The sequence below is a fragment of the Lycorma delicatula genome, chromosome 1 (genome assembly GCF_047948215.1).
Source record: "Lycorma delicatula isolate Av1 chromosome 1, ASM4794821v1, whole genome shotgun sequence".
NCBI classification, from domain to species: domain Eukaryota; kingdom Metazoa; phylum Arthropoda; class Insecta; order Hemiptera; family Fulgoridae; genus Lycorma; species Lycorma delicatula.
Genome location: NC_134455.1, coordinates 29,009,413 through 29,141,690, shown reverse-complemented (window position 1 = coordinate 29,141,690; position 132,278 = coordinate 29,009,413). Strand labels below are relative to the sequence as shown.

Below are 132,278 nucleotides of genomic sequence, written 5' to 3'. Positions count from 1 at the left end.
ACCTGGCAGCAGGCGGCACACTTCGGTGGCGACGATTTGGCAGGGCAGTTGGTTGCCCTGTGCCCCGGAGCGGCACAGTGGCCACACATCTCTTTCTGCGCTCGGCATCGGAGAGCGGTTTGCCCAAATCCCTGACATTTAAAACATCGGGCTACTTGAACATGGTCGACAACTCTACAGGCCGTCCACCCAAAGTACAATCTTCCACTGGCCACTAAGACCTGGGCGACCTTTGGCGAGGTCTCGAGTACCCAGTGACTCTTCAGGGACTCCTTTCTCCCCAGCTGTCGGATCACCTTAGTTTCCCTAAGGAAGTCCTTAACGGTCATATCCAACATAGGATTTTGACCGTGTATCGCCTTGAGGATTTCAGGCTCCTCCACCCGTGTTGCCTTTGGCATATCATACACCAATATCTGCGGCTTCGGCTCGGTCAACAGCTGAGCCTTCAGCCCGTTCTTAGCAAGAACTTCGGCCTACAGCATTTGCTTTGCCTGCTGCTCATTTATGACCTCCAGGACTACACCATGATCCCTGGTTTTCGTGACCCGGGAAACCTGGAACTTTTCTTTCCTCGGGTCCAGGATCTTTTTAAGGGTTAGCTCCGTCATAGCCGACGAAGCCCCCTGACCAGGCTTAATTGGGACCACCTTTACAGTGGCCCGCTTGATTTTGGCCGGCGCCTGTGCTGGCGGCGGCGGACCTACCCGCTCAGGCGCAGGCGCGGCAGTTATAGAGGCGAAGGAGATAGGCTTTTTCACCTTCTCCTCCACTCGCTTAATAGATTTGTGGAGCTCGCCCAAAGCTTCACCCGTTACAGGCTTGAAGCTTCGAACTCCCTCCACCACCTGGTCAACCTTGCCGGATAGTCGACTAACGACCGAATCCAAAGCAAGGTTTGCACCCTGGAGGCCTTCACACTTTAAAGCCAGCCCGGTAACCATCAAAGTGCATTCGCTCAAATAGGAGTCCACCAATTGGCGCAACTCCAGAGCCACTCTGGATTCCTTTTTTGAGGAATTTTGGCCTACTCGGCCCTCATCTCCTCAATCCGTCCTATACTTCCAGCTCTCGAGGCCTCCCGTCTTTCGACAGGCTTCACTTCCGGAGCCTTAGGCACAGGAAAAGATTTAGCGTCTCCGCTTTCCATCTTCCCTGACTTCGTAGGCCGCCGCACTTCTGACTTGGCGCCCCCTCATTGCCTGATCCTCGCTGCACGGGTCCGGCTTTCGCCTTCACCGGACAGCTCAAAACCTCGGTATCTGGCAGGATTTTGTGCAGTACCGCATCTCTCGGGCGCTCCGCTACCCGAGGGGCTTCCGTGACCTCCTCATCGGAGGACCGGGGCCGCGGCGGCGACCTGCCGAACATTCGTGTGGGGATACTCAAAGGAGCTCGTGTACGTCGAGAAACCCCGTACAGAACAGCAACTGAAGACAGGTATTCGTAGGGAGGTACAGCAGATCACGCAGGAGACACTGGAACGGGTGTAGGTCAGCTTCATTTCTCGACTTAAATCAAGGAAGATGGTCATCACCTTCGATATAATTTTTGCCACCTAACATAAATGTCATCTATTTTTCCGCATGTTCCAGCCAACAAAATAAAGTTTGGTGAAACCTTACCTGTGTCGTGTTCATTCCAAAACGGGTATACATCTCTGCATCACTATATTTTCCAACATTATCGGGAAAATGTTTTGACAAAGAATGAGATCCTAAAACTAAACTGTTGATTGTTTCTGGTAGCTCATTAAGTGTAGGAAGTGAAACTTCCCCACCAGAACAACACATGCCAGGTGCTTCATCTTTCTATTTTTTTTGCAAAATAATGATGCATATCTTAATCATTGCAACAATTTTGTAATTCTTTACTATTAATATAATCCAAATGAGGATCATATTCAAAAGCAGATCAGAAGCCGTGTGCAACGGCTCTCTCACGCTAAAAGCAGTCGGCTGTCAATTAATTTAGAGATCATTTAATAATTTATAAGCGTGCATTATTTTAATTTATATCTTATATTTGTATTTTTATTTAATTATTATTATTTATTCATTTTATTTTATAAATTTCAATAATCAAATATTTATCGCCTATCACAGAATCAATATATCATATTACCCGAGAAATCGAATACAACTGCATTAACCTAACTACTATACGTATATCAAAGAAACGAATTAAAATTGTTTGATATTCAGTAATTAGCAATTATCGGCAGCTTACGCTCTCTTGATTAAGTAGACTGAATTTAGCGCAACATGCCGCCACCTAGCGGCGAGCCAATATTCGATGTAAAATGTTGTTGCATGAGCGCAACATATCTATCGCCTATTGGAGAGTCAACATACTACGTTTGGAGGCAGTAAAACATTATATTTTTAACGAGTTTTTTATTGTTGTTTATAATGTTTTTTTCGAGATGAAATATATCTACAAACCATCTCAGTTATACCAAGAAACATGGGTAAACATTTGTTGCGATTGATCGGTAGTTTTTTGTTTATCCCGAACAAAACAAACCTTCCTCTTTATACAGTATATATATATTTTTTTTAACTTCTCTACTCCCCTGAGCCGGACCGAGTTGATGGTATTACGCCACCCAAGGGTGTGTCCGTTACTCTAATAGGCCCTCCCCACCTACAGGCTATATTCCGGCATGGTAGGTCAGGCCTACCGGTTGGCTCTTTTGAGATTTTTTCCCCTTTTTTAACTTAGTTAAGAAAACCTAACAGTCAACCCAAGGAGTCCTCAGCGGCTCATCGAAACCAGCACACCTCAGAATGCTGGCTCTCACCGCTGAGGGTGTCTACCCAAACTACAATCTAAAAACCCATATTCCTTTCATCTATAATTTTTTGTTTAAGGACTGACCTTATGAACTCTACAACCTTTCTCCAATTCTCTACCCTACTGAGCATATGATCTATTATCTCTCTCGGAGTCTTTCCGTCAATACCAGCATTGTATCTTAGCATTTGCCATTTTTGGCAATTCAGGAAAGTATGCTCTACATCGTCACGTTCGTTACAATACATGCACGTAGGTTGATCTCTTTTGCCAACTTTGTGGAGGTATTCATTAAAGCACCCATGGTCAGTTAAAAACTGTGTGACGTGGTAATCTGTTTCTCCGTGGCGTCTGCCTGTCCATCTAACTATATCAGGAATCAAGGATCTGGTCCATCTGGCTACCCTAGCCTGCAGCCATCTTTCCTGCCATATATTATTAATATATTGTCTGATTTCATTATCCACACGTCCTAAAAACCTCTCAACCCTGTGTCTAGCAATGAGATCAATAGGGGGCACACCAGAAAGCACACAGAGGGCCTCATACGAGACCGTTCTGTAAGCGGATGCTACTCCAAGCAATACCCTACTGTGTATCTTTTTTAATCTGTCCTTATTCCTGTTAATAGTCATAGCGGGCCACCATGCAGGAACCGCATACAAAATCGATGAGACTACTGTTGTCGCAAGTAGTCGACTTTTCGATACCCTAGGAGCTCTGTGCTTTGACATAATAACGTTCAAGCTTTTAATCGTTTTCTCTGCGCTATGACAGACGTTCAACACATGCTCAGTGAAACGACAATTTCTTTGCAGAGTAACTCCCAAGTATCTCAATACCTGAACTTCAGCAATGTTATTACCTTCTATATATATATCCACTGGTTCCAACACCCTTCTACCGGTAAATCTGATATATTTGCACTTATCCACCGAGAGCTGTAGTCCTCTTGAATGCAGCCATCTACCGACTATTTCGAGTGCTGAATTTACCTTATCCTTTACCTCATCAATTGTTTTGGCCTGAATGAGTACTGCCAAGTCGTCAGCGTAAGCTGAACCCCTTCAGGGTATGTCTGCTGGAGGACTCCATCAAAGGCCAGGACCCATAACAGTGGACCGAGCACTGAGCCTTGTGGCACATCACCGCACATGCTAAAAAGTACCTCTTCTTCTTGTGCACTGACTGCACACCTTCGATCTCTGAGATACTCCTCTACCTGTCTCCGCAAGTATGGACTAATTCCATACTTGCGGAATTAGTGCTGTATTTATATATTTCCATGCGATGGATCCAAACTCATTCTTCACATCGAGAGAAACAAGTAGAGGAATACTTCTCGTCCGCCTAGTGCCGCTTCTAGCTTCATCAGCCCAGTTCACTACTCTGTTGATAGCATGTACGGTGGATCTACCTCTCCAAAAACCATATTGATTTGCACTAATTCCAGCACCCTCCTCCACCTCCTGCACAATGCGGCCAGCCAGCATTTTTTTGACAACCTTCCCCATCGTGTTGAGAAGGCTCAAAGGTCTGAAGGTCGGTTGTCCCCCATTACCTGTGTTCTTGGGCAAGAAGACAACCCTAGCCTCCTTCCAACACTCCGGGAAAGATTTATTAATCAGCCCGTGGCTGGCCACATCAAGCATTTCCCATGGCGCTTTCTTAATAAGGCTCTTGATGATTGCCGCTGGAATCTTGTCCGGTCCTGGACTTTTCTTAACGGCCAACATGCCCCCAGCACATTGCAGCTCACTTAAGGCAAATCGTCTACTGTCACACTCAGTAGGGATACTCTCCTCAAACGTCATTCGAGGAAAAAGACTGGGTATTTGTGCTTCGGCACATTCTTTTGAAAGAACGGGGAGACATCTTCCAAATCTTTTAGTAATAATTTTGTAGGCCATCCCCCATGGATCGTTATCTAAATCAGTACATAACCTAGCCCAATGCTCTCTTTTTTCTCTCCTTATCGTTCTATTAAGGGCTCTTCTAGCATCAATGTATTTAATGGATGCTTCCTGATATCTCTGCCCGCCTACTAGTCTGAGTCTTTGTTTGATGCGTCTTTTAGCTTGTAACGTCTGCCTCAGGTACGCTATCTCTCTTGTCCACCAATAAACCATATGCTTTTTGACTCCATTACGTGACTCCCTATCCATTTCCTGCTTGATAATGTTAGACAATGCTTCTGGCACAAAGTTCTCCATCGTTGGCAGTCTGGCAGCCACTCTGTTGGTTATCACGTCTATTTGATCAACGGAAAATCTAAGTACAGGAGCTTGATCATTACTCTTGAAACTAATGTCCACTAGAATCAACATCGTACCATAATGGTCGCTTGCTATGTCCTGCTGGAGGATCTCTCAGTTCCACTGTTGGCTCCTCCATCTGTTATCCAAAATTGCTAGGTCAAGAATGGAGGTGTGACCCCTGGCCTCAAAGGTTGGTGTATCATCATTTATGCAATGGCAACCAACGGTCTCCATAAGTTCAGTTAACAATTCTCCTCTTTTATTCATGCGTCGACCGCCGGGTGCCACCAATCTGCTGTTGAAATCACCAAGCATAATAATCTTTTTATCTGTGTTGTTAACTACATTTTGCAGCACATCAAGTGAACTGTTAAATACTCTACAATCAATATTAGGTGATATATATATACGCCCACAATTAGCGCCATAGACATCTCTACCGCCACTATGCCCTTGCCTCTGTAACTTAGTCTCCATGCAATTCTGTGGCTGATATCCTTAAAAGCTACGTCTCCCTCCGTGTCTGTCTGCCATCCGGATTTTGCAGCCTCATAAACATTCGGCTCGGTGATAACCAAAAAGTCAGCATTCTTTTCCGCAACTATTCTGGAGACTAGATTGTGAGACAGCGTACTCCTGTTGACGTTAGCCTGCAGTATTCTAGTCATTCTGGTTTTTAATACACTGCCAAGCCCCTGTTCTGTGTTCTTGACTATTTCATGTAAGACATTTCTTAGGTTCCTGACAGTTAGCTATCAGGTGTCCTTTTCCACCACAATTAAAGCAGAGGTTAGTTCTATCCGGGCCTTTACAATCCTGACGTCGATGGCCAGTGCCCCAGCATCTAAAACATTTCTCCCCTTCTTCACATATAAAAGCTCTACAATTTACCCAGGCTATTCGTAACCGTTGTTCTACCATTTTACAGGCTGCCTTGTAAGATGTAATCACCGTCACATTTTTGGTTTCAGCAAAACCTGGTCTTATAGAAGAGATCTTAACCTCTTTAGTATCGCCAATCCTTGCCGTAATTGCGGCCAAAATCTCCTCCTCAGTGGTGTCGCTCTCGACATCCCTAATATGAACAGTCGTACGCCGACCAGCTGTAGTCTTCAGATCCACTTTTAGATCCGCCACCTTATCTTTCAGTGTACTCGAAAACTCTGCAGCACGTTTTGAGCCCTGTATTCTGACCAGAACCTCTTCGTTTTTTCCCTTTTTTAATGAGATTGCATCTTTAACGTCGTCTCTAGCTACAGCCGTCTTCATTGCTCCCAGGAGCTCTGCATATGTTTTGCCCTCAGACTTAACTACTATTGTCCTACTAACCTCCGCAGGTGGAGTAGCCTTCTTAATACGTATTTGTCCAGGCCTGACCTGCGTGGCAGTCCCATCAGTATGTAGGGTCAAAACTTTTATCGTGTCCTCTTTTTTCCTATTCAAGTACGATACAATCTTCTTCATATAATTGGCGATGTTATTGTTCGGCACTATATAGGACAAATTAGTAGTATTACTCGAGATTCTCCTCAGAGCTTTTACTTTTAATATAATATACATTGTATTTTTGTCATCCATATTAGAATCATAAAATTGTATACTTGCTTCGTCTCACCCCTGTTTGTTCACCCAATACAGATTGCTCGTCTTTTAAGATATCTCCAGCTTTGTATTTAGGTCTTCTGGACTCGTCGTCGTCAATCATATGGACTCTGCTGACATCGCTCAAACTGCAGGTGTCACCTACCTCCGAAGGCAATTCAGTGACCAGATTTAATTTAGTCCTCAGTGCGCTCGGCCATCTCTGTGGAAGTAGTTCTATGAGCTCTTCGTCTGTGAGTTCCTTAGAGAGCATTTGTTCCATGTCGTCTTCTCTATAGATAACATCCGTCTGCGTGGCCTGCGAGATTTGGATCAATGGTGCAGACAGTTCGGTCAATGCATTTAGTCCATCGTAAATTTTCTTCAACTCTATTTCATGCGTAACTATGTATCTGTTCAAGCCAGGACCCATATGTTGTTTCAAGGCCACCATTGTGAGGCCAAGTTGATATATAAGACTGCCCAATATTTTTGGCAGCACTTCTTCCTCCTCTGAGGACCCTTGACGGGCTCTCTTTTTGCCTTTGACGTCAGTTTTCTTCACATGTGGAACTTTCTGCGCACTAGTACTTTGCCCGGATGTCCCTTCCAATGGAAGCGATCCTCGACGTCTCATTGTGTGGCGTTTCCACTCAGGGGACAACCCCAAGTCCAACGAGTACCCACACGACCTTGTGACTCCCAAATTGTTTTTTTTTTTGGTTGGGGGAGGGTGTTAGGGGGAAGGAAAATGTATTAGTCTTAAAATGCGGTCAAAAAAATTTTTTGGGGAAGTCAGGAAAAAAAAATTGCGGGGGTCAAAGGGTCGGAAGGTTGTGAAACGAATTTATGTCCAGGAATAAATTAAATAGGATAAGTGGTTCAGGAGCTATTGTTGGTAAGGATTTCCCCCTATAAAAACTCTACCCATAGGACTTGGTAGTCCAAGTCCAGAAACAATCCCGAGGTGATAAGCGCGCGGTGGTTCATATCTAAGATATAGACGCTGATACTACGGAGGCAGAAGCACAGAAAGCCATTATCGATTTGATTGGCAAGAATGAGGAATATAGACTAACGTCCACGGGATCTGCTTTCAGAGAAACTAGAAACGCGACGGTGGTGACCTCGCATCGAGCTGCCCTCAAATTGATCGCATAGCGATACTATGGGTGTGTGCGTTTCACGGGGTATTACGGCTTGAGTTACCTGTGGGTTCCGAGACTATAACATATGCGGATGACCTCGCAGTACTTGTTAATGGCAAAACAGAAGAAGCGCTTGAAGAGAGAGGTAATGCCGCTTTAGATATGATAAATGATTGGATGATTAATCATTGTCTGCAGCTCGCGCCTGAGAAGTGTGAATACGTGGTTTTGGGAGGAAAACGGCTTATAAAACCTCTAAACTTTAGATTGAGCGGGCAGTTGCTAGAAGGCAAGAACACTATCAAGTATCTAGGTGTTAGAATAGATCGAGCCTGCCGCTTTAGAGACCATGTTATAGACTGTAGCGAAAAGGCTGAAAAGACGTACAAGGCTTTAAGTCTGTTAATGATGTCACAGACTGCTCCGAGGGTGGCTAAAAGAAAACTGATAATGTCGGCTGTTATTTCAACAATGTTGTATGCTACCCCTGATTAGGCCCCAGCAATCAACGTCCAGAGAAACCTCAGTAGGCTTAGACGGGTGCACCGAATGACGTTGCTAGGAGTTATATCTGCTTACAGAAGAGTATCCTATGTTTCTGCGTGTGTTATAGCAGCAGTGCCACCAGTGTATTTACTTGTTTATGAACGTAGACATGTGTATGAGGGAATAAGTAAATCTGAGGCTAAGCAGATAACCTTCGACAATAGAAATATGGCGGGCAGGGGTCAGCTCGGCCTGGACGAGAAGATTTATCTCAGACCTGGATGCGCGGTACAATAGAGAGCACGGGGAGGTTAATTATCAGTTAATACATGTTGACAGTGCATGGTAATTTTGAGGCGCATTTACACAGAATTGGACGACGTGGTTCTCCCCAGTGCATTTATTGCGAACTTGATGATACGGCAGGCATTGTATTGCCGGATGAGCTTGTGGAGTTCATGCTTTCCTCGATTGATAAATGGAGACATGTGGAAGTGTTCGCAGTTATTCTACGCAGTAAGGACTCAGAGGGGAGGTACAGGGGTTTTTAAATAGAGGGTCGTCAGCGAGGTTCTTAGTGATTAGGAAAGGGTGGATAGCCTCGGTCATGAGGGCCGGCACGCCTAGGTTTGTCGATTCCAATGAGCCGGGAACTCCATGGGTCCGATAAGAGATTGAGGCAGGTACTATCAAAGTCATAAACTGCCGTAACTAAAAGTCCTGAGAACATGTGAAGAGTTGACCGGAGAGCGAGGGGTTGATGGACAGTTCTCTGCAGAGCCACCGTTCATCAGCGCTCGTGTGGATGGGTGATGGTGGTGAGGCACGGGGACTCTTGACCCCCGAGCTCAAGGCATCCCCGAGTTTGAGCTATGCTTAATTGCTGATCCGACCTCGGGTGGGGAGGAATGGTGAATTAGCAGTTTTTGTCAGTAGGATGCGGGCACACATAGGATCTTTATTTTAACATCTAGCCAAACCCGTGTCAGTCCGATGCTCCCGCAATTGTGGGGTACCTAAATGGTATTTTTCCGCAACACCGGTAACAAAAAAAAAAGGAAACGGAAAAGACCCACTCGGCTGGAAATCTGTGGCGACCTTATTGAATACAAAAAGTCGGCGAAGTATCTGGAAGTGATTATCGATGACCGGCTGACCTTCCGGGAGCACATTCTTAGTGTAACCGAGAGGGCTAAGATGGCTCGAGGTGCGCTCCAACCGCTACTGAACCGATACAGCCCAACATCAAATCTAATAAAGATTCTTCTTTTTATGATATATGTACTACCGATCATGGTCTACGTCTTTCCGACCTGGGGAGGACTGGCGGGTTCAAACCTCCTGAAGAAGCTGGAAGTTGTTCAGAACGTTGCCCTGAGGACGGTATTTGGAGCCCCATGGTTTGTCAGGAACTCAGCTCTGCGCAGAGATGCCAGAATACAAACAATCTGCTTGGTGGGACTGGAGCAGGCGAGGCGGTTCTTCAATTCAACAGCTTTGTCTGTGTTCCAGAACATCTAAGACATATGCTGGGAGGACCCACAGCCACAAGAGATCAGGAAACGGACCAACACAGTCTTGGACGAGCCACCATGAGGCAACAGCCAACCAGATGAAATACAAAACTACAGGACAGCAACAAAATAGCGTGTTTGACCAAACCCCCTAAAACCCAACGTGGTTCATGTAATACATACCAATAACCAACAAATACCTCCAGAAAATCTCACTTAATAGGGGAAAACATCACACCAAATCCCTCACTTTACCTTCGACTACAACAAAAAGTCCAACAACTACTATAATAAATAAACCGAAACTATGGCAACAAAGAAACCAGTAACCACAACAAAAAAATCACTACCAACAACTACAACAAATAAGCCAACTACCACAACACAAAAAGCAACACCTATAAAAAAAAACCCAAAGCAAATAACAAGAAAAGTGAATGTAAGTATATCAAAACTAAAATCATATAAATCAACATCAGGTCTCCTTATTATCCTTGGTCTCCGGATAGAAATATCATAGTAGAATGTTTACAACTGTTCATTTGTCTTCTGTGGATCATCTGGATAATAATACTGCCATTTGGAAAGTGGCTGACTATTGTTCAATTAGGATGTAAGCCATAAATTACAAATGGTAATTCAGTGCGATTAGTTGGATTGGGTACATGCCACAGGGAAGTTTAGTAGTAGTAATTTTTGTAATAGTAGTAGTGACAATGGGATGGTGTAGTTGGTATAGAAGTACATTATGTAGACACATAAGTACATTAAGTAGATTGTTGGTGTAGAAGTACATTTTAATAGTAACATTGTGTAAAAATCTATTTTAAAAGAGGTTTATTTGTTGTTTATGCAACCATAAAGTCTTCTTGGATGTTATATCAATAACATTCATTGTTGTGCTTCTCTGTAATTAAGGTATTGTTGTCATTAACAAAGGTTTTATTGTACTACTTATAAAATCTTCACTTTCAAATAGTTTGGTTTCAGATGCTTTTATTATTTCTTTTACATGTATTGGCTTAGAGGTGGTTTTGTGTACTTTTATGTTGGTGATTTTGCTGATGTAATCTTATTTAAATTATTACTACTTTTTGATTCAGCGGTTGGCTTTTGAGTAGTTTTTGTCATAGGCCTTTTTGTAGTTGCTGAAACTTTTCTATTAAATTAATTTTTATCATTTACATTTTTATTCACAAGTGGATAGTTTACAGAAGATATTGTTAAGTTGGTTTCCTTCAATACCAATATAGAAGAAGAAACTATTAATGTTATTGAGGGAGTGATATAATTATTTCAGTTTTTCTATTCACATCAATGTATTTAAATTTTATCACACATAAAAACTATCTTCCCCACACATTGTACGTGATAATTCAACAGTATTTAGTATCAACAGTAAATAGTTCTCAGTTTAACAAATTCTCACCAATCACTTAAATGAAAAAAAAATGAATGTTTGGAGGGCTTAGAAATAAAAGACTATAATTTAAAATTTATATACAAAAATGTTTATTTACATGAATTATGCTAGAATAAATTCAAATACAGTATAAGTAGAAAGTTCTACAATTTTTATTGGTAGGGGATAAAATTAAAATGGGATCGTTATTTTTAAAAATCAGAGGTTCAGTACTTGTCTTAAATATAATGCTAATAAATGCATCATAATTAAACTGCATTCTGGTCTGCTGAACAATTTTTGAGTTTTCAAACTGAGAGAATCCCATTTCTTGACATAAATCATCTAGTACTGTCGGTGAAGGTACTGTGGCAAAACAAAGTGGCATCCATAATCCAAATTTTTGTTCTACAATTACTCCTTCTCTGTAAGAGAATTGATTTTAAAAAAATTATTATGTTTCAACAGGTTATTGATAAATACCAAAATAAATAAATATTTAAAAAAAACTTTTATGAGATAGTATTAAAAATATTATTTAAATATACATACATAAACACCATTTTGTGAATTGGTATCTAAAATGTACCACTATTGGACAGACTCCTGAACTTGTTGTAGTATAATTCCACTGTAATCTCAGTGAAGTAGTAGTACCTCAGCCTTTCATTTGAAGGTCTGCGTTCAAATCCCATTCAGGTACTTCATTATAGAGCAACCAAGATTCAGGGTACGTTCGAAGATGAACTATGTAAGGAAATGTAAGGAGTGGTTAAACTTCATGTGGATAGTGGACATGTATAAATTATTTAGTAACATTTTCAGAAGACAAAACAAAAACTAAATTAAAAAGTTTAAGGAATAGGTTTTCTTTTCAAATTGAAAAATATTCAGATGAAATAAAAGAATATACATTATGAATAGTTGATTAGATTTGTTCATACATAACATTATAAAAAGAGTGAAGAAGCAATAAAAAAAAATAAGTACTAGAAAACCTGAGGAACCACATAACAGATTAATAAGATTAATTCTTATACTCATTCAGTAACAAATAAGAATTGAATGAATGAAATGAAAAGAAAAGTAAGAAAGCAAAAGTGAACGAAGACAAAATGAAAACAAATGAACAAGACAGTGCTTGAGCTCCAAACACATTTGTTTAGGAAGATGCACTCTGGCAATAAAAATGGGTGATATTTAAGGTAGTATGAAGCAGAAAGAAGGGCCTGCTTTGTGAAAGTTTGCATAAAAGATTAAGTTAGTAAAGTGCTAATGTTGTATGTGAGACGACAAACAGCAAAACCTTGGACACTAGAAACATTGAAAGTCAGTTTGATGGAGAGTGGAAATGACCAGCTGAATGGAGTAACTGAGAAACAAGGAGGTAATGGACATATTCTGCAAACAAGCAGAATTTCAGAAAAAAAATTATTTAAAATAATAAACTTCTGAAAAAACTGAACCAACTTGTATAAATACATTTTTAATAACTTTTTAAAATATTTTTACTGATAAAAATAGGGGTGCATGACAGCAACAATCATACATAAATGAACAGACAAATTTAGGTCCAATTCACTTTTTGACAAGCAGTCCAAATAAATTTGCTAATTAAAAAAAAAAGAAAAAAAGAAAAAAGGAAAAAATAACAGCAGTAATTTCAGTTGATGTCAGATGTGTCATATGAAGAATATAATCTCTACGATATAATATAAATTTTCTTAGTGTGAACCTGTGCAATAAATTTTTGTATTAAAAAAGTCATGACTTTAAGTAAATTATCGTAAATAATCAGAAAAGAAGTTTGGGATAAGAAGGGTCTGGAATAATTTCATCATTAAAACTGATGCATCAATGAATGCCAAGTGAGGGGTTTTACAGGATCTCTAGGACTGATGTGATGTATCATGGATGAAAGAGTATGCTTGCTACGTTTGGAGTTATGATTATGTGGTTTCTTATAGAGTTTAGAAATTTTTTGTTAAAATATTATTTATATCACCAAAAACAAATCTAACCATGTCTTTCATTTAGAACTTAATACTAATCTGTTTTATGTATTTGTGTGTGAACTACACTTTGGTAATTAATTAAAGATTTTGAAATTACAATGAAACTGCTTAAAATGTACTTTTACTAATATTTTTTCCATTAATTACTACAATAACTGATGGATTATTTTTATTGTTGTTATTACAAAACACTGTAATGATATTAATATCATTATAATATTTCATTACTTCAAGTTTAATGAAACAGCAGGATTGTTTATTGTAACTTAAAAGTGAATAATAATTATAAATTATTGTATTATATATATATATATATATATATATATATATATATATATATATATATTGTAACATATTACCTAATTGTATAATTGATAAATACAAGTATACCAATTGACAGATGACTGTAAGATCATTAACACCTTAATGCTAAGCATTATATTTTGTTTTTGAAAAAAATATAACTTAATTATTTTTTTCAAATAGAAGGTATGTTTATTACAGGGTGTTTAACTTAAAAGGGACCTTATCACTTAGTAGTTTATACTAAACGCATATTTTTGTTAAAATATTTATATTGGTGTGAGGTGGGTAAAATAATGTGGAAGAAGTTGATAAGTCTGAAGCTTGAGTGGGAAGGGACAGTTTATTACCTTCTCACATTTAGTACTGCCAGTCTTGTCAAGCATTGGCTGTTGAACAAGTTTACATAATCATATTCTCTTTGTTAAAATGTAGTTAACTGTTGAAGAACATGCATTCATGATGGAAACTTATTTAGAGACAAAATCTCATATTGTGTGTTGCTGAAAGTTCTGGGAGAAATTTTAAAGGAAGCACTGGTGAAAAGTTTTAATCAGAAATTAGTTAAAAAGTTTTGTGAAGCAGGTTTGGTGATAGAATGGAAACGTGCCTGACACAGGTCAGTTTTAACAATGTAGGTCATAAGGTCGTACAGGACAATAAAGTGCCAGTTACAAGATCTGCTCATAAATGTTTGTGGAGACAAACCGGAAAAAGAATATCTCACTAGGTTCAGCCTACACTGCAGTGAGGAGAATGCTGAAATTTTATCCATATCAAATGTAAGTTTTCCATAAGCTAACTAATGCTGATTATGCTAAAAGGGTTCTCTACCGTCAATGGTTCATTCCTTAGAGGTAACATTGACATTTTAGATCAAGTGTCTTGTAGATGAAAAAAATCTAATGAAAAGACACACAGATGATAAACATAAAAATGAAAAACACATCATAGATGTGTGGTTTCACCACGTTGGGTAAGTTTATAGTCAGCACTATTGGACCTAGAAGTAATGAAAACCAGCACATTTTCATTGAATCTCTCTTACACCTACAAAAATAGATGTATGTCGTGCGGTTATATCCATCAGTACATAGACTTCTTTCATAACTGCATTCATAAACTTATTTCTGTAAGGTTACTCAAAATAAATTGTTTATAAGCCACACCCTGCAGGAATTGAAAACAAACATTACCAATGCCAACTGAGAAACAGACAGGGTCCAGCTAACAAGAGCACAAGGAATGTGGTCAAACATGTTGACAAATGCATAGAAGAGCAAACTATTATTTATAGACTTAACTAAGTGATGAGGCCTCTTTTAAGTTGAACACACTGATTTTATAATTAATCAGTAGAGAGAAAAAAGTCTAGATTTTACTCACAGTCTTTCATGATCTGATACCCTTACAGTTATGCAGTCCATTTCATCATCACCATCTGGACAATCTTTCTCACCATCGCATTTAAATTCATGAGGTATGCATTTATTTGAACTGAAATTAAAAATTCACATAACTAAATTTTATCATTTAAATTTATTAAAAGTTAAGTATTTCTATTATAATAGATGAAGAACTGATATATCATATATAAGAATGGTTATTTTGATCAACAAATACCCTCATATTTTCAATTGTTTTGATTAATTTTACAAGTAGATGATGTTTTAAGTAATTGTTATTCATAAAAAATTATATTGATTTTAACTCAAATAAACTTTCGTTAGTAATGTTAATGAAAGTTCAACGATAAAATAATGTAAAATTGATCTACTGTATAAATGATATGAATTGTGATAACACATTTCTAAATATTTTTGTAGATGTATGAGGTTTCCAGTCAACAAAACTCCCCAATCTAGGATGCATCACTGATAGTATAACAGATGGTTTTGTCTGATCTCAGGCTATTCACAGAATTATTATTTGAATCCTAGTGACCAATAATTCAGGTATTCTATTCCACCTATTAGAATTAGTAAATTAAGAATGAAATTTTTAATAAATAAAAATTTTTAATTTTAATAAAATTTGATTACGGGTTCTGTCACATCACTAGCAACTTGTCATGCCCATAGATTTCTGATTTAGAAGACTAGCAGTTATATCCAAATGTCACATGGGTATCAATATCAGTGTTTTGTGAACTATTCCCAGGAAATCAATTGTATAAGATCAAACCAATCCAGAATACAATAATTGGTTTGGTGTCAAAAATTATTTTTGAAGTTTTACTAGGGTCTCCAAAAGGAGAGGATGTGGATGTGTATTTGCTATATTTAGCTTAAGTAACACACATTATTAAATGATGTAACAAACAGTTGCAGGTTTGACATTAGTTACAAGTTCCTACTTTAATAGACATTAACATTCTCTGTTACACTCTATAAAATGCTGATGACATACATGTAGGGCTGCACCAGCCCTACATGTATGTCATTTGTAGGGCTGCACCAGCCCTACAAATGACAACTTCAGTTGTTCATCACATTATTTGGCTATATGGAGCATCATTAATTTCAGAGAAAATAAACCTGATTAGTTCCTCTTGTGTCAGGTGCTTGACATATATTTCACCCATAGAAAACAGAAAGAAATACATTTGTGTACTCCTTTCTGTTGAAAAACATTCTATGGGACACACATATATACAAAATAAATATTATGTGCACACACTAGATAAATTACATGTATGCATATTTCAGTTGTTATAAACTTACCATCTGCAGTAACATAATACCAGTAATGGAAGAATATTAAATGTATTTAAAAAATATTTTAAGCAAAAGTTTTTCAAAATTTTATGAAAATTAAATTATGTTCTAATAAATTTTTTCAAGCAGAAAATGTAAAAAAAAATTCTAAAAACATTTCTGAAATTCTGCATAGCTACTAAGTACAAATTAGGTTCCCTGACAAAATCAACCTGCAAGTTTCATTAAAAATGAATAAGCTATTTGCAAATGACGCTTTCATGAAAGACAAACTTATTTGTGTATAATTATTATAAATAACTTTTTTACATTACAGGATCATCAGATAAAGTTCTGAAAATTATTAATGATGAGAATTATTTCAAAATCATACAGCTTAATTCTTTTTCTTTAAAACTTTCTTTGCTAAAATGCATCATGAGCACGTGAAAAAATAACTTTTTCACAAAGGTGAGATTGAAATTTTAATAAGTGTTCCCATAAAAATTCTTGTAGATTTTATCTGTCTATTTTTTAAGGCATTATTTTTTGTCCACGTGAAGTGTTTTGCTAAAATGAATCCTGAGTAACAAATCAATGAAAAATATTTAATTAAACAAAATCTAATTGTCTTATTTCAAATTCTTAAAAAATGTTTTTTTTTATTAAGTTATCAAAAAATTTAGAGGCTTAATTTTTCCCCCTTTAAATTGTTTTAATAAAATGCATTCTGAACATTATGGTAAAAAGAAAATTTCATCACAAAGGAAGAGGCCTGCCTTGTTAGAAAGTAGACATCTCTACAGTTGGAAACAGACAGAAAGGCTATGTCTGAGTATGGATTTGAAGACCATAGTTAGTTATAAATTTTGACAGGAAAATAGATAAACTAGAGGAAAAAAGAGAAAGGAGGTAAAAAAAGGGGATAAAAGATGTTTTGGAAGAACGAGAAAGTTTCCTACAGCAAGTTAAATTCATACTCCTATGAGTGATGTAGCGGAAGTAGAAGAAAAATGGGATGAGTTTAAAAAACTGCTAAGTTCTGCAGTACTGGAAAAGTTGAAACTTGTGTGGAAGAGTAAAAAAAAGAAAGGTAAGGACACCATAGTGGAATTAGAGATTGGAAGGGGCATTGAAGGAGAAAAATAAAATATTTTATGATTACAGTCTTTAGCATTAATGCAAAGAAACAGACTTATAGAAATAAGGGAACACCAAAAAAGCAGCATGAACAAAGTAAATTCTTGAAAATTTTATCAGAGAAAAACTTATGAGAAGAAAAAGATAGATGGTGTGATAAGATTAATCATAAGTTAAGAATTCAACGATTAAGAGGAGAGGGAAGAGTTACTGGCTAAAAGGAAGAAAGAAGGACACAAAACAATAACAGAAAGAATATCTTAAGCACCAGATTGAGGATAAACAGATTGAGGAAGGTATTTGGATGATACAACTAAAAGAGGCAATAAGAGAATGAGGAAGGCAGTGTCTTAGGAAACTATGAATTAAGCACTGAGATAATAAAGGCATCTAGGCAAATATGATTGCATAGGTTAGTTGGATAGTAAAATTTATATGGAGAATGAAACTACTGCCAGAAGAATGATTAAAAAATCATTTTTTTTTCTTCAGTCATTTGACTGGTTTGATCCAGCTCTCCAAGATTCCCTATCTATTGCCAGTCGTTTCATTTTGGTAAACCCCCTGCATCCTACATCCCTAACAATTTGTTTTACATATTCCAAACGTTGCCTACCGGCACAATTTTTCCTTCTACCATTCCCTCCAATATTAAAGCAACTATTCCAGGATGCATTAATATGTGGCCTATATGTCTGTCTCTTCTTTTAACTATATTTTTCCAAATGCTTCTTTCTTCATCGACTCGTTGCAACACCTCTTCATTTGTCACTTTATCCTGATTTTTAACACTCTCCTGTAGCACCACATCTCAAACGCTTCTAAGCTTTTCTTCTCAGTTACTTCGATCGTCCAAGTTTCACTTCCATATAAAGCTATGCTCCAAACATATGCTTTCAAAAATCTTTTCCTGATGTTTAAATTCATTTTTGTTATAAACAAATTATATTTCTGACTGAAAGCTTGTTTTGCCTGTGCTATTGGGCATTTTATATTGCTCCTGCTTTGTCCATCTTTGGTAATTCTACTTCCCAAATACTCTCACAAATACTTTTTAAAATATTCTTCTACCTCCATAAACTCTTCTCTTCCTATTTTTACATTCAGTGGTCCATCTTCATTATTTGTACTACATTACATTACTTTCATTTTGTTGTTTATTTTCATGCGATAGTTTTTCCGTAGGACTTCACCCATGCCGTTCATTGTTCCTTCTAAATCTTTTTTACTCTCAGCTAGAATTACTATATCATCAGCAAATCGTAGCATCTTTGTCTTTTCACCCTGTCCGGTTACTCTGGATCTAAATTGTTCTTTAACCTCATTAACTGCTAGTTCTATGTAAAGATTAAAAAGTAACAGGGATAGGGAACATCCTTGTCGGACTCCTTTTCTTATTACGGCTTGTTTCTTATGTTCTTCAATTATTACTGTTGCCGTTTGATTCCTGTAAATGTTAACAATCATTCTTCTATCTCTGTATTTGAACCCTAATGTTTTTAAAATTCTGAACACTTTATTCCAGTCTACATTATTGAATGCCTTTTCTAGGTCTATAAATGTCAAGTATATTGGTTTGCTTTTCTTTAATCATCCTTCTACTATTAATCTGAGCACCAAAATTACTTCCTTTGTCCCTATACTTTTCCTGAAACCAAATTGGTCTTCTCCTAACACTTCTTCCACCCTCTTCTCAATTGTTCTGTACAGAAATCTAGTTAAGGTTTTTGATGCATGGCTAGTTAAGCTAATTGTTCTGATCCTTCACATTTACATCTGCTCCTGTTTTCTTTGGTATCATGACTATAACACTTTTTGAAGTCTGACAGAACTTCCCCTTTTTTGTAAATATTACACACCAGTTTGTATAATCTATCAATCACTTCTGCACCTGCACTACGCAGTAATTCTACAGGTATACCATCTATTGCAAGAGCCTTTCTGCCATTTAAATCTTTTAATGCTCTCTTAAATTCAGATCTCAGTTTTGTTTCTCCCCTTTCACCCTCTTCGACTTCCTTTTTCCTTTATAACACCATTTTCTAATTCATTCCTTCCGTATAACTCTTCAATATATTCCATCCACCTATCGACTTTGGCTTTCATATTATAAATCGGTGTACCATCTTTGTTTAACACATTATTAGATTTTAATTTATGTAACCCAAAATTTTCCTTAACTTTCGTGTATGCTCCGTCTATTTTACCAATTTTCATTTCTCTTTCCACTTCTGAACACTTTTCTTTAATCCACTCTTCTTTCCTGTTTATAGTATTTCTTAATTTTTGATAGATCCTTTTGCTTTCTTCATCACAAGCATTATTATATTTTCTACGTTCCTCCATCAGCTAAAATATACTGTCTGAAATCCAAGGTTTTCTATCACTTCTCTCTGTTCGGCCTATGTTTGCTTCTGCTGATTTAAGAATTTCCTTTTTAACATTCTTCCATTTTTCTTCTAAATTTTCTACCTTATCTTTTTTATTCAGACCTCTTGCGATGTCCTCCTCAAAAATCTTATTTTCCTCCTCTTCCTCAACCTTCTCTAAATTCCACCGATTCATCCGACACCTTTTCTTCAGGTTTTTAAACCCCATTCTACTTTTCATTATCACTAAATTATGATCATTATCAATGTCTGCTCCAGGGTAAGCTTTGCAGTTGACGAGTTGATTTCTAAATCTTTGCTTAACCATTATATAATCTATCTGATACCTTGCAGTATCGCCTGGCTTTTTCCACGTGTATATTCCTCTAATATGATTTTTAAACTGGGTGTTGGCAATTACTAAATTACGCTTCGTGCAAAACTCTATAAGTCGGTCCCCTCTTTCATTCCTATGCATTTTGAAATACGCTACTCTCTTCCCTAAATTCTTGTTCATTACAAAACCTACTTCTGCCTGCCCATTACTTAAAGCTGAGTTAATTATTCTAAAATCAGCTGGCCAAAAGTCATTTTCCTCTTCCCACCGAACCTCGCTAATTCCTACTACATCTACATTTATCCTATCCATTTCCCTCTTTAAATTTTCTAACCTACCAACCTTTTTTAGACTTCTAACATTCCACCCTCCGACTTGTAGAATGTAATTTTTTTAATTTTCTGGTGACCCCTTCCTTAGTAGTCCCTACCTGGAGGGGTAGGGACTACTAAGGAAGGGGTTCGGATAGGGTTCCTACCCTATCCGAACGGGGGACTAGTTTACCTCCGGAATATTTTACCATGGAAGGCGTCTCCGTCTTTATTGCTACAGAGAGTTACATTTTCTTGGAAAAAAGCAGCTGTAGTTTTCCATTGCTTTCAGCAGTGCAGTACTCAGAAGTCTGAGTGATGTTGGTATGGCAATTTAAGTTGTTCTGACCTAAGCCCTTAACAACTACTGAAAGAGCTACTGCCCTCTTTCAGGAATCATTTCTTAGTCTGGCTCTCGACAGAAATCTCTCTGATATGGTTGCACCTTTGGTCCAGCTATCCTGTATCACGGAGCCCTCAAGCTCCCTCACCATCGGTAAGGTCTCATGATTCATAGAAGGAGGATTAAAAGATAATATTATACAAATTATTCTCAAAAAAGTTGACAAGAAGATTGAAGTAATTGTAGAGGAATTACACTGATCTTTCATAACTACGTATATTTTAATGGTCTAGGATAAAGAATAACAGATAGTAGAATAACAGTGAGAGGAAAAAAGTATGGGTTCCATAAAGGAAACAGTGAATTTGATATCAATCAAATTCACTGTTAATTTATCAAATTCAAAGTTAATTTGATATTTGATAAATGACAACAAACGAGAATAAGGGAAAGATGAGATTATAATCTTCATAAATTAAAAGAAATTTTACAAAAACATTCTCAAGGTAAATATGGACAGCAATAAGAAGGAAAGGAATGTCCTCAGAACATATATAAATTATTAAAGATATTAACAAAAAATTTGTATTAATTAAAAAAAAACGTAAGACGAAATGTACAGCACAGTAAGGACCGCATAGCAGGAGATTGAAATTTTTGTGATAGGAACTGGACTAAAAGAAAGTAATGTACTTTCATCTTAGCTATATTTCATTGTTGTAGATCTGATACATAGCCGGCCTCCATGGCATGAGTGGTAGCGTCTCGGCCTTTCATCTGGAGGTTCAGAGTTCAAATCCCAGTCAGGGATGGCATTTTCACACACGCTACAAATCATTCATCTCATCCTCTGAAGAAATAGGGCCTGGAGGTTAAACAAAAAAAATCTGATACATAAGATGGTGATGAAAATAAAAAGCCAAGAAACAAATGCATAGCTATTAGCTGATTACATAACTATTTTATACATAACTATTTAACAGAAGCAGTGGTAAGGGGAGGCAGCCTATCCTAGAAAGGAAAGGTTGCTGATGATGAGAGATGTCTGCTTAATTATTTTAAGAAATAACCTAGATTCCAGTCAGAGTTGAGATTAATTATCTCACTAGTTCCATTAAAATTAATTTTGGTATTCTTAACTGTAAAGCTAATGTTTCTGTTCATCAATTAGAAAATGTAAGAACAAACCTGTTGCAACTAAATGAATTAATAGTTTCACACGAAGTGCTTCCACATAATTCCCAGTTTTCATCAGATTTATCAAGGCAGTTTTGATATCCATTACATAAAAGGTGCTTTGCAGAAAGTTCTAAATATAGAGTGCAATTAGTATTACATGATATCATTTCATCACTTCCATCGAGGCAGTCTTCAATGCCATTGCAATAATTTTCTTTAAAAATACATTCTCCACTGCGACATTGTATCATATCATGTGGGCAATCTTAAAATAAAAATAATCATGCATAAATCTGTTGATAATTTACAAATACAATTTAAAAAAAAATTTTTATATTAATGTTCTAATATATATATTACTGTTCAGAAATTAAAGTTCTTTAGTTAATTTCCTTTATAAAGTTTACTATAAAAAAAAAGTATTTACAACCAAATCTAACTGTTATTTTCACCATCTTTAGAAACTGATTTGTGAACTGACAGCAACACAAGACTACTTATGGACTGCAAGAACATAATAAGAACATTATAATTGAAATAAAATGAAAAAGGAAATAACTTTATAAAGTTCCAGTGTATCCACTTCATCAAAGGCATCACTTCAAATAAACATTAAAAATAAATTAGGTTATATTTAATTTATACATGATTAATTAATTATTATTGGTTTTAAAATTAATTTATTAATTTGTGATATTTTTATTTTAGTTTTTAATTAGCATAAATAAATAAATGTTAAAATAAATAGTATGGTAACAATAAGAAAATTAAAAATAAAGAAAAAAAATAGTTTAAATGTTTATTAAAACTGTTTAATGATTACAAATCAATAATATTAGCTTACAGAGGAATGTTATAAGTAAATTACCAATATAATAAATATTTTAGTAACCTATTTCAGCAGAAATATTGCCTAAATAAATTATTTACTGAAATGAATTCTTATTTAAATGATGCTTGTAAAATTTCAAACTATATACCTTGGTATGCCATAATCACCATCTTCAAAAAAATTCTCAAATCTCCATAATTTAATTTAAAACATAAAACAGTATTATTTAGTTGAATAAGTTTTTATGATTTTTCATAGATGACTGCTGCTATTAGAAGCTCCTAAATATGAAAACAGTTCAGTGAAATCTTTATAAATTTTTCCCCTAGTTTACAATTAGAAGAGGCTGAGTATTGAATAGGTTGTTCAATAACTAGTTACAGCCTTTGTACAGCTGCTGGGCAGGAATTAATTGGTAGAAAAAGTGAACAGACAACTTGTTGCTATCTTACTCAGCTCAATAAAAATAGTATCTATTTCATTGCATGTGTCTTTCCTGTTTGATGAACTAAGCCAATGTGATGGTCAAGCCATTTTCTGTGGCACCTAAATAAGAAAGAAAGTTTAATGATGATAATAATAAGAATGGAAGAATAGAGTAATGATTATATCAGATTGATTATTCTGATCCATTCAGAGTACCTTGGAAAATATATTTAATTTGCAAACCAAATTGTATAATAAAACATTTTAAAAAACTTACTTCAAAATGTTTTCAGTAACTTTGAGACCATCATCCTCTTTGACTAAGGTCACTGAGGTTTTGTTTCTTTGTTGTTTAAAAAAGTATAAATTTTAAATTAATATAATTGTCGTTTATCATGTCCAAGATAATAGCAAAAATAAAGTATATATCATCTAGCAGATTGGATAAAAGTGAAATGAGGTACCAGACTAACTATCTAAAAAAAATCACAATAACAGTGTGGTTTGGAAAGGTTTCGGCCTGACAGAAAGTTGGTGCACGTGATCAAATGAGTAGATATTTGTTAATTATGATCCATTAGTTGGCATGCTGTGAAGTTTCAGATGTGTGCATTTAGTTGCTCATTTATGGCAATCAAACATAGCAAAAAAATTGTGACATTTTCTGAAAAATGGATAAAAGTGAAATTCAAGCTGTTTTAAAAGCTTTAATGCAGTTTTTACTGTTTAACTCAGCTCTGGGATGCAAGAGCAATGATGATCTCTACCACCCACCTGCTGTTGTTAATGAAAATAATAGCAAATTTAACACCTTTTCCTTCCTACTTACCGCATAAGGATGAGTTTGACTTGCAAAAAGTTAACTTTCTTTCCTTTTGAATTTTATTTTCATCACTGCCATCTTCACAATCACTAATACCATTAGCAACTAATTTCCAATCCAAACATCGCCCACGGGGACAACGCCATGAGTCACATACTGGACCAGTAATTATGTCTGTTTCATCATCTAAAAAATATATAATTGACATTTTAGTCACAAGTTCAATAAAAATTAAACTATGCAAATAAAGTACTGCTACATAAAATTATAGATGTAAAACTTTTCATCACAATAATTTTATTTTTTTAAATCACATTTTAATAAAACAATTAAAACAGAATTTAAAACAAAACCAGCATATATAATTGACAAATTCAAATTGGTAACTCTTATTGAGAGAAAAATAAATAGATTAATTTAAGAACAGAATTTCATTACCAGTTATCTGCAATCAGTGTAAAAATTTTACAAATGATGCAAATGTTTTCCTGAAAGCTAACAAAAAAACTTTTATCTAAATATAATTTATATTTTGTTATCAGCAGGTATCCTATTATGCAACAAATTGTTTTCAACTCTTGTATCTGAAAAACTTAAGACATTTTTTCCATTTTAGATGCATTTTCAAATTATTCAGTTTTGCATACAGTATAACAATTTAATGTTTAATTAAATTAATTGTAAAAAATATATATTTATACAGATAAACATTTACCAAAAATATGGATATCTTATACTCTGATTAACATATACTCATATATTTGTTAGTTATACACAAGTATTCTAAGATATTAATTTTGCCTAATTTACAAAATATACCAAGGGTACAAAAAAAGGAAACATAATTTACAAATGTACAGTTGTTAATTTGCATTAAGTATGTAAATTTATTATATATATACACTTTTTTTTTTAAATTTAAATAATTCACTAACATATTGATTACTGTGTTAATAAAATTTAATATTTACCATTATATTAATTATTATCACCAAAACACAGTAATCAGGTAAGTTAAATTTACCAGATTCATTTTTAAAAATTGATTTTTGTGGCATCCTGCATCTTCAGTTGGTATTGAACTCCAAAAAATATACTGTAATTCTTTTAAAAAATTGTTACTTTAATTTTACTTGAGACTGAATGATGTAATCTTTAAAACAGGTTTTAAAGAATACATCATTCCAATACTGGGCAGCAAAACTTGCATATGCATTTATAATACGTACTTCAAAATTTCAAAACAAGAATCTAAAATAAGATCATAATTAAACTAATTACTGTGTTTTTGGTGGTTTATATTTCATATAATATTAAATTTTATTAACAAAGTGGTTGTTCTGTTAATGAATATGTTAATGAATTATTTGATTAAAAAAAAAATATATAAATATATAAAATAAATGACATAAAAAGCAAATATATTAGAAAAATATTACATATATAAACACAAACAAAATTTCAATTTCATAAACCATCAGGGTTTGAGGGAGATGGTCTTATAAAAACTTCTTTTGGGGCGGGGGGGCGAAAAACGCCTGTGCATTATCATCGCCCAGAATTTTTTTAATAAAAGGTAAAATAACACTAAAATAATAAAACTAAATAAGGCTAAAAACTAATACAAATTATATAATAAAAAATTATAAGTTATAATTAATAAAGTAATTATAATAAAACTAAGTTAAAAAAGTGAAATAACTCAAAACTAATATCACAGATGGTGTCTTTAAAATATAAAAGCTAAAATAATAGAAAAGGAAACTATATAAAATTTAACTAATTCCTATATGGAGTGCAAAAGACTCCATACACAGATAATAAAATTAAGGACATAGAACCAAAAAAATCAAAATTGAAAGCAAGGGAAAAAATTATCAAAAATTCTTTTAGTGTAAAAAATATATATGACATTATTAAATTTTTTGCAGTAACCTAGTACTACGCAAAAACAGAAACATCCGGTCCAAAATTTCATTATCATTGTACAAGACACCACGGATGTTTCAAGGTAGATTAAATTTACGATGCAACGCCGAATAACATATGCAGTCTATGAGTATGTGGTGCACAGTCATGCGGCAGTTGCATCATGTGCATAGGGGTGTATGTCCTCCTGACATTAGGTACTCGTGTGTGACCTTCGTATGTCCTATACACAATCGGCAGAGGAGTACTTCTTCACATCGAGTTTTTCTGCATGAGGAGTCCCATATCAACACAGAATCTTTAATCTGCTGGAGTTTATTATCGACGGTAGTCGTCCAGTCACCTTGCCACCTTGCTCTCAGTGTGATTGTTTTACACGATTAATAAAATCAGAGGTAGTAACTCGGGTGAAAGGAGGCTGAATACATGCTTCTTTGGCAGCATAATCTGCTTGTTTATAACCTGGAATCCCTACATGGCTAGGGATCCAGCAAAAATTTACTTCTGTGTTGCAATTATTCAACTCGGCGATTCGTTGTAAATTTCAATGACAATAGGATGTTTGGAATAAAAGTTTTCTAACGCCTGGAGAGCACTACACGAGTCACTGCAAATAAGAATGTTTCTATATTTAGAACCTTATTTATAGCGAGCAGTTCAGCGGTGAACATACTCGTAATCCCTGGAAGGTCAAACATATAAGTTCTTTCATCGACAACAAAAGCACAACCAACGGTATCGTTTTGTTGTCAATGAAAGAAGGGTTTCGTAGCCGAGAAAAGACTACAAAAACTGCAACAAAATTTTGCAAAACTTCAAAAACTCCATACTGTTGCAGTTTTTGTGGTTTCCGCACTCAAATTAATTAATACACGATTTTCATTGTTTTAGTATTTTTGTTTTTAAATTTTTATTATGCAATAAAGGAATTACTTCAGTCATGACTGGGGATGCAGTACCTGCAAAACTACTTTCATCCTAAAATTAAGATAAGATATGTCTTATCTCAATATTCTGTACTAGATGGTCTATTTTAATAGGATTTAAATTTATATATATATATATATATAGGTGATTCAAAAAGGACTTCACAACTTTAAATGCATATAAAAATTTATTTTGATAACTTACAGATTCGACTGAGCTTCATTCCATAGGAAAACATCAAGTTTTGACTCACGAAGTTCATTAGTACCAAATTCGGCCCCCAGTGCCATTAAAAAATGGATACATTTACAGGTGCGGAACATGCTTGCTGTGTGTTTTGGTTTCCGGATTTGCAGTCGGAAACTGCAGTTCATCGTAATTTTCATAGAGTACGGTAAAAAAAAATTAAGGTTGGATGAATGTCTTATTACAAATGGAAGCCATATTGAACCAAAGTGAGTGTTGGATGACAAATCTGTAGTTTTTCTATGAAATGAGACTTCAAAAAATCTTTAAGGTTTCTCAATGTATTTTTATATGCTTTTAAAGTTGTGAAGTCCTTTTTAAATCACCCGTTTTATATATATATATATATATATATATATATATATATATAGATGTTTTTATTAGTTAAATACAGATTTTTATTCATATTAAAAGAATAATTTTACAATATTGTAATTTCAAGCTATTATGTTACTTTTACTTCCTTCTACGAAATAAAGGAAGTATTGTGATAGCGAAAAAATTCAGTTTTCAGATTTCAACGGAAATATCCATTTTGGCCGCTCCTGAATCCATTTTGACTAGTTTTGGCAATGTTTGTACATGTGTATCTCGCATAACTAAAAAACAATTAGCCGTAGGATTTTCAACGATATATCATAAGTGGTACTTATTTTCACTGGTTCCAGAGTTATAGCCAAATAAAATTTTAATTAATGAAATATTTGGATCTTACAAGAGAAGGCACATCGGTTCAAATCCGAATTCATCTCCTTTTTTTTAATTTAATTTATTGTTTTATTAACAATTATTAACCTCCGATTGTAAAAAATATATTACAATAATAACAATAAAAAATAATATTTTATTTTTTAAAAATGTGTGTATGTAATTTAATTAGCGTACAAGGAAGTCATGTGGTGTCCACATCAGATTTTTTACATCTTCTGTATTGTAGAGTCTGCATTTTCAAAGGGTCAACACTGCAAAATTGCTTTATTAATAATACCATGCTAAAGATTGATGTTTTTTAAATATTAAAGAATTTCTTACTCTCATTTTTCACTTGCTTTGCTACATCCATAAGATTATCTCCAAATTCAGTAAGACTATTAAATGAATAAATACTTTGATTGTTGCTGCAAAATGGTTTATCTAAGTGATAAGTGGCTGCTGCGTACCAACCATTAAAGGAATTACACACAATAACACCTGCCCATGGATTCTCCTGGTTAAACTGCACAAAGCAATAAAATAAAAAATCACTGAAAAGTAATTGCATTATTACAAGTGGTAAAGTAGATAGTTAAGCAAAACGGATAGGCAAAATAGATTTAAAGTGATAGGCTAATTTAAGTGTTTAATAGTTTAAGTAGAATAATTTAAGTGTTTAATAGTTAATATGAATGCTTTTGTTCAGTCAGACATAAGTGATTGTAAAGTAAGGCAATAGTACAATTACAAAACAGAATAAAAAAAAAATATGAAGAGGACTTCAATAAATAGAGAAAAAAAGTGAAGATATTCAGAAAAAAGAAAGAAGAATATTTGACAGTTATTTTGAGTGCAAATATTAGTACTTAAATCTTGTTAATACTTTATTTGAAAACTTTCAAACAAGAGGAGCTGTTTTTGAAAGACAAGTATCACAGCTACCACTTCAATTTATCACCAAAATTAAAACAAAAAAGTAAAAGTGAGACAGAGGAAGCAGAATTCATTACGAATACATAAAAAGACAAAATTAAAAGGTACTGGATGGAGTTTAATAAGGAAAAAGCAAATAATAGTACGAGAGGTATAGGGAAACTTCATAGTGGTGTGAAATATGAATAATGATAACAGGAAACTGTTAGAAAGAGTAAAATAAGATGTGTAATTAGGATCTGACTTCTCAGAGGCTTTAGAAAAAGAAAAGAAAGTAAAAGAAAACACTGTAGTTGATTAATATGATAACTGAAGAAGTGGAAACCAGATGTTTACAATGAAAACATTACAGAAGAGGAGGTTCTTGGACCAAGAGATTGGTTCAACTATTATGTTGCTTGGACTGATAATCCATTGCGTTGGAATTAAGGTCCCAGTATAAAAAAGTGTTATTATTTCTTATAACATCACCATATAATATATGCTTACCGTGCATTCTTCTGGTGTTTTTGTAATTTTAAAGGAACTTTTTGTATTTAAATAATCCTGATTTCTGGAGTTTCTATCATTGTCATTATCATGATTACTATTTTCACTAATAAGAACATGTCTATCACTTCTAGCATCCAGCTGTGAATTAGACAGAAATTCCAATTCAGTTGGTGCAAAACCGCTGTTAGAAGTATAATCGATGGTAATACACTTTTTGCTATTACTGTTACTATCAAACCTGTTCAGAAAAATAAATTATAAATTAATTAAAAGCAGAAAAATTCTAAACAAAAATATCAAATAAAAATTAAGGAACAAATACAAGCTTTTTTTGGTTTTTTAAGAGATAAAAATTAGAGGTAAATAAATTAAAAATAAATAATCTAAAATGCTTTGAAATTATATTGCAATTAATGAAATTATTCTATATAAACAAAAATGTAAATGCTTGTTTGTTCAAAATCTTAAATCTTTGAAAGTTTTTCACCGATTGCTTTGAAATTTTGAAACAACACTGCATTTGAATACACATGTGTTTTTATATACCTACTATTATATAGATGCCACACCTGTGACTGGTAAAAGCTTGTTTTTTTTTTAAAAACAGCACTATCTGTTGGATGTAAAAGCAACACACACTATACTAAATATTTTATGGTTCCATTTCAGTGTTTCTGATATGTGTGTCTGCTATAGACTAAAAAACTACTGGACCGATTTACGCATGGGGAAAAAGGGAAAAATCAAAAAAGGGAAAACAGGGAAAAGGAAATGGAAAGGAGAAAGGGAAATAAGGGAAAGAGAAAATGTTAGAAGGAACAAGCAAGGAGAGTAAAGAAAGGGGGAAATGTGGGGGAAAAAGAAGGAGGACTGCGAATGGGAAATGAGGAAAAGGAAAAGGTTAAATTTTGTGGAATTCTGTAATGTTTATTTTGTTAATGTTTTATCAAACTTTCATTTGTGTTCATTTAATCTACATCTATACTCAAATCTAGCAAAAGCGAAGCATTACCTGGTCTGCTAGTAAAAATTAAAAGCATTAATAGACACCAAAAGATTTTAAGTCATTTGTTGAAAATACTTTTGTTCAGATATTAATTTTAAATATACTGAAGACACTATATACTATGAAAACACTTTGGCTAACCTAATATTTCATTTTCTTCAGTACTTAACATTGGTGTACAATTACAAACAAAGAAAATGAATAAATGATTTCTATCAAACTAATCAGCTGACAATCAAAAAGCATACACAAAAATATTCACCATAAGGTAAATAAATCTAGCATAAAACACACCCACATCCAGTTATTAGAAACCAATTAAAAGATTTCATTTGGTGGGCGGTAATAAAGTTCAAAGATGCCAAAAAATTATTTTAAAAAGATAAATTCCAAAAGTAGACAACTCTTCTTTGTTTAACTAGACAAACAGAAGATAGTGATTATTAAATTGAAAAAAATGTCCCAGAATTTGATTTACACTTTAGTAATAAAGCTCTAAAGCTTTTCTTTACTCTGAGTACGTTTGTTACATATTTTTATTAATTTAAATTTAGAATGACTTTACATTTGTTTAACTGAAACTTTTTTAGTTTTTATTGCTCTACATACTAGCAACTAACTCACATATATAAGCTTACAGTATAAGAAATGTATTAGTACAGAGTGATTCAAAGAAACGGGAAATTAAAAAAATTAAATAACGTTAATGAAAAATTTTTTTTAGAAAATGAATTTTATTTCATGTAATTGTACAAATGTTGCCATTTTAGGATACATACATTTTAGTTTATTTTTAAAGATGACATCTTGCAGGTGACCTCCTCTTCTACATAAACACTCACGAAGTCTCTTCGTTAAATTGTTCATGGTTTGATGTAACATCTCCACTGGAATTTCCGCAATTGTTTCTCGGATCTTTGCCTTCAGTTCTTCCGTTGTAGCAGGTCTAATGTGGACACTTTGCTTTTAAGGTGACCCCACAAAAAGTAATCGCAAGCTGAGAGATCAGGCGATCTGGGAGACCATCTAATGTCACCATTTTGTGGAATTACATGTTGTCCAAACAATCGGCGTACAGCTGCTATCGATATTCATGCAGTATGTGACGTTGCTCCGTCTTGTTGAAACCAGGCTGTGTTAAGAATAGGTAGAAATCTCTTCTGTTGTTCCACAACAAAGGTTTCAAGCATGGCTACGTAACGAGCCGACGTCACTGTAATCGGAAGACCGTTGTCATCCTCAAGAAAATAAGGGCCTATAACACCGTAACATGGCATAGCACACTACACGGTCACTTTCTGGTTGTGCAACGGGCACTGATGTAGCTGCGTAGGATTTTCTTGTGCCCAGTATCTGAAATTTTGCTTGTTAACAAATCTACTGAGGTGGAAATGCGCTTCGTCTGACATCCACAGTTCGTGAACAAACTCTTCGTCATCATTTATCTTCTGAAGCATTACATTACAGAATTGTGCTCGCACAACTGCATCGTTCAGTTTCAGTTCCTGGATGAACTGCAACATGTATGGATGGAATGCAAGTCCTTCACTAACATTCTTCGAACACTTGAACTATGCAATTGTAAAGATGCTGAGAGACGACAGATTGACCGATGTGGACTTCGTGTGACAGCATCTTGTAAAGCTTGAACATTCTGTGGTGTACGGATGGTTCGCTCACGGCCTGGAGGTTTCTTTTTCATTGCCGAACCAGTTTCCTCAAAATTAGATATCCATGTTTTAATTGCATGTGCTGATGGAACACAGTCGTGCCGTCCCAGATTAAAATGACGGTGAAATTCTATACGCGCTCCCTCCACACTGTCATTATTTTTGTAAAATGCTTTGATAGCAAATGCACGTTGCACACCACTCCAAGGATCCATGACAACTAAATGGCAGGTTAGGTTAGAGAGGCTGGTGCCACTTATCAAGTGGTACCAATCCCCCACGGCTACCAACACAACTTTCAAAATTTCCCGTTTCTTTGAATCACCCTGTACATCTGCATATACAGAAGCAAAAATATGTAATTTTTTACTGTTTATGGATACTATGCAATGAAGAATTTAAGAAGTTACTTAAGTAAATATAGAATATATATAATAATTAGGTGTATGTTGATAAGAGGATATAGTCTTCCACATGTGAAGAAGGCTGGCTTTGAAAATAATGAGTAGAAGTGTGGGAATAGGTCAGGATAGATAGTTTTCAACAAAAAAGAAGTTAGAAGTGGATGTAATGAATATCTATAATAAAAATTAAATATGAATCTGAAAAAAGTTTCATTTGTTTTTCTGGGAGGATAGGTCAAGAACAATAACAAATTTCATTTAACGCATCTGGATCATTGATTCTCAAACCTTTTTGCCCGCTGCCCACATTGAGAATCAAAGATTTTCTAGTGTTTTCAAAATTTTTAAACTTATCATCTGTTAAAAACAATAATTGCATTGCTGTTTTAAGATGCACTCTTTAAACAGCATTTAAAAAACCCTTTAATTTTCATATTTATTTGTATCAATATGTTGCTTAGATCGGGAGATATGAAGGATTATTGACAAACGTGGGCTTTTCTCTTTAAAGTGGAATAATTCGGTTCAGAAAAATCATAGAGAGACATACAAAAAAAAAGAAATTAAAGCTAAGTCTTCAGCTTTTGAATGAATTTAATGCTGTCTACTGAAAAAAATGTTGTTTCCCCCACGCGCTCAATCAACACAAAGTAAAACTTTCAAATGTTTAAAATCTCACATTCAAATTCTTTCAAATGTTTTCTTCTCACCGATTTTTTTTTAATTTCATGATTTTTGAAATCTGAAGTATACTGTCAAAAAATAGAAAATTTAAGCTTTAACTTTTTCTTCATTTGTCTCTCTAAGCCTCTTGGTTCCAAAGTTAAGGTAGTTTGAATACAATCATTTTTTATCATAAAATATAGGTGTCTCATTATATTTTTGTACTAGTATAGAAGGTAATTTGAGTTTAAAATATCAGGAAAACATAATAAAAGTGGACAATATTATTAAACATAATAAATGTTTAAAAGTGGGCAAAATGTAAAGTAAATGTAAGTATCAACTCAGAAATAGGATTGGCCACGTTTAAAAACAATAATTTCAATTGTTGTTTTTAAGAGTGTATCTTAAAAAGAGCAATGCAATTATTTTAAATAGAGAATTAAGTTTAAAAATTTTGGCGGCACTAGAAAATTTTTGGTTCTCAATGTGGTGGGTAGGTGAAAAAAGTTTGAGAATCAGTGGTCTAGATGAACACTTCCTTTTGAAAGTGATGACAAAGTCATCATAACCAGTTGCTGAACCCTGTACCAACCATAAAGATTCTTGTTAACTAAAGAATTACAATTTAGTGCTTTGATCAAACTATGGATTCAGTTTCTGAAAATCCAGATTCCAATATTTTCATAAACATATGTAGTTTCACAATGAATATATATTTATCTTCACTTGTATTGCTATAAATTACTTAGACAAATCAAATATTATATTTCCATATTGCAACTCTACATTTCTAACCTGAGTGTAGCGAAGATAAAGGTAAATTTATCTTCAGAAAATGTTATTTCTGTTAATAAATAATTATTTATATTGAAATTCTTTACAATTTTTTAATACAAGCACCAATTTCATCAATTATGTTAAAAAGCAAAACAAATATTCGTAAATGAATAAAGGTAATAAATAGGTAAGTGAAGTATGTTTGAACGTAGTCTTACTTACTGTGGAAAAATTATTCCCAGAGGTTTAACACTATGACTGATTAAAGCTGGTTGTACCAGATGAAGTGCAGCTATTCCAGATGAAATTGGCTGAATGTAATTTACTCTGATATTTTGCTCATATATAGACAGTTGACTGATATTCAACATTTTTCCTATTCCTAAAGAGGCGCTAACATATTGGATTCTTGGGCTGAACACATGTAAAAAAAGAAGCATATGTAATAACATTATATAAACACATACAAATGAGATGTCATCAAAAGGCTCTTAGACTGCATCACTTATCAGTTAGCAACGTTGATAAGTCGGGCAGATACAATGTTAAATGTACAGAACCTGTGCTGCATATGTATCAAGGCTACAGTTTAGGGGAGTGGTATATTCCTATAGCAGATATAAAAAATTAGTAACTTCAGAACAGAGAAGTTCTGTGTGAGGTTAAACTGATCGGTAACCAAGATATTCAAAATTCTTTGTTGTGGCTTTGAAGATTAAGTGTTAGGGTTATAAATGTTTTCGGTGACACTAATGTTCCAGGTGTGGTCAAATATCAATAAAAGATGAAAAGCATTGAAATGACCATCTACTAGTGAAAAAACCAGAAAATCTGAAAACTGCTCATTAAGACAGTAATGCAGTTTATGCAGTAAAGTTGGGATTGATTATAGGTTTGTATATGATCCTCATGAATGGTTTGGATATTTATCATTACAAACTTTAACACAAGACTCATCCAAAAGATTTAGTAAGGCCTGAGTGAGTATTTTCCATGAACAAATATAAACTTTTGGTAACCACATCTGGACATATATCTTTATCTTTGTACAGAGTGGACGAAAGGCCTTTTATACTAGTTATGAAATTATTAGGATAGCTGCAGCTTACCTTCTATGGATCTAAAATGTCTGTGTGGGTTCCAACATGTTCAGAGCACAGCTTTATGTACCTCAATGTCTGGTTGTTCATCTGCAACAGCATATCTGATCATTTCAAATGCTGATCAAACAGCATCTTGGTTGGAGCTGCTCGATGACGTATCTGTTTTCAGATCTCTTCTTTTACAAAACCCCAGAGTGCATTGTCAGGTGTAGTGAGGTCAGGGCTTCTTGCTGGCCAAGGCAATGGAGCCAGTAATGCTTCTGATCCAGCAATTTGGAAAAAATTCAATGAGGCGTCTGCGGACATTTAAAGCAAAATGTGCTGGAGTAACGTCTTATTGAAACATAATGATGTCAGTGATCCCTTTTGCCACTAATTCTGGAAGTAGCCATTCATCGATCATTCTCAGATAATTGTGTTGATTATCGCTCTACTACCCGAATTATTTTAATTAAAATAAATAAATAAATTAGTTTTTTTAATTTTTTAGATATTTTTAAGAATAATATTTTCAAAATTTTTTTGGGTGGTTGGGGGGAGCTTTGTGTCTTTGCAGTCTCAATGAGCCATAAAATCTCTCAATCCGTGAGAGTATTTTTTAGAGTGGATTTTTAAATTAAACATAGACAATCAATGTACAAACTAAATTTTAATTATTATTAATACAGTAAAATATCTATTTATTGCAAATTATTAATATAAAATAAAAACTCCTAATTAAAAAGAAAAATAATTGAATATAAAAATAAAATTATCAAAAATTAATCTTTTTTTTAATTGTAATACAGAATACTAAATCTTGCTAATCAATTATGTTGTATGAAATAATGTGAAACAGTTTTTTATGGAGTAAAACATAAATGTACATTACTTTCAGCACATAACCTTCGGAGCAGCCGCACGTCATCTTGGAAATTTACACCTTGCTCTCTTAATTGCAAAAGTAGGTCAGTGACCAATCTCATCCCACCAAACCTCTTTTATCGGAAACTGGTGCAATTGGTCCTTGTTTTGCTTTTTGTTCCAACTCTACTTCAGTGTTTGCACTAGGTCTTCCGCTTTTTTTAGAAATGATTTTCCCTTGATTGCATTAAGCTTCTGCTACAAGAGTCTTGAATTGAAATAAGCTCAGATGTTTCTTACTTAGTAAATTCAATGCTAAGTAGTCTCATTTATATAATAAACAAGAATTAACAATTATTTGGTCCATTAACACGTTCTGTACAATTGTTTGATATTAACAGAATTAGTTTTAAATGGTTCTTATCCCCAGAGTAAAGAGGCAAGCAATTACAAAACAACGGCTCTTGTCCCCGTCGTCAAGAACGCACACTTTTACAGAGTGCTCTGTTTGCGTCTACATCAAAGTCAGGTTGCATCAAACCTAATGCAAGTAACTTCTTTCCTCGTGAAGACATAATCTTATTTTATCTAAAGAACAAAACAACACTAACTAGATCAATGGTTATACACAAATTGAGGAGCAGCGTTGTAACACCAAAATTATTGAGTGAACGATCTGACAAGAATCAGCATGTCTGTATTCAATGACCCTATTTGACGCAAGATGTAAGAGCCATGAAATATAGTCCTCTAACATGCATGAATATTCATGTCTGCGTGTTTTCGTTATTGGCTCTTGTGAGCAAGAGCCGCTATAAATATATAACTTCATAACATAAAATCGGGTCTTGTCGCTACAAACAAGAATATGTTATGCAAAGAAACGGCTGTTGACCCCAAGGTCAAGAATACAATAATCAATAAAATTAAGAAAAAATTAACACTATATGTCTATTATTCTTTTGGAATACATATAATGAGTAAGAAAAAATAAATAAAACAACCCCGCTTTTGATTGGGTTATACCAAGAATGTGTTAAATGAAAATAAATGCGTAGATACCATTTTTTAGATCGAATTTTGGTTTATACAAAGCAATTAGAGAGTCCAATATGTGAACACCACCCATACACTATGCTAACATAATGCTAGGGCAGTCAACTTCAATTTTCTTTTTTTCCTGTGAGTCATAACGTTTCACTTTACTTAGTGGATATGTTCTAACAAAAGAACTTAGTAAATGAACTGGTTTATTATCATACCATTTAACTGCACTAAGATAGTTGTTTTCATTGAATGACTGTTTTTTCTTCTACTGCACCAATCCTCTTTTTTTCATATCTTTGTTGCTTGTAAACTGACAACGGTGCAGTCTGTTTGATTGAACTATACCTAATGACTCTATCCCAATTTTCCACTATGTTATTTGTAGATTGGTGCCTATAAACCAGTTATCGAAGTAAAGTTTTGGTTTAAGTTTCATTTTAGACAACTGGAGAACTACATTTCCACAAACATCCAAGTCAGGTAAAGAAGGGTCATGCTGAGCTTTCCTAGTATAAAATTCAAAATTATAAAGAATTCCCTTCTCATCGCACATCATAAAACATTTATACCCCCACTTCTTGGGTTTTATTTTGCATGTAAACCTTCATTGGCTGTTTTCCTTTAAATGGAATTATTTGCTCAGTACAGAGGGTATTTCATCCATCTTTATATTACAAAACTTATCTAAAATATTATCACTAAATAGATGCAATTTATATAATTTATCATTTGATTTTGAAATACTGGTATTATCATTAAAATGGAGATTATTTTTAATACTTTCCCAGGAATTTTTAGACATTACATCAGCTATCTTGGAAATTCTGGATTCAGTTTGCCAGCACATTCTGGTTTGTGGCAATCCATAAATACTCTTGTAAAAGCATTTTCCAATAAATTGTTTATAAGGATTTTTATCGAGTTCTAAGGGTTTATTTATATTTTTTTAATGGTGTATAATTTTGATTCTTGGACAATATTTTCAAGAATGTCATGAGAAATAAAATGTCAAAAATAAGTGACAGGGTCTTGTATTTTGGTACAATCATTATCTAATTGGCCTTTCCAATGTGGAATAGTTCTATAAACTCTGGAACGAGGAGTTTTCCAATTAAGTTCTATATTATTTTCAGTAATAATGATAACATTATCTGCATTTTCAGTAAAGTTTTCATTCTTGTGGTTAGTATTTTCATTTACCTGTGTTGCTACCACATTATCTGCAAGATCATCTTCTGCTTCTGAGTATATACTTGTATTATTTATCACAACCACCTCTGTTTCACAATCACTTAAAAATTTATCATTCAATATGTAATAATCTAGTTCTCTAATAATAAAATCGTCATTTAATTTTACTCGTTCCGTAACTAAAAATTGACAATCCTTATCAAAAACATTTACAATGCAATTAATTATCACAACAAAAGCTATCTCAAAACTACCATTAACATACATAAACTTGTTGGGGCATTCACTCACTTGCCAGCTCAAGTACACAACCACAATATAACCAATTGTGACTGTCATTCCAGCTCATATCATAATATGAGGCAGATGGTGTTCAATTTCCTCAAAACGATGAAGATTGTCCTTCGCCCTGAAAAAAACATTTCAGTTAAGAGAACTTTGATAAAGCGCATGCTCCTCTGAGAACATGACTTTCTTTTTATAGTTTGCTCTCAGAAAGAGTTCAAGCAATACAGTTATTGCTTGCATGTCAGTACATGCATAAGCACATTGATCAAGGCCATTGTCACTCAATTAATTAACTGTGGCTGGACAAAAACATTTAACTTTCAAGTCCTTTTGCATGTGGTCTTGCATTGTTAATCTTAGAATGCCTAACTCTGCAGAACATTTGTGCATTGATTTCATTGGTGATCATTGAATTGATGCCTCTTCAGCCAGCAGACACATCTCAGCTAGAGTGCTCAGCCTCCCGCTATGTGGCACATCAAGAACACTTCTCGTTGCAAAAGCACCTTCTCCCTTGTCAATAATGTTTGCCATGATGATGACAATTTCCCAAAATGCAAGAAAAAGTCATTCATAATTTTCTCCAATGTTTTACCAATGTGTGGAATTTCATGGACCCAGACACAAGCTAACAGACGCTCTTTGACAGTGAATGCACTCGTATCTGCCATCGTTTCACATTCGACTACATCTAAGTTCATCCCACCATGAATGAACACACTGGATGATCCCCACCATCGCTTATCCTCCTCACCTTTTCCAGCAGCAGAGTAATATCAGTGGTGAGAATTGGCAGCTGTAGAGCTCAATTAAACTGGATTTATTACAGTGTAAAGGGACTTCCCACCCACTTCGTAGAGCTGAAAGTTATGCTTACAAGTACAAACCAAACAAAGCAGAAATTATCACTTAAGGCATGTAAACAAGAAATTGTCAAATTGCAAATTGACGGATTTTTTTTTTTTTAACTAAGTGGTTGTGCACTGAGAATTCATCCGTTTTTGTTGAACTACAAATTTTGAGTCATAGGCTAACAACCTAAGATCTACTAAAAGGGGATCATCAAAGGGACTAAAGACCAAATGTAAATAGGGAATGTTAAAAATATACAACACTGATTCTAAGAACCTTTTGGTAACATACTTTAATACACAAGTAATTCGTTTAATTTGTATGAGTAAAAATATCTCTTCACTAGGTATGTTTACTTAAATGTGTTTACGTAAAGCGTATAACAACTATAATACTGGTTAACATAACAGTGATAATTATTTTGCTCAATGGAAAATGGTTATTTATTAATCTTTAATTCTAATTATAATGTTGTGTGATGTTAAATGTAAAAAGATAAATAAATAAGCTTTGTATTTGACTGTTGACATGGTGTGTAAATTTAATTTTTTCAGATTTATTGTAAATAAATAAAATAAATTTAGTCAACATTCAAATTTTTCATCATATACAAACAAACAAATTGGCTTGATCTTTTCTTTTGATAGTTATCATTTGAATTTTAAAATTAAATTTGTAATTGATCATTAACAATGTCAGCTATTTCTGATTTATTTTCTGTATTTGTAATTTTGTGCTTGTTAATGTTCTGCCTAATAGATAATTCTGAATTTCCATTTTACAGGATAAAATGTGTTCATAGATTTGTTTTAACTAATTTATTTGCAACTGTAGTAATTACATTTTATTTGAATATAACATTTAAATTATATCTATTTGTATTTTCTTATCGTCAAAGTGTGTTATGCTTTTATGTGGTTTATATGCTATATTGTACTCTTTACTGTTATACGGAGTATATATATATATATATAAAGTAGCAAAATTATTTATAAAATTTTAAGTAAAACAATGTCTATTTTTTTAATGGTAAGTTTTTCTTGTTCATAATTTTTTGTGTTAATAATACTATTTTAATATATATATATATATATATATATATATATATATATATATATATACAATTAATAATATATTAATTATATTTATATTACTTTTTATTATTATTTGAATCAAGTCAAATTTTTTAGCTTACTAAAAGGGCTTTGTCAAATTCCTTATAAATAATATATACAAAATAATTAATTATCAAAATAACTTAATTAAGAATATTAGAGATAAATAAAATTTACAAATATAAAATATCAAAATAATGAAGTCAGTAAATATGTAAGTGTTAAAGAAAAGTAGAAAACAATTAAAAATACAAAATATTCTAATAATAAACAAATATAATCAAATGGAATACACAAAATAAAATAAGGTAAGTTTTTTTACCAAGCACAAGAAATTTAAGTTATTCTTGCGATTGTTAACAATATTAATAGTAATGGTCAATTAGACAGTTATTGAACAGATTATGAACACACATTCACATTAAAGTACATTTTATACTAAATTAAGAGTGCAATGATTAAAACTCAAAAAAGCAAAACTTCCTTCACGGTAGAACAACTAAACAACAAGAAAACAATTTTTAATTTAGTAAATACTCTTTGCGATCATCAACAATTAGGCAGGTATATAAATTTTTTAATTTTCAGTGATACATTCGCAATAATTATAATTAAATTGTGGAACCATAAAGAAGTAATGCAAAATTTCCAGGAATATTATTTCAGTTTTACAGAACTATATGAAACATAGTTAACACTAAATATGAAATTTTTAATTGATTAATCTGGTAACAATTTAGAATTACGATAGACTTATTTTCAAATTACATTGTAACTATTCTTCTAAAGGATGTTTTGCAGCTAATCAGCAGCACCTTCTTCAAAGGAGTTACCACTAGCATAAAAAAAATTATGTTATGAAATTATGATTATATTAAAAAGTTTAGAAACCTCTTTAAAACTGTATTTTTCAGAATTGAGTGAAGGGTGGAAGGAGGAGAAAGGGGCATAGTTTATGACTGAATCACTGAATCATAGTTTATAGACTGCAGAAACAGTTAAACTTTTAGTCACGTATTAGTTATTCACTCACTCTACCAACAGAGCAGCAAGCAGAGACTAGTTGTAAGTAACTGACTGTAGTAACTAGTAGCTGACTGTGGCAAGCAATTATTTCATACATGCTACAATGTGCAACAATTTGGGAATGTTAACCCTGTCAAGAGGGTTGGTGGCTTCTTGTTATTACAGACAGAATCTATTAAGAACCAAAAGAAAAATTTCTAGCCTTCACTCTGAACAATATAGGAGTATTATGCAATCAAACAATTTATAAATCTGTATTTGTTTTTTTTGTTTATCATGTTGATTTGAAAAACTGATTCTGCGTAACTAGTGGTTGTAAATGCTCCTTGTATCACACATTCACATGAAAATATATTTTATACTAAAATAAGGGTGTTATGAAATATTTAATTAGTAATGGAATCGTTTGATTGGTATGCCAATATGAAAAAAAAAGAAGAAATTATTGGAAGAAAATTGCTTTTGAATGTGTAGTGTTACAAAGCCTGAATTTGTAATATTGCATACTACTACTATCAACAGTATTGCATAATATACATATTTTATTGATAAATGTTTATCCACATATTAAGCAATACTGCAGAGTTTTTCTTTTATATGGCCCAGGTATCTATATTAAAATTTGTAAAAATTTGAAAATATTGTTTATTCTGTCAATACTCATCTTTTCCTTTTTTTTAAATTTGGTAAGCTTTGTATGTTTTAATAAGAAAGGGACTTTTAATCTGAAAAGGGGTTTTGAAGATTATCTAATCTAAGAGATACCATACACTCTGTACCTCGAGATCAAATTTAAAGGAAAAAAGTATAGCTGTAAATTGATAATTTTAAATAGATAATGTCTTTTTATAATTAAATGGTATGTTAGCAAGTTGATTATTTACTGTCTATAAAGGTCACCAAATGTGAAAAGTACAGCCAAATTTTTTTCTCATATTACAAGAATTTTTTTCAGAATGAATCCAGTTTTATTCTGCTGTAGTTTGTACCACAGGGATCCATCGGGAGTTAGGAGGCTGATTACCTCTCTGAAACTTCTATTAATTCAATACTTGATCATATACTTAGAAACTATGATTTATACTTGACTTACAAAAAAGTGGTTGTTTTTTTGCAAGTTCACCATCCGGATATATTATTGTAAAATAAGATACTGAAATCAGATGAATTTGTTTTCTTTGCTGATAATAGTTGGTAAGGGTAGTCGGATATGTAATTCAGACTTCTCCCTTACCCAACCACCATGGAATATAATGATATAGTTTGCCATTTTTGTTAATATATATCTTCAATTAGAAGAATCTACACTTCAGGAACTAAATAGCTTTATAAACTTTTAAAGCTCTTTAAGAAAAATATCAGAAGTATCAATAATTCTATTATTTTTTACCTTAGTAAATTTCGGATTAAAATGCATTGTTATAAATATCATACAAGAAAATCTAGATTAAAGGTGTTGAGATCCTATGGTGAACACGAATGATCTAATAAGTAGCATTTCATTTCATGTGTACCGATTCAACTAAGATAAATCTGGTTTGCTAATAGAGGACAGTTTTATCAAATTTGCAGACAGCGTAAGCAAATGCTTGCACGTACCTGATGATTGTTTCATGGTATATGATGTTAAATTAAGTAAATAAAGTAAAACAAAATTTAATATTTTAAAACTTCTCTTTTAAATTTAAACATTACAATACAAATAGACAGTATGAATGATATTACTTTAAATGGAAGAAGACCTTATAGAGAAGTAACATTTTTGGAGTTACAAATTGATATTCATTTTGGGTAAAGTTTGTTCGCTTAGTATTTTATAAATAAGGTAAATCAGCCTTCTTTCAAATGAAAGGAGTAATATTCCAGATATGAAAAGGAAAATAACTGTTTATTGGAGTTGTTTTTTTTTTCAAATATGTCATTATTGAGTGGGACAGTTCCCAGGACTCAGTTGGTATTTTAAAGTCTTAAAGAAAATTGTAAGAATAATCTCTAATAAAACTAAAAATGGTTCATATTAAAATGTCATTAAAAAAATATAAAATATTTATTGTTCCTCTAATACACTTTTTTTGTCTTCAGTCATTTGACTGGTTTGATGCAGCTCTCCAAGTCGTTCCATTTCGGTATACCCCCCACATCATCATCCCTAACAATTTGTTTTACACATTCCAAACGTTGCCTGCCTGCACGATTATTCCTTCTAACTGTCCCTTCCATATTAAAGCAACTATTCCAGCATTGCCTTAATATGTGGTCTGTAAGTCTGCCTCTTCTTTTAACTATATTTTTCCAAATGCTTCTTTCTTCATCTGCTTGCCGCAATACCTCTTCATTTGTCACTTTATCCACCCATCTGATTTTTAATATTTTCCTATAGCACCACATTTCAAAAGCTTCTAATATTTTCTTCTCAGGTACTCCGATCGTCCAAGTTTCACTTCCATATAAAGGTACGCTCCAAACATATTCTTTCAAAAATCTTTTCGTGACGTTTAAATTAATTTTTGATGTAAAAAAATTATATTTCTGACTGAAGGCTCATTTCACCTGTGCTATTTGGCATTTTATATTGCTCCTGCTTCGTCCATCTTTAGTAATTCTACTTCCCAAATAACAAAATTCTTCTACCTCCATAATCTTTTCGCTTCCTATTATTACATTCAGCGGTTCATCTTTGTTATTTCTACTACATTTCATTACTTTCATTTTGTTTTTGTTTATTTTCATGCGGTAGTTCTTGTGTAGGACTTCATCCATGTCGTTCATTGTTTCTTCTAAATCCTTTTTACTCTCAGCTAGAATTACTATATCATCAGCAAATTGTAACATCTTTATCTTTTCACCTTGTACTGTTACTCCGGATCTAAATTTTTCTTTAACATCATTAACTGCTACTTCTATGTAAAGATTAAAAAGTAACAGGGATAGGGAAAATCCTTGTCGGACTCCTTTTCTTATTACGGCTTCTTTCTTATGTTCTTCAATTATTACTGATGCTGTTTGGTTCCTGTAAATGTTAACAATCATTCTTCTATCTCTGTATTTAAACCCAAACTTTTTAAAATGTTGAAAATTTTATTCCAGTCTAATCGAATGCCTTTTCTAGGTCTATAAATGCCAAGTATGTTGGTTTATTTTTCTTTAATCATCCTTCTACTATTAATCTGAGCGCTAAAATTGCTTCCTTTGTCCCTATACTTTTCCTGAAACCAGATTGGTCTTCTCCTAACACTTCTTCCACTCTCTTCTCAATTCTTCTATACAGAATTCTAGTTAAGATTTTTGATGCATGGTTAGTTAAGCTAATTGTTCTGTATCCTTCACATTTACCTGCTCCTGCTTTCTTTGGTATCATGACTATAACACTTTTTGAAGTCTGACAGAACTTCCCCTTTTTTGTAAATATTACTTACCAGTTTGTATAATCTATCAATCGCTTCCTCACCTGCACTGTGCAGTAATTCTACAGGTATTCCGTCTATTCCAGGAGCCTTTCTGCCATTCAAATCTTTTAATGCTCTCCTAAATTCAGATCTAGTATTGTTTCTCCCCTTTCATCCTCTTCGACTTCCTCTTCTTCCTATGTCAATTTTACCAATGTTACTTTCTCTTTCCACTTCTGAACACTTTTCTTTAATCCACTCTTCTTTTGCTAGTTTGCATTTCCTGTTTATAGTATTTCTTAATTGTCGGTAGTTCCTTTTACTTTCTTCATTGCTAGGATTCTTATATTCTCTACATTCAGCCATCAACTGCAATATATCGTCTGAAATCCAAGGTTTTCTACCAGTTCTCTTTGTTCCACCTACGTTCGCTTCCCCTGATTTAAGAATTTCCTTTTTAACATTCTCCCATTCTTATTCTACATTTTCTACCTTATCTTTTTTACTCATACCTCTTGCGATGTCCTCCTCAAAAATCTTCTTTACCTTCTCTTCCTCAAGCTTCTCTAAATTTCACCGATTCATCCGCCACCTTTTCTTCAGGTTTTTAAACTCCAATCTACTTTTCATTATCACTAAATTATAGTCACTATCAATGTCTGCTCAAGGGTAAGCTTTGCAGTTGACGAGTTGATTTCTAAATCTTTGCTTAACCATGATATAATCTATCTGATACCTTGCAGTATCATCTGGCTTTTTCCACGTGTATATTCTTCTAATATGATTTTTAAACTGGGTGTTGGCAATTACTAAATTATGCTTCGTGCAAAACTCTATAAGTCAGCCCCCTCTTTCACTCCTTTTGCCCAATCTGTATTTACCAACTATATTTCCTTCCTTGCCTTATCCAATGCTTCCATTCCAATCTCCAACTATTATTAAATTTTCATCCCCTTTCATGTATTTAATTGCTTTGTCAATTTCTTCGAACGAAGAAATTACACACTCTACCTCGTCATCATCATGGGTGCTTCTAGGCATATAGACGTTAACAATCACTGTCGGTTTAGGTTTTGATTTTATCATCATTACAATGATTCTATTGCTATGCATTTTGAAATACTCTACTCTCTTACCTATCTTCTTGTTCATTACAAAACCTACTTCTTGCCTGCCCATTATTTGAAGCTGAGTTAATTATTCAAAAATCACCTGGCCAAAAGTCATTTTCCTCTTCCCACTGAACCTCGCTAATTCCTACTACATCTACATTTATCCTATCCATTTCCCTCTTTAAATTTTCTAACCTACCAACCTTTTTTAGTCTTCTAACATTCCACCCTCCGACTTGTAGAATGTAATTTTTTAATTTTCTGGTGACCCCTTCCTTAGTAGTCCCTACCCGCAGATCCAAACAGGAGACTAGTTTACCTCCGGAATATTTTACCAAGGATGGCGCCTCCATCTTTGTTGCTACAGAGAGTTATATTTTCTTGGAAAAAAAGCAGCTGTAGTTTTCCATTGCTTTCAGCAGTGCAGTACTCAGAAGGTTGAGTGATGTTGGTATGGCAATTTAAGTCGTTCTGACCTACACCTGTAACAACTTCTGAAGGAGCTGCTCTTCTCTTTCAGGAATCATTCATTAGTCTGGCTCTCAACAGATCCCTCTTCGATATGGTTACACCTTCGGTCCAGCTATTCTCTAACACTGCACACTCAGTCCCTCACCAATGGCAAGGTCTCATGATTCATAGAAGGAGTCTAATATACAAGTATATTAAATTTAGAAAAATTAGAAAATTTATTAGAAATAAAAAAAAAAAACTTTTAATAATTTTAACATTTTTATACTTCCTTTAATAAATTAAAAAAATTTATATTTAATTTATTATACTTTAATTTTTAATTTTGGGTTTAATATGTGTAATTTAACACTAAATATTTTTAAAAAAAGAAAAAAATCTACAACTGATATTGGAGGTTGCCCTATTGTAGAGATTGTATGAAAAAGTAAGGTGATGTCATTTTATTTCATTCAATTCTGTACATGGGTGAATCAGGTTGAATCTATTTTATATATACAATATATATATATATATATTTTATTTTACTGAAATGAATCTTTTTAAGATTGTTATTATTCAGTATTATTTACTGAATAAAAGTAATATATATATATATACATGAGATCTTATGTTTTTTGTATTAATACACACAACACAGTTATAATACACAAGGAATAAAGGTTTACTAACCTTACCATTTCACAGACTAATTCTTCTAGAAAAGGGTTCTTTTATAAAGAGAGTAAATGTTACAATAAACTGGGAAGAGATGTAAAAAAAAACTGATAAATAATGATTTTAAAAATGTGTTGAGACAACGCTACTGAAAAAGGCTTACAGGTTCTGACGTCAACCTGAATAATACTGGTTCTTGGTCAATGATGAATGTATAATAGAGAGTTATTGTTTGGATTGTTGGACTTTTTAAAAGGATTTATGTTTAGTATAATGTTTTTTTTATTATTTTAACTTATATATTGAAATTTGGAAACCTGCCAGTTTAGTAGGTTATAACTTCATAAAAAACTTTCATCACTGAAAATCATTACAGGTTATGATTAAAAATGATATCCAACACATGTAATGTGCTTATTAACTTTTTTTAAATATTATATAAGATAATAAACAAAAAATGTTTACAATATGATAAAAACAATGCATAACTTGTAATATTACTCAAATAAATCATGGTGGCAGCAGTGACACCATTGTTATAAAGTATAAACAAAATATTAAACAATGAAAATGCACTAAATGACAATGAATTAGCACTAAAATATTACAAAAATATTGATATTTTAAATAAACTTACTCAATATTTTTAACAGCTTTTAGATCAGTGATAAGCAAGCTGAGAGTAATAAGACCAGCAGAAGCAAACATTTTTCCTTCAACAAATAAAACTGCATGCCAAGGAAGTCCTGTAATTTCTTTTAACCCTGAACATTTAACTTCCAAACTCATACACTTGTCATCTGTCTCATTTGTTGATGTTATATTGAACTGTCTTTGCTCATCCATTCCGATCAAAGGTAAACTACTATTATTAACCATTACGAAATTAAATGTTTCATAATTCCTAGAAATAAGTTTAAGGCAAAATATTATCACAATATATCAAGACTAGATTTAAATTATAAAACATTACTCAGGATTTTTAATTACTTTTCTAATTATTTGATACAATATTATAACAGATGATTTTTATCACAATTATGATAAAAAAATTACTATTTTTTTTTCTTATGAAATACCAAAAACAACTGGAAACTAGTTAGCTGATCTCATGGCATTACAATTCAGTTAAACGCATGCATAAATAAAGTTGTAAAATTAAAAATAATTTAAAATAATCTGAATAATATATGATTATATTTGAAAATTTTGACTGCTAATTCTCTACAAGGTAAAGAAATTCTGTACATAAGCTGTGGCTGACATGCATTTGAAGTACAGAAAAGCAAATGACTTTCCTGCAGATGTATCTACTGTCTTTACCACAAAGTTTATCAAAATTATAGGCAGTCTTCTGGTAAAATGTTCATCAAAGTTACTAGAGAGACTGGTTTGACATTTGAAAAGTTGACAAATAATTTCAGTAACAGCAAACTGAGATCTGTCTCTACATCTGAATTATACAAAGGAGTTTTGTACAAAACTGAGAAGGATCCAGCATTGTCATGCAGAATAATTGCTTTTAAGAAAGTATTTATGATTACTGCAATACATACAACAGTCTCCTTAATTAGTTGGTGCATTCATACCATCTTCAAATTATTCAACTCTGTAACAGCTGATTTCCAATGTATTACTGACTTCTGACATTTATTCAGTGTGCAATAAAGAATTTCCAGAATAACCATTTGTGAGCAAGAGGAAATCTACATTCTACTTATGATTAACAAAAGTTGATCAGTTTTGTGTCAATATATAAGCTGATATCTTTGGAGACACTTACTTACAAATACAAGTATTTATAAATAACTAGTATTCATGATAATATAGAGATAGATACAGATAGGAACTTACTTTTTGCCTAACAAATTCACTGGAAAAGCATATAAAGAATTTTTTATTAATACTTATCACAATATATGGAAAATATTTCTGTAGCACACATATAACTAAACATGTGATTCATGCACAATTGTGCTTCCACATATTTTTCTATTAATCAGGCAGTTCCTGAATAGTTGTTAATCATTTATATAGTTCTGTTCTACATTGTCCAATCGATTGTGTGCACATTGTCCAATTTGTCAAACAATGGATTGGTCCAGTCATCTGAGACACCAATAAAAATAAATATTTTTCAATAATTAAATTTAAATTGTACTTTTTTTGTGAAAAATATAATATTTAAAATTCTATTTTTAACGTTTTTATATTGTCGGTAACTAGTAAATTTTGTGTTTCATTAATAACAATACAATTTATGCTGTTATCAAATCACTGGCATGTGGTATTTGAGAAATCCACTGCTACTTGTACTTGTATTTATAAAGTATGACTGACATAATCACGTACGATTAGTAGAAGAGATAAAACTTCCATGAAATTTGTTTTTACACTAACATGTTCTGCTATAACTCCGCTGTTTGATGTCCGATTTGAAAAAAAAAACAAAACAATTGTCATTTTATTCAAAATATGCTCAAAATTTTACGTAAAGAACAATTACTTCCTTCCCACTAGTACTCGTAGTTAGAGATCTTGGAAGATAACCTATGTTCTGAAATGTATGATAATACGAGGAAGGTTCGGAAACTAACCTCCGTTGTAGCATAGAACAAGCAGTAGTTTTTTTTTCCGGGACCACCATTAGGTATAACTTCAGAGGATGAGATGAATGAAAATTTTTTTAGCGTGTGAAAATGCCATGCATGACTGGGACTTCCGGATGAAAGGCCGAGACGCTACCACTCGCGCCACGGAGTAGTAGTGTTAGTGGCACCGCAATTGACACATTGGCTACTCTCTGAATCAGTATGCTTGTCAGTGCAGTTGTGTGAGTATGAGCCGTGTACGTTGGCTCATTTGCTTGTGATAACGTAAAAATGTAAGCGCTCTAATAGAAAATCTCGCAAAATGTGAGGAGCAAGCTATCATAAGATTTCTTTGGACAAAAAATTTTTCGGCAGCAGACATCCATCGTCAGTTGTGTACTGTGTATGGCCCAAAGATTATGAGTGGTAGTGCGGCAATGGTTCCGAATTTTTAAAACTGGAAGGACAAACATCCATTATGAAGAGAAGGGTGGTAGGTAGGCCTTCTGTTGTGAGTGATGATCTTGTCTGTGAAACTGACAAAAAAGTGTGTGAAAATTCACCATTTCTGAACAGTTCCCATCAATTTCTCGTTTGGTTTTATACGAGGTTGTCATCGATAAATTAGGCTGCTGGAAGTTCTGTGCTCCATGGGTTTCTAAAGTGCTCACAGAGATCCATCAAACCAGACGAATGAGCTCTGCCTTAGACTTCCTTTCACACCACGACGCAGAAGGAGAACGTTTTTCAAAGAGAATTGTGATTGGAGATGAAACTTGGATGGCCTATGTGAACATCGAAACGTAACAACAGATGATGGCCTGGGCCCATACCAGTTCTCCATACAAGCCAAAGAAAGCTCGCCAAATCTTGTCAGTGAGGAAGGTTATGGCTACGGTTTTTTGGGATGGCAAGGAAGTTTCTAGTATTTTATGGAATGTGGTACGACGATTACTTCAGCAATCTATTGTGAAACTTTGAAGAAACTTAGGTGAGCCATTCAGAACAAATGTTCCGGTATGCTGTCATCCGGTGTTGTTTTTTTGAGTGACAACGCTCATCCTCACAGTGCTCGAAGAACTCAAGAACTTCTGAATCAATTCCGACGAAACATTTTTGTTCATGCCCCTTACAGTCCGGACTTGGCGCAGAGGGACTTCAAAATGCGGTAAAGGTTGGCTGTATACCCAGGCGGCTGAATTTTATGAAGAAGTTATTTGTAAATTAGTGAAACGCCATGAAAAATGCTTGAATTTAAATGGCGACTATGTTGAAAAATAGTTAAAAGCTGTTGTCTTAAGTTGTACATTATAAAATATTTTTATCTATGCAGGTTTTTTATTTATAGCCAAACAGAGGTTACTTTCCAAACCGCCCTCATAAAATCTCCATATTTATTTATTTCATAGACAATCCAAGAGACATATCTTGCTGTTTTGATAATCTCTCTTTGAACACAAACTACCTTTATTTCCTTTGTTCGTTTATCTGACCTACATCAATAATATAACTGTTATGTTAATCAACACTAGTTTTAATTTCTTTCTTTCTTTTTCTTCTCTATGTAGGTAATTTGTGTATACTTTTAAGAAAAAGTAAAAATTATATACAGAATTGATTTGTGTAATTTTTCATTGTAGTTATGCTTCTTTCTGGCTTCTACCTTTTAATTGTATTCATTTTCTAATTTGCTTCCAGTGCACAATCTTGTTCTGCCATGTTTATTTGCAATAATAAATGCTACAGGAGCTGTCGATAAACAAGGAGCCACTGTATGTAGACTTTCTACATGAATGCAATGTATTATTAGTCGATATTAAACATCATAATCAACATGTTGTTGAACTCTGATCGTCTTTTGTGACAATTGAACAGTTTTGAGATAATTAAACATAAGTAAAAGCAAAGTGGTTGACTAGAATATGTACATGCATGAAATATGTATTTTTGCTAGTCAAAATATGTTCATCTGAAAATTGGTGGTGATAATTATTGTTAAAATCGATGAAAGCTTATTTATAAAACGAGAAAATGTCGTCATAAGAACACTGGTGCAGCAGTGGGTTTTCAGTGGCTTCTGTAAATAGCTGAATCAGTTGTTCTCTACTGCTACCGTTCAGTAGATATTAAAGATAAAATACAATCGGATTCAATAATTATGCCAACTGTAGTAAGGAATATTGCATAGAAGACCTTGAAGCAGCCAGGTCCACCACATTTAACATTCAACCACTTGTTATAATTTTGTCCTGGCAACTGGGGTCAGGATGCAACTTACTGAATGAGTATGGAACTCATGAAATGGAATTCAGAAGCACCACAGGACCTGGTGCATCATTTAAGTGGTTCTGTTATATCTAAGTACTCTCTTATACTTAGAGGAGTTAATACTCCTACAGTATTGCGCGAAGGCTATAGCGTACATAATGCGATATGACTGCTTATAAAAGTTTTTTTTTTATTAGTAAAATAACTAGTTTAATGTTCATTTCTTTCTATTACTTAACAATCTTTTAATCTCAAAACATTTTTTACATCTTTCATTATAAAATTTTGATTTATGTTGATCTTTGTCCCTCCTTATAGCTTTCACCAACTACATTCCTACCATCCTACCATTATTAGATGAGCAACTCTAAGAACTTGGGTACTAGGGAAACTAGGGTAATGTCTTCCAATCTAGTTTTTCTTTTAATAAAAATTTTCCACTGACTTCTTTTTTCCACAATTCATCTTAAAACGTCTTTATTTTGAACTTTTTCAACAGACCTGTTTTTCAACATTCTTTTGCCATTTGATAAATTAGAATTTCAAAAGTCTATGAGAGTATTCAGTTATTTTATTTTTTCATTTTTCTACTTTTAGCATGTTTTTTTTCAGTTTAAAACTACACATTTCATTAATGTTGTAATATATTTACAATTCCTAAACTGACATTTAATACCAACAAATTTCTTTTATTGGAAGAAGGGTCTCTACTTTGTTGTGCTAATTTGCCTTTGATGACTTCCTTACATTGCCATCTTTTTGTAATTTTACAACCTGAAGAAGAAATTTCTATAACTTTTTATATTATATCCTTCAACATTATTATATAACTAAGACTTACAATTTGTTGAAAAAAAAAATATATATATATATATAGTTTTTTAGTTATATAACTAATGGAAATATAATGCACAAATCAACTTACATGTAACCAATTTCACGACAAATTTTAAAAGCATTTTTTACAGAAGAATCATTTGATACACAGAGAGGTCGCCAATTACCATGATAATATTCTGTAATGATACCTTCATTTTGAAATTGTATATTATGTCCTTGATCGTATTTCATAAATCTTCCATTAGAAAGAGTTTTAGTATAATTTTTCTCTTTAAGTTTTTTGCATTGTGAATTGTTAAAAAAAGAATGAAAGTGTTTTTCAGAGCAATCAGCTGAAAATAATAATAAAAATGTATTATTACAAATTTTAACAATTATAATAATTTATTTATTTTATCAACTACAGTAGCTGTCCAATTACAGTTGCTAATGTAAAATGAACGTTGTAGCAAATGAAAAATGCCAAACTGATATGATTGTGATTTGAACCCAGAATCTTTTGCATGAAAGGCAGAAATACTACAACTTCATCATGGAGGTTTGTTATTATAATTTATAAATAGCCACAGCAAACATATCTTCAGTCAATTTACACCATTAACTACACATAAATGAAAACTCCCTAATCTTTTAATTATGTAAAATTCTGACAATGCATAAATGAAAAAAAGATGTCCGCAATCTGGGATACTTTTTGCACACATAATTACAAGAGCAAGCTAAACTATTCCATTCCAACAAATAATAATAGAAATCTTTTCATAGTAAAATAGAAGGGGATTTTTCTATCAGAATCAATGTGTAAACTGGATTAAATAAATAAATATTTATTCTCATCACATTAATTAATTGTATACATTACTTCAGGAATGGGAAGGTGTCCACTTGATAACAAAAGGAATATCACAATCTTAACTTTATTAACTTTTAAGAAAAAGGTTGGTAGGTTAGAAAATTTAAAGAGAGAAATGGATAGGATAATTGTAGATGTAGTAGGAATTAGCGAGGTTCAGTGGGAAGAGGAAAATGACTTTTGGCCAGGTGATTTTAGAATAATTAACTCAGCTTCAAATAATGGGCAGGCAAGAAGTAGGTTTTGTAATGAACAAGAAGATAGGGAAGAGAGTAGAGTATTTCAAAATGCATAGCAATAGAATCATTGTAATGATGATAAAATCAAAACCTAAACCGACAGTGATTGTTAACGTCTATATGTCTAGAAGCACCCATGATGATGATGAGGTAGAGTGTGTAATTTCTTCGTTAGAAGAAATTGACGAAGCACTTAAATACATGAAAGGGAATGAAAATTTAATAATAGTTGGAGATTGGAATGGAAGCATTGGATAAGACAAGGAAGGAAATATAGTTGGTAAATACAGATTGAGTAAATACAGAGGCAAAAGGAATGAAAGAAGGGACCGACTTATAGAGTTTTGCACAAAGCATAATTTAGTAATTGCCAACACCCAGTTTAAAAACCATATTAGAAGAATATGCACATGGAAAAAGCCAGATGATACTGCAAGGTATCAGATAGATTATATCATGGTTAAGCAAAGATTTAGAAATCAACTCGTCAACTGCAAAGCTTACCCTTGAGCAGACATTGATAGTGACTATAATTTAGTGATAATGAAAAGTAGATTGGGGTTTAAATCTCTCTCTTCCTCAAGGAGGTAAAGAAGATTTTTTGGAGGACATCATAAGAGGTCTGAGTAAAAAAGATAAGGTAGAAAATGTAGAATAAGAATGGGAGAATGCTAAAAAGGAAATTTTTAAATCAGGGGAAGCGAACGTAGGTGGAACAAAGAGAACTGGTAGAAAACCTTGGATTTCAGACGATATATTGCAGTTGATGGCTGAACGTAGAGAATATAAGAATCCTAGCGATGAAGAAAGTAAAAGCAACTACCGACAATTAAGAAATACTATAAACAGGAAATGCAAACTAGCAAAAGAAGAGTGGATTAAAGAAAAGTGTTCAGAAGTGGAAAGAGAAAGATGGACGAAGCAGGAGCAATATAAAATGCCAAATAGCACAGGTGAAATGAGCCTTAAGTCAGAAATATAATTTTTTTTACATCAAAAATTAATTTAAACATCACAAAAAGATTTTTGAAAGTATATGTTTGGAGCGTAGCTTTATATGGAAGTGAAACTTGGACAATCGGAGTACCTGAGAAGAAAATATTAGAAGCTTTTGAAATGTGGTGCTATAGGAAAATATTAAAAATCAGATGGGTGGATAAAGTGACAAATGAAGAGGTATTGCGGCAAGCAGATGAAGAAAGAAGCATTTGGAAAAATATAGTTAAAAGAAGAGGCAGAATTACAGACCACATATTAAGGCAATCCTGGAATAGTTGCTTTAATATGGAAGGGACAGTTAGAAGTAATAATCGTGCAGGCAGGCAACGTTTGGAATGTGTAAAACAAATTGTTAGAGATGATGATGTGGGGGGGTATACCGAAATGAAATGACTAGCACTAGATGGGAAATCTTGGAAAGCTGCATCAAACCTGTCCCAGTTGAAGTAATTTAAACTTTTTGCAGATTTTGAAATTTGTGATTTGTGAAAAATCCTGAAGTGATGGTAAAAATGAAGATTATTTTCAGATTGAGCACTAAAAAATCAAAAACTAATTGAGAATCAATTATCAAAAACTTAAAAACACAATCATCATAGGCTTGTGTTATTTAATTTTTTTAATTATAGCTATTTTAATTAGAATAAACGAAATTATTCTTGATGACATAAAATACATCTTTCAACCAAAACATTAACATAATTTATGTATAAAATATTCATTGCATGCAATGTACAATAAAAGCTTACAATAATCATCATAAATTTTGATTATATTAACTTAAGATCTATTCTAATTATTATTATTCAGTGAAGGGATAAATCAAGTAATGTAATATTTATTTATTCTCCAACAACAGGTGAATATAAAATGGTAGTTGTAGGGTATTTTTAGAAACTCTCACTTTATGAATGTTTCACTAACCAAATTATCTATATAAATTTAAAATAATGTATAATATAAATATAAATTAATTGTAAATGTAAATATCAATGTAAGTTAATTTAGAATTATCTCACTGTTCAAACAGTTTTCTTCATCCATATGATCTGGGCAGTCAATAATACCATCACAAATAAAATTATCATGTCTAGCAAGTAGAGTATCCCAACAAGTGCAATTAATCTCATCTGAACTATCTTCGCAGTCAAATTTACCATCACATTTCATATAAAATGGAATATACTGTTGAAATCTATTAAAAAAAAAATGTTAGAATGAAATTATTAATATCAATTTAAAATGTGTTACTATTTAACAACCAAATACAACTAAAAGCAGCAGTGGGTTTATTAATGCACCATTGAATTACATTATATAATATATAATTTACATATAATAAATTTATATGTATGATAAGCCACCAAAAAATAATTCTGTAATTTTATGACTAAATAAAACATTTAATTAAAATTAACACATTTAGTTAGAAGTGAATGGAAAAACTAAAGGGCTAAGTTTATTGCATAACTTAGCAAATTTTATTGTTCACAACAAATCTGAATTACTCTGTATATCTATCCAAGTCCAATTGGTTACATTATGAATTATAATTGTAGTAGTAGCAATGATTACTTTTCCTGTGTTGAACATCATGAATTTTTTCTGCGTAGTCTGTGTTTTTAATTTATTTTTACAAAATTAAAAAAAAAATCTTTTTTGAATCAGTTGCGGCTTGTTGCTGGCCAGGAAGCAGGACCACCCCTTTCAATTCTACTATAGATGCATCAGTTAATAGAACCCCTTGATGGTGTAAATTCTGAAATATCCCCTGCAGTTTTCTATTATGCATTTTGATATATAATTAAATTTAATTGTCTTATTATTTGGTCATGAAATTATGGACAACTTTTTAGATGACCCTGTCTGTATATAAATAAAAAAATAAGAAAAAAGATGTCTTATAACATATTCATGACAACTTTCTGATTCATAGAAAATTTCTGTTTGGTGATAAGAAAAATGTTTGTTTTCATGTTTTGAAAAATGAGAGAATTAGTTTCAATGAAACTTTCATTTAATGAATCCCAATCCTAATCCAGGGTATTTAATATTTAAATTACAGGAAGCCTTACTGACTGACAAAAACATACTTTTTTTTATTTATAATATAACATACAAATTCACCTCATATCTTTGCCCAATTTTATCATTCATTATATTTTTTGTTTGGTCAAAATGGATCAACCCTCTACAATCCAGTTCTAGCACCAGGTAATTTTTATCTATAATAGTGTCTGAAAGTTTCTTTTTGGGTATTGTAATTTTTTTCATAATTTTTCTAATAACAAAAAAACAGTATATTAGTGACAGTCATACATGGCACTCCTACTGTACTGGTTGCACATTCCAGAATGTTGTGTGTAGTACTATATATATGCTGACTTTAAATTGTGCATTGTAGAACTGAGTTTCTGAATAACTATAACAAACATATAATGATTTTCATTTTTACAAAAATTCAAACTTTTTTGCATGGAGGTTGCATCACTATATGTGTGGTATAAAATTAGAAGTCCTTGTAAAAAGACATTTTCCCAAAACCAACTGACTATTTTAAATTCCTTTTACTTAAGTTATCAAAATCTTTTAAGTACAGCAATTCTTTTTGAAAATATTCTGATACAGAAATTGAAATGAAGTGATGAAACATGGATTTTTACTTTTCCAATGAATATAGCTAGAATGGTTATACTAAAGAGGGATCATGGGAAACATGGGGTATTGGTTTTTCACATCTTTACATTTTAGAGTCTAACTAATTCATCTAGACCAATAAAAACTTATGCATATGTGTGTTGCACTGGTTTGACCTTATATATTAGGATTGACTAAACCAATTTTCTTCAAATTTGGCTCAAATATTTCTATATATGGGGCATTGATCATATTCATTTTTTTTAAATCTGCTAAGAGGATGGAGATATCATAAAAGATTATTTTGATTTTCTTCAGAGGCATTTTACAGAAAACCTTTTAAAAGCAAATTTGTTACTGAAAATGCATTTATAAATAAAACAAAAAAAAAATTTTCCAAACAAGGTATTGTATGACTTGACTGGAACAGATAGGAAAGAAATCAATTCCAGTTATGTGGCAGCAAAAAATAACTAGGGTGGAGAAGAAAATCTGTCTAAACAAACAGTTAAAAAAGGGATAATGATAACTCAATATTTGTTGAAAGTAAGTAAAAGTACAAGTAATTAATTATTTCCTGACAACAAAAAAAATTATTTGAAGAAAAAGAAGGAGTAACTATTTATTTTTTGCTTAAGCATTATAAATATAATACTGATCTTAAAAGCTAATTATAAATTAATTTGAATTAATTCTATTATGTTACTTAATTATTATTTGTCAACCAAAAGTAAGTAACTTTGTTAAAAATAATATAAATTATTTAGTAATAACATTATTACTAAAATTAAAACATAATTTCACTATTTTCTTAACTATTTGCCTTTTTAGGCTGTTTTTGTATATGTAAAATACATATACTGATTCATGGGTAGGTTGTAGGTTTTTACTTTTAGCTATTTTAATGATGTTTAAAACAAATAAAAACAATGTACATTTAAACAAACTTATTACACCAGTTCATTGGTTTTCATCCCAAACTTCTCAATTACTTCTTTCTGGAACCTATTTTATTATTTTTCAGGTCAAAACCCATAAGAAATCACTAATTCTACTCTTTAATCCGTGTCCTAAAAATTTCAGTACGACCTCATTTAACCGGGGTTGCTGAAATCTGAGAAAAATCTTTCACTAGGCATAACTCAAATATGAAGAATTTCAGGACACATGTTTATATGAACTTTTTTCATTATTTTCACAAGTAGAATAGGTTATGAAAGTCCTGGGAGAACTTCATGGTACGGTCTGTCTGCATACATACTGAAAATAGCCAAATTGAAAAACAATCTCCTCCTATTCATGCAACCAGTGACATTTTACATGCGGTCTATAGTTAGTTACCAATAGTAAATAATTTGAAACTAAATCATCGATTGATGCTATAACAATTTATCATGGTGATTATAAAAAAAAATAAAAATATTTGTACAAAAATATTATAAAAATATTTGTAAAATTTTTGAACAATCAGTTATTTGCTTTTAACTATCCAAAAACAAAATCTACAAAGTTTTTATCTGTTTTGTATACATTACTCAACTCCTGTAGAAAAATGCATTAACTGTAATCTGGTATCAGAAATGTTATAACTAAAATATCAAGACATAAAATTATGTTTCTATTATTTTTCATCTTGGTGAGATTCAGTATTGATAAAAATTATAAAATTATCAGGATTTTGGACTCTATTGAAATGTTAAAAATGATAGGTGCACTCCCTAAAATCATGCAGTATCCATGTTGCCAGAAATCTAATCATTCGAGAATATATTGTAAACATCCTCTTATAGTCAAATATGCTGGAAATCATCTTCATAATAAATGAACAGAATCGAAAGAGTTATATAGATAACTCTTTTGATTTTGCTCATATCACTGTACATATATACTCCAAACTACTATTGTTGAAATATCAAATATCATTGTTGTCTATCAGGAACTACTGCATCAGCAGCTGCACATCAGGCAACATTTCATACAACATACTGAATTCAGTTCTTCAAAGTAATCTAGTGATAATTAATGATGTGAATTTTTTCTTCCTTTACCTGCTAACAGAATTCATCTTTTCTTATTCTTTTTCACTTCATATCAATCACAATGTTTGTTTTTTTAAATTATAACTAAGGGGCTGTGCCCTTAGACCACTTCATGGCCAATTCATGTTTTCAACATTTTTCTTATCTTGTAATATATATATATATATATATATATATATATATATATGATATATGGACAACCAATGTTCGCTCATATCTCAACTCAAAGTTGAGAAAAATTTTGGGTAAAGCCTCATTAGGTGTGATTTTATTCTTCGAGTATTTTAAAACATTGCCCATCCTAGTAGATCAATTAGGTCTTGAGTTATTGCAGTATTTATGTTTTCAGCATTTTTCTTATTATTTCATAATATAAGGAGGATAGTAGTATTAACAATAATAAATAATAATGCTATTAATTGTAATAAAAATTTTATATCCATTCATCTCTTGAAGAGATTAACACCCACCAATTTACACTTTTTTTATTTTGTTTGATATCACATTTTTTTAAATGATATAAAAAAATTTAATTGTCCCTCTGATAATTGATCAACACAAGCCCTTATGTCTGCAAATGGCACGCAATTAACCTACAACTCACTCCCTATTAATCATTCTTTAGAATATATATATATATGTGTGTGTGTGTGTGTGTGAGTGCGTGTGTGTGCACATGTGCATGTAAATGTATTGAAACATAGATAAACTTGAACTAATCTTAATTACTAATTGACATACCACCAAAACACACTTAAAAATTTTTAATACATTTGTATTTATACTAAAATATTATACTACAATAGTTGTGAAGGTACATACATATTTAATTTATACAATATGTACATTTTATTTTATAACATTTTCAATTATAACATTTTTTAATAGATAAAGTAAGGTCAAGGTATTTTTTTTCTGGTGTCCTTTCTACAATAGTAACTTTCAATTGTAACAAATAATTCTATGTGAAATTTTATTTTATTTTTCCAGTCCTCAATAGTTTTATTTGGAGGAGTTTTATGTCCTTTTTTATATGAAGCAGAGAAATTTTCACTCACTTCTGATCTACCAGTAAAAGTTGTTTGCAAAGGTCCATTGTTTATACAAAGTGTTTGTAAAAAAAACTCTTTACAAACACTTATATTGATACTTTCTTTTAAAAAGTAACTGCTACAACTTAACATCTTTTCAATTCCGTTTTCTTTTCCTTTCAATATTATTTTGTTTAGTCATGGACAACAAGAAATCTTACTGCCTTACGTAAGATTTAACTGTACATACTCTCAGAAAACTTTATTTTAAGTATCTTAGTCAAAATTTGCATTACATTTGTAAAAACAGTTTAAAAAATAAACAGGTTTTGGTTTTTAGCATCCATGCTCTTCCTCGTTTTTGATTTTTACAGAAGACCTGAGTTACATTAACCTTTATTATGATTAACAATCTGTTATTTAGGATGGGGTTTCAACCACCGATATGACTTTTTATTTCTTTTATTTTCATTGTTATTAGAAGTTGACCAATTTCAGCCTAAAATACAAACTGAATCTTTATTTACATCACTAATATTTTCACCATTACTACTAATATATTTTATATCACAGTTACCAGAGCTACCAAAATTATCAGATTTAGTCTGTTTATTTCCACAAAATAATTTATCTTCACTACTCTCTTCATCATCATTGTTAGGTAGGAACTTGGGATCTTTATCTACCTTCAACGAACAGAACTAGACCTAGAAACAGATCCTCTGTTTCTTCATCTGTATTAACAATTTAAAATTTTCACTGATAAAATTATTACTGTAATGAGAATAAGATCAAATTACAGTGCTAAGGGAGTTTTTATTACTTATTTCAACATTTGAAACATAATCTCTAAAATTGACAGGTTCTCTGATTATTACATAATTGGTATCAAGCAAATTACCTCAATTAACTTCTGATATTTCTCCATCCACAGTTCTTTCAGCTAAACTCATTATTTCTTCATTTCGATTCATTTTTAAGAGAAAAACCACAGCTAAAACTAATTAGTAACTGGCACAAAACCCGTAAATAAATCAATTTCACAAATCATACAAAGGTAAAATTACCCAATTGCTATATGGTTACTGATAAAACCAACTGAAGTTGCCAAATGCATCTTACTCAAGAGAGTTAAAACTACTCAAATACATTCGGTTTACTTAATGTATTTTCAACAGGTAAACTATCCAAATGTATTTGGTTAATTTTATTTCTACAGCCACGTGTCAGTATTCATTTAGGTATTTTGAAAATAAACTGATGCTCATAAAAAGTGTATTATTGAACTTAGATAGTATAACCTACAAAAAGGAGTAGTAGTTAACTTCATTTGGGTAAAATATCTCAATTATCAGTAAAATTGGACTTTGATTCTTTTACCTTCAAGCCCTCAATATTATATAATTTTCTTCAGTTTTGTTGTAATAATATTGCCTAGAGGTTAGTCCTTTGTCTTTCACATCATTTAAATAAATCAATATAAAACAGTTGAAAATAAAGGTTGTAAAATACAAAAATATACATTAATTTCTTATACTTACAAACTACATTTGAATAGCCAGAATGGAATCCCCTCTTTCAATATTCCACTTATAGAAGACTTAGTATAATTGAACTTATATGCCTGAGATGATGAAGGATCACTAGAAACATTTACAAAATTTTTCCAGCATCTTGATACTCCCAATTTCTTCAGATATGAAGGTTTCAGGTAAACAGAATTTGTTACTTTATCTATGTACTTATGACTGTCTTCTGCATTTTTTATCAACTCAAGAAGAAAGTTTACATCAAAATCTTCAGGAAAAAAATCATGAGATATGTATGAACTTAATTTTCTGTTTAATTCACATCTGTGGTCGTAATGATTATTAAAGTGATTTGATTCTTTAGAAAATTCATTTGTTTTATCAATAAAACTGTTTGAGTTGCTATTATTCGCTGAACTATTGTTGTTAGATTCTGTCTCATGAAAAGTTAGATAGAAATAATCATAATTGTTAAGACTGGATTTACTTTTTTGAAATCCTCCAGACATATGTGAATAATTATCATCTTTTTTTTCCCCATTCATATTAGGATAATGATACTCCTCATCATAATAAAACCTATCATTTTCATTATTACCATAATTTATTAAAGATGAATTTTGATTATACTTGTTTACTGAATCAGTATCTTCATAGATTTCATCCACATAAGCATTGTCTGAATAGACATTTGTCTGATTCTGGAAGTAGTTTTCATTATAGTAGTAATCAGAAATGTTATATTTGGTAAAATCCACTTTATTTTGTCCATCAATATTATAATCATAATTAAGTATATTATAATCAGCAAAATAATCTGTTTCTTTTGCCTCACTATTATTGCTATTTGGAACTCCTTGATAATATAAGACGGTTTCTTTGTTTTCTGGCTCAGAAGTATTGGATACCGCTAATTCTGTTTTGTTTTCATATAAACTGATTACACTTAATGCAACTCTTTCTTTTTTTTCATCTGATTCATTACTTTTATTATTTAATGCTTCTGAACTACAATGTTGAAGAGGTGTTAATTTTTTTTCAAAAAAGTCTTTAAAAAATGTTGCTGAATTATTAGAGGTTTCATTAACATTCCCAAGCAATTTAGATGTATTTGTTCCGTTACATATGTTATTGATTTCACCAGAATTAGTATTACTACTATTCAATGCTGAAACATTTCCATTAAAAAAGTCAATCTGATCTTCAGCAATATTAATTACTGAACAGGTTGATTGAATGTTTTCACTGAAATTATTCTGATCTACACTTTCTCTTCCTTTTTCACTCTTTTTCAGAAAATTATGATTATGATTATCATCCACTAAACTTAAACTCAGGAGGAAACCTTCTTCATAAAAACATCCTATTTCATCATCTGCAAGTAGACAGTCAACTTTACCATTGCACTTCATTTTTTCTGGAATACAACGAAAACCACCTCTGCATTTATGACCAGGACACTGTAATAAGGGATGATTACCATGGTACATCTTGGTCTCTGAAAAGACAAAATATACTTTGATATTAAGTAAACTGACAAATTTATTATAATATATATTTTATTTACGACTAGATATACTAGGACAGTCAAATATAAACTGGACTTCTGTGTTTATCATTTATTAGTGCAGAATAAAAATATAAAACATATTTATTGCTTTTATACATCATCTCTCTAAATGTGGTGGGGAGAGGAGTTTGTGGACATCTACTTCAAAAAAAGCTTGAGATGTGTCATGAGAAATTGCAGCCGAACTCATCTACTTTACTGTTGGACTGAAACACCTCCTCCCAATGCTTTCTTTAAAGACCTAACAAAAACAAATCAAAGGGGGCAACATGGAACATAAGGGGACTTTCTGAGGTTTTTCAGTAAATTTCATCCAGTTTATCCCAAATGCTAACAAATGCCATGTGAGGCCTGGAATTTTGGGAAGGAGACAGCACATCTCTGATTAGCTGTTAGGGCCTTTTGTTCTTGTAGATAGCTTCACTTTATCCAAGAGCTGCCAGTAGTATGCAGTATTCACAGTGTGATGTTCATGGCAAAAAATGAGTAATAAGCCTTTTCAATTCCAAACATGTAAGAACTTTTCTGGATGATGGATGGGTTTTCGCCTCTATAGGAGAAGGCTCTGCACTCCTACACTACTTCATACTTGCCAATTTTGATTCAGGTGTGTAGTGATAGACCCATGTCTCAACACATTTGACTGTTCAATGTATGAAAATTATTGCACAAACTTTGTGGAACCCGAGATGCTTTTGTACTAATGGAATGGCCATTTCCATTACTGATACCCAATTCCAAAGCAATTTCATCAACCTTAAGGGGCCTATTATCTTCAATGAGATCACATATCAATCAAATGTTGTCATCTGTCACGCTTGTTCTTGCTGCCATAATTGTTTAACTTGTTGGATACTAAGTGTAGCCAAAAAAATTCTGATGATTGTAACTCACAGACAATCACTAAGACACATAAAAGTAAGCCTATTTGGTTTTTCTTTTGTTTTTATTTCTATCAAAAGTATTTATTTTAGTTTTATTTTCTTGTTAACTATTTAAATCATCTTTGACCATGTTAATAGTCTACAATTAATATCTCAAATTAAAGATATATGCTTATTATTTTATATTTTAACAGTTAGTTAATATTAATAAAATATTTGGTCAAATCTATTGTCAGATTGTGGTTGTGGATGTAATGTTAATTCAACTGTTTATAAAAGTCGTTTTATTTGTTCTGGTACTAAGCTAAGGGGGATGGACACACACACATACAAATGCCCTTTAGTAGGATAGTATAATAAACAATCAGTGGTCTTTGATAAAATTTTTGCCATTATTTTAAAAGAAGTCATTTCTTCATCCAACCAAACAAAAACTAGAGTAGTTGCTTTTTTTAACAATGGAATAGTACAACCACCCATTTCTGACATGATCTGTGTAATGTATTATTATATAACAGTCAAATAAAATAATTATTTATTTATTGTTATAAAATATATAGCTGAACAACAATTAAGCATTAGTAGGTTTATAGTAAGATGCAATAGTAATATTATAAAATTGAATTACATACAATATCATTGTAAGCTTACAAGATGTTATTTAGCAAGATTAAACTAATGTGAGTAAAAGTGATTCTATTTTATTGCTGCTTTGTTGTGAGGACTGAGAAACTGAACAGATTGTTAAGTAATCTAACACATGAGTATAAATAAAATTATAGAATTCAAAACATTAAATTTTGATGATATGGAAATAAATCATAGTAAATTATTGAGATGATTATTATTTTTAAATAGAAATACCCAAACAACAGTTCTGAAGATTACTGTAGTTTATTACTTACAAAATTGGAAAATCAATTATCAAACAAAATTAATGATATTCACCTGTCTTTTCTCTTATCCAATCAAGAAACAGAGCAACTTTAGTATAAGCACCTGGTTCCAGTGGTCGTGCACAACCCTCTCCATGACTCACTATTCCAGCCACAAACCACTTATCTTCTTCTTCATTAAATCTATTAAAATTATTTTGAAAAATTAATTCAGAAAAAAATTTGTCACAAAAAGTATTTTTAACACATCATAAATATTTATAAAATATTGTCAAAAAAAAGAGAAATGTGCCATTTATGCCCAGATCCAGAATGCCTTCACAGAAAAATATGGTATGGAAGCATCAAACAAGTCGTCTATCAAGCGGCTGTACAAGTTCCAACAGACAGGGACTGTGGCAGATGCAGCCAAAAGTTGTTGACCGAAAGTGTTAACACCAGAAAAGTTAATTGACATGCAAGCTGCATATTCTTTTAGTCCCAAGAAGTCTGTGTGATGCCATCTAGCCGGTCTGATCTCTCCATTGGTAGTGCCCACACAGCATTATGCAAGTATTAAAGATGCATTTGTACAGTATTCATGTTGTTCACAGATTGTTACCTACAGACACTGGAAAATGTGTAGCTTTCTGTCAGTGGTTCATGTCATCTGTAACGTCAGATGGGAATGAATTCGCCGATTGGTTTTGGTCTGATGAAGTATGGTTCCTTCCACCTTGATAGATACATGAATGCATAGAATTGACACATTTGGTCTATGGAAAATTCACATCAGCTGTACAAGTCTCCTCTGCATGGACAAAAAGTGGATGGTTGGTGTGCAATATCACATAGGCGAATCTTCATGACATTCTTCCATGGCACAGTGAATAATGAGTGCAAGATACAGATGGTGCAACAATTTGTTAAAGCTATACCTGCAGACCAGCTAGAGTACATGTGGTCTCAACAGGTCAATGCTGCAGATCATACAGCCAACAACATTATGAATTTCTTGGATAAGTATTTTCATTAAAAAGTGATTTTGAAGGGGTTGTGGCCTTCTTGGTCTCCTGACTTATCCCCTTCTGACTTTTTCTTGTGGGGGATACTTTAAGGATGCTGTTTACAAAACTCATCCTCACACCATTCCAAAATTGAAGAGAGAAATTGAACGATGTGTCACTGCAATTCCTCAACAAATGTTACAACATGTGTTTAAGAGCAAGCAACATCATATTGAATTATGTAAATCACATAACGGAGGCTACTTTCAACTATTGTAAGATACTCATTTTCCCATAAGGTTGCATCACTTTTTGAACACTTGGTAGATGTCAGCAGCAGCTTGAAATGAGAAAACCTTTCAAGATTATTAATTGAAAAAAGAAAATTTGCTTGTAATAAAAAAAGACTACAGAATAATCAGATTCTGAATAAGATTTAATAAGAATTTATTGTGCTATTTATTTAATAATAATAAGTTTATTGTGTCATCAACCATAAAAATTTAGTAATACATATCCACATACTTTCTTTCTGGGTGAATACAGTAGAAATCGAATATGAAACAGATAAAGAAATACCTTTCTGAAGAAGTAATTTTGTCAGTATTTCCCATAAATAAGTAACTGAACCAATTACTTACCAATATCAAATACTCAATTTTATGAAGTTTATTCAGATCTTAATTATACACTTGGGTACAGAATTATGCAGTTAATATGCATATTAGTGTAGAAAGATAATATTTCATTACATTAGGAGGATAATTTTTCTTTAAAAAATGGATAGGACTACCTAAATTTTTAATAAGTTGTCCATTATGTACTAACAACAAATAATTATATTTTAGGTCTTTTTTAAAATAATAATTAAAAGAAATTAAGCCAAAAAAGATAAAATATGATGATATTTCATTTGATGACAATCAAGTAATGTTTAAATGAATATAAAAAATTGATCTGATTTGTTTATGGAATTTGTTAAAAATTGAACCTAAATGAGATTTGTTAAAATGGAGTAAATGTATTAACAGTAGAAGCTAGTAATGAGATCACTTATGAACTCAGAGAAACTCAGTTGTCTATTCTCTAATCAGTTTGGCAGGGGGGGGGGGGAGTATGATATGAAATGTTTGTAGAATATGGAAAATACCTAGCCTGACCAGAATTTTAACCCAGAATTCCTTGTATGTGTTAAAAAATGCTTCCACTCTACTATTCTTATCTGGAGGAAAGTGAAGAAAGAATTAAAAAAAAAAAGAAATGGAAAAGTAATTTATGTGGTTCCTGATAGTTTTTAGTTTTGATTTGTTCATTTTTGTACTAAATCTCTGATGAAATTGTGAAAAATTTGAAAAACATTAGTTCTGACAATTTTATAGCATATAAAAAACCCTATTATAAATTACATATATATATTTTAGTGATTGTTATTGGGTATTTTAATTTATTAAAAACAACTACATTATGTAACTAAAAAGTATTAGCAGAAAGCCTCAAAAATATAAAATGAATAGTATTCAAATATGACTGAAAATTTTGTTACTTAAAAAGTCTTTGAATATTTTATCAGTATTGCTTTTTATCCTCTAATGTAGTTATAACTAGTAAATCTTTAATTCTGATGTTGTTTCCATTTGTCATACAATTCTGGAGCTGCGGGAAGTTTGTTCCTCTGGATGACTGAAATTCTTTGTGGTGGCTATTTAATTTCTGGAGAGAATGGTTTTTTTTGTTGCAGTTGATCTCAGTTAATTATGGCCAGTAATGTGTTGCCTTCATTCTGGGTAAATATATCTTGATCTTCTGAAGGATTGTTGGTAGGATGGACACTGTTGGTTTGGATGGGCACAATGGGTACACAGGATTATGAACTAGGTGGGATTTTTTATTTCTTGCTGCAATTGTTCCATGAGGATTTCTCTCCATCCATCCAGTTTCCTTATATCTGGTCCATTGTTTCTCATTTGGGTTCTACAGAGTTGAGTCAACCATCCTTAAAATGGACACTGATGGGTGCATGTTGAAGAAGACAGGTCTATAAAGTTAAGGCATTTTAAGTATAATTGATAGAAACGTTGCCTTTTGACTGATTAGTGGACACTGTTTCCTGTTCAATAAATGGGCAATAACCATAATGGCTGAAGTATGTATTAGGTAAATCCAAATCTTTAATCCCTTCTGAAATAGAAGTTTTATAAATAAAGAAAATTTGTAAAAAATTTATAAAGTTTAAAAAATGTGAATGAAACTTTTTGGCATGGATTTTTATTCTCACAATTTATTTTTTAATGCAGTACAACATCTCTAAAGGAATCTATCAATAAAGTGGAAGAAATTAAAAATCTCAATCACTTCACAAAATATGAAATCCTTAATAAACCAGAAAGCTTTTATACTTTCTTCTAGAATACTTTTTTAAAGCAGAAATGAAAGAAAATATTTTACTATAGAATTATAGAGATTTAAATGAAGGTAATATCAGTTGTCAGTGTGAGTTATCTTACTTTTTTCCAGCCTTTCTGGACACAGTTTGATAAAAGCACATTGTGTCTTTACTATAATACAAAATTATTATTTTAGTAAAACCTTTAAGTATTTAATTAAATAATACATTCAATTTAACTATTTGTTTGTTAAAATGTTGTTTTTTTAATTTTTTGTGTTTGCAAATTTGTATAATTATTCAAGAATGTGGGATCTTGACATTCATGTAGTGTGTGTAAAACTTGCATGCTGTGATTAATTTCTTTGTATTTGTATCATGTTTCTATGATGTGATTTTTAACTTTTTATTCCATTATTGTGGGTAGTTGGAGGTACTTGTATCAATAGAAGAATGAATATACAGACTGTCCAATATAATATTTAGTGCATTCTCTGCAGTTTAATTTGTTTACTCCATGGTTCATCCATGTGTTCATCAGATCATGTTATACCAGTAAATGAAATACTAATTTTGTGTGATCTTGTGTATTTCGTTTATTTTTTGTAAATGTCACTAAAGCATTGTGGTAATTTTATATGATTGATAGTTGATGTACATTAGTGTTATTTAATTTGAAAATTTCTATTAATAAATACTAAACTATAGTATCATGTAATTGTCTTACTATTGCATAATTTCAGAACAGTCCCCCCCCACTTAATAAAAATTCTAAAAAAAAGCAGTTTAATATGAAAGATTATTACACTTTGCTCAGAGAATTATAATACATTCTTTGTATAAGAAACTGAATTTGAAAGAAAAAGAAGCAGAAATTGAGTATGACAGGTCTGAAAATGCACATTTTAAAAATAAACCATGATTATCTTTTGCCATTCTCAAACCCAGCATAGCAACAAATGATGTTTACAGCATCTTGAGCAAAAGCTGTGTTGAATGTTTGTACATTTTCTATGGATCCATTGGCACTTTCATTAGCACTGAAAATTTGTACATATGTTTTATAGGAAATGGCAAACCTTTTTGCCAGTTTTAAATAAGGCACTAAATTCTAGTGAAAAATTCCTTCCTAAAAATAATAGCAATTCCAAATTAACAAAGTATTGCCATTTATTTTTTCCCCTCTTCTCTTTTTAAGTTAAAATTTATTTTGTGTAATATTTCTTAGCACACATGAAGTAATATCATTGAACTAAAAAAAATGAAAAAAAAAAATTACAATGACTTCATAATATCAATCAGAACAAAAAACACAATCACGGAAACTACATAAATGTGATGTATCTTGGGAAATAAGTGACATATTGTTACTTAAATTATCGCTTTTATTCATGTGTGTGAAGGTGCATTTAAAAGAATAAAAAAATATTATTAACTAGTGAACAAATAAATACTTATTATACTTATTAATATAATCTTGCAATAAGCCTTCAAAATTTAACACAAATAAAATACTCAATGCAATTAATATCTTAGAAGTAATTGTATTTGAAATAAACTAAATATAATCATAAGAAAAAGAAAACAAAATTTATTGCTCCTTTTAATTTTAAATGCAGTAAAAATTAACTGAATAATAAATATCAAAAAAATTATACCAAGGTATGCTCTAACCTACAAAGAAGTGGCCCACCACTGTCCCCTTGACAGGTATCACGACCTCCTTCTAGAGCTCCTGCACACAATTCAGCACCCTCTCGATCTGGCTGGTGCTTACAAATAGGTAACACTGGAACCTCCACTTCACGCATATGATCCGCTATCATAGAAAAAATAAAAAAGTAACACAAGGAAATAGTAAGTCATTAATATATGTACATTTATTTTTAACAATAAATAAATAAACTACAAGAAATCATGATTAATATGGCTATAAAAATGAAGCAATGATCATATTAAAAATTTTGTTTGATGTAAACAAATAATTTCAGTAATATCATATTCTGGGTAAAAATTCAGAACTTGAAAAATTTCAAGTTGAAAATTTAAAACAGTAAATTAATATCATTGAAAAAAATTAAACTCATTAAATATCTAGTAAAACCCAAATGAAATACTGTAATTCTGATTTTTGTTGCCTGAATTTGTATTTATATCAGTTGAATGCTTAAAATTAATATTAAATGATTAATTAAAATTAATAGTAATTTATTTATTTACTTAAACAGCCATAGGCTGAGATGCTACAACAGCTGTTGATGGATGTAATGAATTTTGTAATGTGTGAAAAATACTATGCTTGTCTAAGATTCAAACACAGATTTTCCAGAAGGCAGATATGCTATGACTCTGCTCATAATACTGGATCAGATTTAATAATATTTTTAATTATTTCAAATATTAAATGTAGATCTATTAATAATTACCTAAATAACTCTTTTATTCAAAGTAAAAAGGTAATTATAAATCAATTAATATTTTAATTCCCTATAACAGGAAGGAGCTGAGCATAATTGACCCACCAAGTTTCTCTTAGGTATGAGAAACTTTTAATTTAAGTTTAATTTATGATTTTTAATTATTAACCCTTCTACAAAGAGTGACTACCATAAATTCTTGCCTGATTGCTGATTATCTGCCTTTTTTCACTATTTATTCATGCATATATCCAAAATACATCATCACTTATAAAAAATTCATTTACCTTCCAACAACCAATTTTATGTAGAGTTCAAACACTTTTTTTAATGTATAATTAGCACAAATAAATTCTGCCTTTATGTGATTGGTTTTAAAGCAGAAATCTTCAGTTAAAAGATTTTTCTGTTGGAAAATGAATAAATAAATATTAAATATTAGCTTCCCAAAAATTAATAAATTTTCTATTAATGTGACCTTCTATTGGAACATCTTTTTTAACAAAAAAAAAAAATCTATCCATTTTAATTTAAAAGAAGCAAATCTAAAACACATCTTAACACTTAAAATTATTACGTAAAAATTTTGGTTGCTGCTGTTTTTGTATAACTTAATGTTGGTAAAGTAAAATAACATTTTATATAAAATGTTTTTTTTTTTTTACTCTACAGAAATATTATTTTAAATAATAAAAAAATAATTTTTTTTTAAACAGGATCATTCCACTACTACAAATTATCAATTGTCTGACAATTTTTTTTTCATTAAAAAAAAGTGTATTTATAAAATCAATTGCACTTGTATGTGCTAAAAAGCAATTGTTAAAAAATAATATACAACTAAAAAAAGTCACAAACAAGAAACCAATAAGAAAGTAAAATAGTTGTTATAACAAAGGTATGGTGAACATGGGAATACACTAAATTTGTTATAAAGACAAATACCAATGTAAAGTAAAGAATTCTAATAAAATGATGATCTACGTATTAGAAAAAGTAAAAGTAACTTTTCATCTTCTATTGTATTTATAAAAAAATGAAATAATTGTAACAAATTTTGTGAAATAATTATGTGAATTCCTAACATCTTTCTATATTTAAAAACGGGTAATTATTATTCTGGTTGAGGCTGTTTACCAACATCCCTCAAAATTATAAACAAATTGCTAATGATTAAAAAAATGTGAGATTTTTGCTTCATTCATTCATTTTATAGTACTTCAAAGTAATTTTTGACTCTGAGAAACTGTCTAATGCATCTTTAAACTGATGTTTTTTTTTCTGTATGCTATATGTTTTCTGTCATAATTTTCACCTCACCTTTGTTAAGCCTACAAAGAATAAGAAAAGTAAATAAATAATAAGGTCAATAATAATTATTTACGATCAGGTCCATGTTCGACAGTAGCTCCCCAACCAACAGCAGTACACAAAGTTCCTGGTAAAGGAAATGTTGCTGGCAAATTAAATGGAAGACAGACAGGCCGTACCCATCGATTATACTGTAAAGGCTCACCCAGGTGTAATAAAGCAAGATCATTTTGCATTACACTTTGCACATATTTCTCATGTATGATTATATTTACTACTGTTCGAGTCTGCTCCATAGGTGCAAATGAATAACGCCTTAATACTCCAGCTTGAATTTCATAATAATGCTGGGAAAAACTGGTACAGAAAACAAAATAGACATTTACTGGTTCAATGCATAATTGTAAAAATAACATTTAAATCATAACAACAGTAATTAATAGTTATTGTAGGCAACTAAAATTATTTTATATCAAATTTTATGTGTGTAATAATTTCAAATATTTTAAAACCTTTCACTTTTATTCTTTACTCAGATATTATTATAACAGTCAACTACTTTACATTTTATTTAATGTAGCAGCCTATGTAATATTTTATGTAAACAGTAACCATGTAGGTAAAACAGCATGTTTAAAACTGCACTGTATGATGTGAAAAATGAAGTCTGCCTCTAAACCATGTATCTGAACCAACAGTCTCAAAAACTGGATTCAAAGCTCATTTTGAATTCATATTCTTTCCTTCTTAATTAATTAATGAGCAAATTCATCATAGAAAAAATCAGGCATTTTCCAGCTATTATTGGAATTAGGCTATTATTATTGGAAAAGAGGTACCCAAATTTTACTATATTTTTCTCATAAGCTGACTTTGAATACATGTGTACTTCATCAAATTTACAATGAAAAAATGTTTCTTTGGAACATACATTCTAATTGTATTTTCTTTTTAATATATATGTTAACAAAGTTTCATCTCTGATGTGCAAGGGGTTCAGGAGTTTAAGAAGTTATTTAAAAAAAATTATTTTCATTCCCAAAGCACATAATAATGGTTCAAACTCTGTTATCCTTTTGTCAATAAATCAGTAAAGAAATACTATTTTTTGTATACTTTCCTGTAACAGATGACCATATTTTGTATATTTAATAAAACATAAATATTTGTTTATTCAGCATTAGTAGAATACTTAATAGATTAGTACAAATGAAAAAACACAAAACTGAGTAAATAAGATTACTAATTTTTAAGGTGGTGCTATCATGAAGTTAAAATAATAGTAAAACATATATGAGGGAAGATTATTCATAATTAAATTGTTTTAATGCTTGACAAGACTGAAAGTAACAATTTCTTGAAGCAGAATGATAAAAAAAAAAATTCTGAAACTATCACAAGCTATATAGCACATTAATAATAACAATGAATACTTGAAATAAAGAAAATAAAATTGCAGATTTGAAACTTACTGAGCCACACAGTGTGCAGCTGTCATCACCCACATATAATTTATAATAACACCTCCACAATGGAAAGAACCATCTTGGAAAAGGGCAACTATCCAAGGCCATTTTGCTGGTTTACTATCTCTCCCACCAACAACACGACCTTGTTCTCGTTGGACTCTAACAACACTAGGAGAGTGTGGAAATAATGAATCTGGAAAGAAAGATGTCATGAACAGCGAGTCTTTACCAACAAGTAACTGGTTTCCATCAATTTTAACATTTTCCTTGAATCGATTACTTTGATTATTTTGATTCATGCTATCTTCAGTGAGTAAATTTTCATTAAATAAAACATTTGTATCAAGTTGTTTATCTGTACTCTCTTTATCAAACACTTCAAAAGATTTTCCAGCAGCTTTATTTAATTTATTAATCAACTTATTGTTAGCATAATCATATTTTTCTGCATCTGAAATTTTGTAATTACTTTTGTACAAACTTGAAGATTCATCATCTGATAACCATTCATGTTTTGAGATTTTGTTTTCATTACAATCTCCAATTTTTTCAAATGAACTTTCTCTCTCAAAAAATTTATTTGCAATATCTTCTGAATTTAATCTCTCAGTAGGACTGTTATTGAATAACAGGTTATGAAAAATAGATGAGAAATTATTATCATATTTCTTGTTTTTATATGAACTACCAGAATAAAATAAGTGTTTACTTAAATTCCATGTCTTGTATGCACTATTTTCACCAGTAGATGGTAAATTTGGATCATAAAGGCTTGGTTCAATGTAACGTTTACTAAGTAGGTTATCAACTTGATCATCCCCTTCATGGTTAAGTCGTGTCCCACAAGGAACATCAGGGCAACTTACAAAAGCAGCTGAACCTAATTCTTTACAGCCATTAGTAAATATGAACTCTTTTTCATTGATAGGCACAAGGAAACTTCCTTTGTATTGTTCTTTCACTGAAATATAATCAATGTGAGGAATGCTGAAACAAAAAAGAAACAATTACCTATGAACAAATAAAAACTCAAATTAGGTTAAACAAATTAGGTTAATCAATTATATACATATATAAATGTGTGTGCACATGCACGCTCACACACACACACATGACAACTGAAATAGTCATCCTCAAGAATAAAAGGAAATTCCACTACAAGCTTATTACAGAAACTGAGGAGTGGAGTGGTTTCATAATTATTATTCACTGAGCCAAGTAAAATATGCAGTTGTATGTCATATTACTTAATATTAAATCATAAATAATAAATTTACAAAGTTCATCTTAAGTTGGTTTCATCATTTTAAGTCCAACATAATATTATAAGATTTAGCCTTCTTAATTAAAATTACAAGGCAAATTCTTTGAAATTATAGAGGTATTTTATTTTACTATTTAAATAATGATGAAATTTGAATTTGTTGAATAACATTCAAAATATAATCATAAAGAATTATGAGTGTTTTCAGATAAAGTTAACAAGCTGCTTTTAAAACTACTAATAAAATATACAGGAACATGCAGCTAATTAATAAAATATATACTGACAAATACAACAATCTAGGCGTATACAAAATGAATTAAAATAATTGCACTAAATACTACATAAATATAGATAAATAAATTTCTGTGTATTTATTTATAAACAAATAAATAAATAAATTTCTATTCTTTAAAAATCATATAGTGGGCACAGTGGAATATCAAATCCTTCCATGATAGGATGTTTTTCTTGATAGTACTTTTTAAGTAAACTGATAGAACTTATTTTGGCAGAGTTCAAGTTTTACATGAGTATTAATTTGACATATTCGTCAAATTAGTTTGTATGATGTTCCTGAAGACTCTTCTCGACATTTAGGGCAGATTTGCTGATGTACTGGATCACAAGATTGTAAGGTCATGATATATTATTAATTTGAACCAGACAACTAATTAGTAAGTAGAAGATATTATCTAGGAGATAGCATTGAAATATAACTTATGTACTCAATGGAACATACATAATCACATATGTAACTCATTTTAATATTTTGAGATACGATTTTAAATTATCAAACAATAACAGCAGAAAATAAAGAAATCACGAGTACCAGTTCAGAAATCTGTACAGTAACAGGTTACAAAACATCACAGAATTGTACAATTTGCGTTGAGTCCAATCCAAGTACATTGATTAATTTTAGACTGCTGCAATTGTAAGCAAATTGAACTATCATAATGAGTTGTCTGTCCACATACTCATGAAAAATAGTTTTTCACTTTCTCCCAGCAAAAAAGTCATTAAAGAATAAATCTACCTTGGAAAACTTTAATTGTTTTTGAACTGAATATAACAGTTTCTTGAAAATTTAGAGTTAGTAGCAAAATTATGCTGATGATCCTAACAGAAGACGTTTAATTATCTTTCTATTTTATTATATTGTAAATGGTTTCACAAAGGAAAGTTTAACTTTTAATAATGGATTTAATTATATGGTTCAAAATATTATATAATTAGATTTTTTATTACATGGTTTAAATTAGAGACTAAATAAATTACTTTAATACATTTTAGTACAATGCTTTTTTTATTGAAAATTTTTTCTCATTTTGTGAAATAATTCTTCAATCAACAAAAATGAAGTAATAAATAGTGTATTTTGTAAATAGTATATTTAACCTTTTGCTGAATCAAAATGTAACACTAAAATTAAGAAATAATATAAATATCGGTTCAAGAAGTTTTCAAGAAATAAAATCACTTCTTTTCCTTACTGAGATTTATGCATTACGAAATTTACTACTTACAACAGCAGTAAAGATCTGAAGACAATAATATTATTATATTAAATTTAAAGACTAAAGTAGAATAGAATCATTTATAGACTAGAATAGGAATCATGTAAAGTAGATTAGGATCATTTATAAACATGTAAGATTTTACATGTTTAGTTATGGTTATAAATAAAAACTGAAATACTCATAATAAATATAAAATTGCAAAAAAATAATATTAGAAAATGTAAAATTATATGCAGTATAATTAAAATGTCAATATCTAAGCTAACAAACAAAACCAAATATATTAAAGAATGAATAAAGACCGAAATAACTACTAAAACTATAAAGTAACTGTTTAAACTATAGTAATGATAAATTGTATTCATGTACTGTAATAAATAATGTAGAAATTATATTTAATTTACTCAAAAATGATATGCTGAGTATTTGGACTTGGTGTTAACATGTAAAAAAAAGATTAGTGTTCTTTGATAAAAAAAGGAAATTTAAAAAAAATTGATATATACTATGTAATACAGATATATTTTTATATTTGAAATTTTTAATACAGATGAATTATTATTTTATATCATAAGATTATAAGTTTGGGGGTTACTATCTCTGCTGTTACAAATAAAGGCAGCTTTGAAAGATGGAGAGTTTTTGATATAAAATTGACTGAAAATAGTTCTCAGCTCTTTTATCATTAAACTATCCCTGAATGTAAAAACTGTAATGTATGTTCTGCTTATAGTATTAAAATTAAAAAATTATTACATATTTATTCTATTGGATGGTCACTCCAATAACAGGGTTAATAACACTCATAACAGATCAAAAATTACAACATTGTCTTGATTCATAACATTTCTTAACACTTATTTCCGGACTCTAGGATACTTCAAGAATGAAGAATAAAGTGAATCGAGGAACTTCATGAATAGATTTGCAAATGAGAAAACACAAAGATGGCATTTCGATTTATCAGATTAAAAAACTGATTGCTTAGGACTGAGGTAAGCAATGATCCAAAAGACCATTATCAAAGATTTGTTGTGACACTATAAAAAAATTTCATTAAAGCAAAGCTTTAATGAAATACCATGAAAATTCAATACCCATTGAATAAATTGTTTCACTGGAATTGATTAATTTGATTCTTAATAACATATCCTGACTTGGCAATCCGAATAGTAGCAAGATTTAGGTACACAAATAAGCAAGCAAGAGATTCAGCTACTGAATAAAGAAAGGCTTTTGAATAAACAAAACACTATGTACTAGATGCAAGGTACTAGATATTGACAAATTTTCCAAATATTAAACATAAGTCATATCTACATTAGTCATTATGTCATGCAATTCATGGCCCCAAATTCTATTTTTGTGTCACATCTGAGAACCTTTAAAGATTGCAAGAAAAATGTATTAAATTTTCTTCCTTTATGTGCTGTTTAAAATGAATGAACCTCCTTGGCCATTTAAAAATTTTGTTCTATGATTTTTTCTGAGTAAATCATCTAAGACAAATTAGCTGCTTAAATAAGGTAATAAGAGTTTTTGAGCAACTGAACATGGGTTTTAAATAGCCTTAAAATCAATAAATAGGAACAAATAATACAATTACTGCTTGTGGATAAGATTGTTCAAGATTTTTCTTGAACAATCTTATATTATAGGGAATAATTTATCTTATAAGGGAACCAATCTTATAAGGGAATAATTTATATTCCCTTGAATGATGAGACAAATAGGAATGCTAAAGAATCTTATATTGGTTTACTGTATACATTTTATATATATATATATATATATATATATATATATACATTTAGATAGAAGGACATCTTTATGTCTGCTGATGTAAATACTTTCTGCTTTCAGTATGAACTGCAACAAGCAGATCAAAAATCTTACCACTGTTAAGGTAAAGTCAGAGTATTTTAAAAGGTGTATGAAAAGTTATCATATTCACCTAAAATGAGGATTAAATAGAAGAAGATATTACTGGATGTTCTGGTAGCTATTTGATCATTGCTATAAATGACAATAAATCTCATCTCTCCTCCCACAATAGTATATTTTTCATGTTAGGAGTTTTATTTATGGATCATCTGTACCTTAGTCTTGTCTGGAAAACATCTAATCTTATCTGAAAGATATTTTTCACGTGAATGTCTGAAGATATTCATATTTCATGGTAAATATCTCTCTTTATGATGCAAGAGCATCTAAATAAAGCTGCTGCTGGTCGAGAAACAAAATAATTAATTGAAATTAATTTTGAGTATGAGCACATTCAGCACAAAACTGATCAGGAATCCACACTCTTCGTACATCACTTCTCCATATACAAAGATTTGTGATAGAATAGAAGATAATAAGTTTTTCTGATCTGCTTTGTATCTGTAATAACTGATGTTGTCAGCTATAATTAAACTGATTTACAAACTATTCATGTTTTTTTATAGTTTATCTATGAAGAATATATAACTCTTAGTTGATTAAAGCTTGAATTAAAAGTTCTCATCATTTCATTCATTTAAGGATACTCATTAAGTCTGCTTATACACATCACATTAAATCTGATTACATATTGGATGATTTAACCAGTACAATATTTATTATACCTAAATGCTTACAAAGACAATTATTTGAGAACTTCATCTGTTCTTTGATTATAAAGATAATTACTTTTTAACTCTTAGTATGGTTGTTGCTTTTATGTAATTCTGGCCATTACATAACATTTATTTTGTGTTTAATTCAAGTTTGATGAGCATAGCTTGGTGTAAAAAATGCAATTACAATAGTGTAACTCCTAACAATTTTATTACTTAAAATGTAACCCACATATATTTAGATATAAACATATAATGTAACTTTACAGATTAAGAAAAAATAACTTACATTTCATCAGAACCTATTTCAGCAGCACATGCTAATCTCGCCCAATCTAATTCTCTTATATCAGGTTCAGGACATGCTGGAAACCAGTTTCCCTGCCAATTATGATGCAAAAAGCCTCTTGTATATGACACTGAAAAAGGCTGAAAACAGTTTCATCGAATGGTTAATACAGTAACCAGCTGACAATAACAATATTACATCTATTAAAATCATTTGTAAGTAATTTAATGAGATTATGAAGTACTTTGTTCCTTAGAAATCACAGATTTTTAACAACTCATATTACAAAATTTGTAATTTGTTATTATATAAATAATTTTGAAATGAATGATAAAATTCTGCAATAAAAATGTCAGAACATTTTTCAATCAATGGGATGAGTATTACAGTAGTAACAGTGTTACATTAAAATTCCAGCATAAATTATTGCTAGTGGGTTTTTGAGTCAGGAAGACACATATTCGTGGTGAACTAAAAAGCGTGTTAGATTGTGGTCCTCTTTTTGAATCAGTAAAATGCCTACATTGTATTTTATCATGTTATGTTTATGTTTGTTCCAGTAAAGTTGTTGGCAAATACCAGTTTCCACTTTAATATGAAGTGCTTTTGCAGTATCTTTATTTAAATTATGTTGTTTAAGGATGTTTACAAAAATAGTTTAAAATGGTTTGATGAAAATAAAAATATTAATTAAATTTGCTTAGATTGGACATTAAACATTAATAATTTTTTTATAACTTCCACCACTGAATGACATAGGCAATAAAATATCATCTTTCTGTTGTAATTATTTTCCATCAAACAAGAAACATTGAACAATAGTTTGTGAAGAGATGAAAGGGATTGTTTCTCAGAAATTTTTAATGGCTATACACCAAGGAAAGATATGAAAGAAATATTATTAAGTGCTTGTACACTATGCTCACACATAATTAAATATGATAGGTTCTTCAACATGTCTGGTAGAGGTAAGGAAAATCTATGGAGCTACAAATATGAACACCTGATAAAGTGGTACATTTTATGATATTTTCTTCTTTAAATTGTATCACACAAAAAATATGATTAGAATGAATCATGTGTTTTTTTTTTAACCTCCGAGTCCATAGTTAAGCATTACTTCAGAGGATGAGATGAATGATTTGTAGCGTGTGTGAAAATGCCATGCCTGACCGGGATTCGAACCCGGGACCTCTGGGTGAAAGGCCGAGACACTACCACTCGCGCCACAGAGGCCGGCGTGTTAATATGTTTAATGAATTCATATGTTAACTCAAATGATTTATTATAAATACTAAAATAAAATGTATAAAAAATTATTACTATATCACAATTTATTTTATATGGGCTACTTATTTTCCTGATTGAAAGACACTTTAATTTAATTTACTTACTAAAAATTATTGGTCACTGTATACTGATGTGGCACAAAAGATTTGTAATTGCCTTTCTGTATGGGGGGTAGACTGCTTGAAGCCTACCCTGATCAATAATATTTTAATGCTAATAAATTATTGGATACTTTCTCCTGACCACCATTCTGTTATTGGATTCTTACTAACATACCCTGGCTTGGTAATCCGGAATAGGTACAAGGTGTAGGTACACACAATAAGCAAACAAGAGATTCAGCTACGGAATAAACAAAGCACTATGTACTAGATGTAGGGCACTAGATATTGTCAAACTTTCCAAATATTAAACATAAGTCATATTTACATTAGTCATTATGTTTGGCAATTCATGGCTGAAAATCTATTTTTGTGTCGCATCTGAGAACCTTTAAAGATTGCAAGAAAAGTTTATTAAATTTTCTTCTTTTATGTGCTGTTTAAAATGAATGACTACTAAATCTCTTTGGCCACTTAAAAACTTTACCCCAAGATCACATCTTTAGAATTTTATTAAAAAAATGTTTTTTTATAATATGTTTTTTATATTAAAAACACATATCAGTGCTCAGTCCTATAAGTGATGCTATCATTTGTTCCACCACAGTTACTAAATGTATAGTGATCATAAATATTTTAAGAGCAAAAGCCCTTCTGATATGATTTTTCTACCTTTGGTGTAGTCATAGTAAATTAAAATAACTCAAATGTACTACTTTCTGTAAAGAAACAATATGCACACGTCTTTAATCAGCAGATGATCCAAAATTAACATTATTGACTCTACAGTAATCCAGTACCTCCAAAATAAATTCTTATCTGTAGTTTGAGAGGACTAACAAACTTAACTTTATGCTTTTTTTGTTATATAAAAGTAATGCATGCAGTCCCCTAACACAATCATTAATGGATTTTTTTTATGAATCTCACTTGAAGTACAAAGTAAGGACTGATTTTGTCTGAAGGAATAAGATTTATGCTTCTATTTTGAAAGAAATAAGCTATTTTATATTGAAATTAAAATTATTTTTTAAAGATATTAGAACGTTGTTACTACAAACTTCCTTTTGTTGGTTCATTTTTGAATTTAAAATTTGTTATAATAATTTTATTCCAACTTTGGCAACAATGTTCTACTGAACAAGACAGTAGCCTTATTCTGTCCTGTAAATTTCTTTTTCATGAATTCAAAAAAATTTCTTGATAGTTTAGATATTTTACTTCTCATTTGTTAGTATTAATAGTAATAAATATTACTCTGAATATGTACTATATGAATGTAAATCATGAAATACACTGTATGACAAAGTGGGTCAATAATTTTAAAAAAATGTGGTTAATGCAAACAAAGTTTATGAATAAGAAAAATTAAAAGAATGATTAATGTCATGTTTTCAAAATACCATTGTAAAAGCAGCTTGGTAAATTTCATCCTAGCAGCAGAATACAATTATTTATAAAAGTTAATTTTTCCATTTACTTACAAGTATATATATATATATATATATATATAGTCAAATCTCTTTAATTTGAATCTCAAGGGACCAATTTTTTTTTCGATTTAGGGAGTAATTTTTTAGAGTTATTATTTAGAGAGGTAAAATAATAAAACTTGAAAATTGTACAGAAAGATTTCATAATTAAATAAAAATTTATGTTAATCTATAATAATTTACTACAGTGGTAAATTACGTTAGAAAAAACAAAATTTAAATAGTATTATGTAAAAATTAAAACAAAAACGCCTCTGAAATCTATGCTTTTTCTTTATGATTGGACCTCCATTTTTTCCCCTGTTTAGCCTCCAGGAATCACCATCAGGTATTACTTCAGAGGATGAATGATCATAAGGATGATATGTATGAGTGTAAGTGAAATGTAGTCTACAGTCCCAGGTCGACCATATCTGATATGTGTGGTTAATTGAAACCCAACCACCAAAGAACATCGGTATCCACGATCTAGTATTCAAATCCGTGGATGGCTTAGTGGTTGTTGGGTCATGGGTCTTTCAGGATCTACCTCTGTAGGATCGGAAAGAAGCGCACTGAACTGTGATGATGTAAAGCACACCTTCTTTGTGTGCCACAGATGGAGGCAGAAGATACCACGTGGTGATTTAAACTCACCATGGGTAGTCGTGCGGTTGATGCTCTCTTCTGGTGAGGGATGGACTGCGTGTGCCCGGTGGTTTAAAAGAGTGCTACAGCAGAAACTAACAGAGAAGGACTGCGAGGCAGACAGTGGAGATGTCGGTTGAGGACAGCGATGGGCGCCAGCCTTCAGGGGCGGGTGACGGAGGTGCCTCGGCATTGTGTGTCACCAATGGCTTCCACGGGGCGCGTTCTGTTGTCTGAGGCCGGCATAGCTATAGTGTATACATTCTGAGCTCTATATATTATTATTATTATTAATTCTGGGATGTATATATTATTAATTGTAAATAGTGTCTGAATGTGTTATGTAAATACTGATGTGAATGAGAGGTGTGCCTGTGACGCGGGTGGTGCTGATGTTATACCTTTACGTCAATTCTAGCACCACCCTGCGTGAGGAAATTGGTTTTTAGTGGGTCCCACCGCATAGGCGGTGAACCCCACATACCCAGTATGGGCTGCTGGGCGTTTGGTTCAGGCAAATTTTCCCCACTTCCTACGAAAAAAAAAATGTATTCAAATCCGTATAAAAGTAACTAACTGCCTTTACTAGGATGTGAACGTTGGAACTCTCGACTACGAAATCAGCTGATTTACGAAGACGCGTTCACTACTAGATCAAGCCGGTGGTGATTGGGCCCTGTAAACTGACAGTACTATCATTACATTATTTGAACTATTTATCACAAATTCATCAATATCGGCGAATTCTACCTCTCTTCTTCTTTTGCAGTCCACTTTCAAAGAATATTCTTCTAAAAGGACCGAATTTTCATTTTTTTAAATTGTCTAAAAAAGTGGTTGAAGGATTTCCAAATACGTGAGCAATGTCTTTCTTTTTTATGTTACACTTCTTTACCTCTTTTATAATATTTATTTTATCATCGATATGTAATGCTTTACTTTTCCGCTGTACGCTCATTGTAAAACACGGCTATTAAAAATGTACAGTAGGTATACGTATCAAAGTTTAAACAAAAATGTACGTAATCAAATCGTAAATTTTAAAATGAAATAAAACTTGAATTCCGCGAGAAAACTAGTGTTAACCATGCAAAATCAACACGCATACTGTAGCAAAATCTGACTCATTATGTTATACATAGCCTGCTGTAAGGAATAAGACCGGATATTACTCATACAGTGGCACCGTGCACGTAGTTTTGTTATCTACAACTCGAGCTACCAGCGACGTAAATAAACAAGTCGGAAGTTGATTAACATTAGGCATAAAGTACCGGATAAAATTCACAACCCACACCAACGATAGCTATACATTGTTAGACTGAATTTACTGCTATCTATGCTTCTTTGGAAATCGTGTACAGTATGTAAATTCTTTACTGAAAACGTTTTCATCAAAGAAATAATATGTGTATAAGGTCTTTGAAATTTTGAATAAAGGAGGTAATTTAATTCGATTTAAAGAAGATTTTTCAAGGAGACAAAATAAATATTCTATTCAGGGAGTTATTCGAATTAAGGAGGTTCGATTTGGGGAGGTTTGACACTCACTCACTCTCTCTCTCTCTCTCTCTCTGTGTGTGTGTGTGTGTGTGTGTGTGTGTGTGCGCACGCACGTGCAAGTAAATGAAAAAATTAACTTTCCAAGTTAATCTTTATTGTACATTTTTTTTTGTATTATTTTATTTTTGTAAGTATATTTTTATTTTTCTAAGTTATAACTTATATATATTCATTAACATACTGACCACTGTGTTAATGAAATTTAATATAAAATGAAATTTAAACCACTAAAACACAGTAAATAGATGAGTTAAATTTACCATATTTATTCCAAGAATCAATTTTCACAATATCCTGCATCTTCAGTTTTTATTTAATTCTGTAATTACAATAAAATAAATTGTTTTTATAAATTGTGAATTTTGAAGTTATTATGGATGAATATACAAATTCTGCTGTCTAGTACTGGTATGATGTAATATTTAAAATGGCATTTTAAATGTTACAGCAGAATTTGAGTATTCATCCATAACAACTTCAAAATTTATAAAAGAGAAACATTTCAACAAATTCAAAATTCACAAACTATAAAAACAATTTATTTTAAATGTAATTGTAGAGTTAAAATCCAACTGAAGATATGTGATCCTGCGAATTGATTCTTGGAATTAATATGCTAAGTTTAACTTATCTATTTACTGTATTTTGGTGTTTTAAATTTCATTTGATATATATGTATGATATTTAGGTTAAAAAGAGTTAAAAAAATTAAAAATGTAGAAAGGTTAACTAACTATTTCAGTCACTGATCACTGATATAAAATAAAATATTTTTCTGCCATTACAATTTGTGGCAGATAATAGGACTATATTTCTTGTACTGTAATTTAAAAATGTATTTTTAAATCTAAATTTGAATAATTTTAATATGTGCTACTTACCTAATAAAATCATGTTCAAATGTTATTTGTTCATTAATTATACTTACTGTTGATTAATTATATTTCTGTAAAGTTAATATTATATATTCAAATTATATTGTTATAAATATTTTAACTATATTTTTAATTTAAATTTCCACATAAATGTTCAACAAAAGCACATTTCTTCGTGCTTTCTTGAACAAAGCACACTGACAAGTGCTAGATGTACAAAGAAAGGAAAATATAATAAAGCAGTAAGTTGAAAAATTAATTTCTATAAACAAATAACAAAATCTATTATTTTAATATGATTTGAAGTAATAAGTTTGTTGTTAGAAAGAATTATGTCTATATTTTAGAGTGAATGAAATATTATGAAAGTCAGCAATATTAGACATTAACCATATAAGTTCACGAAGGTGAAAGAAAATTCCAAATTATTAAATTAATTAACTATTTTTTTTCAGAATATAAATCTTGAAACTCTTCCTGATGATTACAAATGAAACATGCTTTAGTGTCAGTACAGAGAAGATTCCAGCCTTTCAGCCTAGAAGCCCTCAGAAGCTTCTAAGAACCTTGACTTGTTTCTTTGGGAAGATCAAATCCCAAACAAGGTAATTTAAACTCTGTTGAATTGTCAAATGAGGTTCATGGAAAGAGAATTCTGCTTCAAAAGTAGAATCATCATGCTCTTCTTGTCAAATTTCAGTGGCTATCTTATATTCCAAATCATCTTGGTTAGATATGTTGGAGGATGCGGTACATATAGTGCCTCACCATGAGGCACTGGCCTTATAACAGATGGTAATTTTGGGTATTGCATTGTGTGCTTTGATCAACTACTTATTCCTTTATCTTTGTGATACAGAAATAACAGTCTGACAAGTGGTCTTATGGTTTACGCCATACTATTGGTATGGCAAAATTTAGAATATTAATTATGCTTTTGGTAAATTAAAAAAATCATTAGAATGACAGAATTTAAGTTTAATAGGTACAGTTTGTAAACTTTCAATTAGAATTCAAAACCCAATGTTTTAGATTTCTGGAAGTAGATTGTATTGAAAGCAATTGGGAAAGAGACAGTTGTTCACTTGGTTAAATGATGTAAACAAATAAACATGTAGTATTTTTGTATCTAGTTAAGGACACACAAGTTTCATGTATGATTGTAAGTGGTATTTATTTCAAAATATCTTTGATTTAACTTTTAACTTCTTAAAAAAGTGTTTGGGAGGGCAAAAAAGAGCTACAGATGTTGTTAATTTTACAGTAAGTAGTTTGTGATACTATCCATTCATGAATCATCATGGATTAAGTAAACTTATGAGAACCAGAATATTAAAAAAAATCTACCAAAATATGGATATATAAATTTAAATTGCCATAAATTTTTCATTACTGCCAGGAAACAGTTATTCTTCAGGCTAAGCTAAATTAGCCATATAGATAAATTCCTTGTCTAGAGTGACAGCTAAAATCAAAGCAGGTAAACTGTTTGTTATTAAATTCAGGATGTTTCTCATGAGAAAATGCATTACATAAAAATGTTATGCTGTGCAGATTTTTTGTTTCTTCTACAGATGTTATTTAAGTAAAAACTATGCCTACTGATAAAATTCTATCTGAATTTTCACTCATATATGTAACAATGAATAAATAGCATGAAAATGGCATAAATGTCATTAAAAAAGCATGATCAAGATGACAACATTTTTTTCTATCTGAAAGGCCTTCTTAAAAGGGAGCTGTTTTTTTACATTTTGAAACAGCTTGGATCACTCTTGACAGAATCTTCCAATAAAAGAATTAATGAACTGAATTTTCAGTGATTCACAGTAATTTTGAGAATTAGTTATAAGTAAACATTAGATTATTCAGCCAACCAAAACAGAAAAATTGAAGAAGAAATCAGAATTAAAAAAAAAAAGATTCATTTTGATATTGTATCAAAATAATTTTTTTATGAAATAAAAAATTCAAATCATTCATTCATGAAGATCCTGCCAGATGAATGAAATCAGCTGACTACAATTTGATGCTAATAGGGTATATGAAGTGTCGCACAATTTCTTATATGTGCAAGTAGGCAAAGTCATTTTTGGAATTGGTTAAAGATGCAATAATGAAATCTTTTAAAAATCTGGAATCAAGAGTACTCTCTTAATGGTTTTTAAAATAATGTTTTCATTCTCTGTTGAAGTGGTTGTGAATATACAAATTTAGTGATGAAGAAAACAAATATAGTGATTATTAACAAGGAAATAAAATTTGAACACTCAATAAAACTTAATACTTTTATTACAAAGAATTGGTGGTATAAATTAAGTGTGAAATTGAATAAATTATTAAAATAATGGATCCAAGCAGGATATTAAGTTTGAAAGAATTACTGAAGGAACAATTTTTAACATTTATTAAAAAATTAATATGGTCATAGGTAGAAAGAATACTCATATAGGACATTTGTTCTATCTTGCTGTGCAGCTGGTAAGAATGGCAAATCAGCCATAACTTCTAATTAAAATTGAAGATGATGTGGAATAAAAATAAAAAAAAATACATGACTGAAAAAAATTTAAATACTGTTTTAAAAATGGCAAATGATTATGTTTAAAGTGTATAGAGGTTATTTTTCCAGAGGACCTTTCAAAACCAATTAAACAGCTTCTTCTCCAATGGTATTACCAGTTGCACTGATACGCTATTAAAGAGGAGCTAGATAATTAGATTGAAAGGCCCTCTGAAAGAAATTATTCTACCCTCGTTATGAACTAATTGCTTATCATTTTTAAAGTGTTATTTTATCATATTGTTAAATAACAAAATGAATGTAAAAACCAATCATTACATTTTTTAATGATTTTCAAAATGAGTTTAGACTTAGTAGTATTTGAAATTTGACAAGAATTCATATAACAAAAATAATGCGTTTATATTACAGCAGCCTACTATTAAAATCATATAAATATCTGGAGACTGAGCTCTCAAGCCCTTTTATCTGTGTTAATACTGCTACAGAGATTTAACATTGCAATGTTAATACAATGCAATATTAATACTGCACTGCTTCTAAGAAATGGAGCTTAGTTTCAAGTAATAATGAATGCAGTAATCTTACAATAATAAAATACTGTCACTACCTCCTGTGTGCTGACAGAATTCACAAGAACAGAGCAATCTTTTTCATCTTTTCCATTTGGACAGTCATGTACATTATCACAACGCTTTTCTAATGGAACACAAGTTGTTGTCAATCCATGATGAACCCAATCATCACAGCTAAATGAATTTTGTTGACATCCTGTAAAAAAAGAACTAGTAATAAAATTAATTTAAATAAAAATTTCATAATTTCAAAAGGAACTTTATTTAACATTGTGATTTTTACTTAACAGATTTTGAAACAGAAGTAAATAAATCCAAAGGGGTTAAAGAGTGTTAATTCCTCAATATGAAATCTCATTTCAAACTACTTGCATTTTTTTATATTAGTACAATTTAGCATAACTAAAAATACTAAAGCCATAACTTTAATAGTAAATGTTAAGAAAGGATTTTCTCTGTAAATCTATGCATGAGGTAATATATCAAAAGAGGGAATTTCCTTAAAAATTTATTTAATTAAAGCAAATTTAAGAGCAGGTATGTAAAACAGCAATAGATGAAATAAAATGTAAATAATAATTGTGGTGTACTACGAAAAGAACACTTTGTATATATATTTTGGCAAATAAAATAGAAGTAAAATAAAAATCTAAAAATATTGGTTTTTTTTCAATTAAATAATTAAAGAAAATGACAAAGAACTTAAAAACTTTAACATTTAGAATTAATTAAAACTGAATAAATAACTAACAAACATAATTAAAATTATCCAAAATACAGTTATTTTATGTTTGCCGGACATAATATTACAAGGCCATTAACTGATGCTACCATTATAAAAAGACATCTTCATTCTAATAAATATCCACAATGACAAGTAAAAACTGAAAGTATTCAAATGTTACTATTAGGATTTAAAATTAATTCATTCAATTTCAGCCATTAATGGAACAGTTATCAGGTTTGAGTGGAAGTGTATCTCAGAGAAATGAACTTCATTAGGATATTACAGAGTTCAATGTTTTACTAGAAAACTATTGAAAACGTACTGAGGGAACATTTTAAATTAAATTAAAATTAATTAAAAATGTATTATCACTTAGTAATGTTTTTCCTATGTTGCCCCCATTGAGAACTTAAATACAGATCTCGGCTTCTTCAGATTTTTTTACGATAGCTATAATAGTCAATTGTTAAAACTATAGACAGTTTGTTTACTATCTCAGACAATGAATTAATGCCATGAATTTATTTTGATGATATTATAATCTACTGTTAAGTAATGAAACTATTATTTTGGTATGTATTACTTGAATATATTTTTAAATTTAAATTAGAAATAATTTTAAATTAAATTTATTATTTCCCTAAGCCAGACATGTCCAAATTTTACTTGCTCATTTAAAAAAAGACAGTTAACATAGATTCCAATAAAAATAACAGTAAATGAATAAAATACGTTTTGAAAATAAATTACCAAAACAGCCAAGCTCATCTTCACCATAAGGACAGTCAAAATAACCATCGCACTTGCGATCTTTGTCAATACGATCTGTACATGAACAAGACATTTCATCACTAGCATCTTTACATTCAACTCTGTTATTACAAACTGCTGATTCCAACACACATTCTCCATTTGTACATGTAAAACCATCATCACAATTAGGATCTGTATCAGAATAAAAGTACTGCAATATTATTTAAATATTTTCAAATTACTCACTTGTTTTATAAAAGTAAACCAAAAGATTTCAAAGAAACGTTAAAAAACGGTTCATTAAATTTGATAAACAACAAAATAATTCACTGGATTATTCTAAACATAAGAATATACTAAATTTATTTACACTGAAAATACATAATTACTTGTTTTTATTGTTTACATCAAAACATTTTGAACTAAGTTCAGATTGTTTTCATTTGGGACTACTACTGTTTTTGTTTTATCATGATTCCAGATTGGTAAATACTCCATAACTTTTGAACTGGGGAGATAAACATTTATAATGCAAAAAATATACAAAACTAGACTATATTCATTCCAAACCTTATTCAGTTTATTAAAATTTGTGCTCTACATAGTATATCAATTTTGTCTGTTTACATAAAATTCATTATGTTTAAGCTGATTAACATATAATAAAAAACTATATTTTTGTTATAAACAAATATTTGTATTTGTTTGATATAAATATGTAAAGATTCTAAAGTATTAAATGTGTTATTGGTTTTTTTTTGAGGTTACACGCTCAACTGCTATGGTCATTAGCCCAGTTGGAAATTTGTAGCATAAAAAATACCAAACCTAACTGGGATTCAAACCTGGAACCTCCAAATGAAAGGCTGAAATGCTACCACTCTGTCATGGAGATCGGCATGATTAGTTTAGATGAGATGGAAGCTGAAGCCATGCATTTTTAAGTTCACAGGCCACTGGGCTGGTCTAGTGGTTATCTTGTCATCACAAATTACTTGTTTAACAGCTGATTTTCAGAGTTGAAGATTCTACAGTTTGAATCCTAGTAAAAGCTAATTGCTTTTAAATGGATTTGAATACTAGTTAGTGGATACTGGTGTAGTTTGGTTGTTGGGGTTCAATTAACCACACAACACAGGAATGGTCAGCCAGAGTCTGTACAAGACTACATCTCATTTACATGTCATACATATTATTCTAGTCTCATTGGGCTGTGAGGGTAGGGTTGCTTATTGTTCACTACTTGAATAGATTGCAATGTACACATTAGAAAATAAAATTTATAAGTTCAAAATAAATTTATAAATTTTATAAAATAAAATTTTAAAAGTTAATTTATAATTTAAACTGAATCCTATTTGTCAAATGCTTTATGCATATAGCTGTAAGGTTTATTTATTTCAAGAAACTTGAGGATTGTTTTATGTGTAATGGTTAGTTTCATTTGTTTTTTAAAAAAATATTTATCTTGAACTTATATTTTTGTCTATGAATATTTGAGTAATTAAATCCAAATATTTATGAATATGTATCTATTTTGTAGTGTTCAGTTCTTCTATATAGTCATTTGTACACATTTCGGGTCTCTTTTGGTAACTATATTTTTGGTAGTAATAAATGCTGAAAGTTTATCTGAGATTAGTTTCAAATGTCTCAAGCACGTCTCTTAATGTTGGTTTTCTGTATATTTGAAGTTGTGTTGTGAGTCATTTTTTTGCCAAGTTGATAAATTTAAGAAAATTAAATACATACTGTGTTTATTTAGTGGAGTTTTGTTTATGTCATGTTCTTATTTATCATTAGAAATAGTACAGGGCGTTTCATAATGTTCTTAGGAGTTACAAAAATTCAGTACAAAAAAAGTATTTCACTTACCTAAATGAAAGTTGTACGAGGTGATGCAGGGACTCAAACAGTTTTTGTTAAAATCTGTAAATGTTCAATATGTGCTCCTCTGGTGACACGGCACACATCAACACGAAAGTCTAGCTCTTGCCAAACTCGTTCTAACATGTCATTTTCGATAGAGTTGATTGCATTGATTATGCGATCCTTTAGCTCAGCGATATCGTGCGGCATTGGTGGGATAAACACCTTATCTTTCACGTAAACCCAGAGAAAGAAATCACATGGCGTGAGGTCTGGTGATCTTGGTGGCCACAGCATAATGTGTTGGTCTTCTTCAGACGCACGTCCTATCCAGCGCCGAGGTAATGTTGTGTTAAGGTACTGTCGAACCTCGTTATGAAAACGGGCAGGACAACCATTTTAGTAAATGAAGTCGTTGAGTAGCTGAGGCATAAGCCATAATTGTAACATATACAGGTATATCATGCTGGTTACTGTCGTTTCCATAAAAAAGAACGACCAATCCACTGCCTCACAAGTGATCGCACAAAAAACGTTTACTTTCGGAGAATCCCGAATGTGTTCCACATAAGCCTGTGGGTTTTCAGTTCCTCAAACTCGCACGTTATGATGGTTTACTTTGCCGCTAATATGGAATATAGTAGCTTCATCGCTGAAAATTATCTTGTTTAGAAAACCTTCATCTAACAACATCTTTTCCTGTACTGTAAACAAAAATCGAGCCTACGTGTTTTATCTCCATCAGAAAGACGCTGGATTAATTGAAGATGGTACGGTTTGCTTAATAAACGTTTACGGAGAGCTCTCCACACTGTTGTTTTCGGAATTCCTAATTCTCTGTCTGAAGCCGCAGTCGATTTTGACAGGCTGCGAATGAAATTGCATGCACACGTTCGACATTGACTTCTGAGGTTGATGGACAACCAGTTGATTTTCGCTTGCACAAGCAACCAGTTTCACTGAATTGTTTATACCATGCTCGAATTGAATTGTCACTTGGTGGCTCCTTATGAAATTTCAACCGCAACGCACGTTGCACAGAAATTACTGACTTTGACAAGTGAAATTCTAACACACAAAACGACTTCTCGCTTCCCGTGGCAGCCATTTTCTCTACTGTCGATGCCTAGCGAGCAAATGGTTTACTAACTGCCTAGTATATGTGGAAAAAACTATTTGAAGTACTCTTTCGTACAGTACTTGTTTTATTCTTGTGAAATAGTTTTTTGTTAATGAATTTTCGAAACTGCGAAGAACATTATGAAACGCTCTGTATAATGATGTATATAATAAATCATTTACAATTACGATTATAAAAATATTATGATATATTCTACTTCAACGATATATATATATATATATATAGTACTATATAGTAGTAGTAGATGATGATATAGTAGTACTGAAGATGCGGGTTACAGCAAATGTACTTTTGTAGGAATCATATGAAAAAATAAGGTGAGTGTCATCTTACTTTATTTATTTTCTAATCTTGGTGGATCACATTGAATCATACATATAGATATATGTATATATATATATATATATATATATATATGTGTGTGTGTGTGTGTGTGTGCGTGCGTGTGTGTGATTAGTTTGTTTGCAAATCTATTTTTTATGAATATGTGGGTTTGTTCTATGTATTGTAGAAATACTGTGCTAGGATGCTGAAGTAATAGTATCTAAAAAAGGCCTGTGTGGATTATTAAAATTTTTTTTTTTTTTTGAAAATAGATTAAGTTTGTTTTATGGTAATGAAGAGTTCATTACATGTTGAATTTTATTGCCCTACTTCCAAATTTGTTCTCAAGGAACTTTTGTTTACTCTGAGTCTGTTTCTAGAATGGTGAGTGTTGATTTGTTTGTGTAGAGTTTATATTTCATTCTTTGAAATATAAATTTTTAATTACAAGGTACATTGTTGTCTTTCTCTTGTTTGTGAGAAGTGTGCTGGTTGATAAAATTTTTATGACAATGTAATTCTTATTATTTACTATATAAAACACTTAATTTTGATCATAAACCAAGTCATATTTAAACTCTAATATATATTTTATTAAAGATAATTATATAAACTTATAATATATAAAATATACTTAAATTAACTAGTATTAATTATTAATTAACTAGTGCTTATATGAAACTATTATTATACTTAGTCATATCTAAATTCTAATGTATATATTTTATTAAAAATAATTACATATATAATTTCACTTTTGATCAAATATTTCCAACTTCAGATTTAGATTTCATTAGACAAGTACTTCTACAAATAAATAAATATTATTTACTACTTTTTTTTTATTATAAAACACGCACAGTTATTTTTATTTAAATATTTTATTTTTTGTATCTCTATCCACCTTTATGATCAGTTAAAAACTGAATATTTATTTTCACTATTTGAAGTGTAACAATAGAAAAATGTAATTATTGGGGTCTGCATATATTTTTATATTTATTAATATTTACATATTTATTTAGGATTTTGTCTATTGTAAACCAATTTTGTGACAGGGACATTTTATTAATTTATAATGGGAAACAGAGGAATATTAGGTTTTTTATTTTTACAAGGGCTTGGAATTTTGAATCTCTAGGATTCATTTATTTAAGAAAACATTTCTCTGTGTTTGTTTTAGGGAATTTAAATTTGTTTAATTATGGTTTAGTATTTATCTGTTCATCACTTGAGTTTTTTCTCTACATGAATTTATGGTATGAAAAACTTTCATATAAAACCATATGGTCCAAGGTGTTCACATGGTCTTTTGTATGGCCCTGGGCTAGACGGTAAACTACTTTCATCAGAGACAGCCATACTATGAATTGAATATCCCTTTCTGCATTCTCCTTCCTTCCTTATTCTTCACCTCTTTCCCCGGGCAGGTTGCATGAAAATTTTGTCAGTTGCTGCCATGGCTCCAAATATCACCTTCTAATTGCTGGAAGAGCAGCCTCCTTTTTATTGAAGGTCAGTGGGGTCTTTATTGGAGATCTCTATTCCTAGAATTGTCTGGGAACTCCTTGTTTCTTCATGTTATTTGTCTAATTTTTGAATCTGTTAATATTTCACTATGAAATTCTTGTATTATGTATTTCTCTTCTTTCTAATAAAATGTGTTTAATCAATTTGTTCTTCAGTGTTTATTACAACTATTTATGAGTCAGGGTGATCTTTGTATAAACTTATGTTAGTTTAATTGCTCTGTAAAGAATTTATGGTTTACATTTTTAAATAAATGTATGATGAATGTGATATCACCTTGGTTTATTGCTCTATTATAAAATATGTACATAGCAGTTTAAAACCTAACATTTATAAAGATATACGTGAAAATTATTTTTTGAATTATCAGGTTTTCACAACTGGTAATCTACCAGATACCATTGAACACCTCACAAATGTTATCAACAACAGCAGTTGATATCATTATACAAAAAAAAAAAAAAAAAAAAAAAAAAAAATCAATAGTATTTTACTAATAGGACTGTTATATCAATAATAATATTGATAGATTATATTAAATAGAAAAGAAGTTGAACATTTTCTCAAATGAGAAAAACTTCTGAATAAGTCAGAAATACACAAAAAATTAATGACAAAATATTTTAAATGTTAGTTTAACTAGTTGTGCATCAAAAATCTTAACTAGAATTCTATACAGAAGAATTGAGAGGAGAGTGGAAGAAGTCTTAGGAGAAGACCAATTTGGTTTCAGGAAAAGTATAGGGACAAGAAAAGCAATTTTAGGCCTCAGATTAATAGTAGAAGGAAGATTAAAGAAAAACAAACCAACATATTTGGCGTTTATAGACCTAGAAAAGGCATTCGATAACGTAGACTGGAATAAAATGTTCAGCATTTTAAAAAAATTAGGGTTCAAATACAGAGATACAAGAACAATTGCTAACATGTACAGGAACCAAACAGCAACAGTAATAATTGAAGAACATAAGAAAGAAGCCGTAATAAGAAAAGGAGTCCGACAAGGATGTTCCCTATCCCTGTTACTTTTTAATCTTTACATAGAACTAGCAGTTAATGAGGTTAAAGAACAATTTAGATCCAGAGTAACCGGACAGGGTGAAAAGATAAAGATACTACGATTTGCTGATGATATAGTAATTCTAGCCGAGAGTAAAAAGGATTTAGAAGAAACAATGAACGGCATAGATGAAGTCCTATGCAAGAAAAATCGCATGAAAATAAACAAGAACAAAACAAAAGTAATGAAATGTAGTAGAAATAACAAAGATGGACCGCTGAATGTGAAAATAGGAGGAGAAAAGATTATGGAGGTAGAAGAATTTTGTTATTTGGGAAGTAGAATTACTAAAGATGGACGAAGCAGGAGCGATATAAAATGCCGAATAGCACAAGCGAAACGAGCCTTCAGTAAGAAATATAATTTGTTTACATCAAAAATTAATTTAAATGTCAGGAAAAGATTTTTGAAAGTGTATGTTTGGAGTGTCGCTTTATATGGAAGTGAAACTTGGACAATCGGAATATCTGAGAAGAAAAGATTAGAAACTTTTGAAATGTGGTGCTACAGGAGAATGTTAAAAATCAGATGGGTGGATAAAGTGACAAATGAAGAGGTATTGCGGCAAATAGATGAAGAAAGAAGCATTTGGAAAAATATAGTTAAAAGAAGAGACAGACTTATAGGCCACATACTAAGGCATCCTGGAATAGTCGCTTTAATATTGGAAGGACAGGTAGAAGGAAAAAATTGTGTAGGCAGGCCACGTTTGGAATATGTAAAACAAATTGTTAGGGATGTAGGATGTAGAGGGTATACTGAAATGAAACGACTAGCACTAGAAAGGGAATCTTGGAGAGCTGCATCAAACCAGTCAAATGACTGAAGACAAAAAAAAAAAAAAAAATTTTAAATGTTATTTATTATAAGAAACAATGATTTAGTTGATTTTTAAATTTTTCTAATGAAATTCTTAATCATCACTGCCTCAATGTGTATTAACAGTTTTATGACATGTGCAATCATATTTTTAATTGCTTATAGCCATTTTAAGCCATAATTTAGTAACATAAATTCTGTTCTTATCAAACAGTGATTTAATATTTAAAGCAAGAGTTATCATAAATTATTAATTCTCAAGGTCATTAAAATTTTCACATGATTTTTTATATAAATTACAGAACAAAAAACAACTGAATTAAAAACAAAATTGTCTTAAACATCACACTTGAAGGTTTTCATTTTTAATAAAAAGAAATTTTATCATCTATCTTTTCTGTAAATTCTAGTACAACTGCTTTAAAAATTTAGATATAACAGCATGTTTTTCCTTCAGATTTTTTGAAATGAAAATACAAAAAAAATAATTGCTTTATATACTATCTGCAAACATAGTAGATAGTTTAACTTGCAAACTAAATGTTTGTGTTGATTCTTTAGGCTATAATTTATCTGACAGATGACAAAGAGAGCATAATGTTAGTTTTTCATTCATCAAAATGAAAAAGAACAATGCAGTAATTAATGTTTAATTGGATTTCTATTTTTTATTTAAAAACAGTTCTTGAAATTTAAAAAAGGCATCAGATAACGGCCAAAACTTACAATTTATTTACATAGAATGATCAGTTTTAAAATACACCATTACTCATATTTAGGGTTGCCAGGCGTCCCGATAAATCAAGATTGGCACCGGTTTTAAGCCTCGTGTCCCGAACGAACCTTTCGGTACGCTCAAAAGTCCCAGTTTCACAACTTCACTAATAAGCATACTTTTTAAACATTTTCATCTGTCGTACATACAGTTTGTGCATGGTTTCGATGTGCGGATGTGAATAAATTCAAATAGGCTTGAGTGTATGCGTGAAACTGGCAATAGCCGGAAGCGGTAGTCCAGTACTGACAACACTGGTTTTAGTCTCCGCTTTCCGTCTTCACATACTTGTCGTGGTTGTTGGATGTTATTTTGTGCACGTGGTGCCTTTAGATTGTGAAGAAAACTAACAATAATTGAAAAATTAAGTCATATGGCAGCTTTCTTCAACGAATACGATTGACTGCTATAATTTACTACACGTGACAATGTAAGCAGTTCATTTAATAATACGTTAGTGAGTTTTGCTAATACTGTATTTGCATTTTTAATATTCTAATGGTTGTTAATGTTTAAAATATATAAAATAATTTTTAGTTTTGTCGTAAAAATGCCAAAGAGAAAATGTAAATTTATTGAAAACTATAGTGAGACATATCCGTTCATTAAAAAAATTAGAACTAAATACGAAGTCTTTTGCAAGCACTGTAATACGTATTTAAGCATTAGCCACGGAGGAATTGCCTGTATAAAAGATCAATTTCTCGGGGACAGGAAAAAATTAAGTGGTCCAATATTGTTGATTGTTTCGAAAAGGGGGGGGGGGGTCCCGGTTTGACTTGGAAGAAATCTGGCAACCCTACTCATATTCTATGTAGCTTTTGGCGTTGGTTATGACTAGATAAAGCCACCTGCCATATTGTTCATTCTACCATTAAATAATAGATGAGTAATTTGAATAATTGTGTTATTATTCTCTTAAATAACGGAATTTGTGTACTTCAATAGTAGCAGATATACAATACCTAAATGTTTACAAAATGTCTAAAAATTAAGGAATATGAATACTTATTGTTAGCGTAATTAAAAAGGCATTAAATTGCAGTATGTGGTCAGTATAATGGAATTTTTACGCATCGCTTTGGGACTGAATTAAACTAGCTTTCATACTGAGTAAACTAAATCATTTGGGTAAATGCTGCATTGTTATAAGAAATACAATTATTTTAGGGTTAAAACTTTTATCCACCTTTACTTTTCTAATTAAAAAGCATATATCACCATCTCGCAGTCATTTTAATGCGTTTCATTAATTAAGATACCTATTTCAATAATTTTCAGCTTGAAAACAATATTTAACATATTTGATTTCTAAAGAAGAAAATGGAGTAACTTATATCTGAAAAACAGCTGGTTTAGAGTTTCAAATGAAATCTGTTGTATAGTGACAACATATAAGCTTAAAGAAAAGTCCTGAAATTTTCAAAGTTTTAAACATTTTGAAGACTTGTATATTGCTCATAGACACCATGAAAAAAAATTTTTAAGTCAACATTTAAAGAGAGAAATAAAACATTGTTTCAAATTTACTTTATAGACCATGAAATAAAACTCCAAAATTCAGTCATAACTCTTCACTGTATGTATGAAATAATTATAATACTCGCTGCTGTTGCATAGTATATAATAAACCTTATACATAAATAGTATTTAAAATCAAATGAAAACCTCCTAACCTCATAAAACCAAAACATAAAATTTTACCCATAATTACAAATAAAAATTACATCAGTTGCTCTCAAGTTTTATCCTGACAAGGGTCAGGATTAATCTCAGATGGCATTTTTTCACTTATTATTTAAAAGATTTCATCTTTGTTAAAACATATTCAAAAGTATTAAAATCTTTAAAATCCTATCATGTATTCTGATTCTCAACATAAGCACATTCTTTTCTTGAAATAAATTTCTATGTTGGTTAATTTACTGAAATTCTATAAAGAAATGTTTTTCATAATAAAGACATAAAGAGATAAGTTAAAATATTTTCAGAAGTTTGTGTTTTTAAAAATGAAACTAAAATTTAGTTTGGCCTGGACAGGACTTTTTCACATATATATATATATAAACCATGTGAGAAGGCACAGATGCCATAATTAGCTACACAGCATGCATCTTCCCATCCAAGTCTGAAAAACAAAAACTAGCTGCAAGTACAAATAAATATTCAGTTTTTCTAAAGATCACTACTACAACAACAATTGAGTGTTTAGTTCTCAAGATTAATTGGTAACAAAATTATGAAGTTCTAATACTGCCATAAAGTAATTTATTTTGTCTGGCAAATAACCTAATTAATTAGTATAAAAATTTCAAAAGCATATAACATCTATGATCATTTACATGCTTTGTAATGATCTATCATAATTTATATATTAGTGAGTTTTAGAATGTTTTTTTCATTATTAAAAATGTTGCTATGAAAATGCCCAAAAGAGATACTTCTAAAGTACCTTACATACCTTACAAAAAGCCTAATAAGACCTTATCCAACCTGTAAAATCTGAGAACAAAAATACCTAGAATAATGGACAACAAAAAAAGTTTACAAAGTAATAAGAGAGTGTTTCATAATAACACTGTTTAAGTTTACTAAAAACAATAATTAATTATGATACAAAAAATGAACAAATTCATTAGTAATTTACCTGTTTTAGTCATTGTACTAAAATAAAACATTCTTTTAACTTTCAGTACAACATTCTAACATATTTATCTAATGGGAATCACTGACTCAATCACTTATTGCCTTATTTCTGAAACCTCTATGACTAAAGACTAAAAAAGAAAAGACAACAGACACTACCCATGAAGATACTGAAGTCTTTCCAAAGAAGGTGAAACAAGACAGTACTTTTTTTCCAATGTATTTAAAAAACAGTATGGATATAAGATTGAAAATTGAATGTAAAGCAAACTTCAAAAAATTTTGTTTTTAAAAGACCATTTAACTTTAAACATCTAAATTTATATTTTTAGAATTTAGATTTAATACAGAGGATCTTCATTAATTCAAAAGATGATGCAGGGAAAGGTTTCTTCAAAACTTACAGTAACTGAGGAGGGTCAGATTTGAAAAGTGTTTCTTAACATCCTTAAGTTTTTAATTCATTTAGCATATTTTGAAAATCATCTGAAAATAACATTTTATTGAAAAGAGAAAAACGTTTCAAAGATTTTACTTTAAAATATTAAGGGAAGATGGTATGTCAAAAAATATAATATAATATTCTTATAGCAATTTGAAAACCAGTTTTCTTTAAATTAAGGAGTGCAGAATATGATTTCCCACATTATTTTTAACTATTTTCCTTTAACTAGTATCACGTAAACACAAAAGGACAGAAATAAAACAGTATTCTTTTATTAACTTTTCTGCTATTTGTTTACAGGCTGCTACTGATCATTTAAATTTTAGCAAGCTTTTAGTATGTTTTATTTTCATTATTAAAAATGATGCTATCAAAATGCCCAAAAAAGATACTTCTAAAGAATTTAAATGAGTGTAAAAGTAAAAATCAGGAGAAATAAATTTAGTTCATAATATCCCTCATAAGAAGTTAAGGATTACTGTTTATGTCTTTCAGTATCCCTTTGAATTTAAGCAGTTAAAAATCCCTTCTACTGGAAGTTTTGTTTGGTGACATTAATAAATTAAGCAACAATATATGAACAGTTGTTTCATCTAATATTAATAAATATTAGTATTAAATGAAGAATCTGGGAATGTAGTGAGCGTGAGATTTCAAATGGCAGGAGTGCCTGTGTGATTTTACAATATAAAAATCAGTCTATAGATGAACTTCAAGAAATAATTACACAATAAAATCAATGTTCTACTCTGAATACCAAAATTAACTATTTTTTTTTTAAGTTTTAAATATTATTTTAAAAATTATATATGAAAATATATACCTTGTATCATTCTGGGAACTGGTAATGAACTATTATCTGGCAAGATTGACTGATGAATAACTCTATTTTCTTCTGATTGTCGTGTTTCTGAAACACCAGGAACTGCAGGAAACTGGACAGTCTGTGGCTGAAGAATAGTGCAATGAAGTGGCTGTTCTGCTACTTGGTTGTACTTTTGGCTTTCATCAAGTTGATTAAAATGTATTAACTCTTCTGGCTCTGCATAGTTTAGAGGTGAATGATGATACATACTTTGATCTGTTAAAAGTGGCTGCAAACTGAATGCAGTCAGTTTATTCTGGAAGTTCAGATTCCCAGTCTGAGGGAGGAAAGTAGGTTGCAGTGAAGACATAACTCCAAAGTAAGGAAAATAAGGGTTAGGTGATGACATTGCAGTAGGAACATGAACCATTTCACTATGCTCCTGCTGCCTTTCATAATAATTGTCTTCTCTTAGTTGCTGTGGAGGATTCAAAATACACTGATTACAAATATTTTGCTGTGGTTGCTGATCTTGCAGTGGTTGCGGATTCTTGTGATGATAGTGATTTTCATTGACTGCATGCTGAAATTTTGAAAACTGATTCTGAGGAAGAAATTGATATTCAGGTGGTATACTAGTGCAAACAAGTTGAAATGGTAGTTGACTTTCGTGGTTCATTTCCCCATAAGATGAGAATTTTGGAATATAGAAACACATAGGCTGAGCCGTTATTGGTAAAGAATATGTAAGTTGTTGACTAGTGTTTATACTCTCTCCTGAAGAATTCACAACAGGGATACTACTAGGGAATGTAGGTGAGAGTGCGTGGTTTATAACTTTGACTGACTGGAACTCAAATGGTTTTGTTCGTTCGTTTTGGCCCATAGAATATAACATATGCCTTTTTTCATCTTTTAGGCCCCTGGACCAATCATTAATTTTTGAACCAGTTTCTGTATAACAGTTCAAACCTATACTATCAGTAGGATTTATAATTGTTCCCAAATCATTACTTACATCTGATTCAGTTCGCTCCAAATTTTTGTTTAGTCTAAATGAAGAATGAGAATTCATCTCTTGCTTTAAGTCAGTAATTTGAATTAAACTTTTTTGTGGCATAGAGTAGTTAACTGACTCGTCTTTTTCTTTTCCAGCGTTTATTATCAACCTCTCACACTCTTCATACATTTCTTTCACAACCTTACCTTTAAACTCATTAGCTTCCAGTGACAGCTCTCCCATTTTTTTCTGCAGATTCTCAGAAATTATAAGAAAATCTTCTATTTTCTGAAAACATTCGGCTGAACTTTTCACTTTTTTCAGCAGTTCCTCAGATGTTTGTCTTACCTTGCGTTTGAAATCTGACAAACCAGTTTCTCTTTTCTGCCTCATTAAAATTTCACTAAAATTACCTTCATTGTAAGGACTGCCGGAATTTATAGAAGATTTAAATGGATTATGGGTGATATGTTTTAAGCGATTAATAAGCATTAGCTGATCTACTCCATTGCTTAGTTTATCTTTTTCTGTTAAAACTGTAAAATTATTTTTCTTTTCTATATTCAAGTACGAAGTGCTACTAATCATTTTTAATAAACCATCTTGGTATTTATTGTATAGAAATAATGGATTTAAAGTTGAACTATTGACAGGAACGTTGTTATCATTCTTTTTCACTTTTGTTGAATTCATTAAGTTGTCAATTATTAATGGCATGGTCGTGAAAAATTTTGTTTCTGAATTCTTTTGGTCTGGACTTAACATATTGTTTTTTGTTACATTTTTAAAATTTGTAATTTGTCCATTTCGTGAACCGTTTTCAGCATCTGCAGCAGAATGAGATGAACTTAACAGGTATAGTAAGGAAGTGCTTTTCTCCAGTCCTGAAAAATATAAAAATAATGTATCAATAAAATAATATATTCACGTTTATAAATAAATATATGTTACGATGCGTATGATTGTACAAAAAATAAATTAACCTTAATAATGGTATGGAAATGTAAAATTACTACAAATGTAACAATTAACTTAGTTTACTAATATTCTTTTTATTAACAGAAATACACTTAAACCACTCTTAAGAAGGTGACTGCAGAAATGAAAAGTATTAAGATAATCTTAAAGATATTCCTGATTAAATGGAAATCACCAACATAATTGAGCTCTCATTCATTTTAGTTTTATGTTCATTCATTTAGTATGAACTGGTCTGTATCATAATTTTTTTCACAAATTCTTATTTACAATCGGTTACATTTTTTGTAGCAACGTTAAGTAAATTATATCATACATATTCACATTAAAGGGAATCCCTATTAAAATTCCTCAAAAATTACATACTAGCACTAAAAAGAAGAACATCTGAGGGTAGTATGTGCACAGCATAGTTGAAGAACTTACTATCTGTAATGCAATAGAAAACAATAACAAGAATCATAAAAATAATAGATTGATGAAACATTTAGTAGGTAAAGAAAACAGGAAAAATCAAAAAAGAGAAAATTAAAAATGAAAGTGAAAACAGAAACAGAAAGAAAGGAAATGAAGGATTGATTAATTCACCACACTCACCAGGTGAAATTACACCTGTAGAGTTAATAAGGTCCAGAACATGTAGCCACTTAAGTCTTCTAACATCTTCACTGTTGTTTAGGAGGTTTACGACCAAGTGGTTAACATGGTCATTTTTCCGAAGTTTATATTTCAAACTGAAACGTAGTTTTTCCTTGACGTACCATATACCCAAATATTAGTGGATTTCACTGTTTTTAGCAAACCATGGTGCCTCTTCAGCTATACACTTTGCTAGTTTGTTTTGAAACATGATTTTAACATTTGTCTTGTTTGCCGTGCTCCATATGACTATATTGGTTTCAAAATTGCTGAGTATAAAAGCAAGTTATTAGACAAGAATAGCTCAGACCTACCAACAACCAGTACATTTTCATGAACTTCATGTTAAGTTGCTTTCTCTTCTTCCTCACATGAACCTTCCACATAAAACAGTAGAATTAGAATGCCACATTTATCATAAATTAAAAATGAGAATCTACAATACTTTTTGTAAGGAGAGATTAAGAATAAGAGAGTTCTCTTCTCATCTATACCTTTATGCATGTATAATTGATGAGTCCACTTTGAAAATTTATAAATTGAGGTATTAGAGAATTAACTGAAAACTAAATGTAAAATTAAAAAAATGAAATTTACAAGTTATTAGGCTCATAATTCATTTAAAAAATAAAGTTTGATGGTAAAACAAATTTCATAGTTTATTTACAAGTAAAAAATGGCTAATTCACGTCCAACTTAAATTTTGATGACTAAATTTTAACTCTAGTTATTTTAAGAGTTCTACTAGCCCAATATGAAGCTGGTTAACCACTTAACTGACTGAAAAAACAAAACATTGAATGAAAATAAACATAATAACGACAATTTGACATCAGCTAAAAATTGACAAATAATTCTGAGTAGTATCTCTAACATTATAATCCTACATTACAACTTGGAAAACAAATTGGTAGTCATTTTCTAATTGATAATCATTTTTGTGCTATGACTGGAGGTAATGTATGTTGCTATGAATGATATAATATTAAATTAATTATTATTTCGCGACTTTTCGAAGAAAAATCAGTTTGGCATTGTGTGAGTGGTTTAGGGGGACATGAAAATTATTTTTTTTAACGTTTTGGATATGAAGAATAGGAAAATACTAGTCGACACATAATAGGAACACAACCGTCTGAAGTTCCACACCCAAACCGACGTTGAAGCCACGTATCATTTTACGAGTAACCTTGAACAGTGTTAATGGTGTAATTCTAAGAAACGACCATGCATACTCAGCACTATTAATAGCTTATGTAACCGGAAACGGCATATCATGTTACACAAACTGTAATTCTAAGAAACGACTACTATCGTATAATTCTAAGAATAAAAAACTTGACGTCACACACACGTTACAATCGTCTAAAGTGCCACACCTAAACCGACATTGAAGCCACGTGTCATTTTACGAGTAAACTTGAACAGTGTTAATCGTTTAATTCTAAGAAACGACCATGCATACTCAGCACTATTAATAGCGTATGTAACCGGGAACGACATATCATGTTACACAAAGTATTTATCGTGTATTTCTAAGAAACGACTACTATCGTGTAATTCCAAGAAACGATCACGCATTCTCGGCACCGCCGCCGCCGCCTTTTTGTGAACGTGCCACATCCGGGTGCTGGAGTAGCTGGTGACGTCTTCCGGTGCAACGACCACGACGATCAAGATCATCCTCGAGGTACGTCTAAATTTTTATTCACACATATATGATATATTTCATTTTTCTCACAATACAAAAAATAAGGGAAATGGAAAATTTCCACGGGAAAGGGAAAATCCAAGATGGCGGCTGCGATACTAGCGCTCCTAGTGGTCACTAGGAAAACAGTGACGCATTATAAGCTGTGTGTGTATGTGGGGGGTGTGGTGGGGGTTGGGGTGGGCGTGGGTGATTGGTGTTGGTGGATGTAGGTGTGGGTGGGCATGGTTGGGTGTGTGTGTGTGTGTGTGTGTGTGTGTGTGTGTACATACTGATGTGACGTTAAAATTAACAGCTTATGTAGAACATTTTTCACTCATTACATCAGAGAGCCACTGCAGCCGATTCGTTTAAGGCGTCAATCGCGTCCCGTCATGACCGGGTTCGAGTCCTAGCCAACCAAGTTTTTCTTCACTTCAAATATTATTTATTTATTTTATTCAACCGACCGCTACACAACAGCTGTTCACCAGCGGTACCAACCTTTGAATTAATTATTATAAATAATATTCAAAGCGAATATATTATTCAAGTTGATATCCCTGAGGAATTTCAAATATCCCGCTAAGAGAAAAGGGAAATTATCACAGGGAAAAGGGGAAATTCCAATATGGCGAACGGCGCCATATTGGAATTAAAGATGGCGGGCTGTCCGCCATCTTGGATTTTGGCGCCGTATGCCCATTTCCGTACTACTTATATGTAATACAATCACATTTAGAGAAATAATCCAATTCTTATGATTATTCGTTGTTTAATAAATGCAATAGGACCGGTATGATTTTTGTAACAAATTTTTAATTTTTTTGCCTATTATATAGAACGCTTAAACATTGTTTTTATATCTATTATTGTGTATCTATTGTCTATTACATATATTTAACATATATTATTTTTTTAAGAAAATTCTAAATTAATAACAAATTTTGGTTGTAGAAATGTAGTATATTGCCTTTTTTGATATCAGTATCGTTTTGTTAAAAACAGTTTTATTTATATTACAGAAATTTTTGTTTTTTGAGCGGAAGAATGATATCTGCGAGACTCTTACTGTACGGTTTACAATTTCATTGAATTTTTTTGGATATCACTGCGTTTTGTTAGATTATTCTTATTTTTTTTAATGAATTACTGATTGCTATCTCATGGATTTTTTTAATTAAAATTTATTGCCTTAGAACAAGCAAATTGAATTTTGTTCACGGCCAATTTTTTTTGTTCACCAAAAAAAGTGAAATATTCACTTCATACCATATTTTTCCTTTTCTAATGAAACTACTATAATGGACCTCTACAAATTGAAAATCTGTGATGTAATATTGCACTTATTACTTTTTAAGTGTAACCCTCAATTTTTATTGTTAAATTCGATTTTACCAATCGAATTTATTTATGTTTTATTTATTCCTTTTTTAAGAAAACGTATAATCTCTTGTAAACTAATATTTTTATTTTTTTTAAAGAAGTGATCGGAATTAAAAAAATTGTTTCATCTTCAGTACTTTCATTTACATAACAGCACTTACTATTAAAACAAGCTGTAGTATATTTTATTTAAAATTTTATTATTTCAAGTACATTATAAAGTTTTTGTATGCTACTTAGTATTATCAAGTACTGCTATCTAGCGGCGCAATTTGTAAAGGTACATTAAAAAAATAAATAAATGACATATTCGAGTCCCGCGGTTCATCAAATGGAAAAAAAATTGTCTAACAAAATTCGAGATATTTTTTGAAAGTATTCTTTATTAGTAATCTAATTGAACTGAAATATAATGTTTTCGCCCTTATTTTCCCCCCATTTTCTTTTCAGTCTTAGGTTAAACCATGTATAGAACTGTAAACGCACGCAGTTCGTTGACTTCGTCCCCTTTTACCGACGATGTTCTAACTATCTCCGTGATTAATAAATTGAGCTTATTATTTTTACCAACTTTTTAAAGAAAAGGTAAGTTGAGATAGTTTAACTAGAAAGGTTTTTAAATTTTCATTTTTATATATCTGTATTTATTTTAATTAATTTGGACTTTTAAATTATCTAAAAGTTTGATTTTTTTCAACTTATATAAGTTACCTTAGATTTTCCTGTTGTGGTTTTATATCTTGGAATACCATTCTCAAGTAGAAGAATGAACGAAGATGATAAGGAGGAAAGAAAGAAAAATTAGTATATTTGTATTATATTTTATACGTGAAGAATAAGAGAAAGGTATACATATATTTTACTTATTATTAATTTTATTATTCCTAATTTTTTCTTGCTTTTTAAATTGTAGAAAAGTATGCAACGTGAGATTTACTAGATCTGTTAATTGTACTATATTATTAGCGATTTTATTTTATCTTAGATTTTTAGGTACATTTCATAAGAAAGCTACCTATTGTAATGGGTACCATGATTCGACTTCGGGAAAATTTCGATATATCTTTGCGTCTCGAATCCCCCAGACCGCAAAACCTTGGTCAGCTCAAAAGTTTATATATACATTTATATAAATATATATATAAATACACTTTCTTGTGGACACGAAAGCCGTAATTTTGAGCCAATCACTTTAAAATTGTTCCTTAAAAATAACTCGTTCCAAAATCTCGGTCGAGTTCGTTAACGACCAAAATCGGACCATAGGGGTGGTAATGGGGCTCTTTTTCGAAAAAACAAAATATTGCTATAACTTTCTTAAAATACTGAATTCCTTTAAAGTTCCTACTATTCTTTGGATAAGGGCCTAAGACTTATCTAAGTAATTTTTTTTTATATCACCTACCACTGGCCCAGGGGAGTTGAAAACATAGGGGTTTGAAGACAAAAAAAGAATCATATCTTCCTTAGTAGGCACAGTATCGAATCGGTTTAAAGTGGTCATTAGTCGTTTAAACATTAACTAAAACCTTTGTCTGAAACAATTTTTTATATGAGGAACCCTTACGGCAAGAGGTGACCAAAATATTGCTGAAATTGTAAGAAGATGGGGCTTGTCGTATGCTACACACGTGAAACGTTTTTCAAATGCAACCATTGTATTGAGTAAATTTGAAGTTTTTCTTAACTTTAAGGTCGAAATCTTTTTTATCCCCTACTTAGCATCGGCGAAATCTACCTCCGCCTTCCGGTGTGGGATTTTTTTTTGTTTTATTACAGAATCAGGAAATAACAAAGTCATGTAAAAATGGCGGTGATGCTTTGGAAAATTTGCGTTTGTCTAATAAAACCTGTCAACAAAAGCGTTTGATGGCTCTCGCTAAAGGAGCTACTCATTATGGGAGCTCAAGTTTATGCCGAAAAAGGCATTTGATGGAGTCTGTTAAAAGAGCTGCACATCACGAGAATTTGAGTTTGTGCCAGAAGCGGCGTTTCTCCAATCCGGAAAGTAGAGCTTTTCATCGGGAAAGTTCGAATGTATCCCAAAAGCGTCGTTTGTCGAATCCAAAGATTAGAACCGTTCACGGTGAACGCTTGAATTTGTGCCAAAAACAAAGTTTGTCGAATCCAAGCGGTCAAGTTTGGCCTAAAAGCAGCGTCTGTTGAATACGGAAAATCAAGATCTTCACTGCAGTCGCTTAAGAGCATGTCAAAAAAGAGATTTGTCCAATATATAGGAAAAACAAGATCGTTTGTTAAGTTCGATCCAATGAAATAAGCAGATTGAAAAATTTGAAACAAAAAAGTGTCTTAAGTGTAAATTATTGAAAAATAAACATTTGCTTGATCATTGTAATGAGAAACGTTGTCATTTGTATTTGAAAAAAGAATTTGTCCATTCAGATTAATTGAGAAAAACTTTCTGGTAAATATTATGAGCTAATTAAAGAAGGAGCTGATCGTGTGTGCATATGTTATCCTCGTTTGCGCTATGTGAAATCAGTTGCTTATTATATTGTTGATTTGACAAAACATAAAGAATTCAGTTTTCCTAACGTTGATCCTGTAGTTTGAGATTTGATGTAATTAGAAGAATTAGATTTGATGCAATTGTCCGCGAATTTCGTTCATGAAAATTTTTGAAATTGGTGTTAGTCAAGAGAGTAGACGATGTAATTTGAATGGGCAGCTTCCGCTTGCAGAAGGTTGCGTTAATTACGCTTGAAAGGTCGAGCAGTAATTTTACTACTGACGCTGACAAATGTTAGTATTTTGCCACAGATTGCTGCCGAACTGAAACTGTTCTTTTCAGTTGAGAAGACAAATGCATAATGCTAGTTATGCAGGAAGATGTTCTTCCTGTTGCTATAAAAAACGCTGTTCAAGTTTTAAAGAATAGTCTGGTTTATAAACTTACAAAAATTACTGTTTACGAAATTGACATACTTGGAGGTTGATGTCAGACTAATATTTTCTGCAACATAATTTGGCTTTTTTGAATCAGAATATGATAATCTCCAAGAAAGGTAATAAAATAGGTTGAACGGCATCAGACCCTTTAAACAATTGTTGGATTATGTACATTTTATTATGATAATCAGAACTATTATTCCAATTTTATGGATAACTGCATTTTGAATTGTTGTAAAATTGATTGTAGCTGTGAAAAAAAATATTGATATCAAAACGACCAATTATCGTTATGAAAATGGCTGAAATTTATATGGATAAGATAAAAGTTTACATTTTAACACAAATTAAAATGTTTTTCATAATTGTGTGTATAAAAAAAGGACACAGAATTCATGTTTTTCTGAAATCCATTTTTTTTAGTATGATTTTTGATAATTAAATAAGTTTAATGCAAAAATACAAATTCAAATAGAACTTCAGATTTCTGAAATAGAGAGAACAATTGATACAACCCTCATGATAAAAAAATATAATAAATGTGTATTACTTAAAGGTGAGTGGTGATAAAAATAAAAGAATCTTTAACATTATTGAATTAAAACTTAATAACACTTACTGTCTATATTAAAAAGGACGAATAACGATAATAATGTGATGTAAATGAAACCCAAGAAGACTCCAATAAGAAGTGGAGTTCGATGAATAAGAGTACGATGATACGGACAAGAGTGAATTCCACACTTTGAACAACAACGGGATCTTCTAAAAATATACCTCCATAATCTCTGGAAACATCCTGAAAAAATTATAAAAGAAAGTAAGTTGTAAAATATGTTTCATATGAATATGTGATATGTCTGTGCGAGAGTGTGTCTTTCCATACATTATGTATCAGATACACATCAAAATTCTAAATTAAAAATTTGAAATTTAAAAAAAAGACAATTATATAATTATTATTAAATAATTACATTAAAATATAATGTCTTTATAGTTAACCATTAATTTATCTATAAGAAAGTCGGCAGATAATTGTGTTTATGGATGGCTATGTAAAAGTTTGATTCAAATGAAAAACGAATGAATGAGATATCAAGAAAAGGGCCCATGTATGTCCCCCTTCTGCATGACCTACAAACTAAACACATTACTGTAATTTCAAAAAACACTGTGTATCTTTATTAGGTCTTTGACAATAATACAATTACTGCAAAATCATGGTTTATAAATCATTATAAAACAGGTGTTTTTGTTAATCCATGATAAATTAATCACACACTCTTAATACATATGAAAAACTTGATAATTACAATTACCTTTTTCAAGTAACATCATTTGATATAATAAACCTATATATTAACATACAATAATAAAAACACTATCCATTCTTAAAAACAAAATAAAATATCACAACTACACGTTTCATAAATCATAAATATAATCGACGTTATTATAAAAAAAAACTACTTTATATTCTAAAACAAATATTAGTCAGAACATGATGGGCCTTTCTAAAGAGTTAACTTATTTCTAGTTTTCTAGGTGAAAAACCTTTTTACTACATACATAACGCACACACTCGCCAATAACAAACACGCTCACAAGATATAAGTATTATACTGGCACAGAGATATTAATAATATAATTTATTTTACTGAGGCACGTATGGTAATGGACCAAACAAAATATATAAGGTGACTTACCGGAAACGGATGTTTTTTGAACAGCCAGTGCATTTTTATTATAGATGGTGGGGAGATTGAGATTAGGTAATTCACTTGAGTGCTGCCTACCATTTTAGTCACAATGGAGCAGTGGACGATACAGCATCGTATTTTCGCGTACGATAATTTTATTCGAAATAATGAGTCTATTGTCACAACACAGCATATCTTTCGTCGCCACTTCAACATCGGTCGGAATGGCACAGTTCCAAGCCGAAACACGTTGTTAAGGTGGGTTGGTTGAGGCGTTAAGAACAACAGAAACAATAACAAAGAAAAAGCCACCAGGCCCTGCAAGAACCGTAAGGATGCCCGAAAACATCGTCAAGTGAGAGCGGCATTAATCAGGAGTCAGAGTCGATCTGCACGCAGACATACACGAGAACTAAACATGAGCCGTGATTGTGTGAGGAAGAGCTTTTACGACTTGATTTGAAATTCCAAAAGCGTTTTATGGCTTTTGGAATTTCAAAATTTATTTAAAAGTGTTGTTTAATGATAACCCTAATGCAATACTGTTAATGATCGATGAAGCTGATTTTCACCTAAACAGCTCGGTAAACAAATAAAACTTTCAAAATAACCCTCTCAAAATCCCTATAACGTTCATGAAAAACCTCTCCACTTTCTGAAAGTTACTATTTGGTGTGCGGTTGCCCGTTTTGGAGTAATCGGGCCGTATATTTTTGGAGGAAATTGGCGTCACGGTGACAGTAAACTCACAACGCTGTGTTCAGATGTTGAATACATTTCTCGGGTCAGAACTTCAGAGGCGAGGTTTAAACATGAAAAACGTTTATTTCCAACAGGATGGCGCCACAGCGCACACTACCCGCACATGATGGCAGTTGTGAGAAACATGTTTCCTGGCCAGCAGATTTCGCGTTTTGGTGACGTACTGTGGCCGCCAAGGTCACCGGATTTGTCCTCCCGTGACTATTTCCTGTGGGGATATTTGAAAGAACATGCTTATGCTCACAAACCTGTAATTTAATAGACTTGAAAGAAGCAATTACAGAAGATGTGCATTTGATTGAACAAGACATGTTGACCAGAGTTAAAGATGATTGTCTAAAGAGGCTGTAAACCTGCATTCAAATGGATGGGCACCACATGAGTGACATAATTTTCAAAAACTAACTATTTTTAATCAAATAGTATGTTTTGATCTTTATTTGTGTAACAAAATAATATCAATTTGTAAATTAACTTTGCACTGCTCATTTGAAAACCATCTGTTTCCTATGTGAATCTGTACAAATAAAATGGACCAAAATTAAACTTTACATCTGAATATATTAATATAATAAATAAATAAATCTTTTTAATCTCACCATAAAAAAAATGAACAATAAAAACTTCCATTCAAAATATCAAGATCAATAATGACAGCTTCTCTCTCATTCACAACACCTCACATCAGCCAACTATCAGCTATACATAAATTATTTGCTTTTACATCCACAAACTACTTAACACACCAGTGTAATTTAAAGATCACAGAAGTGATATGTAACACAAACAGATAAAACAACACACTCACTGACATATTCCAACAAAAATAAATAATAATTTTAAAAAATAGGAATAAAAAAAAATCAATCACAGTAACATTCAAAAACAAAGAAAATAGACAACAAATTATAAAAATTCTGGGTACAGTGCGTCAAACATGCATTGATCGTATGGAATGCAGCTCCAAACAAAGATACAATGATCACTTGAAAACCCCCATAGTAACATACTGCTCAAAAAACAGGTTATTCATTATAAAACATGGATAAAATACAATATAGTACTATAAAATTCAGTATCCTGCTATGTTACAGAGAATTAAATTAAATTTTTTTAAATGCGCACAAAAAGTTATTAATATTTAAAGTAAATTTATATAAACCTTACTCAAGTGAAATTGTTCAAAATAATCTACCTCTTACATTTTCAGTACTTCATACCATGATTTAGAACCATTTTACAAACACATGAGAGTGAAGGTTTAAATGAGAGCAAATTAATTTTTTACAGTTCTTTTCAGTTTATCACAATTGAATGTTAATGGGAAAATAACTAAATTCTTAATAACCTAACTGAGCAAATCATATTGCAAATACATAAGAAATTTGATTATTCAAACACTACTCAAAGTTTTCATTCAAAAAATCCTGTTCTTCCATTCCAAAGTGAGTAGGGGCTACATTTTGCTTGTGGGGTTTTTGATTAAAAAATGAATTTCATAAATTGATTATTTGTATAGCCTTGACAAAATGGTTCTTTGCAGCATACCTCAGAAGGCTGCTAAAGAAATAACATTGTGTTAATCCAGTTCTAAAAATTCTTCCTGTGACTGTATTAAGTTAATTTGATTTATAATATAAGTAATGAAACCATGGCCTTCTGGTTTAAGTGGTCAGGATTGTGGTTGATATGGCACCATATAAGGTGTTGGAAGCGTTCAACCATGTCCTGGTCAACAAGCAGATACTAAAGCACTGGAAGGAGTCTAGGCTGGTGTTGATCAGGAAGGAGGAAGGAGGGACATCCTACTGATCACACTTCAGCCTATAGGCCAGTATGCTTGTTCAGCAACTTTATGAAGTTGTTTGAAAAGATGTTGGTTGTTCGACTTACCGATAACATTTAAAGATGTGGTGGGTTAAGCCCAAATCAATTTAAGTTTCTCAACTGTTGATGTGGTTAACTGTGTTATGAGCATGGTGTAACAGGCAGTGGTTGGGTCAAGACACAGGAGGGACATATCAGTCTTCATCTTCTTTGATGTTAGGAATGTTTTCAACAGCTTATTATGATTATCAATCTTCGAGTCATTTGCAGATAAGGGGATTGATGCTTACCTGAGGAGGGTACTGCAGTCCTAGCTCTTCCAAAGTACTATTGTTGCATCTGATTTCAGTGGCCAGGCCAAGATGTGATCGGGGTGTGCCGCAGGGTTCTGTTCTGGGCCCCTTATTGTGGTATATAATGAATGGGGTCTTTAGGCTTCCGTTACCTGAAGGAGTTGTCCCTGTTGTCTTTGCTGATGATTTGGTCCTGGTGACCAGGACCAAGCAGTTGGTGATGGATGGGGCCAACAAGGCCATCCAGCTAATCAATAGTTGGCTACTCGATAAACGGGGTTGGAACTGGCCCTGGAGAAGACCAAGGTACTGGTAGTGGCCGGAAAACGGAGACTGAGAGCCTATCGCCTTTCGGGTGCAGGTTGTGTCTGTGCTTCCTGTTACTTCGGTGAAGTTTGGCTAGACGGGAGGCATTACTTTCGGAGACACATTACCGAAGACACCATGAGAACAGAGAAAACTGCGATCGCGCTGAGCAGGCTCCTCAGCAATGTCGGTGGTCTTAGGTCGTCTAAACGACGTATTTATTCGAGAGTCATCAAGTCGATAATGTTGTATGGGGCTCCTACTTGGATAAGGTCCTGGATACTGAAGGTGCTAAGCTGATCCGGGAGCGGGTTCAGAGAAATATGTCTCTGAGAATCTGCTCTGGGTACAGGACTGTATCGTCGGAGGCGGCCGGTACGCCGCCGATGGACCTGTTTGCCAGATTAAGGGACGACTGCTACCGCGAGAAGGACAGGACCTTATTCTATGGTTTTCTTCTGAACCGGTGGCAGACCAGGTGGGAGACAACAGCGAAAGGTAGATGGACGTTCAGATTAATTAATCGTCTCGCGCCGTGGGTCAGTAGGGGTTATGGGGAAGTCGACTATTTCTTAACCCAGTTCCTCTCGCGGAATGACTGTTTCAGGTCGTACCTGTTTCAGTGTGAGCGCAGCAAAGACAATTTGTACCTGAACTGCGGCGCCCTTGATGATGTTGAGCACGTTATCTTCGTGTGAGATAGGAGTCTCTGTCTAGGAGTGAATGTGAAAGGACGTGTTTTCTTGTGCTTTGTGTTGTATGTGTATACCTGAATACCAGTTCCAGTATTGTCACAACATACCGTCAGGACGTCCAGTGCAGCCAGGGATAGCGTTGTGCCTTTTGTTTGACCTTCCGGTTAAACCTGATAAGTTTTAGCATAGTTTAACTCTATTCTATTTTAAAGAATATATAACTTGTGTTATAAACTTTTATCTAAATACTGTTTTAATTACCTTAATTTATTTTAAATACTCTTCTCTTTTTATCAGTGTAACAATTAGTTAAGTATGTAAATTTGGTTTTAGGCTTACGACAAAGTAATTTTATTATTTTCGAACTATTTTACAGATTAAGTAGTGATTAGTATTAAGTAAATCATTTTTACTTAAATTTTATTTAGTTGTATACTGATAGAGACATTTCCACGTTTAACCACTGTCTTGTATTAGCAATTTACGCTAAAGTAAGCCGTTATCCACTTAATGTTTTTTTAAATTAAGTGAATGTATTCCTTTTGTGAATTTAAACTTAAGCTAGTGTTAAAATTTAGATTTAATTTTTTTTAATTTAGGCGACAAGTCGCTCACCACTCCTCCTCCTCATTCACTCTTCCCGGAAATTTCCAGCGGAGAGGAGTTTCTAACCTTAGGAGCCTCTTCCTGGCTCCCAAGGTTAGAAACGCGAGGCGTTGGTAGCCGTGGACATTGAGTCCACGGAACTAACCACAACCGAGAGCGATCTGGAAATGGCAGCCGTCGCCGTCAAAGTTGCAGGGGAAACTCCCTCACAACCTCCAGTGGAGAAGCGGGAGAAAATCCCGTCAATAATGTTGAACTGCCCTAGGGAGTGACCCACGTTGGCGAGAGCCATATCTGCCATTGTCCGCGGGTGCCTGGTCGCAAAGAGCACCGGGCCCTCAGTAAGGCTGCAATTAAGCAGCGAAGGCGATTTCCGGGAAGTGCAGAGCTTTGCGCACTCGAAGGGCATCGCCTTCCATACTTACCAGCTTCCTAAAGAGAGGGAGCTTAAAGTCGTGGTCCGGGGTATCCCTTTTGGGGCCACCTTTGAAGAAGTGGGAGAGGAGCTCTCCTCACTAGGCTATGTCGTGGCATCACTGAAAAAGCTGACCACAAGAGACGATAGGGAGACCCCTACGTGTGGCACTTAAAAGAACGCCAGCCAGCAGGAGCACCTATGACCTGGAGAGCATGTTTTACTATAAAATAACAGTGACGACAATCTTGGAAAAGCGCTGGCTGAGGAATAGATATCGTCCACCCTGTTCCCCGACGACAGGCGGGAATTTTACAGACAAACGGACAGGGTGAAAAAGCTGCTGACAAAGCATCCGAAGAATCTTGGGAGATTACCTCGTCTCGATATCGGACGACATCTCTTCGGTGTTCAGGCTGAATAAACAGCTACGTACAGGAAAGAAGCCTTGCCACCCGGTGCTGGGACGACGAAGTTTCTTGGCTTATTCCGAGTCGAACCGGGCGCAGGTCTTCGCGGACACACTGGATGAACAGTTCACTCCAAATCCCGCCGATCCGAACAACGACCATGCAACCGAGGTGGATTCTTTCCTCGCGGACTACTTCGCTCAGGTAGAGGATGCCCCCGCGAAATAGACCGCGTCACTGAAGCAGAAGTGACCGCGGCTATTAAGGCCACAAGCCTCGATAAGTCCCCAGCGGTGGACGGAATCAAGGCCAGCGCATACCGGAATGTTCCCCTGCTCTCATAGCGACCACGGCCACCCTTTTCACGTAGGATATTTTCCAGAACGCTGGAAAACGACGAAGGTGGTGTGCCTGCCCAAGCCGCCGATGATTCGATGAATATACGCCGATGATAGATGAATATACACGCCGATGATACGGCGTATTAGTACATATCCCGAAATAAGGATTACGCGGTCGAGAGACTGAAACGGCAGCTAGATTTAGTGGAGCCGTGGCTTGATATGTGGAAAATCATGGTCAACGGGGAAAAGTCCGTGGCCGTGCTATTCACATGCAAACGACGCGTTCCGGCCAAACAGCTGGAAATCTGAGGGGAAAATACCCTTTGAGACAAAAGTTAAGTATTTGGGAGTGGTCCTGGAAAAACGGCTTACTGTAAGGGAACATGTAAAATATGTGACCCAGAGACAAAGGTCGCCAGGTTTTCCCTGTACCCAGTGCTTAATCGAGCCAGCCCTATTCCGGTGGCGACTAAAATACTCATATACCTACTCTACGTCTGCCAATTTTGACATATACCTATATGGGGGGGCTTTTTTTGTGCTCCATGTTCCAGAAAAAGCTGGAGGCCGTCCAAAACGTGGCGCTGCGATTTTCGGAGTGCGGTAGTTTGTCAGAAACGCCACACTTCGCTATGACACGGACTTAAAAACCGGGCGTAGCATAGGCGCACGGACTGTCCGGGAGAGCGGCCATATTCGAGCACAGCCATCTCAGGGACATCTGCCGAGAGGACCCTCCACTGCAAGGTGTAAGGAAAAGGCCTCACGCCGTATTAGATGAATCACTATGAAAAGGCGGGACGAGGGTTTGTGTATGATGAACCAAGCCAGGAGCCTCTACATCGGGTGAGCCAACAGGGAACTCCCAGAAATGATTGCGGCTCTTTAAAAAAAGTTCAATAAAAGACATGTCCGCGTAAAGTTGTTACAGTTCATAAATATATGGATGGATATACGGTTTTTTTTGACAAAAATTAAATCAATTTTATTTACCCCACTTCAGTATCATGCGATACTACAGAAATAGAAAGTATGATGTAACACCCTAACTAGTGCTTAACAAATAATTAAACATTTAGTTGTGTTGTATTTTATTCAAATTAAATGTAAAATAAAATAAAATAAATACTTGAACCAGTATTAATTAATATTAATTTAATCTACCCAATTATAATATCCTTAATAATATAGATACAGATAAAATCTGATGTTCTAACGAGTGCTTAATAACAATTAAACGTATGGTTTTGTTGTATTATGCTATATTGGAGTCCTCAACAGAAAATAAATAAGACGCTGCCGGACCCTTTTAGTTCGACTATCATGCTGCTCGCATCATGGCATGACCATTATCGCGGGGAGGAGATAAGAGTTGGATGGAGTAGAGTGCGTTCGTTCGCAACTGATCCACGATCGGTTGCAGACGAACGCAACCTGAGATGGCTGTGGGTATAGGGAAAACCTGGCGATTCTGCCTCTGGGTCATATATTGAAGAGCGAGCCATTGTTGTTAAACTACAAGGAAACATAATCAGCTGAAAACTCGTTTAATATTGAGCATTCAAGGTTTTGGGTTTCTATAACAGATGAAACCAGTCGATTTCTCTGAAAAATTTTGGTTGCAGATGGAAATATTACTACAATGCTCTCAGCCCTGCATATAATGATTCTTTATATGTTGTCATTTACTGACCATTGCCTGTGTGAGGTGTATTTAGTTCGTTAGTGTTTACCATTGAATATCTTCATCTCCGTCTGGCTGTCGACCCTGCAATTTACAATGGAGATTGAGTTATGATTTTTGGCTGGTCCGGTCTTCACGTGTTGCTGAGAGGAGGGGTTTTAGGCTGTGAGAGCCTACAATACCATTCTTTGCAGGTAGACGGCGGCTGGTAGAGCGTTTCCCTCCCCCAATGGAAAAAAAATGAAACCATTCCAAATTTCTGGCACTGACTTCTTTGGACAGGTTAATGTTGTTATACACACATTTAAACTTGATGGATATGTTAAGCAACGTAATTGTATTTTTAGGCCTGCATAAATATCATGAGTAATGCAGCAAAAGCTCAACTCTACAATTTGCTGAACTTTACATAAATTTATATATATTCCACAATTTTATATATTCCACATAACTTTATGTAAAATTTATAAAGTTGAACAAGTAGTACTGAGCTTTTGTTGCATTACTCATGAGATTTATGCAGTACTAAACACACAATTATATTGTTTAACATATCTATTAAGTTTTTAACATGTATATAACATTAACCTGTCCAAAAAGAGATTATCAGAAATTTGGAATGGTTTTGCTACACAATACTAATAACTTACAGAATTTGATTTGTCTTTCAAAATTATGTAAGTTTGATGTAGCTTTGGACAATAAGATTTAAATTTTAAAGCTTCCAAAATTCTTTATATGATTCTTCAAGACAATTAGTTCAAATAATCCTACCAAGTTTAGCCTTTTTATGTAGTAGTAAACCTCCTGTAGAAGACTTAGCAACTAATTTAATTTGATGTTTTGTGTAGTACAACATATTGGGCATCAAGCATAAAAAAAATGAAAATCATAGCAGATTTTCAAATCGCTGTGTATACCATTGTTACCATTTTTAGAAAATTAATATTTGTTTTTTTATATTGCTGCCAATTTTCCAGTGTGACATCTAGAAACCTAGAATTAAATTCATTACAAAGTTTGATAGTTTATTTATCATGCTTCCATCACAAATGAAACATGTAAACTCATTCAATGGTAAACACTAATGAACTAAATACACTTTACAAAGGCAATGGTCAGTAAATGACAACATATAAAGAATCATTTATGCAGGGCTGAGAACATTGTAGTAATACTTCCATCTGCAACCAAAATTTTTCAGAGAAATCGACTGGTTTCATCTGTTATAGAAACCCAAAACCTTGAATGCTCAATATTAAACGAGTTTTCAGCTGATTATGTTTCCTTGTAGTTTAACAACAATGGCTCGCTCTTCAATATAAGTACTGTATCTTTGTTTATAAATATTTTATTAATTTTAATTATATCTACAGACTGCCAAACTGCTTAGTCTAAAAATATATTACAACTTTATATGCCAAAAAAAAAAAAAAAATGTAATATACAAAGCGAAAGTTGTGAAAATAAATGTGATTTACAGCTTAACAAAAAAAAAAGAATATCATCTACAAAAAATAAAGGCTGTGAATCATCAATATAACAAATACATTATATATATTTACTCTAGAAATAATTCTAAAATAACACTAACCTGGTGAATTTTCAGTTAGAACCAATGTACTATCCAAGTTTGTATTTGACTGAGAACGTTCGACTGACATTCTTTGTAAAGTTCTTAGTGAAGGTGAATCCATTTCATAATTAATTCACCTGAAATATTAAAAATCAGTCATAAAATTTGTATCTCAGAAATAAATATAATGTTAGAAAAAAATAAGTATAAGCCCAGCTAATTCAAATCTAGATTATAATCTAGGAAAGCTAATTTTTTAATAATACTATTAAATATAATGTAATATTTTTTTTCAGTTCATTAGTAGAAATAGAAATATGACAGTTAGTCCAGTGTTTGATGGTAAAAATAGAGTACTGCCTCAGAATTCTTTTGGACAACATCGATTTTCATGAAAATTTGTGATTAAGCTTATATAACCCTCTACTTTTTTTATATGTTCCTCATGTGTGCTTTTTGTTTTTTTGGGGTTGAAAACTACCCCTTGTTAAACAAGATTCAAAAACCATAGATTTAAATGTTTCATAGATTGAAATCATGTTTAAATATGTAGAATAAACTTTTATGTTGTGGAATATAATTTATGATGTTTATTTATGTTTCAACCCTCAATAACCACCCGTTATGAAAAAAATTGTTAAAAATTATAGATGTAAATGCTTTGTAGCTCAAAATCATTTAATGTGTAGAATAAACATTGTTACATATTCTGAAGTGTAATTTATTATGTGTTACAATGTTGCAATCCTTAGAATCCATCCTAATGATGAAAGGAAAAACTCAGTTTTCAATAGCTTAAAATGTTTTAATGGTGCATTTATAATGAATTATAAATGTTTTACATTTGTTAATGTAATTTATAATTTATTGCAATGACCCAAACCTTACAAACCAGACCTCATGATTAAAATTAACAATATGTTTACTTAAAATTAAAAACTTAAATTATAAAATGAGTAAAGGAGAGAAATAAAAATTTTATGTATATCATATAGCACGTTTTATTATTGTAACTCTATGGATAATCACAAGAACTGACATTGCTGTCGACCTCCTCCTCTTGGTCAGTAATTGGAAGACAATTTTGACAATTGTCACTGTTCCACATGCAGGGTTACAAAAAAGTCCAACTTTTCAAAAAAACATTTTTCAGGAAATTTCAAGGGCTACAATACATGTAAAGTTCAGATTCCTTGAACCTTTTTTCTGAAATTTTTGAGTTCAAAGGGCTTGGGGAAGGCGTTCCTTGCACTCAAATGCAAACTTCTAATGATGATACCTGTCAATTTTTAATCTACAGAAATAAAAAAAAACAAAAATTTTCAGTAAAAAATAAATTTTTGTAGCATTTTTTACTTATTCTTTAGTTTTTGAATTACTGGAAAAAAAAATTTCTTAAGAAATTTCAATAAATCTTTCAAATTTGAATCAACCTTTATTTCAAATCTAGGCATTTCAAACCGGTCAACTTTTAGTACATATAGTTAGTACTTAAAGTAAATTGTAAAAGGAAGGATTATGTTCAATTCCAATTCTTGCAGAAAATTCATTTGTTTCATTGCTGATTTTTTTCTCTGAAAAAGCGAGACAACCATTTTATTTTCATCACAACTTCATTAGTTTTCATGCTAATGACTTTTACCAAAGCTAATTTTAAAGATCTTTTCAAGTACTCTGAAAAATTTTGTATAAGTTTTCCTTGAAAAATTTTCTGCTATTTAACATTGAAAGATTCGACTTCAGTTTTCAGTGAACAAAAAGTAACCTTCAACAAGGCAAAACTTGGTTTGTATTGCATCTCAGAAATAAAAAAAAAAACAATCTCTTCATTATTTTGTAACCTTCATTTTTGCTAATAATATTTTTTTCAATAAAAAGTAACGTTTTTGAGTTATTCGTGAAAAATTGTTCAATGGTTGGATGAAAAATCAACATTTTCAATCATGAACAACTCAAAAAGTATTGACTGTACAAAAAATTTTTATAGAACATTTTTTGCTTAGAATTTATTCCTACATCAATTTCTGCAGTCTGAAGTTGTTAATGGAGAGGAATTAATAAAAACATGAAGTTTGTCATAGTTTTATAGCACAAAATGTGAAAAATGTTTTATAGCACAAATTGTTGAAAGCTCCACATTTTACAAAACGAATAAGTATAAAATTCTAATCCTGCAAATGATTAGAATAAACTTTGGCACTACTTCTTAACTGATCTCTAAACTAAAATTTTTAGAACACAATAAACAAATAAATATCTTAAAAGAAATATATTAATGATATAGTGGGGGGGAAATGGTTCAGATCTTCTTGTGGCATAAGTCAAATTTTACTCTAATCGTGTTCTTTTCTGTTTTTATGGTAGATAACGATTTTAACAGTAAGAAACCCTTCAATATCGAATTCCACATCATTAGAATCAATTCACTGAATATTAAACAGTTTTGTCAACATTACCACATATTTAAAAAATAAAATTTTCTTGACACTGAATGCAAATAATTTAAATATTTGTAATATGTATTTCCCAGCTGCAATTCTCATCAATTACAATCTTAGGTCACTTTATATATTTAGATGATTAATTCTCCCGCATTACTCTAGTGCCTGGGTGTGGAAATAGTAAAAAATGGTTAAGACAAAAAAAGGTTAACAATGAGAATCAGATATGAATCCACAGGTAGTGCAAAACGTTTTAAGAAATTGGCCAATAATATAGACTACTATCTATTTATTATTACTATTATAACTTACAATCTATGATTTACAATAACAACAATAATAACTTTCAATATACACAGAATTAAAGTCTTTTAGTGTTAATAATATCATAGTGTTCCTTTCTAGCTACTTCTCCTTATTTGATAAATTCAAATTTAATTCAAAATGTTTTCTGAGATCTAAAAAGAAGAAAAAGTTGAATGAAAGCAAATTACATTTTCAAAACTACTATTTTAAAAATTGTTAAAAGAGAAAAATAAGTCATTGATGCCATAGGAATTTTACTTGGTCAAAAATTAATGTGAAAATAGTTTAAAATAAACACAAAATTAATACAAAAAAGAAACTAAATTAAATTGCCCAATTCTCCTTTTCAGTATGGGAAGGTATTTTGAATGTTATTAAAGCTCAATGGCTTAATAAGCTCAAAGCTTATTAAAAGCTCAAGGGTGGTCTTTCCAGCCAACTCTCTACCATTTCTTCTTTCAACCATTCTATATACTACCCACAGAGCTCTCAACTTTTGAGAGTTTGAAATGTAGTCCCCACTGGCTCAAACCTATAGTAGACTTTCTTCTCTTTACAAGATTACACCTGTATAAACTCTAAATACCTACACTGTGTACACATTTCACACTGTATGACATAAACACCCTCATTACACAACACATTGTTTAATTTTAACAATTATATCAGTTGTGCAACATGTTTCAAACACCTTTAGTGGTAATAAAGGTATCCTAGTGTTCTATTAATAGATCCCTCTGGATCTCTGGTCTGTTATTTTTGTTGGTAATGATGGAAAAGTAATTTCAGCTAAAATTATAATAGTGGTGGCTAGTCCATTCAAAACCATTAAGAGTTGTTTAAAACCATTAAAAGGCCCTAACTTGGATTCATAAAACAGGTTTAATAGATTAAATTCTGATCGCAGAATAAGTAAAAATGCATTTGTTATCAGTTGAATTATTGAAGGATGTTATGGATCACTTACAGCAATTAAAAAACTAGGTTTTCGTATTATCCATGTAGAAATAAAAAGTGATTAACAGAGTTGACAGCTCTTAAAACTTAACAGGGACTTACATCTAACCATTTTTGGAGCCACATAAAACACTTAAGATCAGTCCAAGAGCTATTTTATGGAACTTTCTAATGAATTATTATGCGATGAGTTTCAAAGCTTCAGTATACAAACTTACACATATCAATGCATCAAGACAATGTAGAAAAACCAACTTGTAGCTTATTCTCATCTTGGCCATGATGTTCCCTTGAAACATGTAAAGATTGGCATGTAAAGAAAGAAACTAAGGTCTATCAATGGGCCAGTTCCAGCATTTCCTTTCTTTGTACTGTTGGAGATAGCATCATGTACACATCTCTAGGTGATGTTGTCAATATTTTGGAAAAGTTCAGTTTAGTTTCATGGATTTTCAGAGTTAGAAATTACACACTAAACTAACATGTCCCTGGAAACAGTAGCATTTACCTATCCATGAAACATTTAATAAATTTATTGGAACATTTATTAAATTTGTACAATATTTTTTCCTAAATCGTGATGTGAAGCTATTGGAATTCCTGTTTTGAATAGACCAATTTAGCATGTTGGGAGCAAACATTTCCTACAATTTCCACCAATCTTCTGTCTTTCTTAAATTAAGGTATCATATTCTTGGAACTATCACTTGGATATTACTCATATAATGCTGTAATCAGTGTTTTGTTTGGTCTTCTAATAAAGGAGACTGGTTGGATCAGAATTCAGTGGAAGTTCTCCTGCCCATTTTGCTAAATTAATTCACTCTGGTCAACCTCATTCCAATTATTTTTTATTATATAATATTTTTATGATTAGACATGTATTTCTTGTATATTTTACCACTTTCTGTTACTATTTTCAGAAAGTTTTAAGCATAAGCCAATCAGATTCTTCAGATACTGAGGTTGAAGAGGTAGAAAAGGTTTTCTCGTCCCATTTTGACTGTCTTCATGCTCTTCTATAGGTGAAGGAAGCAGAGATATTGAAGGAATTACGTAATTGCAAAATAAAATCAATGGAATCCACTTCACTAGGTGCTCTTATAATATCTCTACAAACAATCATCTGATTTTCAAGATTCAAATTTTGAAATTTGAATTTTATACCAAATTTTTTTGGTATTTGTTAGTAGGTTAACTTTCATTAATCTACTAATTTGTTTGAAGGCTAACTTTTGCATGCATCAGGTATACTCTCTATCTAACAGATCAGGTTATTTGGAAATGTTATCTAAAAATGAAAAAATTATTTATTAAAACGTGTAAATAGTTAATAATCTGTACGGTGTTGTACTTCTCATTCGGGCCGCTAGACGGCTAGACGCTAAATACTCAAGCTCCTTTCTTACAGCGAGACGTTTCGAAGGTATTTTTCAGTAGAAATATTTTCAATAGCAGTCTTATTGAAATTGAAGACAGCATATCGGGAGTAATTCATAATCAACGCCAAGCAAAAACTACTCAAGATAAATTGATGAAAATTCGTGTACATTTTCTTCTTACGGTGTAATTGCACATTACAAAAGGATTTTTTGAAATTTCGAGTTTAAAGGAGTAAAATGGAGTATGAAATTTACTACATTTTTAATTTTTTGGTAACAAATAAAGAATCAACCCGATTTTTGTGAGTGTAATCTTCATGTGAATAAACCAATTTTTTAAAATTAGACTCTGAAAGGTAGTGAGAAAGATAAAAAAATGTTGCAAAATGATTGTAAATTTTTCCAAACCTCACTATACTAAACGAGATATTCAGTAGATTTGGGTTTGCAAATACTCTTCAGAAAATATTTTAAAACCATTTTCAGATTTTTTTGATTTCCGAATTTATTTAAGGAGTCCGAAGGTATACGGCGCTGCAGCTCAACCAATCCAGCCATTGCTACCGTTACAGTATGTGTGACTGGCTGCACCGCCTCTGTTTACTTGACTAAAAAACATAAAATAAAAAGATTGACTGCTATGGTCAATCTTATGGCAAGTACCCATATAGCGCGGCCGAAGATGCGGCGCGGAGCTAGTAAATAAATAAAACTTAACCAGAAAGGGGAACTAGGTTGAACCAAATACTTCTACCTGAAAGAGTTTCTACCACATTAACAGTTAAAAAAAATTCATTAATTTTAAATTTACTCTTAGATTTCCGTTAATTTTAAAATTCCAGTAAAACTAAACAGACTAGTTATCTGTACAAACAACAACAGGTTTACATAAAGAATTACAAAAGGTTGTTTGTATAAAGAGCATTATTCTATGTTAGTCAGTTAATTTCATATAAGTTTCATATATGAAAGCAATTAATAGTAGTCAGTTATAGGAATTCTACATTCAGTAAATAAAAGTTATGAGAAAACTGTTGGTTCAAATTCCACTTGAATTTCTAAATTCTTGGGTTAAAGTGTGAGAAAAGTATCCCACATTCTATTCATGCTTACTTAACTTTAATAAAAGCAGTGTTTTAAGTTAGTAACAACAACAAGCATAGTTTACTCAATTCTTATTTTCAACTTCAATAAATGGAAGAACTTCTTAAAACATTACTCTTTATCACCTCAACTGATCAGATGTTCTTTCTTTTACTTTTTAGAGGAAGTTCTTCTTGCAGTACCATTGCAAGTCTATAGCTATAGACTTAAGCATAAGATTTTTTTAAACAAAAATAATAGCTTGTCTACACAGACCATTTAAAAATATGTTTTCATTTTTTGTTGTTATTACAAGTTCATTGTAATATACACTGTATGTATTATCATGCAAAGATTTAAGGAAATTAGTTATAAAAATTAGGGTAAGCAATTAATATGTTATCCCACATTCAAGAAAGTATGCGAGTACCATTCTGTTTACATCATTTATCTTCATTTGTTTTCTTATTTTTATCAAGAAGTAGATTTCTGATTTTTGCATTTCTTGTAAATGGCATACTTATATGGGCAGAATTTTTTCAGTATATCCATATTTTAAATCAAAATATGTAAAACTGTAAAATTAAAATAAATTTTTATAAAAAAAAGTAATAAACAAGCTTTTAAAAAAACTTCACTAAAAAGTATAAAATGAATTAAAAATGTTTTTTTAATATTTTTTTTTAATTTTCACCAAATTAAAAATGATTAGGCCTAATTGAAAAAGTATTATTTTGTTAGTGTTGAGTATGATTTTTTTTTCTGTGAAGTTTGTTTTTTAAGTTTATTTAATTATGTATCTGCTGACTTAAAATTCACGTAATAAATTATAAATCAAGAATTATAAATATTTTTAAGGATAAAATTCCTTAATTATTTTTGTATATTAATTCTCAATATTTTGCATTATTTTACTTTTTTATATCTCTTTAAACCGTTTTTATTTTATTTACTTACGTCTTAATCTTGTGAATAAGAAATATTTTTATTTTTAAGGTCTTCTAATTTTTAATGGCTTATATATGCACTCTTTACTTAATTTAAAAATCCTTATCTGTGTTGTAATTCCATAATAAGGGAATTTAAAAATTAAAAAAAAGTAATTTAATCTATAAGAAAAATGAATGCATTTTTTCTACTAAGTTTCCATATGTAGCAGCTAGAGACTTCTTTGCTGACACTATGTGAGATCTCTTTTGTGTCTTAAAGCTTTTTTTTGTAAAGAAGAACTGAAGAACACTTCTATTTGTTGTAAAAATTCAAGCCCTAGTCAGAAATCAAACCTTGGATTTCAGTTAAGCAGTTAATGATAATCTGGGTACCGAGATGAGAAAGTCTGGCTACTAATGTATATGACTTGAATAGCAATGTTAACAATGGAACAGTATTATTTTTAAATAGCAGTTACTAACTGCAACGTATGATAAATTACATTTAGCAATTATGTTTGTCTGTTTATTCATTTCGGCAAGAGCAGATTAACATCCAATCAGTCAGATTGTTTTTAAGATGAACGAATTTTATAGTGTATAAATACCCTGGCCAAGCATGACAGGTTTCAAACCCAGAACGTTTTGGTTGCATAAATGCATACATGTGACATATATTACAGATTAGTAGAAACTGAACTCACTCTTGACAAATGTCAGAGAATCTGTTCATGAAAACAAAACAAACTTACTAAGTTTAAAAAATAATAAATAATTTAATATTAAAAACAACTTCAAGTTATGTAAGTAAAATTTTTAAGGAATAGAATTAAGTAAAACTTGTTAGCTATTTTAACAATCAATATCATTAAAATTAGTGATACTTTTATTGGTTAACAGGCTTACAGTTGTTACCATCATATAACAAAAGTATTTTACATATTATTAATATAAAATATTTTATTTATTTTTACAAAATAAAGATTAAAAAAATGAACTATTAACTATTACAATGTAATAAATTAGCAAGTTATTTTAATTTTCATCAAACACATTAGAGGTTTTGACTAAATAACACATTTTCAAGAGTTGATAAAAATAAAAAATATTTATAAGAAATTCAATTTCTTACTAATATAACAACTGAATTATTCCAAATACCAAAATAACACAACATTAACAGTTTCTTACATAAGCAGTAAAATAACATACCTCAATTTTTATGTTACAGAATAATATAACCACTTGACAGAAGTAACTAAACTGCACAGCATAACAAAGGCCAGCTAGAACAATATTATGATTAATTAGTTCCACAGTTTTGTTGAATCATCATATGCTTTCTATGCACATAAACTTCAACTATAAACAATCAAGAAAATATCACAATTAAAGGAAATTAGCAAATAATTATAAAAATATTTACCTTATTTAATTAATTACTTTCCAAACAATTGAATTACACAAACTGTTGGCTTCATCTAATAATTGAATTAAGTATATATATATACTTTTTCTTCATTGGTAAATTAAACATACGTGTTTAATTGATAATTAAACTAAGCTATTATAACTCATGCTAAGTTTATAGCTTTATTAAAATTAGAATGATCTTGACAATCGGATTGATAGAAGACAATTGCTTATTTTTACCCTTGGCTGTAACTTAGTAGCTAACAGTATTCATAGAAATGCACAATCTTGTCAAGATGAAAAACTTAATGTAAATATGTAACAATACAGTTAATTGTCTGAATGGTGTTACATAATTTATTCATTAATATTGTTCTGCTTTTGATTACATCATGTGATTTTTCTTGAAATGTTATTATTACTTAGTTATTTCTGGAGCAGGGTTTATTTATTTTACTTTTTCTCTCCATAAAAATATTGCTTATCTAATAAGTATCGATATTGCATACAATGCATTGTTTCTCAACACTATCTGCCGTACTCTTTCTTGTGGCTATCACCATTTGTAAATTATCTGAATGCTTTACAAATATGATAGCCACATTATCATCACAGGGACTAATAGAGTATTGAAATATGAAAGAATGTCCAAATTTTGTTTAAATAAGATTTTAACCAACAGACAGTATTACTTGATTTTATATGTTTATTTGACTTCAGAAGATTTTTTTCTTTTCATTATTATAAATTAGTTGTATTGTATATTACATGGAAATAATTATTAGTAATAAAATTATAATTCAGTGAAGCTGTTAATTTTATTATTTCAATACTTTATGGACCTAGGTATTTGACTTTTTTTTATAACTTTGCTCTTTTTATGTGTACATGTCATGGAATATTGTATTCTGTGTTACTTAAAATTATTGAGTACGACAGCATTAATACAGTTTATAACTAACCTCAAACCTATTGACAGGAAGAATTTTCACAACTGGGTTATTAGAATAAAACTGTTATTAAAAAAGGAAATTTACTAACAATTATTGAAGATTAAGAGGAAGCAGTACAAACAATGAAAGATTTCTAAAAAAAAAATCTCAAAACTAGAAATATTATTCACAATGGTTAGACAGTAGGTGATAGAAACCATAAAAATAAAACGACGGCAAAGGAAAATGTATGATGCTCTTAAAACTATGTATGTTAAGAGGGAACTTGCTGCTGAGGTGGAATTTCTGGAAAAAAATTGAGAAATATGAAATTTGTAAAATATAATCTGGATGAAGTCATTAAAAAATTTTAACATAGTCTCCTTTAAATACATGTGGAAAAATTGAAAATTGAGAAATATTTATACAGTTATTGTTAGCTGTGGCGGAAAGTTTGCTAAAAATAATTTATTACAGGAAGAAGCACGTAAAAATTTAGATATGAATCTACTAAATGTTGAATTTGAGAGTGTTGCTTTTACTGGAAAGAAAAGAATTTAAAGAACAACATAGAAATAAAAGAGATTTCAAAGTAAAGCCAGAGTTCTAATAAATGGAATCAGCAGAGTGGAGAAGAAAAAGTTCATTCCCATTTAAATGTCATAATTGTGCTGATATTGGTCCTTAACAAATTGATTGTAGAAAATTCAATTCAAGAAATAAAACTAATATGGGAAAAGTAGAAGAGTTAAGTTTTACTGCACACCAGGAAATAAAGATTAAATCAAAACAGGAATCGGGATCACAGAATAAAATTTTGTCAAAAATTTAATTTCATTAGTGTCAATAGATGAATGCATACCTTCTTACCACAGACTTTGGAGCAACAAACTATTTAATACATTTTAAATGGAATAAACAGTTAATAGAAATAAAATCTATAAATGTGATATCTGTGTAGCAAAATGAAGTGTATCTATTAAAGCAAAGGAATATGGAAAATTTTTTTTGCAATTGTCCAATGGTAGATCAATAATGTTGTGTGATGTACTAGTCTAGTTTTGAGAAGTTTAAGGACTGTACATCATTTGTGGCCACCATGTTTTCCCTGAAAGTTCTTAATCAATCATGATGTGATGGAGGAGATGAGTGTTCATTAAAGGAATTAAAAAATTTTCAAACAAAAAAACAAATTGAGTGCAATGTTTGCCGGAATTCTCAGCAAAATGGAATTAGTGAAAGACTCAACAGAACTTTTCTGAATATGACCAGATTATTATTATATGATTTTTTAGTACCAAAATCATTATGGGGGAGGACAGTATGATCAGCAATGAATATAATAAATTGTTTATCAATAAGATCAGTAAAAAAGGGAAGCATACCTGCGGAATAATGGTATGATAAGATAGATCTAGAAAATATTAAAATTTTTGGATCTGAAGCTTATGTACAGGTATCAAAAGAAGAACACAAGGAAAAACTTGATCCAAGAAATAAGAAATTATACATGATAATTACTCATGTAACGGGTATCAGTTGTGGGATCAAGAGAGAAATAAAGTTATTACCATTAAAAGTGCTGTCTTTGATGAAAAAGCAAAAAGTTTGAACAGAAATAATCAGCATGAGAATGGAACACTGCCATTGTGTTACCAATTTGTAATAGTAGCAAATAAGAATTGAATGATCAAGAGATTATTAGAGCACAAACAAATGATGGAGTAATAGAAGTCTTAACAGCAGGGGTTCTATCAACAGAGATTCCTCAGTGTTATCAGAAAACAACAAAAGGTAATGGGATGGAAGGAAGCTGTAAAAAGAAAACTAGAAGCGTTACATAAAAATGAATCTTTGGATATTGTGCCTATTCCTTCAAATATGAAGATTACAGATTCTAAGAAGATTTACAAAGAAATCAGATTAAATGAGAAAAAAAAAATGAAGAAAGCAAGATTGGTTGCTCATGGATTTCAACAAAAAGAAAATTCTTTTGTAAATAATTTATATTCCCCAGTTCCATGAATGACATCTCAGAATTATTCTTCCTATTGCAATAAAGAAAGATGTAATATCATCAAATGAATGTCAAATCAGCCTTCTTAAATGGAATATTAAAAAATTCTATATTTATGAAATAATCAATGGCATTAAGAAAATGCCAGATCATTATTGTCTACTGAAAATTACATTATATGGATTGAAACAGAGTCCATGATGTTGGTAAGAATGTTTAAGTGAATATTTTTAGAGTATTGTTT

The 132,278-nt window shown here is 31.5% G+C and overlaps 1 protein-coding gene across 1 annotated transcript; it reads right to left on the bottom strand.

Moving 5' to 3' along the window:
• Positions 1-11,271: 11,271 nt before the first annotated feature.
• On the bottom strand, positions 11,272-120,695 carry ndl (serine protease nudel). The gene is made up of 21 exons (XM_075354025.1): positions 120,593-120,695; positions 110,576-110,755; positions 101,372-103,237; positions 89,937-90,131; positions 88,495-88,655; positions 79,412-79,551; positions 73,739-74,722; positions 72,340-72,623; positions 70,213-70,357; positions 65,222-65,352; positions 61,832-63,317; positions 55,603-55,778; positions 52,578-52,824; positions 47,431-47,697; positions 33,925-34,116; positions 29,177-29,417; positions 28,094-28,277; positions 23,966-24,145; positions 21,888-22,143; positions 14,890-15,000; positions 11,272-11,610 (listed from the first exon to the last, which is right to left on the bottom strand). Exons 1-21 carry the CDS (start codon positions 120,693-120,695, stop codon positions 11,325-11,327), a joined length of 7,815 nt encoding a protein of 2,604 aa, XP_075210140.1. The 3' UTR covers positions 11,272-11,324.
• Positions 120,696-132,278: the final 11,583 nt, after the last annotated feature.

What these genes read in the sequence shown, in the direction of transcription:
- ndl (XM_075354025.1), bottom strand. Translation starts at nt 120,695, where the DNA reads ATGGATTCACCTTCACTAAGAACTTTACAAAGAATGTCAGTCGAACGT. An exon ending in CGTCCTTTTTAATATAGACA is followed by an intron (nt 103,238 to 110,575) that starts GTAAGTGTTATT and finishes TATATTTTTCAG; the next exon opens with GACTGGAGAAAAGCACTTCC. An exon ending in GCTGCACACTGTGTGGCTCA is followed by an intron (nt 72,624 to 73,738) that starts GTAAGTTTCAAA and finishes TTTCTGTACCAG; the next exon opens with TTTTTCCCAGCATTATTATG.